Source organism: Homarus americanus, unplaced genomic scaffold (genome assembly GCF_018991925.1).
Source record: "Homarus americanus isolate GMGI-L3 unplaced genomic scaffold, GMGI_Hamer_2.0 scaffold54742, whole genome shotgun sequence".
NCBI lineage: Eukaryota > Metazoa > Arthropoda > Malacostraca > Decapoda > Nephropidae > Homarus > Homarus americanus.
Genome location: NW_024719778.1, coordinates 1 through 127,500, shown reverse-complemented (window position 1 = coordinate 127,500; position 127,500 = coordinate 1). Strand labels below are relative to the sequence as shown.

The window sequence follows — 127,500 nt, the reverse complement described above, 5'->3', positions numbered from 1 at the left end:
TAATTCAACATTATTCGACAGCTGGGGTGAATTTTGACTAATATCTTACCATACTAATAACCGAAATTAATTTAATATTCTGTTATTACCTTAACAAGTCCGGTGAATTACATATTTATTATTATTTTAAATTTTCTTCGCGAATTCAGGTAAAAAAAATATTTAGAAGAATATCACTTAAGTAAACCCACTTTATGTTTTTTGGGGGGTTTGTGTATTTCATGAAAATAATGGTAAGGACATCGAGAGAGTCATGACCGTGAACATTCAGCCTGCTATCACTTAACAGTTTTGTTGTCCACACGCAAGTTAGGAGGCCAAGTAAACCTACCAGAAAATCTTTGAAAATCACTAAATTGTTCAGATGTTTTTCAACCTCGGGCAAAAAGGCGTGGCTGACATCTTCCCATTTCTTTACCTGCTCACGCCTCTGATATACTTCATCCAAGAGATAACTTCATACATACCAATGCTCCTTAGATTACAGTTCAAGAGATCCTGGCTGGCATGGACGCATATTCCTGTTTCTTCACATTTCCGATTCAATTTCCCCTGGAGGACATCTTACGCTCAGTGCCTCGCCTCAAACCTCAGTTACGTATACCATTCCCCACTGATCCATATTTCTGACGCAGTATATTATAGAAGCTATCTCACGGCTAGTTTCTCTCATACTTTCATACTGTGAGATCTTTATTTTTGATATTCTGTCCCAAAAGATATCTTAAGATCTACTTTGGAAATGTTATATCCCAGACACTACCTTACGATCGACAATGACATATTTTATCATAAAAAATATAATAAGTTGTGAATCTGATATATTGTATCATAGAAACTATCTTGCGATCTATATCTGATATACTGTGTCATAGAAAACATAATTTGATCTTTACCTGACATATTGTATCTTAAGAAACTACCTACGTTACTCACCTTCTCTTCACATTATATGTTCAAAGGTCTGTAAATGTCAGATGAGTACAACATCATCCCTCTGATGTTGTCAACACTTCATCACTAAATCACGGGACCTCATATAACATTACGTCACCCTCTCCCCTCCCCCCAGCCGGCGTCGCCTTTGTTTACAACTGACGTCATGACGCCATCGTTGAGCTTTCCGAACGAATTTGTGAGACTTTGATCGCGATCTTTTCATGATCTGACCTCACCGTGCTAAAGTGTCCGTAGTGAAGACAGCTAGCGTCGATTTGTTAAGAACGAGAATGTCCAAAATGTTTGTCCACCGTCAGGGTATATTAGAGTGACATATTGGAATAGTCTTGTAACGCATTATGTTAACTTTATACAACCAGTCACAAAATGTTACTACCAAACTCTGATGTTTGGAGTCAGTGTTGCTATTGATGAGTGATGTTGGGAGTCAGTGTTGCTACTGATGAGTCATTTTGGGAGTCAGTGTTGCTATTGATGAGTGATGTTGGGAGTCAGTGTTGCTATTGATGAGTCATGTTGGGAGTCAGTGTTGCTATTGATGAGTGATGTTGGGAGTCAGTGTTGCTACTGATGAGTCATGTTGGGAGTCAGTGTTGCTATTGATGAGTCATGTTGGGAGTCAGTGTTGCTATTGATGAGTCATGTTGGGAGTCAGTGTTGCTATTGATGAGTGATGTTGGGAGTCAGCGTTGCTATTGATGAGTGATGTTGGGAGTCAGCGTTGCTATTGATGAGTGATGTTGGGAGTCAGTGTTGCTATTGATGAGTGATGTTAGTCAGTGTTGCTAGTGTGATGTTAGAGTCAGTGTTGTTATTGATGAGTGATGTTAAGAGTCAGTGTTGCTATTGATGAGTGATGTTAGAGTCAGTGTTGTTATTGATGAGTGATGTTAGAGTCAGTGTTGCTATTGATGAGTGATGTTGGGAGTCAGTGTTGCTATTGATGAGTGATGTTGGGAGTCAGTGTTGCTATTGATGAGTGATGTTAGAGTCAGTGTTGCTATTGATGAGTGATGTTGGGAGTCAGTGTTGCTATTGATGAGTGATGTTGGGAGTCAGTGTTGCTATGATGAGTGATGAGTCAGTGTTGCTATTGATGAGTGATGTTGGGAGTCAGTGTTGCTATTGATGAGTGATGTTGGGAGTCAGTGTTGCTATTGATGAGTGATGTTGGGAGTCAGTGTTGTATTGATGAGTGATGTTGGGAGTCAGTGTTGCTATTGATGAGTGATGTTGGGAGTCAGTGTTGCTATTGATGAGTGATGTTAAGAGTCAGTGTTATTGATGAGTGATGTTAAGAGTCAGTGTTGCTATTGATGAGTGATGTTGGAGTCAGTGTTGCTATTGATGGTGATGTTAGAGTCAGTGTTGCAGTGTTGCTATTGATGAGTGATGTTGGAGTCAGTGTTGCTATTGTGAGTGATGTTGGAGTCAGTGTTGCTATTGATGGTGATGTTAGAGTCAGTGTTGCTATTGATGAGTCAGTGTTGCTATTGATGAGTGATGTTGGGAGTCAGTGTTGCTATTGATGAGTCATGTTGGGAGTCAGTGTTGCTATTGCCGAGTGATGTTGGGAGTCGGTGTTGCTATTGATGAGTGATGTTAAGAGTCAGTGTTGCTATTGATGAGTGATGTTAAGAGTCAGTGTTGCTATTGATTGATGTTGGGAGTCAGTGTTGCTATTGATGAGTGATGTTAAGAGTCAGTGTTGTTATTGATGAGTGATGTTAAGAGTCAGTGTTGCTATTGATGAGTGATGTTAAGAGTCAGTGTTGCTATTGACGAGTGATGCTGGCTGGGGTTAACGTTAAGTGACTGGGGTAAGGCAGAGGAGTACTTTATGGGTACCTGTTGTTGCAGGGGCCACCATTATAGAGCTTATCTGTTACAGCAAACGAGAGAATGACGGATGGTGAATGATGGGAGAGAGTGTATTGATTCCGGCCACCCCGAGGAAAGGCTTGCAAGAGCTACAAGGTTTATTATTATTATTATTATTATTATTATTATTATTATTATTATTATTATTATTATTATTATTATTATTATTATTATTATTATTATTATTATTATTATTATTATTATTATTATCGTCGTTGTCGTCGTCGTTGTTGTTGTTGTTGTTGTTGTTGTTGTTTCTTCCATGAAAAAATTATAAGAAGTCATTTGTAGGATCCTCTCCACACAATGTTGGCCTCGTAGGATTACAGGATATTATTAAAGTTTTATTTTTCATATATACAGGCATAATCGTGACCAAACTTCCCAGTAAAGGATCTATCTAAAGATTTATTTCAAAGGATTCGTGTCGTAGAACTTTCTTCCCCATCTTCATCCCCCTTTTCACGCAACCGTCTCAAGACCTCCCTCCTTCACAGAATCTCCCCTCCCCTCCCCTCCCCTCCTCTCCTCCAGCTCCAACAGGAATCCCCTCCAAAAATCTCCTCTCACACCACCGTCTCAACACCTACCACGTAGAACTTCCTTCCGACTCAGGTTCTCTCCCGCAGGATCTCCGGGTCTGGGAGGTGTCAGGATCTGGCCGCGTCCTCACCTCGGGTCGTTTCTTGCCGGCGGTGGCGTTTCATTATTCATGGACTGAGAGCATAGCTGAAACGCGGCAATTTGCTCTTATCGTCACTGTTCCTGAGTCCGCCTTTGAAGTCCGCGTTTTCATGTGTTAATGCCGTCACTTGATTTGCATAGCCAAGCGCTCCGGCTAGTGTCATCGGCCGTTTATAGCGATAACACCCGATGTAGATCGCTTATATGGACCTTATCCTCCTCCTAGCCCTCGCATCCGGCCCTTATCACACCCCTAAACGACCCCAAAACCCTCCAACGGGCCGATAGCACCCTCGGGTGTCTATAAACCGGAGGGAGGTGTATATCACGGGCGTCGACTCGCTTACTCTCTTCCGAGACGGATAAAAAGTGGTGCAGAAGATGAAAGAGATCCCAAGAGGCCTCATCCCAGTTTAAGTTGTGCATTAAGAACTCCGGGGCGCGACAATTTCATAAATACAAATGATGTTGAACCCTTCTTACGCTTAGTGGTAATGGTTACAGCTTGAGTAGGGGGAGAGGGACCTACTCCTCACGCTTAGTGGTAATGGTTACAGCTTGAGTAGGGGGAGAGGGGCCTACTCCTTACGGTTAGTGGTAATGGTTACAGCTTGAGTAGGGGGAGAGGGGCCTACTCCTTACGGTTAGTGGTAATGGTTACAGCTTGAGTAGGGGGAGAAGGGCCTACTCCTTACGCTTAGTGGTAATGGTTACAGCTTGAGTAGGGGGAGAGGGGCCTACTCCTTACGCTTAGTGGTAATGGTTACAGCTTGAGTAGGGGGAGAGGGACCTACTCCTCGCGCAGTGGTAATGGTTACAGCTTGAGTAGGGGAGACCTACTCCTTATGTTTAGTGGTAATGGTTACAGCTTGAGTAGGGGGAGAGGGCTTTCTCCTTACAGTTAGTGGTAATGGTTACAGCTTGAGTAGAGAGAGGGGCCTACTCTTACCTTAGTATTAATAGTTTTGGCTTGAGTAGGGAGAGGGAGCTCTCCTTACACTTAAGTAGTAATAATTTACAACTTGAGTAGAAGGGAGCCTACTCCTTGCAGCAAGTATTAATAGTAACAACTTGAGTAGAGGGGCCTCTCACTTACATAGTAGTAATGGTTACAGCTTGGTAGGGGAGGGGCCTACTCCTTACTTTGAGTAATGGTTGGCTTAGTGGGAGGGCCACTCACTTCTTCACGCTTGAATGTTAATGGATAAGATTAGTGGGGGAGGGGACAGAGTAAGTCCTATAACTTCTCTGCCCTAAATTTAGAGAAGTGGAGACAGTTGAAGAGAGAGAAGAGAGAGAGAGAAGAGAGAGAGAGAGAGAGAGAGAGAGAGAGAGAGAGAGAGAGAATAAAATTTTCAGTAGAGAAAGAACCTTTAAAAGAGGAAGTTACAAATAGCCTTTTTGGGATTTTTAAGGAGGTTCTGTAGTGCTAAAGGAAGTGAGTTCCCCATTTACCTTTACGACACCAAATTCTGGGTGGGGGAGAGGAGGGGGAGGAGGAGGTGAGGAGGGGTAGGAGGAAGGAGGGGAGGAGGAGGAGGAGGAGGGGGAAGGAGGGGTAGGAGGAGGAGGAGGGAAAGGAGGGGTGAGAGGGAGGGGAAGGAGGGAAGGGGAGGAGGGGTAAGAGGAGGAAGGAGGGTAGAGGGAGGGGGGAAGGAGGAGAGAGAGGAGGGGAAAGGAGGGGTAGAGAGGAAGGGGGAAAGGAGGGGAGAGGAGAAGGAGGAGTAGAGAGGAGGGTTAGAGAGGAGGGGGGAAGGAGGGGTAAAGGAGGAGGGGGAAGATAATTTCAGGTAATTAAGACATTAAAGGAAGAATAGTTCAGAAAATTTTAATTAATTTTAGGGACCAGGTCTTTTTAGGTGACTTATTCAATCCCACCTTTATAAGTTTTAAGGTAAGGGATCGGGGAGAAGATTTAAGTAAAAGGGAAAATTTTAGGAAGGAATTACTTAAGGGATGATAGGTATATATAATGCCTTAGGAGTGTCAAGAAAGGTGAGGTGAATTATAGAGGAATTTAATGATAAAGTAATTATATACTGAACTATAATTACAAACATATTAACATGATAAACACACACACACACACACACACACACACACACACACACACATACAACATTTTTTTACTATAAATAAGGAAAATACGAACGAGTTATACTTAAAATATTATACATGGAATAAATATTTTTAAAGAGCATATTAAGTCAAATTTTAGGATAAAACTTAATTTATACATTTTAGGTTAGAAATTTAAGGTAGAATTTTTGGGTATGAAAAACTTACTAGGATATATATATTTTTTCGGTAAATTTTAAGGATGGAAATTCATTTGGGGATTTTAGGTCGGTGATTTTAGGTAGAATTTTAGGTATGGGAGTATCGAAAGGATGATATAAAGGAGGTTTTTCTTTAAGATGTTTACATATAATCAAGATGAGAGGTTACGAGACTCCTTAAGGAAGTTATTTAAGGATTTTATTTATGGGATTTTAGGGGCGTTTTTCGGAACTATTTTAGAGGAACAATATACATAGACATTTTATGGAAGGAAGTAATAGGAATATTTTAGGAAAGCAAATTATTGATATGAAATTTACATATTATGGATCTATATAAATTATGAATATAAACTATTATTATCTCGACCTGTTGATGTTTAATTGGCCAGTCTTTTTAACCTTAAGATTAGGTAATAATAGCTAATAGGTAACTTCATCTACTGTATATCCCATCATCCTTCTACTTCCTATTTCCAATTTTCTATGTTTCCTATTCCCGTATAATTTCATCTCTCTCGACTTATTATCATACCTTTCATCTGTAATATCATTTATTCCTATTTTTTATTACATTTCCACATCACCGATTTTTACTCATTACTTTTTACGCTTCTTCAGATTTGTTCATTATCACTGGAGCTTCTCCCCTCTACCCTCACCTCCCTCCCCTTCTCCCTCTTGAACCTTAAAAATATTTGCTGATTCATTTTAAAAGATACTCTCTCTCTCTCTCTCTCTCTCTCTCTCTCTCTCTCAATCACACACACACACACTTCAAAGAAAATGCAGAGGAACAGCTGTTAATGTTATGGTAAAGTATCTAGTCAGCTGATGACAGAGGCACGTGACTGTGGTCCTCCCTCCCTCCTCCCCCTCTCCTCCCTCCCCCCTCCGCCTCCATCCACATTCCCACCCACCATCCTTCCACTCCCCCCTTCCTTCCCTCCCCATCACTTCCTCACATCACCTCCCTTCCCCACTTCCACCTTCATCTCCTCCTTCCTCCTCCTCCTCTTCCCGTTCATCTTTCCCTCCTTCCAACTATCTTCTCCCTCCTCCCTCACTCCTCATCCCTTCATCCCCTGCCCCTTCATCCCCCCCCCCTCTATCCCAACCCCCTCGTCACAATCCCCCCTCCCCTCTGCTTCATACAGCAGGAGCCTATGAATAGCTAATCAATTGGGGGGATTGTAATTGTGATTTCTCTGCTTGAATAACAATGTGAATCATGTTGTGGCGACTAACGGACGTGTAGAAGGGAGATTAATGCCTAAGATTACTGATGTGATTCGTGTTGTGGCGATTAACGGACGTGTAGAAGGGGGATTAATGCCTAAGATTACTGATGTGATTCGTGTTGTGGCGATTAACGGACGTGTAGAAGGGGGATTAATGCCTAAGATTACTGATGTGATTCGTGTTGTGGCGATTAACGGACGTGTAGAAGGGGATTAATGCCTAAGATTACTGATGTGATTCGTGCTGTGGCGATTAACGCACGTAGAAGGGGGATTAGCGCTTCAAGATTACTGATGTGATTCGTAAGCAGGCGATTAACGACGTAGAAGGGATTAATGCCTAAGATTACTGATGCGATTCGTGTTGTGGCGATTAACGGTCGTGTAGAAGGGGATTAATGCCTCAAGATTACCGATGTGATTCGTGTTGTATGATTAACGGACGTGTAGAAGGGGATTAATGCCTAAGATTATTGATGGATTTGTGTTGTATGATTTAACGGGCGCGAAGGGGATTACGCCTAAGATTACTGATGGATCTGTGTTGTATGATTTAACGGACGTGTAGAAGCGGGATTAATGCCTAAGATTACTGATGTGATTCGTGTTGTGGCGATTAACGGACGTGTAGAAGGGGGATTAATGCCTAAGATTATTGATGTGATTCGTGTTGTGGCGATTAACGGACGTGTAGAAGGGGGATTAATGCCTAAGATTACTGATGTGATTCGTGTTGTGGCGATTAACGGACGTGTAGAAGGGGGATTAATGCCTAAGATTATTGATGTGATTCGTGTTGTGGCGATTAACGGACGTGAAGAAGGGGGATTAATGCCTAAGATTACTGATGTGATTCGTGTTGTGGCGATTAACGGACGTGTAGAAGGGGGATTAATGCCTAAGATTATTGATGTGATTCGTGTTGTGGCGATTAACGGACGTGAAGAAAGGGAATTTATGATCTTGTTATGGCGATTAACATACAGAGAGGATTTAATACCTATGGTTACTTATAATAATCGTGTTACAGCGATTAAGAGGATTATGTAGGAGATTACTGAGCTTTGTTAGTTAAAATAATCATAATAGTAACCGAGTGTGCCTATTTAGGAAAGACTACTAGGAGGGTTGGACTAGTTAGATAACACTAGTTGGGATTTATTAGGTTGAGTTAAATTTAGAAAAGGAAAAATTATTGACGAAAAGTCTACGTTCATTGGCTGTTGGGTTTCACATACACACACACACACGCACACACACACACACACACACACACACACACACGCACACACACACATTCTCTTCTATCACACACACACAATAGTTTTCCACAGTTCACACTCATTCAACACAGCTTTAAGTTTGTGGGTGTGTGTGTGTGTGTGTGTGTGTGTTCGTCTGCTATACAGAATAAGTATATCGATATTGTCATCTATATATTTATAATCTGTTCGCTATTGGTGGTGAATCAATTCCTGGTGTATTGAGTTCTTTTCATTTCTCGTGTTGATGGTTCTAATATTCATAAGTGTGTGTTATACGATGCTATAAACACATCGTCGGAGGGAAAGGAGAATAATGAGAGAATCTATACTTTTTGGGGGGCGGGAAAGAATGGGATTTATTGGACGATTCTTCAAAACCAAAGAACATTAAGGAATTTGATTCGTTTCTCAGGAGGAAAATTGATTTACTAATGTGGTTTTTATCTTAAGATAATTATTTGTCTATGAACATTATCGTATCAAAAACGAAAATGATTCAGAAAAACAAAGTCTCATCTCCAAAACAAAATCGCATCTTGAAACATAAACAAACTAATCAAAGTCTATTTATAGAGAATAACCTGTAACGATCGCCTCATTAATTACCAAACTATATTATTTTTCTTTCAAACAAAATCCTTAAATAAATATAACAAAACCTAAATACATAAAAAAAAATTTAAAACTACACAACTGTAATAAATATATATTTTTTTACTTTTAACCAACTCGTATGAAACGGCGCCAAAGTTAAACACAAAACTATATCCGTAAATTACAATTCAAATACGAGGAACAATATTCAGGGATTATTAAATTCATGTGAACATTCCCGCTGCAGTAATGTACACAATTGGTAGCAAATAGACCAACCAATTTCACTCTGCATATACAAAAAGCGGTATTAAAGATCACACGGACCTACACGCCGGAGCATAAATTGGTTTAGTTGTGATTATTATGTTTCATTCACTTTAAAAACATCGTGTAATTGCTGCCAACATTATATCCGGGTTATTGCATTAATTATACACCAAAATTGTCACCTGTGTTTTGTTCCTGATAGTTTTTTAACCTTGTTAGTAAAATGGTGGAGAAATTAAAGCGTTCTTTTTTCTATGTATACCCATGTGTTTGTACATACATACATACATACATACATACATACATACATACATGGTTGTCCTACTTTCATAATACAAGTCATTACTACAGAAAAAAATACACTAGTTTTGTAGTTTACTTGAAGTTAACCTTAATACCAATTTCTCACCTCCGCTCACAGTTGCGTAAACTCTCTTGTGTTCTCTCCCTTAATCAATGTACACCCCCTTAGTCACAGCACAATGTACACCCCCTTAGTCACAGCACAATGTACACCCCCTTAGTCACAGCACAATGTACACCCCCTTAGTCACAGCACAATGTACAACCTATAATCACAGTACATCCCTAATCAATGTACTAACCTGCACTAACCCTTTCACAGCGTCCCTTCCCCAGGATCAATACCCGGCGCCCAGCATTACATCTACATCACCAAGACGTAACAGAAAGACTCTTTAGAATTCTTAATGTTTCCTGAAGACTTACAATGAAGAACGAATCGAACCAATCCTTACAAGGTATAGGAAAGAGATCAGGTCTTGCTCAAATAAAGTGTGTGTGTGTGTGTGTGTGTGTGTGTGTGTGTGTGTGTGTGTGTGTGTATCTGTCTGTCTGCCGTCATTATGCGATGAATTTAACACGATAAATAATAATAATGACATTTATTGTGATATATAACGCTACATTAACACGAATTTCAACTCTTACTAATTTGTTTCCATCGTGCATAAAGAGAAATTAAATAAACCTAATTATTATTGTCATTGTTTTTGTCTGTTGTGTATAAATGTTTTGATAACTGCACTCGAGTGAGGTACCAATGGTCCACTATGGGATTGGTTGAGTACGATTGTATTTATTTTATTTTTGCTTGGCCTTTTTTTTACCTATTGACTATAACAACATACACCAGAGGTTGTTTTTGTGAAGGTATGATCTTAACACTGTAATACCACACTGTAGGAGAGGATAAAATACAGAAAACGAAAGTACTGTATTCTGTCATACCCTTACAGTGGGTTTACAGTGTTATGTGAGAGGTGGTATTATAAATTGTCTTCAGTTTTGACCTTGAATTTGACCTTATCAACCATATCAGAACTATGGGTTGTCAATGTTACTATGAGGAACTGTTAATTTGTTAGATGTTTTGTTAACCTTGAGGAAAATACTAACATTTATATCAATTTAAAAAAAACTGAATATTGTTCTTTTGATTATTTAAAAGGGAAATATTAGTGTTTATGTACATTTTAAAATTAATTAGAATATTTATGATAATTAATTTTATTAACAAATTTGAATTCTGATAAGAAGTTATAAAATATTGATTTAATGAAGACTGATAAATGTAAAGTGAAGTGTTAGAATTAACGCGAAATTTTAAATGCTAATGACTAATGATAATTTGCTTTAATAGCAAAGGCACAGCATTAAGTAATAAAATATATTTCAGCGACCTCCTTTAGGGCAACACGTAGTGAAGCACACTCACACACACACACACATACACACACTCTCTCTCTCTCTCTCTCTCTCTCTCTCTCAAGCACCTACAGGGTAAGCACACCATAGACGTTATCATGTTAGTGTTACATATATATTTTTTTGTTTACCCTTTATTAGGAACGTTTGACCTTAAGTAACCTCTAATTATTTGTACATTAGCTTCAAATTCATTATCTTGCCTAAAGCTACCAAGCAGGATATTGTTTTTTGGCAAGTCTGTCTGTCTGTCTGTCTGTCTGTCTGTCTGTCTGTTTGGCTGTCTGTCTGCCTTTCTGTCCGCCGTTCTGTCCGTCTGTCTGTCTGTCTGTCTGTCTGTCTGTCTGTTTGTATGTCTGCTTGCTTGTCTGTCTGTCTGCCTGTGTCTATCTTGTCTGTTTATATGTTTGTCCGACTGTTTGTCTGTCTGTATTTTTGTCTGTCTGTGTCTGTCTGTCTGTCTATCTGTCTGTTTGTCTGTTTGTCGGTCTGTCTATCTGTATCCAAAGCTTCTCGAGAAATGTCTTCTGGATTAACACCTGTTTGTTTTACTCTAGGTGATCAACATGCAATAAACTCCATATAACACCACGTAAGATTTGTTTCCGGGGCATTAAAGAAAACGGCTATATGTGACAGTCTCCAGCGGTAACTACATTAATCTACAGAAGGAAAGACGTCATTAGTTTGATATTTATCCTGTCATGGTAGCAGTTTACGAGCAGGGTTTTCATTGGCTTGTATTTTCATGTTTAGTGTATTCTTAGTGGGGGGTTGTGTTAGGTTAGGTTAGGTTAGGTTAGGTTAGGTTAGGTTAGGTTAGGTTAGGTTTTCGTAAGTGATTTTGGCAGTGAGGTAGTTTTCCTTGTTTATAGATGTTTCACTACATATGCTTTCGTCTATAGAGGGAAAGTTGTGGATATGTTGAAAATGAATATATTTATTTATTTCTAGCGCCACTCTGCCAGTCTAATGAAGGGCTTTCATCACTGACTGACTGACTTACTGGAAGAGTTTTTCTTTCCTCCTCCTCGTTCCATCCCTCTACTCATGACGTTAATGTATCCTTAATTATTTGAACATTTGTAAATAAGATTATACAGAAAAACGTAAATATATGAAAGCTAATAGAAATGCGAGATTGTGTGATCATATTAAACAGTTAAAGATATTTATTAATATAGCAAAGATTAAATTCACTCACACATACGAATAACTGAAGAAAAAAATCCGGACAATTATAAACAATAAATAAACAATATACGAGAAGATTCTTAAATAAACGGAAAATAAATTATAACCTGAAGAGAGAGATCGTAGACACACGAAAAATCGTAAACATATGAAAAATCTCGGAAACTTGTGACAAAAGCGTCCAAGTGGCCGCGATTAGTCAATGTCACAGAACAGTAACGCGATACTGCCAAGTCATAATGACCCGCATCACCCCTGGTCACAGAGGCCAGAATCACACACACACCATCGATCCTCAAATCAATAAAGTCCTTATGAATTTGTCCACCTTCAAGTCCGCAGGCAATATTATCATGGTAATATCAGAGGCAAAAAGAGACCTAACATACGACCATCAAAGTATATTAAAAATAACCCTTACCATCGGAAGATTTTGGGACCAAATTAGCCAATCTCAGCGGGGCGGGTAAGGGATGTTCTGACCCCGTAGACAACTTGTGATGGTATATTTAAAGATCATTATGACACTCCCGCGCTATTGTTGTTCTATAGTGGATCCCGGATACTGTAATTCGCCTTTATATACGACGCGCCGGGAATAATAAGGTGATTTCGGGTGTTATCTCTTGGGTAAATATCAAGCCTTACTCTCGCCCCGTTGGCTTGATCCACTCCTAAGTTAGTGGCTTGTTATCAGAGCGCCACAATAACCAGCGAGTATTTGTTCTTTACGAGATGATGATCAGATTTTATGGTCTCAGGAAAGGGGGAGTGGGAGTCAGTCAGAGATCAGGTCGCCTACACAACACGACCCTGACAGAGAGGGGGAGGAGGAGGAAGAGGAAGAGGAGGACGGGGAGGAGTAGGAGGAAGAGGAGGAGAAAAGGAGGAAGAGGAGGAGGAGAAGGAGAAAGAGGAAGGAGAGAAGGAGTAGGAGGGAGAAGAAGTGAGATACAATAATGTAGGAGAACTTCCACGAACAGGAAGAAGGATACGGCATTAAACCATTTTTGAAAGACGGCAAAAACTATTCAAGCTTAATTTAATCAAATCCAGCCCAACCAAGTCTAAATTAGTTTTGGTTTCATTAAGTTAGATATGATTGGTTGGATTGGGTTAGGTTAGTTTAGATATGATTGGCTCACATCGTCTGTCATCATAAATGATTTAGGGTCGTAGTCAGCATCCCGTTTGTGGTAATTGACCAACACTATACATTTTACTGCATTAGGAGGAGGAGGAGGAGAAGAGAGGGGACGGCCATGAGGAGGGGGTCCATGGAGGAGGAGGAAGAGGAGGAAGAGGGAGGAGGAGGACATGGAGGAGATCAAGGAGAGAAAGTTATAGTGGAGGAGGAGGGAGGGCCATGAAGGAGGGGGTCCAGGGGGAGGAGAAGGAGGAGGAGGAGGAGGAGGAGGAGGAGGCATGAATAATGAACAGGTAGAGAAGTCATAGTGGAGGAGAGGGAGAGGTAAAGGAGAAGAAGAGGGTCATGGAGGAGGAGGAAGGAGTAGGAGGAAGAGGATCCCATGAAGGAGGAGAAAGAGGAAGAAAGGGAAGCCATGAAGGAGAGGAAAGGAGAAGAGAGAGAGAGAGAGAGAGAGAGAGAGAGAGAGAGAGAGAGAGAGATAGAGAATAGAACCACCTGTATTGAGAGACTTAAGTAATGCACTAAAATGAACTTATGGACCTTGAAACATCATAATATTGTGTCATAGATCAAGTAACACAATTAATGAAGTACTTTTATCACACACAACTAGTAAGACATTAACATAGAAAAGAGAGAGAGGAAGAAATAAGTGTTAAGACAATGAGAGTTTTCCTTCTTACTTAATTGTTTATCTACGAAATAATCCCACAAACGCACTTAATTTATTACATTAATATGTCGACGTCCAACATGGCACCAAAACAACACTGAGACTGTAATTAGGTGTGTACTCTCTCTCTCTCTCTCTCTCTCTCTCTCTCTCTCTCTCTCTCTGTCTATCTATCTCACCTTAGAGAATCTGGAAGGTCCTGGGCGGTCAGTATAAGCGGAAGGTGGAGGGCAGCGCGGTGGGTCGGTCTGGACGTCTCCACTCTACCCCCAACATCGTAATTGGCCGAGGCGTCGTGCGTAATCCCTCCCGTTGGAATGGGAATTGGGAATGAATGGCCTCTGGAATTGGGATTAGTGGCCACTTCAGGGGGGGTTATGTAGTTAGTGTGGGCCAGTGTGGCAGCGGAGGCCGGCAATCTATACTGGAATTTGTCGTTGTCGCCGTCGTTCAATGGCAATTTGATTGACGAAATGGAATCTGTCGTCCTGCAGGTGTGTTAGGGCTGAGGGGACGTACACCTGGACTTAATTCACTATAAGATGTGTTGTGTGAGTCTAATGGACAGTACGAGGAGGACGAGTGGGTGTTACTAGCGTCCTCATAGGGTTAAAATCATCGTCCTCAAAGGGTTAAACCATAGTGCTCAAAAGGTTAAATTGTCGTCCTCAAAGAGTTAAACCATAGTCTTCAAAGGGTTAAACGATCCTCCTCAAAGAGTTAAACCATATTCCTCAAAGGGTTGAACCATCGTCCTCAAAGGGTAAAAATATAGTCCTCAAAGGGTTAAATTATCGTCCTCAAAGAGTTAAACCATAGTCCTCAAAGGGTTAAATTATCGTCCTCAAAGGGTTAAACTATCGTCCTCAAAGAGTTAAACCAATGTCCTCAAAGGGTAAAAATATAGTCCTCAAAGGGTTAAACTATCGTCCTCAAAGAGTTAAACCAATGTCCTCAAAGGGTGAAAATATAGTCCTCAAAGGGTGAAACTATAGTCCTCAAAGGGTTAAATTATCGTCCTCAAAGAGTTAAACCATAGTCCTCAAAGGGTTAAATTATCGTCCTCAAAGGGTTAAACTATCGTCCTCAAAGAGTTAAACCAATGTCCTCAAAGGGTAAAAATATAGTCCTCAAAGGGTTAAACTATCGTCCTCAAAGAGTTAAACCAATGTCCTCAAAGGGTGAAAATATAGTCCTCAAAGGGTGAAACTATAGTCCTCAAAGGGTTAAACTATTTATTTGAAAAAGAGATATTTTGCGTGAATCTGTTAGGTTGTATTTGATTTAATAAAGAGAAAGATTATTTTCATTTAGCAGCACATTTCGAATTCCTCTGTCCTCCTCTTTGTAAATATGATACATAATGAACGTATGGAAGGTGTCCGTTCGCTGTGTCTGACTGGATGTGAAATTGAATTGACTGAAAAATAATGAACTTATTGTAAAAGTGAAGCTCTATAAACGAATACTTCTTAGCAGCATTGAAGACTCCATGAATATTTCTCTTTAGAATACTGAGTACTTATAATGTTTATACTTGAGACAATAGGTAAGTGAGCGATGGTTATAAAGTATTGCCTTTGTTTTGTTTTTTACGTCTCGAACCTCACCTTGAGGAACCACCATTATCAGGCTGTTAATAAACTGTACACTTGCATAAATGTTCGACCCAAGACATTTCGCGGGACATTTAGGCTACGAACGAACATATTCTATGACGAACATTTTATTTCGTATGTATACGTTTTGTCTATGGATATTTCAACCTTTGACATTTTAATTTGGTTAACAAACTATATTGGCTAGGATTAAGAAATGTTCTAAGGAGTTAGACAAAACTGAAGCCCTTTAAGCTAGAACATACATTAGTGATGAAAATATTTCACGATACCAAACTGTTTCCAGACAACGTGAAGGTTCGTGCCAGACGGGCCTGTGACTGACACGGAACAGAACCCGTGACATGTGGCTTATCATAGATGAACCGAGTAATACGCAGTCCTTGTTCAAGTCCGTCAAAGTAAATTAAATGTATGAGTAGACAGTTTTCAAGGAACCAGACAGACTAAGAGATGGATATTACGATTAACGGCATGCGATACTCCTGCTCGGCTCGCAAATCCCGTCCGCGAACAGTTACCATGGCAGAGTAAATATCGAAATAATGGCGTTAATGTAAATAATTGGAGTCATCGTTGGAAACCGTCTCATACCATTGCTTTATTTAACACCCGAAAAACCTTATATATTGTTTTTGGTAGAGACACACAGACAGACAAGACCGAAAATAATATATTTCCTATGAAAAAAAAATAACACTACTCACTCGGGGCTATCCAGAGAGCCTGTGAACACAAGACGGACGGAAGGAACGAGTCTACCTCAACAGGGTGTCAAAAGTACGACCCAAATTCACGTCCCTTGTAAAATATCTCATAGCGTGTTAGTGACTATGTAATCGGGTCGGTAATATTTAGTGACGTTGTATTACACTTGGAAACATCGATTAGTATAAAGAATTACACCATGTTAGCGCTGTGTCGGCTGTAGTTATGTGCGCGTTAAGTACTCCTGAGACACCCTGTATTTAACTCGCTTTCATGTGGGTGTTATTTTTTTCTTATATTCGTGAAATTTATTCGTTATTATGATTAACAAGGGAATAATCCGAGCAGGGAGAATACTGATTATATTTTCTTTCCTTCGTTATTCTTTCTTAACTTTTGAAGATTATGGAAACATTTATATACAAAAAATAATATACTGTAGGTTAATGTCCCTTTACTTCTATAATGCTTTCACATACTATATAAATTTATTACGAATATATGTTATAGATTATATAACTACATTGTACAAAATTTATAGAAGATAGAAATTAAACAAAAACTTGGCAACAGTGTAAAGAAGGGGATTAAAGTGTTACCAATGAACCTTATGGTCAACCCTCACAGAAAAAAGTATTGCCACCTCCGTCTCTCTACCTTTATGATACCTCCTCTTCGTGTTAATAATAAGGGGAATATTTCTTATAATATGTGCAGAGCTAGAGTTTCAAAATCTATGAGGGATATCAAAATCTATGAGGGGGTTCAAATCTGTGATGGGGTTCAAATCTGGGAGTGGATTCAAATCTGTGAGGGGTTCAAATATATGAAGGGTTCAAAATCTATGAGGGGGTCGGTTCAAAATCTGTGAGGGGTTCAAATCTGTGAGGGGGTTCAAATTTGTGTCTGTGTCGCTAATTCTTAAATCTAAAGTTCTATTTGAGTATTGGTTCAGGTTCTAGTAGGTATTCTATTACTCTGTGTTTATAAACTGGTTCACGAGGTTCTTCATATAAGATTCTATTACCATATGATACAGGTTCTAATCTGTGTTGTTGAGTACTGAATTCATGGTTCTGAAATATTTGTATAAAATCTCATCCACACCCCCCAAAAAAAAATCTTTTACCTGAAAAATCCTCAAAATCAGGGGCCGTATTTTGGGGGAATTGTTATATAAAATTTAATAAAATCTGAATATCATTTTCCTTTGTTAGTCAGAGATTATTATTGATAAGGAAATAATATTTTTTTTTATCTACATGTTCGATCTTTAAAATCTTAGTACAGATTGGTTAAAATTATGGATGTAAAATTTAATAAGAATTTAAAAGTATTTTTTTTTTTAAATCTAAAAAAAAGCAGTAGAGAGGAAGCTACAAGCAGCTGGTGTGAGTGTGTGTGTGTGTGTGTGTGTGTGTGTGTGTGTGTGTGTGTGCGTGTGTGTGTGCGTGTGTGTAGGGGGGCAAGACCGTCACCAACCACCACTCATTCCAAATCTTATGACATTTTTACCATATACCTACCTGGGGCATCATCCACACCTAAGCAGTAGGGGTGACCACCTCGTCTCCACCAGACACGACCACCAACCATATGGAGTCATGTGGCTTAACATAGTGTCCCAATTTGCTCAGTGTTTAGGTTCTTGAACTTCCACGTTTTAACCCTCCTCCTCCTCCTCCTCCCCCTATCCCCTCCCACCTTCTCCTCCTCTCTGATCCATAATACGATTAACATTTCCATCGTTTATTCACTATTTCTCTTCTATCCATCTCCTATGATTAAAATACTTTCCCTTTAAGACAATTTCAAATGGTTTAAGTTAATCTAAAACATCTCAAGTCTCTTAGAACGTCTCAAGGCTTCCAAATCAAGGCTTAAGCGAATGAGAAAAACCCCGCAAAATGATGATGGCATAAAGCTGAGGGAAAAGTTATTTATACGTGCAGGTCTCAGGTTAGCGGGCAAGTAGTACCGTCTTTTGGGGGTCAGCGAGGCGTAGTCATGGACCTCCTCACCCATATGATGGACCTAAATTAAGCCTGGTGGGAAAATTTTTCTTTTTCATCGTTTGCCGCAGAGGGTTGACGCACGTGGGGTGGTGGGTTTCTAGCTGGGGTGAAGTGGGCTGGGGTGGGTGTGAGGTGAGATGGGGTGAGTTCTGGCTTGGGGTGAGGTGGGCTATGGTGGGCTAGGTTGAGTTGGGGTGGGTTAGTTAGGTTGGGGTGTTGTGTACGATATAATGGGGTGCGGTGTGCTTAGGTGGGCTAGGGTGGGTGTGGGATGAGGTAGTGTGGGGTGGGTTCTGGTTGGATTTAGGTGGGTTAGGTTAGGGTGTGGTGGGGTGGGTTGAGGTGAGGTTTGGGTGGGTTTGAGGTTGGTCTGCGCTGGGGTGATGTAGGGTTGGGTGGGCTCTGGCTGGGGTAGGGTGGGTTAAGTTGAGGTGTGGTGAGGTGGGCTGAAGTGGGATTTGGTGTTGTGGTGGTGTGAATTTTTGCTGTATACCCAGTACCACAGAGCCCCCTCCCCCTTCTCCTCCTCCAACCCCCTCCTACAACCCCCTCCTCCAACACCCTCCTACAACCCCCTACTCTAACCCCCTCCTCCAACCCCCTACTCTAACCCATTTCCTCCTCCTTCTCCTCTAACCCCCACATACAGAACCTCCAGACCTGAACTACTTGAACCTCTCAATTTGTACCCTGTTGACCCCGAAAATCTGAACTGAACCCTATAATATATTTACACCTAACCTAACCTAATCTAACCTAACCTAACCTAACCTAATCTAACCTAACCTAACCTAACCTAACCTAACCTAACCTAACCTAACCTAACCTAACCTAACCTAACCTAACCTAATCTAACCTAACCCCTTACGTCGTATTTCAAAGTAAAAAAAAGAAAAATCAGTTCTCATTATTTTGAACCTCATACGAAAGGGTTCTGTAGAGTTCAGGCGGAGAGGTTCTATAGAGTTCAGATGGGAAGGTTCTACAGTTTTCAGGCGGAGAGGTTCTATAGAGTTCAGGCGGGGAGGTTCTACAGGGTTCAGATGGCGAGGTTCAACTGGGTTAAGATGGGAAGGTTCTACAGCGTTCAGACAGGGTGGTTCTTCAAGGTTCGGATGGAAATATTCTACAAAATTTAGATAAGGAGGTTCTGTTAGATTCAATTAGCGAGGTTCTGTGAGGTTCATGCATTAGTTTCGGGGTTCGATGGTGAAGCTTCGACCAGACCTGCTGCTGGGGTGGCTCGGGTCAGCTGTCAGGCGAGGCGCGACGGGGCTGACGACTGATAAAAATACGATTGTGTCAGTATTTTAAAGGGGCGGCGAATAGGGCAGGTGAGGAGGGGTGAGGGGGAGGAGGAGGAGGAAGGGGAAGAAGGGGAGGGAGGGGAAGGAAGGGAGTGATCAATCAGTATTCAATTCATAAATCGATATTTTGGTGACAGAAAAACCGTCAGGCATAAATTTTCGCCATGGCTTTTCCCCTTACACACACACACACACACACACACACACACACACACACACACACACACACACACACACACACACACACACACACAATGTATTTGAATTACTTGTTACTCTAATATCCTGACCACCGGGACCTGTTACACATACCCTTTGTGACCTCTACTCTGTATCCTTTTAGTGCTCACAGGATGAGTATGGGGTGCACAATAACCAGTTCCCTATATGTGTGACAAATTTCTAAGTTCAAATTTACACACACACACACACACACACACACACACACACACACACACACACAACAACACACACACACACACACACACACACACACACGATGAAGTATAGTTTCAAGGTAAAAAATGATTAAGAGTTAATAAAGGATATATATTTTTCTAAGGTGACGTAATTAACTTTAATGATTTCTTGTGATCACCTTTGTGTTGTATTGCATGGCCATGATGTCTGTTATTTACCGTTTAAGTATGAAGCTGTTTATTTATTTCTCTCTCTCTCTCTCTCTTCTCTCTCTCTCTCCAACATGTGCCCAGTATCAGGTCCCACTATGAGGAAAAAGGCCCCCCCTCCATCCATTCATCCGGCCATCCATCTACCTCTTCACCCACCCAGCCATCCACCCTTCCATCCATCCGCTAACCCATTCATTCACTCACCCACCCGCTCATCCGTCCATCAACTTATCCATCAATCTATTCATCCATCCTTCCATCTTCCCACTCAACCCTATCCATCTGCCAAGTCATATATTCACCAATCCATCCTCCTACCACCACCCATCCACCATCCTCCCACTCATCCATCCACCCATCCACTCATCCTCCCACTCATCCATCCACCCAGCCACTCATCCTCCCACCATCAATCCACCCATCCACTCATCCTCCCACCATCCATCCACCCATCCACTCACCCACCTGCCACCCACCCACTCACCCACCCACCATCCATCCACCCATCCACCATCCTCCCACTCATCCATCCACCCATCCACCATCCTCCCACTCATCCATCCACCCATCCACCATCCTCCCACTCATCAATCCACCCATCCACTCACCCACTCGCTTACCCACCAACTCACCCACCCACTCATCCATCCACCCATCCACTCATCTCTTCCATCCACCCAACTCACTCATCCATCCACCCAGCCACACTCATCCTCCCACTCATCCATCCACCCATCCACCACCCACTGCTTACCCCACCACTCCACCACCCACCCATCCATCCAACCCATCCACCACTCCCACTCATCCATCCACCCATCCACCATCCCCACTCATCCATCCACCCATCCACTCACCCACTGCTTACCCACCCACCATCCTCCCCACTCATCCATCCACCCATCCACTCATCCTCCCACTCATCCATCCACCCATCCACTCATCCTCCCACTCATCCATCCACCCATCCACTCATCCTCCCACTCATCAATCCACCCATCCACCACCACTCGCTTACCCACCCACTCACCCACCCACTCATCCATCCACCCATCCACCTCATCTCCCACTCACCCACCACTCATCCATCCACCCAGCCACTCATCCTCCCACTCATCCATCCACCCATCCACTCACCCACTGCTTACCCACCCACCTCACCCACCCACTCATCCATCCACCCATCCACTCATCCTCCCCACTCATCCATCCACCATCCACCCACATCCCCACTCATCCATCCACCCATCCACCATCCTCCCACCATCCATCCACCCATCCACTCACCCACCCGCTTACTCCACCCACCATCCTCCCACTCATCCACCCATCCACTCATCCTTCCACTCATCCATCCACCCATCCATCATCCTCCCCACCATCCATCCACCCCACATCCACTCATCCTCCCACTCATCCATCCACCCATCCACTCATCCTCCCACTCATCCATCCACCCATCCAACTTCCAGTACAAAGTCAAAAGAAATCTTGTATAATAACAAAGGACAAGAGAGAGAGAGAGAGAGAGAGGAGAGAGAGAGAGAGAGAGAGAGAGAGAGAGAGAGAGAGAGAGAGAGAGAGAGGTAGAGAGAGAGAGAGAGAGAAAGAAAGAAAGAAAGAAAGAAAGAAAGAAATAGAAAGAGAAGGAAAGAGAGAGAGAAAGACAGAGAGAGAAAAAGAAAGAAAGAGAGAGAGAGAGAGAGAGAAAGAAAGAAAAGAAAGAAAGAAGAAAGAAATAGAAAGGAAAAAGGAAAGAAAAAGGGAAAGATAAAGAGAAATAAATAGAAAGAGAAAGAAATAGAGAGTGACAGAAAGAGAGAAATAAATAAAAGAGAGAAGAAAAGAAGAAGAGAGAGAGAGAGAGAGAGAGAGAGAGTAAAAGGAGGATGAAATTGGACTAGGTCGGAAGAAGGCTCCACCACTTACATTATCCATTGAGGGTTATTCAGCGAGTATTTATACGGCTAGTCGAAGAGTTTGCTTTTAGAAAATAGCTCTGGATTAACTTGGGCGCTCGCTTGACTGGCCCCCAATAGCTGCTCCGGGCCAGGCAATGAAAAGAACAGCCGATGGTCGGGAAAAGCCAGGAAGTTGAAGAGGGAGAGGGGGAGAGGGAGAGGGAGAGGAAAAGCCGAGAGGGATGAGAGAGGAATGGAGTGAAGGATATGAGAGGGAGAAAAGGCGTGAGTGAGGAGATGAATTGGAAGAGAGGAAAGCAGGAGGAATGGAGGAAGGAAGGAGTGAGGAGAGGGAAGGAAGAAAGCTGGAATAATGGAGGAGGGAGAAAAGGGAGGAATGGAGAGAGGAAGCGAAGGCGAGACAATATGAAAGGGAGAGGAAAGAAAGGAAGATGAGGTATTGAAGGAGATAAATGGAGAAGAAAGGAGAGAGAGAAGTAAAGAGAAAGGGAGGGAGAACAGGGAGGGCAAGAGAGAGAGAGAGAGAGAGAGAGAGAGAGAGAGAGAGAGAGAGAGAGAGAGAGAGAGAGAGAGAGAGAGAGAGAGAAGGGGTAAGAAAAAAGAAGGATTAAGGGAAGAGAGGAAAGGGAAGGAGAGAGAGAGAGAGAGAGAGAGAGAGAGAGAGAGAGAGAGAGAGAGAGAGAGAGAGATAGGCGAAGAGATATAAAGATAAGCAAAGCAAAAGTAAAAAAGAAAAAGGGAAAGAAACGAAAGAGTAACGAGGACTAAGAAAGAGAAACAATTAAGTAAAAGAAGAAACAATGAACAATGAAAATGTATCAACATTAAATAATATTATCATTAGGGCTATTGCCACCTATTGTATTCCTATTTTCACTATTTCCAACTTCTTTTTATTCCTATTGCCTACTTTATCCACCTCTCCCGTCTTTATTTCCCACTATTTCCACCTATTGTATTGCCATTTCCCACTATTTCCACACCTCTTCTATTATTTCCCACTATTTCACACCTCTTCTATTATTCCACTATTTGCACCTATTGTATTCCATTTCCACTATTTCCACACCTCTTCTATTATTTCCCACTATTTCCACACCTCTTCTATTTCCACTATTTCCATCCATTTCCCACAACCTAGACTTATTTCCGTTTTCTTCTGGTTCTTGTTTGTTTTGTTTACAAACACCACGTGGTCACAGCTCCTTGTCTTCTTCAGTATAACGAGATGAGTCCACTAGATGTATGTATGTATGTAATTATGTACGCACGGACGCACGCACGCACGCACGCATGCACGTATGTATGTACTGTATGTATGTAGAGTATGTGCAGGTATGTATGTATGTATGTATGCAAATAAAACAATTAACGGTTTATTGAAGGAGCATGGCAGCCGGAAGGTTGAAAATATACAGTTACATAATTGGGGTCTCTTTGATTGACAAATAATATACAAGTAACATAAGTGATACAAATATGATATATAATAACAAGGTGGAGAGAAGGTCATACTACAGGGCATTTCAACATAATAACAGTGCAAAAAGGTAAGATTGGTTGGGATTGAACACACTGGTTGATTACGAGTTGTTGATAATTTTTACAATGGTTGGGACTGGGCTGTTCTTATAGCGATCAGTACGTGCTAGTATAGGCTGGATGCGGTTGTGGTATCGAACAGCAATTCTCGGACGAGGGATCTCTGGTGGAAGTAGGAGCCGGTGTCGAGGATGGTGCACAATCTTCTCCCCAAATTTGCAGATGAGGTCATGGAGATGATCTATCTATCTATCTATCTATCTATCTATCTATCTATCTATCGATCTAAGATGATATAACGTACTTTTCTCTCCTCACCGTTGGGTAATTTAATTAATGTAAGGAAAATGGGGTAATGGAGATTGTATCATCTTGGTATAAACATCATCCTGTCCAGCAATTACCAGCGGAAGTAACGGTGATAAGAGGGACTTGTTGGTTTTTTTATCCCAGGTGAAGCTCAGGTGGTCTTGTGAAGTGTGGGAGGGAGGATTTTTTTACACCTGATATGAGTTTATGTTGTGTGTGTGTGTGTGTGTGTGTGTGTGTGTGTGTGTAGGGGGTATTTATGTTTGTCTGTTTGTTTGTATATATACAGTATGATTGTGTTGTCCTCGTTCTATCATTTCTGGGTTACCGGGAATCAGATCTGCTCAAGTAAAGCGCCTTGGGTCACCTCTTGCTCCTGTTCAGAATCCCACATGTTCTGTAGGATGTATCGGGGAAAAGGTTTGATACTGTATTTATAAACGATAGAACCAGATTCAATAGTTTTCCGTATTGTGTTTGTTGTAACGAGTAAGTTAATCTATATAGCTTGATCTAACCTTAATTAACTTAACCTAATTTAACCTATTCTAAGCTAATTAATCTATGTAGCTAGACGTAACTTAACCTAACCTAACCTAATCAATTAATGCACAATCATACCTGCAATCAAATCCCAGTTATCATGTAACATAATTGAGCAGAAAAATCGTTATAATACACTGTACACATATTTACTTACATGCAGACACCATCCCTTTGGTCGTCAGTGTGTGTGTGTGTGTGTGTGTGTGTGTGTGTGTGTGTGTGTGTGTGTCTCCATTACTGTTATGGCCACTGTTATTATTGTGGTTATCGTAATGACTGTATTGTATATATACCACTTTAACGAGAGTAATATTGCATCTAATCCTTCATAAATTCTCTCATGCCTTATGGAAGAGTTGATGACATCTTACTGTTCCTGTTGTTATAAGCAATGACTATACACTCTTCAGGGACCTCCAGGGATTCCTCAGTCTAATTCAAAACGTCTACAAGTCCTGACAGTAATTCTCTCCAACACTTACTGAACACAGAGTGAGCTTGTTCCTTATAGCGGCTTATGAGCAACACCCGGCTGCTGTCACCTCTCAAACTCATGTTTACTGTTACTGTCGTGGCTATCGTCATCCAGTGAGTACGATGACTACCCCGTTGAGTACGATGACAACCTATGAGTTCGGTGACTTAACCCCTAAGTTTATGCAGTGACCTAACACACTGAATGCGTCAACCCCCTAAGTACAATTACATGTTCCATTGAGTAAGATGACGCTGTAGTGGAGTTAGAGAGTTATAAGTTATCGTCCCCACGAAATTTAATGGTCTATTATTGTAAACATTATGAAGATCCACCAAAAATTTGCATTGAGAATTTCTTTTAGTATTTTATCAAAGGATTTTCTGTTAACCTTTTCTGTGCTCTTGACACTTTGATATTTTATTCATATTACAGTCAGATGATTTTATTCAGGTTACAGCCAGACGATTTTATTCCGGTTACAGCCAGACGATTTTATTCAGGTTACAGCCAGACGATTTTATTCATATTACAGCCAGACGATTTTATTCAGCTTGGAAATTTATCAAACACTGAGAGAGTTAATGGTTAATATCTGTCTATTATCAGGTTGGTCGAGTGGTGTGTGGCGCCATGAACATCTTGTGGAACTCTGAGGACGTGGACTCGAATCCCCTGCTGGTACATATGTTTGTCTTGGGTAAGTTGCCGATGTTCGTATGTGTTCTGCAGGTAGCGGAGGGGCGTAGTGTGTGTGTGTGTGTGTGTGTGTGTGTGTGTGTGTGTGTGTGTGTGTGTGTGCAGTTATAGAAAATCAAAATTCAGGAAGATGGCGATCGTTTATTATAGAAAACCGTGTAATTTAAAGTGGTAGACCATTATCACATAGTCCGTTATATATGAAACCACCTCTTAACGGATACACTCAAGAGGTTAGTCCGTTAAATCCAAGTCCTTTATATAGAGGTAGTACTGCATTTGGTTGGTGTTTGTGTCGTGTTGGTTACTCACATGTGGGTTTGTTAACTCTAGGTAGTAGTTGTGTTGTCTCTTAACTAACGAGTGTGTATTTTGTTTAGGTTTTTATACACATGGAAGTGTATTCTGTATATGAATGAATTTATTGTTAAGTAAAATGTATATAATAGGTATTTCATTAGTAATAGTAGCAGTAGTAGTAGTAGTAGTAGTAATAATAATAAATAGCAGTACCTGTATACTAAAATGGCCATGTTCGTGTACTATTACAGATGATACCAAATGTTACACAACACTTCCTTCAGTTAAATGTATAGTATGTATCAGGTGGTACTAATAAAGCTCAGGCTCTCAACTGACTCAGCCATGTCAACATTGATATCATTACTCACTCTGTATCTGTATTCTCCTGGCTAAATAAACTGTATCAATAGTGGAAGTAGCAGTTATAGTAATTATTCTTAAAGAGTGGTTCTATCTTCTTTTGCCATTATTTTGTCTACCATTATCATCATTATTATTTTCATCATCATCATAAGCATCATCATCATCATCATCATCATCATCATCATAAGGATCATCATCATCATCATCATCATCATTACTACCATCATCATCATCATCATCATATGATCATCATAAGGATCATCATCACTATCATCATCATCATCACTATCATCATCATAAGGATCATCATCATCATCATCATCATCATAAGGATCATCATAAGTGGATCATCATCATCATCATCATCATAAGCATCATCATCATCATCATCATCATCATCATCATAAGGATCATCATCATCATCATCATCATCATTATCATCAGCTATGTACTCGTATAAGAGCAAAGTTCTTCTGTGTGTGGGGGGGGGGGGGCCCTCCTCTGGGTGCCGGCGCTGATGCACCACCATCCTCCTCTACCAACAATGATTTTAATAACAAATTGCCTCACTTAAGAGGCTTTTGTGAATTTACTCTAGGATAGTAAACATAAAAATGCCTTAAGAGTGGCGTGGCGGGACAGAGAGAGGAGCTCTTCACTCCCGGCGAGGATAATGTAAAGGAGCCATCACCAGGCGCTGGCTGTGGGGGGCCTCCGCGTCCACGTGGGTAAGAACCTTTTTCTAAGTCACTTGCAGGGCAAATTGACTCTTGTTGGGGGACGCCGCCTCCACTCATGCCGGGACGAGATTCTCACAGCTTCCTACATTAGATTCTTTTTTATTCTTTTAACTTTTTTACTCCTAACTTGTGATGTGAGAATGCATTTAACTTTACCCCTGTATAAGTTACGGGGCAAGGAGGTTTGTAAATTGGTTATTCTATTCTTAACTGATGAAGTAAAAATACATTAACTTAAACTATTTTTTAACCTACGACAAAAAGATGGCCAGCATTGTTTCCCTATGCCAAGAATATAAGAATGTTTTGGTCTTGACTCACTTAAAATAGAAATATTTATTCTCAAATGTTCGTAAGTTAATATCACCTCAAACTGGTTATGTGGGACTGTTTCTTGAGCTCTCATATCATCAGTTAGATGTGTTCTCAACTCGCGACTCAGGAGAGAAATCTGCCTTACGAGTCCTTGAGAATATGGTTCCCCGACTCTTTAAAAGTCTATCACGAGGACCGTCGAGGAGGGAGAATATTCCTGAAGTATGTGGTGGTGGTGTGGTGGTGGTGGTGGTGTGGTGATGAGGGGTGGCTGAATGTGGTGAGGTGAGTGAGGGTGTGGTGAGAAGTGGTGGGGTGGTGGTGGTGGTGGTGTGGTGATGAGCGGTGGTAGTGTAGTGTAGTGTAGTGTAGTGTAGTGTAGTGTAGTGTGGTGTGGTGTGGTGGCGACGACGGCATGAGGAATGACGATGGTGATAACGATGGTGGTAGGAGGGGTTAGCAATGGTGGTAGAGGGGTGGCAATGTTGGTAGAAGGAGTGGTGACAGTCAGGGATGCAGGTGATTGTAGTAGTAGTGGTGGTAGGTAGTAATGACGGTAGGATGAATAATGGTACTAATAGTGGTGGTACTGGTAGTAGTTGTGGTAGGTGGTTGTGGTTATGGTAAGAAGGAGATGTGGGGATGGTAGAGGGAAGGAGAGAGAGAGAGGGGGGGGTGAAGGAAAGAGAAGAGAAGATAAGGAAGAATGAATTTGAGAGAGGAGGAGAAAGGAGAGATGGTGAGGGAATATAAACAATGGAAAAGGAGGAGAGGATAATATGGAAAGAGAAAGAGAGGAGGAAAAAATGATGTCAGAGAGAGAGAGAGAGGAAGACAAAAATAAAAAGGGCAAAGGTAAGGGAAGATGAGATGGAAAAGGAAGAGAGAAAGGGGAAAAGAAGAACGACGGAGAAGAGGAAAAGTGAAGACAAGGAGGAGAGGAAAAAGAGTTGAAAGAAAAAAGAGGGAAGAGGGAAAAAACAGCGAAGGATAAGAGGAAAAGGAAAAACGAAGGGAGAATTACAAAGGAGAACGAAAGAGAAGAAGAATCAGGAAGAAGAAGAAGAAGAAGAAGAGAGAAGGGAAAGGGAGAGAGATAAGAGAAAAGGGAGGAGGGGGAGAAGAAGAAAGGCAGAGTAAGAAGGGAGATAAAAGAGAAAATGGAGGAGGGAGAAAGTAAAGAGAGGAACGAAGGTAGAAGAGGATAAAGCAATAAGGAAAGGAAAGAAGAAGTAGTACCTTTAGAAAGACGAAAGGGACAAGAGAAAATGAATACTGAAGAAATATTGATATAAGGAAGAAATAGCAAATAGGATAGGAGAGATAGGAGAGAATAAATAAGAGAAAAACAGACCAAAAAGAGAAAAAAGAGACGAATGTAAAGGAAGTAGAAATACGAAGAGGGGGAATAGGAAACACAATTATAATAAACAAGACAGATACGAAGAACAGAACAGAGAAAAACGATGATAATAAAAAGTGATTCCTGAAATGAAAGGAAAGTAGGAACAGACGATTACATAAAGGAGAATGAAATAAAAAATGAGAGAAGAAGGGAATGATAAAGATAAAGGAATACAGAAACGCTAAGAAAACGGGTAAATACAAAGTGATGATAAATATGGAAATGCTAAAGAAAAGAGTAAGAGATAGAGAGACGGAGAGAGAAAGAGAAACAGAGACACTGAGATAGAACAGAGACAGAAAAAGAGAGAGAGGGAAAGACAGACAGACAGACAGACAGAGAGATAGAGAGTAGGAGACAGAGAGAGATAGACAGACAGAGACAAAAAGAGAGACAGAAAAAAGAGGGAGAAAGAGAAGAGAAAGAGAAAGACAAACAGAGAGGCAGAGAGAGAGAAGAAAGAAAGAAAGAAAGAAAGAAAGAAAGAAAGAAAGAAAGAAAGAAAGAAAGAAAGAAAGAGAATTTATGAAAAAGGAGATGGCAAGAGATGGAGAAAGAGTGACAGAGAAACAATAGAAACAGCTCACGATAAACCCGCCAGCTTCCTCGACCAGGATATCTCTAACAATCTTTATACTGGAAGCAAAATGGGATTGGCCTTCTCCGTCCTCTCTCTCTCTCTCTCATCTTCCTCCTCCGCCTCAGTGACTCCCTCTGCCGTGCGCGTTACCCCTCCATTATTAGATTTCCCTTAATATCCTCACTAAGGACATTCAATGGGGCTTCTTTAAACCAACATTTGTAGAGCGTCGGTCTGTTGAAGGGGGAGGGGTGATGGAAGGGGGGTGTCAGGAGAGGGGGGGTGTCAGGGGATTGGGGTGTTGAAGGGGGGGGCGTGAGGGGGGGGTGTTGAGTTGCCAAGTATTTCCCGGGATCGTCTTTGTCGTCTGGAAGCCCTCGGGCGTCCATAATAGTGTGGCACATCGCCCTGTTTTCTTTTTACCCGCGTAATATGTCATGGCTAAAAGGAAAGTCTTCAGCTAAAAGTCAGAATATATGGTGAGTTTTTCCCCTCTCTCTCTCTCTCTCTCTCTCTCTAAAAAAAATAAGTGGAGGGAGGAGAAAAAATATATAATTGAGTAAGAATGGAAAAAGAAAACTGCGTCGCATCTCCCTCAGCATTCTAGCACTTGAAATAATGCGGCTTACTCGCTTTCTTTGTCCCGGCATTATTTCCCGCCAATCCTCCGTTCCGCTTCAATGATTGGCTACAAAGGAACGAATCAGGCCGCGCGATACGCTCCCGCCAATCAGCGTTTCCTGGGGATAAAACCAAATACTATTATTCTGCAGGTCTGAACGTTTGGCCGTGTTTGAATATACATCAATGTGTCTTCAATGTGTGACAGGAAATCGAAATACGAAAGAATCTACTTTGTGGACGAGGAAGTCAACAAAAATCAGTAGTTTCTCTGGGGGTGTTTTTTTTTGTGTGGCGCGAGAAAGAGATGGTGTTTTAGATATTAGATTGTCTTTCCTTTTTCGACCATCAGCAGTTCTCGCTTTCTTGGTGAGGTAGAAGTATAGTGAGCAGCAGATAGAGGAAACTCCTCCACATTTTTATTTCTATAACTTGCTGATTTATTCCAGAAATTCGTCAACGTCTGTGCTGGAAAAAGAAATGGCAATAAATGAATTAATTGACCCGACTATCGACAAACGAAGCTCTTCATGACGAAAGACAAATATTCATACCCCAAATCAGACGAAAAAATACGATAAATTAATGACTTAATAAATATTTTTCTCTCCACAAATCACCAGGATCTTAATGATGGAAGACAAAAGATATATTCAAGTTCCAATAATACGGGTTAAGAATCAATGCTGTACTAACGCTGTGACAACAAACACCACACACACAAACACCCTCACACCCCCTCCAACTTGTGTGTTCCAGAGGCGTCGACCCAACAACGCTCTTATAATGCAAGTCAGCTGAGAGTCTATCACATCGTCGAAAGGATCAATTGAGTCTCTTTATTAGCAATCGGGGACCATTATAAGCCAATTTGCGGCTGCTCAAACAGGGGAGGTGGGGGAAGGGAGGGACGAGAGGGAGAATGAGGGAGAGAGAAAGGGAGGGGAGAGGGGAGGAAGGATGGGGTGCTCTTGGTGGTGTTGACTAAGGCTGATCGATGGAAGGTTTGGGACAATTATTATTATTATTATTATTATTATTATTATTATTATTATTATTATTATTATTATTATTATTATTATTATTATTATTATTATTATTATTATTATTATTATTATCTTGTTTTTAACTCTTCGGGTCATGGTAACTAGTTGCCATTTTAAATTTTAACATTACTGAAAACAAAGGAACATGTAACTGTCAAATGCTCATTAGTAAAATTAATCTCTCTCTCTCTCTCTCTCTCCTCTCTCTCTCTCTCTCTCTCTCTCTCTCTCTCTCTCTCTCTCTCTCTCTCTCTCTCATGCCTTACTGGGTGCCTGGGGAGTTACTATTGTGTTGACTTTGTCTCAGAGTCTTTGTGTCACCCATTGTCCCTCACTACACACCAGCCACTCACCATTCCTCATACCACCTCATACCTCCTTCCCCTCCTTCATCACCCCCTCTTACCCCATCCACCCTCTCCTCCCCTCCTTCATCTTCCACCCCCCTCACCCTCCCCTCCTCCACCTCTGTATCTTCCCCTCCCACCCCTCACCCTCCCTCCACCACCTCCTTCATCACCCCTTGCCAGTGCCCGTGCCCCCACCACCCCCCACTGCCCCCCCGCCGCCCGCAGCCTGTCAGTAGAGAACATCTCGGGTCCAGATTGGCGCGGGTGGGAACAGGGGCGTAAATGCACCATTAGGCCAAATAATATTACCTCAGCTGAGTGGGCACGCCCCACTCGCCCCTCCCTCACCCCTCCCTCGCTCCTCCCTCCTCTGCCCTCCCTCTGGCTGCTCCTCCCATCTCACCCCAGCCTCCCTCTCCATCCTCTTCCCATCACCTTCACTTTCTCGTATATCAGAGGCGGTGGGGAACTGATGGGGAGGTATGGCTTACCTTATGAGGTCAAGGGTAGGGGTGTTCCTTCACATTACTGCGTCGTCGTGTTCATGAAGACTATAACCCAAGGGTAGTTTCCTCATTCATCAGATTAAATCAGTTGGGTGTTGAAGAAAGTAAAACAAAAAAAATTCTAACTCATTTCATAAAAATATCAGTGATTAAAACAAAACACAAAGAGGCCAGAAAACTAATATACTCTTAAAATATAACTATATCTCACAAGATAATCACCAATTTGTGTTTAAAGAGTCAGTCCTGGTGTTCAGAGTTGGCAAGATACGGTTTTTGGGAGTCTGTTGGTGTACAGGAGTCATCTATAATGTTATCTATGGGATTCAGAATCAATTATATGCCAACAGGTAACGTGGTCCCCTCAACACTGCTCATGAATCACCTTACAAATCCTAAATTGGAATGGCACTGATGATGCTTTGGAACCACGTCTCTTGTATACCCACATGACTCTGGGGTTCATCTGAGTATCTGAGATTATTTCCATGTTTTCACTTGACAGTTCCATCACCTCAGAACTACCATCGGCCAGCGAGAACCCAAGGTGTCCGGGACTATGCATTTTCCTGTCAATAATATATCTCACATGACTTATGCTCACCACAATTAATATTATGAATGTGTGTGTGTGTGTGTGTGTGTGTGTGTGTGTGTGTGTAACTGCATTGAGTGTGTTCCTATACCATTCTTCAACAGGTTCGAAAATCCAGCTTCAAAGATCTTCAGATTTGTCTTATATCTCCCTAACTTATTCCTGTGTTATAATTACCCAACTGTTGAATAAGGTTAACCACGAATTCGTCACTGGCTGTGTTAAGTTATCCTAAGACAAAAAAATACTCCTCGCGTCTAAAATACATCATTAGTCAGGTTAAGAGAGGCGGGTATATCAGGACTGACTCAACACACCCATAGTGGGATAGAGTTACAAGCGAGAGTGTATATGTGGATGGGTGTGGATAGTCAACTATTACCGATTTTTTCTCAGACAAAATAGTAGTAATCTGAGGACTTACCTGTCGGGATAATAGTCTAAGTAAATCTTACAACGAAACTGACATGATTACCAAATAATTATAACTTTATGTTTTTATTGTTGTATCTTAGTGGATTTTTTGGTAAATAGTTCAGTTGAATTTGTTGCATTTAAGCTGTGAGTTTAGTGCCAAGGTTAAGTGAAGGAGAATGAAGAGGAAGAGGAGGAGGAAGAGGAGGGCGAGGAAGATACAGGGAGGTAGGGAAAAATAGGAGAGTGGGGTACAAGCCAAGAGGGAAGGGTAAGTGATAATAGAGGGATGAAACAAAGGAAAGGGGGAGGAGGAAGGAGAGAGAGAGAGAGAGAGAGAGAGAGAGAGAGAGGTGCTTGGATCATGAGAGACAAAGAAAGAACAGAGCAGGAATATTCCATCACCCACATAGATGAGTGAGATGACCCACCATTGGTCCACCTCTCACCCCTGGCTCCTTGTGTGAGTCTCTCCCGGCAGCATTGTTAAGTGTGAAGGAAGTATCTTAGACTGATTTAAAAGGGTCCTTGAGACACACAAACTCTCTCTCTCTCTCTCTCTCTCTCTCTCTCTCTCTCTCTCTCTCTCTCTCTCTCTCTCTCTCTCTCTCTGCATCTGATTAACTAATGCCAGGAAATATTAATATAACAGCAACTTGATATTGAAAGATACTAAAACACGTATCAAATAAAGATTGAAGAAAAGCACTTATTTCACTACACTCTTAAGTATCCGGCATCAGACCTCCTCCCCACCCGGCCGCAGACCTTCTATCCGGCTCTGAATGTCTGCGTCTCTCTTGCATTGTTTATCACTGATATATATCATCAGCCGAGACACTCAAAACGTTTATGATATATGAATCTTGTATTAGATTACATGAATAGATAAAGAATAGGTTTGGAGAGAGGATCGTATTATTTATGTATATGTCGTGCATGAGTGTATTTTGGGTGTCTGTATTATGAATGAATGTAAAGCATTTTGATATACTTGATTATCTGCATGATGTTTGTTATGTGATATTCATGTACTGAGTCACCAATGGACTATGGTTACACACACACACACACACACACACACACACGCACACACACACACACACACACACACACACACACTAAGGGCAAATTTACTAATTCTGGGACTAATATTAACGCTCTATGCTGCATTTTCTTTTAATAATTCGATGCGTTTGGCTGAATAAGGTAACAATCACTGAAAAACTTAGTAAATGATAGGCCTCAATCAGAGTACCGTCCTCAAATCTGAGAGTTGGCGACCACAGTCCCCCACTCTTAAACATTCTCGGGCTGTTTTTACTAATCCTCCCAGGCTTTGTATCTTTGTGAGGATCCATTTTTTTATTTCATTCACCATCCCAGTCTCTGCCTTCCCCTGGCTCTCTTACCATCAACTTTGCCCATTAATATTCGTGTTATTATCCCCTCATCCCTAATTTATGACCTAAGTATTTCATTATTCTTTTTTCTGAATATTTCAAGTATTTCTATTGAAGTTGTTGCTAATCTTATTTTTTTATTTTTTTTTTTTTACGGGGATTAGCCCACCCGGGAACAGGTCACTGACCCACATCGGGGCCTGGGGGGCGAAAATGTAATAATAGTTAGACTTCCTGTCAGTGTAGATTATTCTTACCATTCGCCTATAACACCATTATTTCAGAAACCACCAACCACTTTATGGTGTCTGCTGAAAGTGTCCACGCATCTGACCCATACAACAGTCCTTACCATGTAAAGCCTTTCAGCAGTTTTTTTTCTCAAATTGAGGTTAATGTTCCTTTTTCACCAGATTTTTTTGATTACTAAATGTTTCCAAAATACACAAAATTTTCCACTTGTGTAAGTTCCAACTAAAATTTTTATTTTAGGATTTATTTCCAATTTAGAAACAACCATTACTGTAGTCGTAAAACATTAACTCTTAACTCATATTCTTCGCCTTTAACCAGTTTATGTAACGCCTCTTCACTGTGATAAGAGCAGTATCATCTGTATAGTGTATATTTGATATTGCATTACCATTAACTTAGTCCTCCACTATCACTTATAAAGTCTCTCAATTGGAATTCTGGTGGGTCTAACTCGTGCCAGGTACAATGTTTCAAAGATTTCCCTCTATCATCATCATCTTCATCATTATTATCGTCGTCGTCATCGTCGTCATTGTGATGATGATGTGTCAGTAATTTCAGGTCAGATGAGACACCTATTCCAAGGTTTTTTCCACGTCAAATTTCTGAAGTAGTGAGCCATTACGTATAGTCTCTTTAAGTCTCTCTGTTAGGCCACTACCTCTCTGTCAACCATAATTGCCATGGCCTTTGATTTCATTACCAGAATACTACCATAACTTTTACCATGGAATTATGTTTAACTTTCATCATACTACCATAACTACCATGACTGTATGTAGCTTATATTATGCCTATTGGATTTTAGCCTGTAAACCATGATACCATACACAAACTTACTGCAACCACCATCACCACCATTGTGTGTGTGTGTGTGTGTGTCTAATAGTGCCTTATTACCATACCAACAACCATATATGTGGTTGTGCCATAGCGGCTCTCCGAGGAGTGGTTGCTGGTCATTAAAGAAAGAGTGTGACCATCTTAACGAGCGACCTCTAACGCAAGGGTTAACTCCCGATCTGGTAATTTCAGATTCAGATTTGCCCCCGAGGGGGCAAGTTTATTGGGCACCCCCTTACATCCTGTGCAAGGTGAAGCGCAGAAGCGTTTACAGCGCCCAACAGGGAAGTATGAAAAGTTCATACTTGCCTTTATGACTCGTACATTAAGGGCGTAAAAGCCTGAAGGGTCATAGGTTCTGTCAAGTTACATAAAGTGAGAGAATGATGAGTGTGTGGGGGGAAAGTTCCCGGTACATTTTATCTGTTTATGGCAAAGAGTGGCAGGTCCCTAATAATGTCAAATGCCAGGCCTGTGACTAGGAGGAGGGATATCTGGTCTGGGAGGGAAGAGGTGTTGGTAACGGCTGGGGACCTATAGGAGGAGGTCATAGGGCAAGTGAGGATGTAGTGAGAGAGGGTGTGAGAGTCGGGTTGGCCACAAAGTTTACAAACAGTGCGGTGAGGCTCAGGGTTGCCAATGTACTCCCATAGGTACCTGTACCCTAGGCGCAGTCTCATGTATATAAGCTGTTGAGATCGAGTCAGGGATTGATATTCTTTGTAGTGGCGGTTGTCGTCACCGGTTACAGCGTCATAGTGGCATAGTGTGACGCTACCCCGTTGTTTCAGGTGTGTCCAATTTTCGTTGAATGCTTCTCGTTGTGTGGCGTGTATGCGAGATTTGAGATGATTCAGGGAGAGGGCGAGAGTGGCTTCAGTATCTTCTTCTTGTGTAGCTTCTTTGGCAAGCCGATCAACAGTGTCACAGGCAGTTATTCCTATATGTCGATCTGGTAATGATGTTGTCTCGATGACCGTTGGGTTTGTTTATAATTTTTTTCGATGGTAACAACCCCACTCCGGTAACAGTGTCGCCAGAGAGTCGTTAAGAGTGGTGGTCTGGAACTGGTCATGTTTTTATCTATTTAGTGAAAAAGGGTGATGATTTTTTCTGGTAACAAAGTCTGCAATAGAATTAATGGGTAGACATTATTATCTGGTAATGTTTCTCCAGGTGTTTTATGTTGATGGCAACACTGCGGTTTGCAAATGCATGGCTGGTGTGGTTTGTGTGTGTGTGTGTGTGTGCACCCACATTGAATCTAATATACTATAGGACTAGGAGTGTGTCTGTCTATTTGTCTGTCTGTCTGTCTGCCTGTTCTGGGCAGCCGAAACGGCACAATCGTTTTCCATCAAACTTGGTGGAAAAATCGCAAAAAATTCGTAGAGTGGAACAAACCTGGTCCCATGTCGATGGTTTCTTTAGGAAGGCATTAATTAACCATTTTATTTACGATGGAAAACGATGCAAGTCTACGGACTTTGCGCACCCTCATTCGTTGTACACTAGCCAAGCACGAGCGTTCAAACTTTCACTGGGCACGAAAGTGCCCGAGATCACTTGTCACCACTAAACCACAACACACACACACACAAACATTTCCTGCAAACCTAACCTAACCTAACCTAACCTAACCAGACCAATCAGTGATGTAACACGAGAGATTCACACCAATTGGCTTTATACGATGTCAACAAACAGTCCCAGAAATCAAGTATGAGGCACAAGAAACAAGAGACGCAGTAAAGCAAGTTAAGTAAAGCAAGATAGAGGCGCAATTGGCAAATTAGAGGCGCAGCGAGGCGTTAGAGGCGCAGTAAGGCAAGTTAGCGTGCTCGGAAACCTCTTCAGTCGTTCCCATATTGCCCCCACCCCCCCTCACCCCCGTCCAAACTGGCTGGTAATTAATGATAGTTGGCAATTAGCGCTCTCGGCCAATGAGGCGGGCAGAGAGTCATTAGGCCCACGCGTCCCGTCTCTTGGCTCTGGCCCCGACTACGGCTTAGACGAGAGAGAGAGAGAGAAAGAGAGAGGATTTGACGTTCGGGTGTTTTAATGTGTTTGGATATGGTGTTAATTTCATGTTATTGTTGTTATTATTTTTGTTTATTATGATGTCTTAGCATGAGTTGTTGTTGTTGTTGTTGTTGTTGCTGCTGTAATTGTTGTAGTTGTTGTACATGTTGTAGTAGTAGTAGTAGTAGACCATTAAACAACAAAAACCATATTACTGTTGTGTTTGTTTATTATCATGAAAATTTAGGATATGCAGGTATTCAGATAGTTTGTTGGTCTCTCTCTCTCTCTCTCTCTCTCTCTCTCTCTCTCTCATCCTACTCTTTTGCCTATTTTCTACTTTTCTCTTCCTTTTCCTTCTCACTTCTTCATTGGATGCGATAGAGAGATAGAAATTGAGAGAAATAGAGGGAGAGATAAAAAAGTGAGAGATTAAAAAAAGAATGAGATTAATCGTTCTAACACAGAGAGAGAGAGAGAGAGAGAGAGAGAGAGAGAGAGAGAGAGAGAGAGAGAGATTACTCAAGGCGATAGAGACTCTAATATCCTTACTTTGGTACTGTGTCTATTGGCTCTAGCTGTTACATAGTGTTACCAAAAAACTTGAACATGACATAGGAATAAAGAATGGAATTTATAAGCAATTAAAGGGAGGAGAGAAGCATCTTAGAAATAGGTATAATGAACTATCTAGGAATGTTAAGAAAAATGTAAGGAAGGCAAAGAGAGACTACGAAATCAGGATAGCAAGAGAATCCAAGGCGAATCCCAAGGGATTTTTCCAGGTATATAGGACAAAGGTCAAGGACAAAGTGGGACCTTTAAAGTCAGGGAGAGGGGAAGTGGTCGATGATAGTGAGAAAATAAGCAAAGCATTAAACAGCTACTTCTTATCAGTTTTCACAGAATAAATTCACGAGGAAATACCAGAAGTGGAACTGATATTTAAGGGAAATGAAGAAGAGAAATTAAAGAATATCACTATCAGAAAAGAGAAAGAAGACAAAATCCCCAGGGCTGGATGAAATTTTCCCTCGAGTTTTGAAAGAGTGTAAGGAACAGATTAGCGGACCCCTCCTAAATTTATTTACAAAATCATTTGACACGGAAGTTGTGCCAGACTTGTGGAAACAGGCAAATGTAGTACCCATATTCAAAATTACCGGCCAGTTAGTTTGACGTCAGTAGTGGGGAAATTTCTTGAAATTATAGCAAATAGCATCCGATCGCATTTAGAGAAAAATAAATTAATCTACGACTCTCAACATGGGTTTACAAAGGGAAAATCTTGTCTAACAAATCTGCTGACGTTTTTTAGGAAAGTCTCCGAGGTAGTAGATAATGACGAAAATTACGATGTTATTTACTTAGACTTTAGCAAAGCGTTTGACAGAGTACCGCATCAGAGGCTTCTGAGAAAAATTAAGGCTCATAGTATCGAGGGGAAAGTTGTAAATTGGATAAAATTATGGCTCACCGATAGAACGCAGAGGGTCAGCGTAGATGGTGTTAAATCTGAGTGGGGCTGTGTAACCAGTGGGGTTCCCCAGGGGTCAGTACTGGGCCCACTCTTGTTCATAATCTACATAAACGATCTAGATACTGGGATCAGCAGTGACATAAGCAAGTTTGCGGATGACACCAAAATAGGGCGGCAGATTAATTCAGGGCAGGATGCAAATGCACTACAGGAGGATTTAAATAAACTACAGGAGTGGTCAGAAAATGGCAAATGAAATTCAACACCAGCAAGAGCAGCGCACTTAATATTGGAAGAATAAATGCTGACAATGTATACAGCCTTAACAGCATCAACCTAGAGAAGTCAACTTGTGAAAGAAACTTAGGGGTATTAGTAAGCCCGGACCTACGGCCTAGAAAACAGTGCGTTAAGGTTCGAAATAAGGCAAACAGAGTATTCGGTTTTATATCTAGAAGTGTAAGTAATAAGAGTGCTGAGGTCATATTGCAACTATATCTTGCGCTAGTCAGGCCGCACCTCGATTATGCTGTTAAATTCTGGTGCCCTTATTATAGAATGGATATCAATTCACTGGAGCCGGTGCAGTGAAGAATGACGAAAATGATTCCGGGACTTAGAAACCTTCCATATCAAGATAGATTAAAGAAACTAAACTTGCATTCCCTAGAAAGACGAAGAGTGCGGGGAGATATGATAGATGTTTTTAAGTGGTTGAAAGGAATCAATAAAGGAGATATAGATAGAGTTCTTATAATATCCGAGCAGGATAGGACTCGTAACAACGGATTTAAGTTGGATAAGTCAGGATTAGGGGGAGATAGGAAGGAACTGGTTCACAAATAAGGTGGTAGACGAGTGGAACAAGCTTAGTAACTTTGTAGTAAGTGCTGGAACGCTGGGAAGTTTTAAAAGGAGGCTAGATAGATTCATGGATGATAGAGAGTGGTAGTAACTCTCGACAGGAGCTGCCATGCACAGTCAACCGGCCTATTGCAGACTCCATATTTTCTTATGTTCTTATGTTATGTTCTTGCTTCTACTAGTGTTACCTTGCTTCTACCAGTGTTACCTTGCTCCTACCAGTGTTACTTTGCTTCTACCAGTGTTACCTTGCTTCTACCAGTGTTACTTTGCTTCTACTAGTTCTACCTTGCTTCTACTAGTGTTACCTTGTTTCTGCTAGTGTTACCTTGCTTCTACTAGTGTTACCTTGCTTCTACTAGAGTTACCTTACTTCTACCAGTGTTACTTTGCTTCTACCAGTGTTACCTTGTTTCTACCAGTGTTACTTTGCTTCTACTGGTGTTACCTTGCTTCTGCTAGTGTTACCTTGTTTCGACTAGTGTTACCTTGCTTCTCCAGTGTTACCTTGTTTCTACTAGTTCTACCTTGCTTCTACTAGTGTTACCTTGCTTCTGCTAGTGTTACCTTGCTTCTACCAGTGTTACCTTGCTTCTACCAGTGTTACTTTGCTTCTACTAGTTCTACCTTGCTTCTACTAGTGTTACCTTGTTTCTGCTAGTGTTACCTTGCTTCTATTAGTGTTACCTTGCTTCTACCAGTGTTACCTTGCTCCTACCAGTGTTACTTTGCTTCTACCAGTGTCACCTTGTTTCTACCAGTGTTACTTTGCTTCTACTGGTGTTACCTTGCTTCTGCTAGTGTTACCTTGTTTCGACTAGTGTTACCTTGCTTCTCCAGTGTTATCTTGCTTCTACTAGTGTTACCTTGCTTCTCCAGTTTTATCTTGCTTCTATTAGTGTTACCTTGCTTCTACCAGTGTTACCTTGCTTCTACCAGTGTTACTTTGCTTCTACTAGTTCTACCTTGCTTCTACTAGTGTTACCTTGTTTCTGCTAGTGTTACCTTGCTTCTACTAGTGTTACCTTGCTTCTACTAGAGTTACCTTACTTCTACCAGTGTTACTTTGCTTCTACCAGTGTTACCTTGTTTCGACTAGTGCTACTTTGCTTCTACTAGTGTTACCTTGTTTCTACCAGTGTTACCTTGCTTCTCTCGGTGTTACCTTGCTTCTACTTGTGTTACGTTGCTTGTACCAGTGTTACCTTGCTCCTACTAGTATTACCTTGCTTTACTAGCTCTACCTAATACATAGTGTTACCTTGGGACCATTTTTCTACTGTTTCTTCTTTTTCCAAGCTTATGAGAGCATTATAATTTGCGTGTGAATGCATTTCTTGGGCAGTGAAACACCTATCAGAGTGTGTGTGTGTGTGTGTGTGTGTGTGTGTGTGTGTGTGTGTGTGTGTGTGTGATGTAACCCTCCACACGTGCAACATCTGTGGACGACCCTGCCGGTCCCGTATCGGCCTCTCGAGTCACCTCAAAGTTCACCAACGAAGGTGACATCTTTAATAACTCATGTCATTGTATCATAGCTGCATGGTCGTTGTACGTGATTCCGAGACACAGCAAAGTAGTGTGTGTGTGTGTGTGTAAATAATAATAATAATAATAATTAACGGTTTATTGAAAGAGCTTGGCAGCCAGAAGGCTGAAAATTTACAGTTACATATTTGGGGAATGGGTTACGAATTACAAATAATATACAAGTAACAGAATTGGTAACACTTCTTGTTTTTGCTTTGGTTTTATTTTCTTTCATAATCGAAGTGGTGCTGGTGTGAATGTGTGGATGGGTGGTTGGATAGGTGAGTGAGTTGGTGGGTAAGTGGGCTGGTGGGTAGATGGATAAAAGTGTGTAGATGAGTAGGTTAGGTGGATTGGAGGGTGATTACTTGGGTGGTTTAGGATAAAGAATAAGTTATTGACTGGTGTGCAGGATTTGTTATTGATAAGTAGGGGCAGTGTGTGTGTGTGTGTGTGTGTGTGTGTGTGTGTGTGTGTGTGTGTGCACGCGTTAGAAAAAAATGTGTGGTAATACAATTGTAGTAAAGTTCTATCACGTAAAAATAAACAGGTCAGTCGTCGCAAGAGTTGGTAAATAACAGGTCTCGCACGTTTTGTGAAAATATAACTCTCTCTCTCTCTCTCTCTCTCTCTCTCTCTCTCTCTCTCTCTCTCTCGCTCTGTCTCAACACCTAACACTCGACCCGCTACAACAGTCCATTTCTCAAAATCCTCACAACAATTGACTAACAAACCCCTTAAGTTTACCCTGAAATTACATTAGGATAATCCCCAACAGAAAACGGGGAAGAAAACATACGAGAAAATTAATCAAACATAATAACACGAATCCTTCCACCAAGGTCGCCAAGATGATTGCACACCCCTGGCGAACGAGCGCCCGGTGAACAATACCGGTGGCGTTAAAATCATCGGTGATTGCCTCTCGTTTGTCTTTGTAATGTATGCGAAGTAATGATTGGGTGGGAGGGATAGGAGGGGGGTTGGTTGACGGAATCGACCAATCAGAGACCGAGGATTGGGGGTTGACATCTTTGATTGTCGTGGTCTGGGAAAGGTAATGTTTTGGAGGTCATACTTCAGAATTGGTAACACTTCTTGTTTTTGCTTTGGTTTTATTTTCTTTCATAATCGAAGTGGTGCTGGTGTGAATGTGTGGATAGGTGGTTGGATAGGTGAGTGAGTTGGTGGGTAAGTGGGCTGGTGGGTAGATGGATAAAAGTGTGTAGATGAGGTTAGGTGGATTGGAGGGTGATTACTTGGGTGGTTTAGGATAAAGAATAAGTTATTGACTGGTGTGCAGGATTTGTTATTGATAAGTAATAATAATAATAATAATAATTAACGGTTTATTGAAGAGCTTGGCAGCCAGAAGGCTGAAAATATACAGTTACATATTTGGGGAATGGGTTACGAATTACAAATAATATACAAGTGACATAAGTGACACAAATAAGACATATAGTAACTTAGATGGGGATCAGCTCAAACTACAGTTCATTTCAACATAGTGACAGTGTAGGGAGCAGTGTTTACTGGGAGTGAATACACTGATTTATTACATGTTATTGATAATTTTTACAATGGTTGGGACTGGGCTGTTCTTATAGCGATCAGTTCGTGCACGTATGGGCTGGATGCGGTTGTGGTGTCGAACAGCAATTCTCGGACAGGGGATCTCAGGTGGTAGTAGGGGCCGGTGTCGGGGATGGTGTAGAAGCTTCTTACCAAATTTGCAGATGAGGCCGTGGTGATGGTCAGTGAGAGTCGAAAGGGTCAGTGTGTTGAGCGCTTCTTGATATGTGGAGTAGGAAGGGGAGAGAATAATCTTGCATGCCCTCTTTTGCACTTTTTCTAGGTGTTTACGTTGTGTGGCATTTAGGGAGGAAGACCAGGTGGGGGAGGCATAGGTGAGCTTGGGAAGTATGAATGTTGTGTATACACTGAGGAGCTCGTGTGCGGGAACTCCGAGGGACTTGAGTCGGCGGAGGAGGTGGAGACGGAAACTGGAGGATTTGACAACTTCACTGACGTGTGGTGTGTGTGTGTGTGTGTGTGTGTGTGTGTGTGTGTGTGTGTGTGTGTGTGTTATTTACAACCAGAGACAATAAAGATAAAGTAAATAACCGATGAAAAGAGAGCAAGCAAAAAATAAAAAAGAATTCGTGTATACAAAGACGATGATAATAATAATAATAATAAAAATAATAATAATAATAATAATAATAATAATAATAACTCAGACACATTCGCCACCTGAGGAACAAACCTTCCCACAAACCCACCCTAAATTGTGTTCATTTTACCACAGTTTTTCCCTAATTCTGTCCCAAAATTTCCTCTTATTTTTTTTCCCTGCCACTCGCATTAGCGGTGCACCACCCACCTAGGCCAAAGGGCGGGTTACTGGGGAAACTCTCCTGAGTTATGGTTTCTTTTCTCCCAAAAAACAAAGGCTCCCTGAAATAGAAGTCTTTAATGGGTGAACTCTCCTCATCCACTTCCCTCTTACCCACTCCCTCAACCCTTAACCCTCACCTACTTTCCTCACCCATTTCCCCCACACATCCTCACTCACTTCCCTTCCTCATCTCCACTTCCCTTCACCTTCAACAGAAAAAAAAAACATTTAAAATCAAATAAAATCTGAAAACAATAGACGGTATTTGCTGTTTGTGGAGTCTAATAGCAATTGCATTTTTCGGGTTGATTATCTTTTGTTTTTTCTCGAGTTGTGGGAGAGAGTTGACAGGTTATTGTTGTTGTTTCTCTCTCTCTCTCTCTCTCTCTCTCGTACCTGTATATCTCCGTTTATCTGCATGCATGTACAGTATATCTCTATGTATGCAATATTCAAGTGCATAACAACGTCCCTCTGTATCTATCTGTCTATCTGTCTGTCTGTCTGTCTGTCTGTCTGTCTGTCTATCTGTCTCACTTAACCATTATATTCACCTACTTAATAAATCACAGGGTAATAAAAACAACACCTTTATTTTTAACACATTTTATCTATGTATTGAACCATTAAAATTGTGACACTATTTGCATACACTGGCCTTTACCTCCCATAACCCCCCCCCCTGACCCCCTACCCCGACTGACAGGTGTGTAGTGGGGCTGGAGAGGTATGACAATGGAGTTTGAGGGATTTAGTTAAAACACTTCAGTCAGGGCTAAATAATACACACACACACACATACATATACACACACACACACACACACACACACACACACACACACACACACACACACACACACATGAGAGCGTTCAAGCACGTTTGATAATTCGTTCACACAAGTATAACTAACGCAATAATGAACAGTCAAGAACTCTCTTAAAAATACACAATCCCGGAGGCATTCAAGCATACAGGTAGAGTATACTGAGTATACAGACGCAATCAACGTAAATCAACGCACTCAAACGTATACGAACGCATTTAAGTACACAAACACACTCAGCCATGGACACACAGGAACGTACTTAATGTACAATAACGCACTCAAACATAGCCACACGTCCAAATTATATACACATTCACCAACGCACTCAAAAACGTACACATGTAGAGTCAGCAAAACAAAATTCTACACCCCTTGGTTCTGATGGCTTCTGCAACGACCACTGACTGAGGCCGTGTTAATTTGGTAACGTTGGTATTTCTGGTTGTGTGATGCATTATAGAGCCAGTATGATGTGTGTTTTATATCGCAAATATTGATTACAGAGAAAAAAACAGGAATCACCCGCATAAATGAGTGTTGTTCAGAACTCTATGTCCTGTGTGTCATATTGTATAATACCATAAAGATGCAGAAATTTGTTGTTGTTGACTTTACATCCTCACTATATACGTATGCACTCACCCATAAATCACTCATACGTGCTCTCTCTCTCTCTCTCTCTCTCTCTCTCTCTCTCTCTCTCTCTCTCTCCTCCATACAAACAGTGCTTTGGCGTAAACACACGTAGTAGTAGTAGTAGTAATAATAGTAGTAATAATAATTTGCATTGAGTCTTCATAACCAACTAACACCTTATTCACAATACAAATAAGGTAAATAATAATAATGATCATTAGAACTATACTCATTATCTCTATCATCTCGCTTCACTATCACAAAAAGCATTCCAACTATGAAACCATTTATCTATTCACTCAATTACAATTCAAATTTTTCTTATAAACTCTATTGCAGTTTTGATGATTTTTCTTTTCATTCAAGTTTAGTCTTTTAGGTTTGTAATTTTCAGTTTGTCTTTGTTTTTCTTCTAAAACTTTTTAGTAAGTTTTAGACATTTGCTTATATTTCAAAAGCAGACATATTTTGGTGCCATTGTATCATTCAGGGATAATGTCTGAACTCCTTTAGATATCTACGAAGAGTAAAAAATAACAAGCAGAATTAACGTCTGGTTCCATTGTCTCTTGTGTTGATGATGTCTGAACTATTTTAGACATCTATGAGCAGAAATGCCTTGCTCCAACGTGTCTTCCACTATTTCATTTAAGAAGTCACTTGGAAATAAAAAACAGGCGAACATCATCAGTGTTTGTTAGTGTTTGTTGCTTGGAGACGTTGAACCAAAACAAACAAACAATACACATATACGAGTTTATCTCATGAACTACCTTAGAGAGTTCCAACAACGAGTGAATGTGTGAAACAAGTCACTAAGACGAGTAACTTCCTACTAAGATTGTGCATTTTTCCGTAACGAATTCTCCTTAACTAATAAAAATAATAACGAGTTCACTGTTTATTGTTAGTAGTATCAATATTTATTACGTTTTCTATCGTACTAGCGGGCTGCTGACGTCATAGATCAGGCTGGGGTGTTTACTCCAAGATCTGGGGCATCTAACCAGAGTCGTTGCTCCACTTAGTTCATAGAATATACCCTTAAAAGGTTGTTCCCTGGGACTGAGGGGTAGTTCAGGGCTGTTGTCGCTCGTGGTGGGAGGGCGGAGAGGGCGGAGTGGATGGACTGGTCGGGCTCGGGGCGGAAGACTGTGTGGGTGAAGCAGTGGAAGCTGGCGGAGACGACGGCGGCTGGGGCAATGTGGAGGCTGTAGGTGAGAGGGAGGAGGTGAGGGTAGAGTAGTAATGAGAGGAGAGGGAGGAAAGGTGTGCCTGGGAGAGGGAGGAAAGAGGAGAGGCCTGGGAAAGGGCATGAGGGAGGAAGGGACGAGGTGGGACGGTGGTGCGCTGGGAGAGGGCGGCAGCGACGTGTCTGTAGTAGGCCTCCACACCTGTAACACAAGAACACCTTCGTCAGTAGAATGAATAAAAAAGGCCACGAACTACAGGCATCGAACTGACCTCTACAACACACACTTACCACACACAGGGAGAATCTGACCTACGGGCCTTTACGACTCCTGCTCCAGCTACATATATTGCTCTTCTTGCTCCTCCTTGTGTGTCTCTTTCTCTACAACACTGGCAGTCGCTGTTGTTCTGTCCCTCCTACACCGTCTCAAACATAGCGTTCCAGAACACCTTGATCAGTGCCCATCATATAATCTTTGCAAGTTCCTCGTCCAGATACTGCTTAACTCTGTCCTCGAGTCTTTCCTTTAATTATTTGATCATTAAACACACATTTAGATGTCTTACTTACAGGGAGGGTGGGTGTCGTCTTATATAAAGGCATTGTGGGCGTGGTCTTACCTGCAGGGAGGGTGGGCGTGAGGTGGGCTGCGAGGGAGGGTGTGGGTGGCCAGTAGTGCTGCCCGTAAAGCCTCTGTAGGGCGGCGTAGTTACCAGCCTCCGCCAGTAATTCCAGACCTACGGCCGTCTGGCGCTTCCATTTGGTCCTGCGGGAGGAGGAGGTGGTGGTCACACGGGTTGAGGAGTTACCATTACCACATATGGCACCACAATATCTCTTATATTATATATATATATATATATATATATATATATATATATATATATATATATATATATATATATATATATATATATATATATATATATATATATATATACTGTATATACATATACTGTATATATATATATATATATATTTATTTATTTATTTATTTATTTATTCATGTATTAATAAAATAGTTAAATCCCATACTAATGACAGTAATAATAAAAGTTATAAAAGTAAAGGATCACACAACGCACCATAAGTGTTGTGTTGGTCCCAGTAAGAATGAGTCCCTCCTTTGCTGCTCTTGACACGACAGACCCTCAAGAGTCAAGAGAGTGAGTGGGTCGAGTTCCACGGTCGTTTTCTGAAGACACACAAACGACATAACCCAGATCTCCGTCGCCTCCCCTTCACCCAGCTTCTTTATGCCAAGTACCACCACTACGACGACGACGACAACGACGACCCCTTTCATAAAAGAACAACAATGCGGCGGGAGACGAGTGCCTCTGCGGCCCTCAACAGAGAGACATAAAACCCGAGGTGCAGAACGAATGTGATAAACGGTGGCGGGGAAGGAAATGTGTCCGGCTGGGAAGGGTAGAGGGACGTCATAGTGGAGAGGAAAGGGGTTTTAACGCCCCGTCTGACCACCGCCACATGCTGTACAGGCCGCCACCCTGGGAGGCTACTGGGTGCTACTGGTCTGACGCCACAGTGGCCATGAACAACCCTTAGAAATTCTGCTTGACCCTGACAGACTCTAGACGACCCTGGGGAACTCTTAGATAACCCTGGGAGACTCTAGACAATCCTGGGAGACTCTAGACAGCCCTGGGGGGACTCTAAACAGCCTATAGAGACTCTAAACAACCCTGGGAGACTCTAGACAGCCCTAGGGGACTCTAAACAGCCTATGGAGACTCTAGACAACCCTGGGAGACTCTAGACAGCCCTGGGGGACTCTAAACCGCCTATAGAGACTCTAAACAACCCTGGGAGACTCTAACCCTGGGAGACAGACTCTGGAGGAGACTCTAGACTCCTAGTCCTGGGAACCTAAAAGGGGACTCTAAACAGCCTGTGGAGACTCTAAACAACCCTGGGAGACTCTAAGCAACCCTGGGAGACTCTAAGCATCCCTGGGAGACTCTAAGCAACCCTGGGAGACTCTAGACAGCCCTGGGGGGACTCTAAACAGCCTATGGAGACTCTAAACAACCCTGGGAGACTCTAAGCAACCCTGGGAGACTCTAAACAACCCTGGGAGACTCTAAGCAACCCTGGGAGACTCTGTACTAACCTGGAAACCAAATCGGCACCATAACGACCTTGGACAGTCTCTGTGTTGTCTTCTGGCTCGAGGTACTGAAGAGGGACAAGAAGTTGGACAGTCGCGTTTTGTTCCGCTGAAGACATGAGACGAGTGGTGGTGTGGTGGTGGTGGTGGTGGTCGTCGTCGTGGTAGTGGTGGTGTGTTGTGGATGTAAATTAATGGTAGTAGTGGCGGTGGTAGTAGTAGTAGTGATGGTGGTGGTAGTCGTAGTGATGGTGGTGGTAGTAGTAGTGATGGTGGTGGTAGTAGTAGTGATGGTGGTGGTAGTAGTAGTGATGGTGGTGGTGGTAGTAGTAGTGATGGTGTAGTAGTAGTGATGGTGGTGGTAGTAGTGATGGTGGTGGTAGTAGTAGTGATGGTGGTGGTAGTAGTAGTGATGGTGGTGGTAGTAGTAGTGATGGTGGTGGTGGTAGTAGTAGTGATGGTGGTGGTAGTGGTGATGGTACAGGTGGGCTGGGTGGTGATACAGGATCAAGATCGTGGTACTGGTGGTAATGCTAGTAGTAGTAGTGGTGGTGGTGCAGGTGGGCTGGTCTCCCACCATTACAGAGAGTGAGTCAACAAGTTAGGCCGGACGCACCAATACACAATGCCATGAATGTCTGATTTCAACCCTTTCAAACCCCGTCCTGGCCCGGGCTGCCCACCTTCACCAATGACCGTCTAATTCCTTCTTCCCCTACACGCACACACACACACACACACACACACACACACACACACACACACACAATCAATTATACATTGTTGTCACGTAATATTAAAAAAACATTCCCGCACTGTGAATATTTTTTCGTTCATTTTTAAACCATAAGAGTTGGTTGGTTTGTAAAAATGTAATACCTATTTTTTTGTTTCATTTTTACTTTTTTTTGCAATTTCCGATTAAATTTTCCTTTTGTATATATTGTGTTATTGATGCCATGTAATAGAGACAAAATATTCAATTTTATGTAAGTTATCATGGTTGCCTTCTGAACAGAAAACTTGACCCGTTATGGAATGTTATTGTTTAGCTACGCGGTGATGTTTTACTCTTGTACGTAATTTCCTGTTATACATAATGAAATAAAAAAATAAAAAATGTTATTTATTAATATTATTTCATAGTTGAGTGACACAAAGCCAGTTATTTGTTAAAGTCTAATAGTAATTTGGATACCACATTATGGGTTATTTTTTCACTTGTATTTATATGAATTACGTAGATACTTTATTGTTTTTGTTTTTGCTTTATTTAAGAGGAAAATTTATCATAAGAATATTTGAGAACAATGAAGTATTTGTATAATATTTGTTCGTTCGACTTTGTACTAAACCCGAGTGAGGCTCCCAACTGTGTGTGTGTGTGTGTGTGTGTGTGTGTGTGTGTGTGCGTGTGCGCTGGTGCCAGACACTGTGCGTGTAAGTAAATGCTTATATAACGTAACGCCAATTAAGCCAGCGTAAAACTGAAAAATTACAGCCAAGCGCCGCTCTTAGACAAAAGAAATAATTGCACATCGTACAGTGTGGGAGAGATTACCTAGTTTTCTTACCATTAAAATACCGAAGGTCGGAGGAGTCACCTGTACTACACCACCTCCACACAAGACCAAATTTGCCCCCACAAAGAGTCACGCCGTTGTAAAAATTATAGCACATTTACGATGGACAAGTTATTGTATATGCTTCAGAGGTTGACAGGAAGAATAATACGGGAGAACTTTGACGTGTTTTTTTAGTAAGAGTGACGACGTTATACCAACACACACATACATACAGTAACACACACACACACACACACACACACACACACACACACACACACACACACACACACACACACACACACATCTGACATATTGCCTTAACAGATAATATTCCTCAATATATCACTGCGACGACAACACCCCCCCCACCCCCCACCCCCACCCCCCATCCCACACCCACCACCACCTCCAGTGACGACCTACTGGTGAGGGGGGAAGGATAAGAGTGCCTGTAAACATGTAATGCTTATTAAAATGTATTGAAGCTTTTGTAAAGACTATTAATCACAGCTACCATACATGACTCTTCAATGGCACCATGACGGAGCTGTTTCATGGCTGGGGTGGTAATGATGGTGGTAGTAGCGGTAGTAGTAGCAGTTGTGGTGGTGGTGGTGGTGATAGAGGTGGTAGCAATGGTGGTGGAAGATTTGGGAATAACGGCCGTATGATAAGGCAATACAAGGGTCTGGATCCCTCGTCACTACAGGGAGATTAACAGCCTCCCCAATCTTCCTCTGAGCAAATTCTATGGATGATGAAACAAGCAAGTAACAACAATAACACGACCCGAGACGTAAAAAAAAAACATGCTTACATACACACACACACACACACACACACACACACCAGGAGAACCAGCAGACTAATATGTACAAAGCGTTTATCCCAAGTTGTGTATAATACGAGAATGTGAATTTCATCTTCGTTTTAGCATTTCTAGGATGACAATTTAAACAATAACCTAATTAAAGACGAGAATATTAGATTTGACCCTTTAGGGAAGATAAATTTAACCTCTTAAGGAGGATAATTTTTAGCTTTAATCTTTTAAGCACCCATTAGCCTATAACCCTTTAAAGCTATTGTCATCAAGGAGTTATCTCATCGTCTTCAAAGAGTTATTTCTGATATTAGACGTAAGGCTTTACCGTGCCGGGGAGGAGTTTAAGCTACCACAGCCTGCAGGGTTATGAGTTTGAAGTGGTTGTGGTTCGGCTGATGACTAAACATTTACAGTATATACTGTAGTATGTGTGTGTGTGTGTGTGTGTGTGTGTGTGTGTGTGTGTGTGTGTGTGTGTGTATGTGTGTGTGTGTAATAATAATAATAATAATAAATAATTAATTGTTTATTGAAAGAGCATGGCAGCCGGAAGGCTGCAAATATACAGGTGTGTGTGTGTGTGTGTGCGTGTTTATGTGTCAGCGTGCGTGCGTGCGTGCGTGTGCGTGTATGTGTGCGTGTGCGTGCGTTTGCATAATTACGCGTGTGTGTAAGTACATGTGCGTGTGTCTGCACGAACTAGACTTGTACAAAAGCCAGGAAAGTCAGGTTATAATGACAGAGTCTGAGTCTTAATCCTAACAAGCGAAAAAAACATTGGAATTCGTGATTTTATTTTTACATTATGTCGCCAGGTAAAACTTCACTGTAAAATACACGTAACAAAATACCTTCATGTCATGTTACGTAATTCTCTCAGAAATTTACAAATGTACCTTAAATACACTGTAAAAATGATGCTACATACACTGATTAAACCCAACGGGAAATATGATACTAGTTATCCTTACATACACTGTAAACGGCTGTAACTAAACTAAAAATACAGGGTACTCTATGACACTGTCACATGTTGTTTACTCATTGAAGAGTCCGATGGGAAATACTGTTTCTTTTGAGCTCACTAATAAATTCACCAATTCATTAAGAAAAAAGAACTACGGTGAGGAAATAGAACAGAGAAAGAGAAACTAAAGAAAGAGAAACAGACGAAAAATAAGGAAATCAATTGTGAGAAAGCAAAAACTAAGAGAATGAAGAAGAGTTAAAACCAAATACACCCAGAGCACAACACACACACACACACACACACACACACACACACACACTTCCGCTACTCACTCCATGACAATAGGTGTCGTCGCCTCATTAACCTGCCTCAACCGAGACCTCACCTGTAGTCTTCAATATTATAGAACTATTTAGCTGCCTAGTTAAGAGAGTGGTTCTGTAACTTATGTATAACGCCTGCTGTTACTGTTACCGCTACTGTTGATACTACTACTACTACTACTACTACTACTACTACTACTACTACTACTACTACTACTAATGTTTTTCACAGCCATTAACTAAGACAGGCCAGTAAGCACTAATTCGATAACTAAAGAGGAGACTTATGGGTCTACACCTACAAGAGACGTCACCTGTATGTCATAAGATATTGCTGCCCTCAGTCATCAACACAGAGTGAGATGTCAGTCGATAGCGGACATTAAGAGGAAGTTATTTTGGCTGAACGAGACGAGTGAGTCGTGAGAGTCAACAAGAGATGATAAAACAAAACTTCTAAACTGAACTCGACATAAGCTACTGTATATATATATATATCCCCCAATGAAACAGATTTAAAGAATAAAATTACTTGTCATCAGGAAGAAAGTAAAGTCAAGGTAATATTACATCCTTGAGTGGCTGTAAACAAAGAAGGGAAACCGGGTAATCACCACAGTAAACGGAGACCGGATACCAGGTGAGTGTTGGACCCCCGTGGCGATAATCCAACACTTAATTTCCCCCGTGGCTGGCGCAATCAATTATATAAACAATATTGGCGGTGATTACCATACTTGATTTAGAAATAAATCAGTTTATGAGAGAGTTACGCCAGCGCCAATAGCCTTCATGCCAGGCCAATTAGTAGCGGTTGCCTACTCCTCCCCCGTATTCTCTCTCTCTCTCTCTCTCTCTCTCTCTCTCTGTCTTTGTCTTAGTTTCCTCTTTTCCTTTCTTTAATTTATCCCTTTTCGTAACTCCAAATAACTGTCATGCTCTCCTTAGCTCCCTTCCCCCATCCCTTTCTCCCTCCCCTTTCCTTCTTTCGCTCATTTCTCCTCCTTTTCCTTTATTTCCCCCCTCCCTCTCCCCATCTCTCACTCATTCCCCCCGTTCCTTCCATTTTTCCATCCCTCATTCCTCTCTCTCATCCCTTTCCCCACCCCTTATCTATCCCTCTCTTCCTCTTCCATTTCTCCCTCCCCCTCTCCAACAATGTCCTGACTATGAGTGTTTCATGGTTCTTTCGTCTGACCGAATCCGAATCATTTGAGAAGATTCGAACCCAGTGACTGAAGCAGTGTTGTTCAAAGGTCTACACAGGTGAACCGCCAGTCAACGTCAGTGTCCAGTGATAGAGTGTCGAGTTAGGTGGAAGTTGAACTACTGCCCGCACGAGCAAACAGTAGCGCCCGTGGTTTGCCTTTCCAAATCTTACCAGGACGCATGATCATGAAAGCAAGGCCAGACGAACATTCGCCAGCCTGTCCTTCTGTCGTTTGTTTTCCTCAGGCATATCTCGGGGCCTCATTATACGTCTGTGTCTCTGCCCAACACATGTGTCTCAGCACAACACCTGTGTCTCAGCCCAACACATATGTCTCAGCCCAACACATGTGTCTCAGTCAACACCTGTAATACCTACTCATTCTGTAAGGTAAAGTTGTTCTCTGACTCTCAGTAAATTATACACAATATAAATATGTATAATATCTGTTATATTTAAATATTTCACTTATACAATACTGTGCATAGGTTAGGTTAGGTTACGTTACGTTACGTTACGTTAGGTTAAATAAAGTAGTAGGAGTTAAGTTAGTTTAGGTTAAGTAAGGTAGGGGTCAGGTTAGGTTAGATAAGGTAAGGGTTGGGTTAGTTTAGATTAGGTTGGGTAAGGGGTTGGCTTAGGTTAGGTTAGGTTAGGTTGGTTAAGGGTAAGATTACTCAGATAAGATTGCGATACCTTGGGTTATATTATATTGTTATTACAATATTATGCAAATTTCAATTACTTTGAGAGCACGAAACGACCTGCAATTTGTGTCTGATACGACCATTATACTGAACAGCTTTATATAAGGAACGACGAGTGTGAGAGAGATATACTGTGTACCCAAATTCCGGCATTATAACAGTAATAATATAGACTGATATATGTATAATAGGATATATCAAATTATATTCAAAGGATTACGACTCGGATGGAAGGGATTTAGTTTGTTTTATTTAAGTAGGCTAATTCATTGTACTCAGGGCATATGGTATCATGGGTCAGGCTAATTCAGTATTGTAGTGACATAACTCAATCAAATAGTGGTGGCCTGACTCATTCTAATCGTGGTGGCCTGACTCATTCTAATCGTGGTGGCCTGTGTGAAATTCTGGCCAGTTTAGGATAGTAGCCAGGTTTCGAATTCAGTTATTTTATTCCTTACACCCACATTACCTAACAAAAATAAGACGAATTTCTTCTGACACTTTCTGCGCTGACGAGAAATAACGGAGATATAGCGTGTTATAAAACAAACACAACATCCCCTTGAAGAGCTCTGTTCTCGGCAATAGGTAAACAACAAGTGATCGTGGGCACTTCGTGCCCGGTGGCGAGTTCGGTGGTACAGTTTACCAAAGCGTGAAAGTTCGAACGCTCGTGCTTGGCTAGCTTGCAACTGCCGGAAGGCTGGCAGCGTACAGCAACATCGTTTTCCGGCGTAAATAAAATGGTTAATTAATGGTTAATTAATGGTCGTGGTTGTTATAATCATGGTCGTAGGTGTTATAATCATGCTCGGAGGTGTTATAATCATGGTCGTGGTTGTTATAATCATGGTCGTGGTTGTTATAATCATAGTCGTGGTTGTTATAATCATGGTCGTGGTTGTTATAACCATAGTCGTGGTTGTTATGATCATGGTCGTGGTTGTTATAATCATAGTCGTGGTTTTTATAATCATGGTCGTGGTTGTTATAATCATGGTCGTGGTTGTTATAATCATGGTCGTGGATGTTATAATCATAGTCGTGGTTGCTATAATCATAGTCGTGGTTTAATTTATAATTATAGTCGTGGTTGTGTTATAATCATGGTCGTGGCTATTTATAATAATCATGGTCGTGGTTGTTATAATCATGGTCATGGTTGTTATAATCATAGTCGTGGTTGTTATAATCATGGTCATGGTTGTTATAATCATGGTCATGGTTGTTATAATCATGGTCGTGGGTGTTATAATCATGGTCGTGGTTGATATAATCATAGTCTTGGTTGTTATAATCATAGTCGTGTTGTTATAATCATGGTCGTGGTCGTGATACTTACAGTATCTAATATACTATAAGAAGGAATAGAATAAAGGTTAGAATAATTAGTTAAAGAAATGTTCGCTATAAGGAGAGGTTAAAATCATAAAAAAAAATATTATGAATCACCGATGATCATTCAAAGATAAATTATATTATGAAGAGAAGTGACCTTGATTCTGGTTAGATTAGTCACCATCTGCTTAAGTCATCACCTGTGTTAAGTCATCATAGTCATCATCTACGTTAGTCAGTTTCAGGCCCATCTCACATGACTGACCGACCATCGATGTTCTTTACGTTGGTGGATGTAAGACCTCCTACCCTAACTGACGCAGCTATGGTCAATTTGGTGTTATTCTTGTTTATAATTCTTGTTTATAAGTGCCTTCTAATCTGTCTCAAGTCTATCCGTCCTGTCTATTGCCATCCCAACTGTCTGTTCGTCTGCGTGGTGTTTGAATGTAAGCCCGTCTGTACTCTTTGTGTCGTCAAATCTGTCTGTCTTATCCGTTGTTGGCGTGTGTCTGCCTGTTTGTCTAATGTGAATCAGTCAGTCAGCTGTCTGTCTGTCATGTTAGTTGCCATATTGTCTATTTGTGCATGTATGAATCTGTCTATTTTTGTCAACCTCCTGTCTGTTTCACTGTCCATATTCACCCTGTGTCGATTGTTGTCATCTTCTCCATGCATTCCTGTTATATTTTTTCCATGTACAGTCAGCCACAGGATTAAGTATACACTGCAGCTGTAAGGTCGGCTGGTAACGTTGAAACTGCGCATCCAGACGCATGATGAAACTCCGCTCCCCCCCACCTGTTATCTCTAACTATTTTCTGTTTCCCCTTCTTTATTCTTCTATTTACTCATCTTCCTTCCTTTACTAGTCCAAACAACATTAAAAAAAGTAGGCTAAGAAAAAAAGTGGGGGGAGGAGAAGGGCGCCATACGATAACTGCAATCACTGCAATCGTGGGCTGACAGCGTACATCGAATGAGGGTGCGCCAAGTCAGTAGACTTGGATCGTTTTCCAGCGTAAATATAATGGTTATGTAATGGCTTCCTAAAGAAACCACCGTTATGGGACCAGGTTTGTTCCACTCTTATGAATTTTTGCGATTTTTCCACCAAGTTTGATGAAAAACGATTGTGCCGTTTCGGCTGCCCAGAACAGACACACACACACGCCTAGTCCTATAGTATATTAGATGAACTTAGGAGAATGATGCATTATGGGAAACGCAGGACCTGTTAGTAATTTGTTTAATGTCTTGGGGGTCCGAGGTCAGGTTTTTCATGGTTTTTATTGTTAGGTTACGTTACTTTACGTTATGTTATGTCCTTCCCTCATCCCTGTCATGGGGGAAATGGGGCTTAACTCGAAAACGGGTGGTTAGCACCAGAAACGAAGGTCAGAATCGTTCGAATCACAACAAGGACCATAGGAAAAACGTATTTTTTATTAAATAATCGTGGCTTCTATCATAAATTGACCGAAATTCCGACCATGGTGACCTGAATCATGAAATTCTCACCATGGTGGCCTCTCGTCTCTTCACAATTTCACATCATTATCGTAATAGCTCCAGTGGCGTTGAATTCAATTTGTCCGCGAATTCTTCCCATACGGTGGTATTCATACTTACGAAGTTGAATCCTTGATGTGTTCCTACAGGGTATATGCATCACGGTGAGATCCTTGAAAATCATATCCTCCTTCCTTCACTCCCTCCCTCCTATCACCCCTCGCTCCCTCCCTCCCTCTTATCTTCGCTCCTTCCTTACCTCCTTCCTGTCCTCCTACCTTCCCTCCTACTCTCCCTCCTTATCTTCTTACCCCCATTTCCTTCTTCTTACTTTCCTTCTCCTCTACCTTCCTTCCCTCCTCCATTCCTTCTCTTCCATCCTTCCTTTCTTCCTTCCTTCCTTTCTTCCTTCCTTCGTCATCAGCACTACCACCAACATCGACAACCTCTGAAAAAGAAAAAGAGCAGGGGAAAGAGAAGTAGAAGAAGGAAACAAGGAGGAAGGGGAGGAGGAGAATGAAGAAGAAGAGCAGGAGGAGAATGAAGAAGAAGAAGAAGAAGAAGAAGAGCAGGAGAAGTAGAAGAAGGAAACAAGGAGGAAGGGGAGGAGGAGAATGAAGAAGAAGAGCAGGAGGAGAATGAAGAAGAAGAAGAAGAAGAAGAAGAGCAGGAGAAGTAGAAGAAGGAAACAAGGAGGAAGGGGAGGAGGAGAATGAAGAAGAAGAGCAGGAGGATACCCTGCAACAACACAGAGAACTCGACTGATTAAGGCAGTAAATCAGTCGTACTACTATACTTACTAACCGCCCGGCCAGGAAGTGGTCCGGGTTTAATTGGTAAGGTTGACTGGCGGTAATTAAGACACTTCTGTGGGGCGTGACGACGAGGAGGAGAGAAGGGGGGAATAGAAGGAAGGGAGGAGGAAGGGTAGAAGGAAGGGGAGGAGGAGAAGGAGGAGGAGGGGAAGGGAAGGAGGAGAGTAGAAGGAAGGGAGGAGGAAGGTAGAGAGGAAGAGGGAGGAGAGGGTAGAAGGGAAGGAGGAGGAAGGGGGTAGAAGGAAGGGAGGAGGAAGGAATTGAAGGAAGGGAGGAGGGAAGGGGGGAGAAGGAAGGGGAGGAGGGAAGGGGTAGAAGGAAGGGGAGGAGGAAGGGGGGTAGAAGGAAGGGAGGAGGAAGGGGGTAGAAGGGAGGGAGAGAGGAAGGGGAGTAGAAGGAGGAGGGTGGGGAGTGAAAGGGAAGGAGGAGGAGGGTAGAAGGAAGGGAGGAGGGAGGAAGGGGTAGCGAAAGGGGAGGGGGTAGAAGGGAAGGGGAGGGTGGGGAGAAAGAAGGAGGAAGGAAGGGGGAGGAAGGAAGGGAGGAGGAAGGGTGAAGGAAGAGGGAGGAGGAAGGGGAGTGAGAGAAGGAAGGGGAGGAGACAGGGAGGAGGAGAGAAGAGAGAAGGGGAAGGGGTAGACGAGGGGGGAAGGAGATTAGAGGAAGGGAGGAGGGGGTGAGTGGGGGGGGAAGGGAGAGGGAGAGGGGAAGAAAGGAGGAGGGGGAGAGGAGAGAGGTAGAAGGAGGAGGAGGAGGAGAGAGTGATAAAAGAAGGGAGGGGAAGAAGGAGAAAAGAAGGGTAGGAGGAGGAGGGGGAAGGGATAGAAGGATGAGGAGTAGTGGGATTGAGGATGGCTGGGGATAGGTAGGTAGGGGAAGGATAGGCAGACGGTTAGAGAGATAGCAAATCAACAAATAGTTTCGTTAAGATATGGTAAATGACGTCACCACAACACCACCAGCTGACCATAACTTTACCACAGTATTAGATTACATCATCACACAGCTCACTCACCACAACACAACACCATGCTTTGAGCCACCATAGCACAACACTGTAACACAACCCCATCTTATGAGTCACCACAACACAACATCAACACGTCATCTTAACCACAACACCAATCTACAATACATACAATCACTTAACACTGGTGGGAGTAGGCGTGTATGGGTGTGTGTGCGAGCGTGTGTAGTGGGTGTCGTGGTTATAAAGGTCTCGGGTGTAACTAACAACCCAGAGTTAATGTGGCAATAAGTGCATCATTTGTCTACACAGTGTGGATGATGGACGTTGACGTGGTAGCGGCCCTAAGTAACACTTTTTTTTAAATAATCCTACAATAACCAAATACGAAAATCTTGCCGCAGCCATTAAACGAATATTAACCTTTTTGTTATCATTAGAAATAAACGAGAGAAATCGAAGAAAAGGGGATTGTGGCCTCGTAGGTGGCTGGCAGGGAGGAGGACTAAAAGTATTTACTATAGACTGGTTAGACTGTCGTTGCTACAGTATAGGCAGAAGGGGGGCTGCCTGTGTATGACTGTGAACGGCAGCTTACAGTAGTGTTTTGTAAATAAAGCGTCAAAGCAGCACCCAAATTATTAAGTCAACGTGTCGTAAAAAATCCTGTTAGAGCATTTTATGCATGATGCTATTAACCTTGCTCTAATTTCTGGAAAACTGCTCAAATAACTTTCAGGCAACAAATTGCTCCTGAAAGCGCTCGTGTGACCGCGGCTTTAGGGTGTTGAGCACATCTGTTGCCCCCCGTATCATAGGAACTGTTAACTGTATACGTCACCTCAAACGACAAGAAAATATGAAAGTTATAATCCTTTGAAAAATCTATCGTGGTGTTTCAAGCGGATCTCTTTAAATACGAGATTTTTTTCTATTGTGTGGGAAATGTCGTAATGAGGACGTGAATCAGCTAAAGTAAGTTGTTGATGATACGGTTGTTGGTGTTAGTAAGTGCGGCGCCCCTACCTCAGGGTGTTGCCTCCTGGGTACTCAGGCATAAACACCTATTTGAGGTATATGTATGAGATAGGAAACCTAGAAATGCATTCGAGGTGTTATTTTACTGTTGTTTATAGTATTAACGACAAGAAAAAACAAGAGAAAAACAATCTTGAGTATTTTTTGGTCCTTGGTCTCGTGGGTTATATTGAAGAGTGTCTTACTGAGCTCAGGTGCAGTTAGTTTTATTTGACTGGTCTCTCAAATCTCCTGTGACAAATACTACTGAACACTGTTAAGAGTTTCATCATAGGAAGTAGTGCATGTAACTGTATGAGCGAGTAGCGTTAAGAGTGAACGGTGTAATGAGTGAATGACTGGAAATAAGTGTGGGTGTTCCCAGGGGAATGTGTACTGTCACTAGCGCTCTTCATTATATTTATGGATATGGGATGAGAATCAGAATGGGTGAATATGAGGCTCCAGTTCGACTTGGCTGACAACAGAATCGAAGTTGTCGCAAGTCTTGTGAACGGCCAATGGTTATCTGTAATGAGTTGGACAATATGGTGAATTATTTACTTAGAACAGGCAGTAAGGTTGTGGCAGTGAAGACTTGCATTCAGAGCTCGTGTGTTAACAGTGTGAATAGTGTAGACCTGAAAATTATTGATTGACAGCAGATGTACCGGATAACATTAAGATGTGACATCTGACGGAATTTCAGGTCAGAACAGAATCATATTTATTTTTTCCAGTTACAACAAAGAATTTTGATATGGAAATGAGACAATGTTTAAATGAACTTTTTATCCCGTTATGTCTGCAGTAAAGTTTCCAGGACGCACATACGCCAGAGAATGAAAACCACAGCAATGAGTAACTTTCGTAATGATATGAGAATTTATAGAACTAATGGGGTGTAGAATAAGGGTCAGAGAGAGAGAGAGAGGAGGGGGCTTGGTAGGATTGGGTGACAAAGCCATTAGAAAGTCTCGTATAGATGTAATATATTGATACGGTGATACGGTAGTGACTCGCAGACCAGAGGGCGAAGAATTAAAGGGTGTCGAGGACTTATAATACTGGTAAATGAGTTTGGTTGCTGAAGAGTTACCATGAATAGAATGAATATAGAAAGTGCATAGACGTAGGGCTTGGCTAATGAACTTACACTAGTAGAGTTAACGATAGTATGGAAGAAAGGAAGGAAGGCAATATGGGAAACTACTCGAGCTAGAAAGAGGAATTAAAAACATTAAGGATTATATTATACACTTTAAAACCCGAATGGTAAAGACGGATTATGTACACAACACCGGTTTAAAATGCTTCAAGACTTAAAATAAAACCACGTACCATAGTTTTTCTCTAAACTGGTAAAATATTCTCACTGCTTGATTTAGTTTTCAAGAGCCAAGTGTTAAAACTATTGACAGGGAGTATTGACAGGCACACACACACACACACACACACACACACACACACACACACACACACACACACAGATCTGCCCGGGTACCCCCCTCAGACGTCTTACCTATTATATACCGGATTTTGGTTAGGGAAGTAAAGGCTGTAACTTGCAGTGCTGGTCACGTTGCCTCCTTGCGTACCGAAGAGTTTGGTTATTCAGTGTGAGGACTGATTTTAACGAGTCCCCAAGCGTATGAGACCCACTGTCGTTTATATATGTATGTTAATATTTTTTTTACATACAATTATTAAAACCATTACATATAATACCTTACCATATGTGAGAACACGTGAGGTCAGCGCTTCTTCTGGTGACCTTCCTAACTAACCATAACTGACTCACACACACACAATATAACCCACACTTACCTCACAATACATAAAGGGCGATAAAGACACTTATTATGGGTTATATAATAGCCTTTTACTGTACATTGCCTTCCCAGTAAAACATATGGGCATGCATTGTGTTCATACTCACAGCTGTCGAAACACACACATGATGTACTGCCACACACTGTCGTATATGCAGTTTATATTAAAAAAAAAAAACATAAGTAAGGTAAGGTAAAAAAATGAGCCGGGACAAACTTTGCAAATAGGATATTGATCTCGAGGCATTCACCCAAGTCGCCCAAAAATTGTTGTTGCATAATTTTACAGACGTGAACAAGGAACAAAGAAATGGAACGAGCGAGCGGAGGAATTGCTTCTTGAAACTAACGACTAGAACCATTCGTCTCTGCCAGCCAATAGGAGCCTTGGTTCCTCGGCTGTGTGACAACTCTATTTGTATTAAAGCGTTTCTTATTTCATCCGTTATGGCACGTGAAGTTGGCTTTGGCAATTGTAGAGTGCAAATAAGCTGCGTATTTGTTTTAATTAAGGCATAATGGCGGTACTTTCGTATATAAGTAAGTCTTAATGGTAAGTCTTATTTAGGCACCATTTTCTATTTATTATTTTTATTATTCGTTTACAACAGAATTATTATTTATTTTAGATATTGAATTTATATCCAATTTGGATCAGGGAATTTAGTAGGTGGTGGTGGTGGATCACGGTGGTGGTGGATCATAGTGGTGGTGGTGGTGGTGGATCACAGAGGCTATGGTGATGGTTGATCATAGTGATAGTAGATCACGGTGGTGGTGGTGGTGGTGGTGGTGGATCAGTGGTGATGGTGGTGGATCACAGTGGTGGTGGTGGTGGATCACAGTGGTGGTGGATCAGTGGTGGTGGATCACAGAGGCTATGGTGATGGTTGATCACAGTGATAGTAGATCACGGTGGTGGTGGTGGATCACGGTGGTGGTGGTGGATCACGGTGGTGGTGGATCTCACAGAGGCTATGGTGGTGGTTGATCACAGTGATAGTAGATCACGGTGGTGGTGGTGGTGGTGGTGGATCACAGTGGTGATGGTGGTGGATCACAGTGGTGGTGGTGGTGGATCACAGTGGTGGTGGTGGTGAATCACAGTGGTGGTGGATCATAGTGGTGGTGGTGGATCACAGGTTGTGTTGGATCACATTACAGTAGTGGTGGTGGATCACAGTGGTGGTAGGATCAAGTGGTGGTGCTGGATCACAGTGGTGGTGTTGGATCACAGTGGTGGTGCTGGATCACAGTAGTGGTGCTGGCTCACAGTGGTGGTGGATCACAGTGGTGGTGGATCACAGTGGTGGTGGATCACAGTGGTTGTGTTGGATCACAGTGGTGGTGGTGGATCACAGTGGTGGTGGTGGATCACAGTGGTTGTGTTGATCACAGTGGTGGTGGTGGATCACAGTGGTGGTGGTGGATCACAGTGGTGGTGGTGGATCACAGTGGTGGTGGTGGATCACAGTGGTGGTGTTGGATCACGGTGGTGGTGGTGGATCACAGTAGTGGTGTTGAATCACAGTGGTGGTGGTGGATCACAGTGGTGGTGGTGGTGGTGAATCACAGTGGTGGTGGTGGATCACAGTGGTGGTGGTGGATCACCATGGTGATGAATCACAGTGGTGGTGTTGGATCACAGTGGTGGTGGTGGATCACAGTGGTGGTGGTGGATCACATCACGGTGGTGGTGGTGTTGATCACAGTGGTGGTGGATCACAATGGTGGTGGTGGATCACAGTGGTGGTGGTGGATCACAGTAGTGGTGTTGAATCACAGTGGTGGTGGATCACAGTGGTGGTGGTGGTGAATCACAGTGGCGGTGGATCATAGTGGTGGTGGTGGATCACAGTGGTTGTGGTGGATCACAGTGGTGGTGGTGGATCACAGTGGTGGTGGATCACAGTGGTGATGGTGGATCACAGTGGTCGGGGCAGGTCTTAGGAAACCACAACATAGTTTCCCATACTTCATCACCTACATGTCAGCCTATCATTAGTATCTGTATGTAGTGTGTGTGTGTTACAGTATATAAATTAATAAATACACTCTTCCATATGTCGCTTACTACACTATCCAGTGTATAATATAAATTGATCTAGATATATACACAGATATATATCAGTTATATACATTGTAAAAGTGAGACATACTGTATAAGGAGAGGGTGCCTGTGCGTGGCGGCGGGTTAACACTCCAGTAGTTACCGGAGCGGCGACACACCGCCCGTCACCCACCATGTATGATTTAAGACATTCCTCCTACACCTGACTGTTCGTTGGGCTCGTAAATCCCACAGGTGTTACCGTCACTCGTTACCCAACTAGTTGTCGCCTCACCTGGGTGGGAGGCTCGTGCGGCGGTAAATGTCACTCTCAGTGACAATAACCACAAACAATAGGCACAGCCATTGTGGTTTTAAATAAAGCATCGCATGAACACCAATTACAATGCATGGAAAACTGACTCTGTTGTGTGTGAACCTGTGGCGTCCGACTCATCCATCACCCAGCCCGTGTTATTAACTAATTTGTCTCAATCATAACCTGCCGCCGCACTACGGGGGGCGCCCGCCCCTCCCCCCGCCCTGATGCCCTCACAGCGGGCGTAGGGGTCGAGCGATGGTGGCGGTGTCGGGGGGTGTAGTGGAGAAGATTATGTGTGAGGTAGTGGTGGAGCTGTGTGGTGATAGTGGTGGAGCTGTATAGTGATGGTGGTGGAGCTGTGTGGTGATGGTGGTGGGACTCTGTGGTGATGGTGGTGGGGCTGTGTGGTGATAGTGGTGGAGCTGTGTGGTGATGGTGGTGGGGTTGTGTGGTGATGGTGGTGGGACTCTGTGGTGATGTGGTGGGCTGTATAGTGATGGTGGTGGAGCTGTGTGGTGATGGTGGTGAGTGATGGTGCTGTGTGGTGATGGTGGTGGGGCTCTGTGGTGATGCTGGTGGGGCTGTGTGGTGATAGTGGTGGAGCTGTGTGGTGATGGTGGTGGGGTTGTGTGGTGATGGTGGTGGGACTCTGTGGTGATGGTGGGAGCTGTGTGGTGATGGAGGTGGGGCTGTGTGGTGATGGTGGTGGGACTCTGTGGTGATAGTGGTGGAGCTGTATAGTGATGGTGGTGGGGTTGTGTGGTGATGGTGGTGGGACTCTGTGGTGATGGTGGTGGGGCTGTGTGGTGATAGTGGTGAGCTGTGTGGTGATGGAGGTGGGCTGTGTGGTGATTGTGGTGGGGCTGTGTGGTGATAGTGGGAGCTGTGTGGTGATGGAGGTGGGGCTGTGTGGTGATGGTGGTGGGGCTGTGCGGTGGTGGTGGTGGGGCTGTGCAGTGATGGTGGTGGAGCTGTGTGGTGATAGTGGTGGGGCTGTGTGGTGATGGTGGTGGAGCTGTGTGGTGATGGTGGTGGGGCTGTGTGGTGATAGTGGTGGAGCTGTGTGGTGATGGAGGTGGGGCTGTGTGTGGTGATGGTGGTGGAGCTGTGTGGTGATGGTGGGCTGTGTGGTGATGGTGGTGGGGCTGTGTGGTGATGGTGGTGGGCTGTGTGGTGATAGTGGTGGAGCTGTGTGGTGATGGTGTGGTGGGGCTGTGTGGTGATGGTGGTGGAGCTGTGTGGTGATGGTGGTGGGGCTGTGTGGTGATGGTGGTGGGGCTGTGTGGTGATGGTGGTGGGGCTGTTTCACTCTCTAAGGCGACCTCCTTCACCATGTCCTTCATAACTCAGTGAATCTTATACTTTAAATCTATTTCATCTTGACTGTTGTTGACTCTGCGGTGTTCCCCAGGAGTCTGCTCTGTCTCCTGTTTTTCACTTACTGTAAAATCTACACACACACACACACACACACACACACAAACTTGCGAGCGCATGCACGGTTGATTCCTTCTGTGTAACATTACTTCATCACACATTTATCATACAGCACCACTGATTAATTAAAAAAAACGTTCGTCTCCGGGAATAACAATCTTGAAGGAATCCTCTGCTGGGGAACTCAAAGCCTGAAAAAACCCTAAATCCCGAAAAACACATTACGTTACATCACACACCACCGAGAACAAAAATTACTTGCCCCTTTTAGTAATCGATATCAGTGTAACAAGTTTCTGAAGTGATCTTGGTATACTTGTCTTAAAGGTTCTCAGAGGACTGACCATGACCCCAAACAACCCTTGTCTATCAACCCCACAGCTAGATTATTTATCCCAGGGATTTTGCGTTTTCTTTTATCCCGTCGACACTTGACCCTCACAACTATTAGCGGTGTTTGTGTCTACCATCTGTCCATGTAGGGAATATTGTAGTCACTTTTGGAGTACTGCTATACATCCCCCAACCGCATTGTTTTTAATATTAGAGAAAGAACAGTCCAGAGTTATTTACCTTGTTTCTGTTTCCGCCTCAATATCTACATTTCCCAGGCTGTCTGTACTGTAGCACCTGTCTAGTACCCATTTAATACACGTCTGGCATCTGTCCGACACGTGTCTAGCACCTGTGTGACACCTGCCTTGAACCTAGTTGATACTTGTATAGCTACAACATGACACCTGTTTGGCACATTATGGTACCTACGTTGAAGCTCTTTGACACTTTTCAGTATCGGCCTTGACACTTCACGACACCTGCCTCGTACCTGCTTGACACATGTCTGGCACTTTGTGATCCCTACCTGACATTCTTTTGGGCACTTGACAAGAACTGATACCCACACTCTTGTCTTCCGTCAGTACCCATCATTACCTCTCTGCACTGCTCTACTAATGGCAGCCAGGAATGGTAATTTACCCCGTGTTTGTTAATATCACACGACTGCAAATCATCACTCAATCCTTACTCCTACATCCGGCAGAAATGACTGTTGGACTTTAATATAGGTGGTTGGGTTTATTTTTTGAAGAGGAAGGTTTTCTATTGGATAGGGTTCATATTGTGACTGGTGAAGGAACTGTTTAATGTCCTAGCTCCCGATTTTTACTAGGAGGTCGTTACTCAGAAATTCTAGTTTCAGATTGTAGCTGGTGAGGGCGTTACTTAAAATACTGGTCTCAGATTTTTATACTAGTAGGGCGTTACTTAAAATCCTGGTTCCAGATATTTAGTGGTTCATAAAACGAATGATATTTCTCGTAACTGCAGATGGAGGAACGCATCTCACTAGTTGATTTAAGCTATAACTCGAATATGACTACTATTAATGGTATCAACATTACACTGAAACTCTACCTAAATGGATCCAATCACTTAACACTTGTTAAGAGAGAATGAACTTTTGTCAAACGTTGCTGTTTCAGTCTACCCCTAAAAACGTTGCTGCATCAGCCCAGCCGCTGCCTTAATCGCCTAGGTTGTCGACGGCCAGGAAACTAAATCGAGCCAAAAAAATCTAGCTATTAAAACGTTGTTGCACCAGTGTACCCTTTAAAACGTTGCTGCATCAGTGTGCCCTTTAAAACGTTGCTGTATCAGTGTACCCTTTAAAACGTTGCGGCATCAGTTTACCCTTTAAAAACATTGCTGTTTCAGTTTCGCCATTAAAACGTTTCATTCTACCTAGTAAAATGTCGTTACATCAGTCTACCCGTTAAATGTCGCTGCATGAGTGCTGTAAAACAGAACCAGGATCTCCTTGACTGCTAATGCCTGTCTTTACGCTGTCGTAAATCTGTTTGTATGTCTGTGTGTCGTTCACCAACACAGACATACCGGAGCTAATTTTCTCATTAACGTATGGTATTCTCAGGTGGCTTCCTCGAACGTGATACATTACCTTTGTCGCTATTTCTAATATAAGATTTACAAGTTACTGGTGAACGTGATATATTATTGCCTCAATCACCATCCGTAATGCCTCAGATGTCGTTATTAATAAACGAGTAAGAAGTGTTTACTGTGATAGCCATACATACACACACACATACTTACACAAACTAACACACAGGTAAACATTTGCTTTAATTGTTACGTGCAATATATTTGTTATATTTTTTCTTAAAAATTTCTTTAAATTATTGGTTTTGTTAATGACAATTTATTACTATTATTATTATTATTATTATTATTATTATTATTATTATTATTATTATTAATATTATTATTATTATTATTATTATTATCGTCGTTGTCATTAGTGTTGTTGTTGAAACCATCACCTATCATCAGTACGTCATTCCTCTCCAGTACTAACCACAACTATGAATCGATCGCGCGTTGAGTAGTTGATACAGGGCGATCGATCTATGGTAAGCGGTGTGTGGGAGGCGATCGATGAGGGTTGTAAGTGGTGCGAGACGCGATCGATCAGAAACGGAAAGAGGAAGTTGCTGTATTGTTGTAGTATTGTCGATATGTAATGGACTTGACCCGCAGCTTAGACCTATACTCGAGTTTTTTCATTTTCAATTTTATAGTATTTTTTTATTTCATTTTATCAATTTTGTTTTATGTTTTCAGTATTATTTAATATTTTACAAGTTTTTCTTTTCCGTTTTTTAACTGTTTTTATTGTTTTTTTTTATGTTTTATATTTAGTTTATTTTTAAAGATAGAATCCCTAAAAAGTATTAGATGGAAATGAATTGATTCTCTTTCATTCTTTTTCGTATTATTTATCTCATTATTCCTTCATTAAATTCCTAAGATAACTACCTTAATTTTAAGTATATGCGATAATTAAGTGTTTCAGGCATTCTCGTTATTTATTTGTTTATTTGATTCTTGTCGGTATTCAGTTATTTATTAATTAGTTTATATAGTTATTCAATCATCTATTATTTTGTGTATTTGTTTTTATTAGAGTTTGTTTGTGTTTACCTTCGTCTCTCAATAGCCACCGCGATGCTCAGTAACGTTGTTTATATTACCGAAATAAACAGACAAAAACTGTATACAAAGGCAAACAAAATATAAGGTGTACGGAGTGTCAAGTGTGAGTGTACAGGCTACCACGTACTGCACTTATATCCCAAGACCGTGAGTGTATAGGCTACCACGTACTGCACTAATATCCCAAGGCCGTGAGTGTATAGGCTACCACGTACTGCACTTATATCCCAAGGCCGTGAGTGTATAGGCTACCACGTACTGCACTTATATCCCAAGACCGAGTGTGTAGGCTACCATGTACTGCACTATATCCCAAGACCGTGAGTGTATAGCTGTACTGCACTATATCCCAAGACCGTGAGTGTGTAGGCTACCACGTACTGCACTATATATCCCAAGACCGTGAGTGTATAGGCCACCACGTACTGCACTAATATCCCAAGACCGTGAGTGTATAGGCTACCACGTACTGCACTTATATCCCAAGACCGTGAGTGTAGGCTACCACGTACTGCATTTATATCCCAAGACTGTGAGTGTATAGGCTACTTGCACGTACTGCAACTGTGCTTATATCCCAAGACCGTGAGGTGTATAGGCTACCACGTACTGCACTTATATCCCAAGACCGTGAGTGTATAGGCTACCACGTACTGCACTAATATCCCAAGACCGTGAGTGTATAGGCCACCACGTACTGCACTAATATCCCAAGACCGTGAGTGTATAGGCTACCACGTACTGCACTTATATCCCAAGACCGTGAGTGTATAGGCCACCACGTACTGCACTAATATCCCAAGACCGTGAGTGTATAGGCTACCACGTACTGCACTAATATCCCAAGGTCGTGAACATTGGCTTAAAACATAAGAAAACATCAAGAAATAACATAGAAATTACACTGAGATTCTACTTCAACTTAATGTATCAATTTAACAACAGTTAGGATACAAAAATAACTTGTACAGAATCTTTAGGAAACTATTATATTATGTGAATTTGGTCTGGTGTTCAGGAGGGAGTCTTAGTGTAAAGGAGGGAGTCTTAGTGCAAAGGAGGGAGTCTTAGTGCAAAGGAGAGAGTCTTAGTGTAAAGGAGGGAGTCTTAGTGTAAAAGAAGGAGTCTTAGTGTAAAGGAGGGAGTCTTAGTGTAAAGGAGGGAGTCTTAGTGCAAAGGAGGGAGTGTAAAGGAGGGAGTCTTAGTGCAAAGGAGGGAGTCTTAGTGCAAAGGAGGGAGTCTTAGTGCAAAGGAGGGAGTCTTAGTGCAAAGGAGGGAGTCTTAGTGTAAAGGAGGGAGTCTTAGTGTAAAGGAGGGAGTCTTAGTGTAAAGGAGGGAGTCTTAAGTGTAAAGGAGGGAGTCTTAGTGTAAAGTGTAAGTGTAAAGGTTAGGAGTCTTTAGTGTTAAGCCATTATGTCGACGCTGTTTTGGTTTAGTCACCGGAAAACCATCATTGTCTACCACAACCTTGTGAGGACCTACGCCATGGGCAAACTATAGCTAGATAGGTAAATAATGTCTTGGTTTAAGCAGAATAAATAACAGCTATCATATGTTGTGTGTTTTGCTGGAGATGAGGATGATTTGTGATTCTTTATGGTTTGTGGACGTGACCGTGGAGCGCCAAGGAATCCCCGACCACCACTACCATCACCAACATACCGGGAGTCTCACATTTTTACGGGCTCACAATACGGTCTAGTTACGTCTGCTCTTTAAAATAACAGCGGCGACCGAAACTTTATGAAGGCATTGTTCTGAATATTGCCATTACTCTTCCAGATGTTATGCATTATCAGTCTTACCTCACTTACGAAAGTTTGGAGACCGTGGACGTGATATGGTTAATCCACTTCCCGGCGGCGGCGGCAGTTCGTGAAATATGTATTCGGATTCTCCTTTGTTCTTATACGTCAGCTGGTAGGTGTTCCGGTTTGCATTATGTATACTAATATCAATAAATGATTAATTGAACGAGTACACTGATGTAAACCAAATCAATTCAGGTATATTGCTCTTTGACGTAGATGAATATATACGACTTCGAAACTCGTCATTAAAGTGATTAGATATACAAGTTTAGCCACGGCACAGCTCTATGAATGTCAATCCTGAATGACTGAACCAATTGACTGAGATAACTTTATTGTCAAGACACGGTAACGCAGCTTATGACCCGTTCTTAGTTATCATTGTTTTACGTTGTTTGTTTTATATCAAGCATCGTTCAGCGTGTCCTCAGCGTGAGTTAAATTCTCGTTTGTGTCGGTAAAAAACTCTGAAACTATCGTAAATACAATTCATGGCTCTTACCTGGTGATATATTTTATATTAATACTGTTAGCTCGTAAACACAAGTTATCGGTGAAAGCTTGAGATTGAGGCCACGTAACATTTAGAACAGAGGGTGACAGTTTTAACCTATTTAAGACACGTACACACACTAAACTGGGGCGTGTGGAACAACTTACCCGACCAGGTGGTCACGTCTCCAAATGTGTTGAGCTTCGTTAGACGATTGAACAAGAATTGGGCAGATTAAGATGTTTACCAATACAGGTCCTGAGTATACTTTTGCGGCAACTCTTATTAACCCGCCCAATCTGGTAACGATTAATGTCACGCAAACGGATGAAAATATGGACACGAGCCTGATGCCTTCGTTCAGGATATACATACTGTAAATAATAACATAAGAATTCAGGTTTCTATCATTTATCTATAGTATTTCTGAAATCCACCTTTACACTCACCAATTGCACCTGCGCGAATTTAATCATTTATTTTCTATTTTCCACCTGTTTTAGGCAATCATCGTATATTTCCTCTCCATTTCAGTCGTGTTATGCCATTGTTCCTCTTAGCTGGTAAAGGCTGTGAATTAGTGAGGCTTCTCAGGGTGTTATAGAGGAGAGCATCAGGGCGTCCCGCAGGGTAACGAGCCCACTTTGTTTCGTGGCGGGAATAGGTCGAAACAACTATCTCCTGCCTGGATTGTGAAGGGGCTGGTTTTTATTGTTTATGTGTCATTGTTATTATCGTTCCTACTGTTGTTATTGTCAGTGTTAATATCATCCTTTATTATTGTTATTATTAACTTTAGTGTCAGTGTTAGTGTTGATTTGTTTGCATTTTACAGTTGTTTGTTTTAAATTGATTATTACTAAAGCAACATACTCTCTCTCTCTCTCTCTCTCTCTCTCTCCAGACAGAGACCTCGTCCCAGCATCCCTCAACATATATTATAATATCACGATGTTCACACGAAAAGAGATTTCCCTCTCTGCCCTCCCCCCGACCTCCACCCCCCTTCACCCACATTCCAGACAAGGGTTTCCTCCCCAAAGTGTCTACACCCTGAACCAAGCAGATGAGATCACGTCACATGCCAAGACAATCCTCAAAGCCCCCCCAATCCCCCATAGAGAAGACCCTCCTCCCTCAGGCGCCGACGAAGAAAGGAGGGAAGAACCTGGTGGTGCATCGTCACCCAACCTGGAAATCCCATTTGAGTATAATCCGTCTCTTTTATACTCGAGAAACATGTGTATTGCGACGGTGTCAAGGGGGTGTTGGTGGCTGTGAGGAATCTTTTGGATTGTTGTAGATTTTCGTGGTTTGTGGTAGTACTTTGTAGATTGTGGTGGATTGTGATTGATTCTAGTAGCTTGTGGTAGTCTTTTTTGGATTGTGGTGGATTGTGGTAGCCTTATTGTGGATTATAGTGTATTGTAGTAGAATTTTGTTAAAATTTTCATGAATTTGGGTAGATTTTAGTGGATTCTGGTGGATTTGGGTGGATTCTGGTAGGCATTGGTAAATATGGATAGATTCTGGTTGACATTTAGACTGCTTTGGTCAATGTAAAATTAGTGTTGGTAGAAGCATTAGCCCATGTATTGCATGAGTTGGCATCTTATGCTTTTTTTAAAGGATCGAGTCTGGGTGTTGGTTAATGAGAATGACGTTTAGAAAGGGTAAGTTGTTGGTGGTGAGGGGTGTTAGTGGCCCGCGCGCTGTGTGTGTGGGTGTGGGTGTCTGTGTGTGTGTGTGTGTGGGTTGTAGGCCTTGATGGTTTTATAAGAAGGAATAAGTAAATATCGGTAGTTTCAGGAAAGTTAGTAATTGACGTTGGGTGTATGTAGTTGCATGGGGGTATTGATGGCCGGGTGTTGGTGGGTGTTTGTCGGTACAGGTAGATGCAATGAGGAAAGATTTGTATATGTCAGGAAAAATGTTATACCTGCAGATTACTCCGCATCACACGTCCTACACTTAACACACCTGTCCGATCAACACTTAACACACCTGTCCGATCAACACTTAACACACCTGTCTGAGCAACACTTAACACACCTGTCTGAGCAACACTTAAATTTATCTTAAAATTCAACCCCATCACGTTAACTGAAAGTACATCCTTTTTATGCCCTATTGACCGGAATATTCAACGTCAATAAGTCGAAGTTACCTGGAATTTCCATCTAATTCGGTCAAATTACCTGGAATATCAGCCAAATTAAGTTTAATTTACCTGGGACAGACAACTAAGAAGAGACCGTCAAACACACATAAATAGATGCAAAGACAAACAGAGACAGATAGACAGACAGACCGAAAGACAGACAGACAGACAGACAGACAGACAGACAAAGGTTGATACATTTACCTGCGTGTGTAACAATCAAACTTCCGGATTTTTTCGTGACTTGTTGCTTATTATACCTTAGACAATGGTGTTGATGTGTGTAGGTACCTGAAGTGTTTAGGTACCTGAAGTGTGTAGGTACCTGCTGAGTGTAGGTACCTGAAGTGTGTAGGTACCTGAAGTGTGTAGGTACCTGCTGAGTGTAGGTACCTGAAGTGTGTAGGTACCTGAAGTGTGTAGGTACCTGCTGAGTGTAGGTACCTGAAGTGTGTAGGTACCTGAAGTGTGTAGGTACCTGCTAAGTGTGGGTACCTGCTCTGACTAGGTAACTGCTGTATATAGGTACCTGCTGAGTGTAGGTACCTGCTGAGTGTAGGTACCTTCTGTATGTAGGTACCTGCTGTATATAGGTACCTGCTCTGAGTAGGTACCTGCTGTATGTAGGTACCTGTTGAGTGTAGGTACCTGAAGTGTGTAGGTACCTGAAGTGTGTAGGTACCTGCTGTGGGGTTCTCTTCTGTTAAATTGCCACTGTGTTCAGGTAAGTCTTGCCGGAACATGTGTGAGTCCTTGTCTGGCCTGACGTGTGTATACGAGTGTGTATTATTACCGACGACGAGGAACCAGAATGAAAACCAGCAGCTATATGTTTCTCTTTGCCTCTTTCTCTATCTCTCGTTCTTACTCTCGCTTTATCTTTTATATCTCTATCTCTATTCCCCTGTCTCTAGAACTCACTAGATAGCACTCTGTACATGGGTTCTTCGCTTCCCTCCTTTGACATGGTAAATATCACCGAAATCTTCTTTAAGCGAATTTCTCATGCCTGATCGGTCAAGGTAATGGAGAACGTCGCTGTTCTTTGCTAGCAAGTGTTGTTCACCATGCATGACTTCACACCCGGCTGCCGTCTTGATTGATGAACGGAACCAACGGATGGCCACGGTCATCAACCTTGACGGTGTGGGGGCGTTTACGCATTAGATCCCCTGGAGATGTACACACAGACGCCCCGGGCCTTGACGCCGCTGACACAGACACCACCACCGCCGTCACACGCCACACTGCCTGGCTGGAGACTCCTGGTAGTTGATGATGGTGATGCTGCGACACCGTATCCTGAGACAACCTTCCTGGTGATGTGGCTACGGTGCCGTGTCCTGAGTCGAACATACAGTGTTACAAGACTCCTGGCGCATATCAAGGATCCGAACAAACCATCACGAGCGGTGAAATAGAGAAAAAAGCTTGGCGTCATTCGTTAGATCTCACCAAAACTACCTGCGTAAAATACCTTTGTAATTGTTCAAACCAGCAATAAGAATTTAAGTGTCCGGAGTCTCAAACATTCGGTCACTGAGTTCCTCCCCTCTGCAGCCTCCCATCCTTGCTTGAGTCCAAAATTATATCGAAATTTTACCTCATAAACAGAAAATTACGTTCCACTGAGAATCTAAGCCCTCAACACTTTTCTCTCCAGCCTTCACCTTGACACCAGCCCTCCTCATCCCCGCACCTCCCCGCCCGCCCTCATACACAAACTTACTCCAGATATTAAATTAAGCCTGTAACTCGTGTACAGTAAGGCTTGACCCATGACCTCACGTGACCCAGGATGACCCGGTGGTGTGCCTCTCCCTTTCACCAAGAGAAGAACTGAGGGGTGAGTCGCGAGGCTGGCGGTGACACCTAAATCCGACTCTGTAATTCTTATAATTTATCTTCTCTCCTCTCCTACTTTTATGAGGGATGGATCAAGAGAAACAGAAACTTAGAATAAAAGAGGAAGTGAGAGGGGAGGCAAGAATGAGCTCGACGTTAGAGACAGGATAATGACCGAGAAAAGAAGTAGGGATAATCCAACGAGTAGTTTTCTTCTTATCCTCAACATATATGAAGGTGATTGAAGGATGTTGATGGTATACTAAGAAGATGTACAAGGTCTTATATGGGAGGTGTTTAAGACCCAGGAGAGTTAGTAAGGCAGCTGATGACGAGGGGTGGGTAGGTATGTGTGTGTGTGTGCGCGTACTCGTACCTAAAGTATCAGTTTGTCGACTTCAAATACTGAACAGCCTACTTTTTAGTGAAGAAGTAATTTGCTTTTCTCTCTCTCTCGCTCTCTCTTTATTATTATTATTTTTATTATTATTATTATTATTATCATTATCATCACTACCATTAATCGCTATCACCATTAATCTCTTTACCATTGCATGTTAATGTAAGATATTCCGGGCGTGTCCTAGTGTGGGTGGAGACGGACTAAATTACGATTTTTGTCTACGGATGGAAGGAACAGTTGGACGCTCCACCCACGTCAAAAGACATACTTACTGTCCTCATTAGAGTTATATCAGCGTCACCCTCTTATCATGCTTGGTGATGCAGAAGTTACTTATGTGCAATAATTTTTGTAGTTTGTGATGAAACCATACGACAGCCATGATCACTACCGACGAATTTGTTGTCACTGAGCTCATCACTGTTGTTGTGGCTGACTTTGTACGATAATGGCGGTAATTGGATATACGGTGGTAGTGTTATAGGCAATTCAGTATGTACGATAATTACAATGATAGGTAATAACAGTGAGAAATAGGAGGATAGTTGACTGTACGGTAAATCGGTAAATAAGGAATACGCTATAACTCCTATAATTATACGGGTGTACGATAACTGCTACATCAATGGTGTCTTAAGTGACTCCGTGGGATAATTACGATTCTAGATGACAGTAATATAGTTATGGGCGACTCTGTGATAATTACAATAGGCGTTGTTCGATGATCACGTTAAATTATGCCTAATATGCCATGGATGAGTTAGATGTTTACAGTAAGATAACAGCGAGAGATAACATGGCATTACCAGGTTACACCATGTATACAATAATAACCGTTGTATCATGTTAAGAGTATATAGGTATAGGTAGATAAAGAATAAAAATGGTAGATGTTGTATTACTTGTATACAATAATAAATTATATACTCGACAATTAACTCGACAATTAACTAACGTGTTTTTGTTTATTTATACATTTTTTGCTCTTTCTCTTGACAACAATTTTCTACATTAAGTGCGCACGCGCGCGCGTGCGCTCGCGTGTGTGTGTGCAATAGTAATAATAATAATAATAATAATAATAATAATAATAATAATTGGCGGTTTCTTGGAAGAGCGTTGCAGCCAAAAGGCTGAAAATATACAGTTACATACAGGGTAATTGGGGAATGGATCACTTGATTGACAAGTAATATACAAGTAACATAAGTGATACAAATATGATCTATAATAACTAGGTGGGGAGAAGGTCATACTACAGGACATTTCAACATAATAACAGTGCAAAAAGGTAAGATTGGCTGGGATTGAACACACTGGTTGATTACGAGTTGTTGATAATTTTTACAATGGTTGGGACTGGGCTGTTCTTATAGCGACCAGTACGTGCTAGTATAGGCTGGATGCGGTTGTGGTGTTGAATAGCATTTCGCGGACTACGGATCTCGGGTGGATGCAGGAGCCGGTGTCGAGGATGGTGCAGAAGTTTCTCACCAAATTTGCAGATGAGGTCATGGTGATGATCAGAGAGCCGAGAAGGTCAGTGTATTGAGCACTTCTTGACATGTGGAGTAGGAAGAGAAAATAATCTTGCATGTGTGTGTGTGTGTGTGTGTGTGTGTGTGTTATGCTTATTACTTGAGACGCATGGGAAAGCGCAGCGCAAGTGTATGACGGCGACGCAGGAATCCGCCCCAAGACTCCCGCCGCCTGGTGAGAGTTGTCGCAGGTAAGAACTGTCAACCTTAATTGGCCACCATGTGTCTCACCTCGTGCTTCTCACCTTGACGATGCGAGTGAGAGAGAGAGGGAAGAGAGAAAGAGAGAGAGGAGAGAGAGGGAGAGGGAGAAGAGAGAAGGAGAGAGACAGAAAGAGGAAGAAGAGAGAAAGAGAGACACACACAGATAGATACAGGTGCAGTAGTGATTTTAAATATAGGTGTGTGTGTGTGTGAGAGAGACCAGAATGATGTGAATAACATCGTCGATAACAGTTAAGGAAGAGATAGAGAAACGGTCCAAGAACTTAGCATATGGCAACGTTGATCCAGTATGGCAACATACCTTAGAGTCGAACTGTTAATGACCCGCGTTATGGCAAGTACCTGACATATGGTGACATTCAGCACGGAAATAACCAAATCAATGGCGACGTGCAACCTACCGATAATCAATTTTATGGCGACACAGCAAGGTGAACCTGAGGCAATTGACTTTCTTAATTTTTCGTTTCGTTGAGTTTCTGGTACAAGATTCCATTCACTATCTTCTGATCCACTGAAATACACTTCAAGCCTATGATTTATTCCTTAATTACTATGCTTTTTTTATAGCGTTTGGTTTTGAAGAGAAAGTCACGCATCTAATGTTAGATAGGATCACCCAGGTGTAGAAAAAGCTTATAACTCAGCGAACACTACGGGTGAGAGAGCTTGAGGAGTGAATGGTAACCATCGTAACCAAATTACAGGATACGTAACATTGGATCAAGTAGAGAGGGAGGGAGCGCTGCTTCTTAGAGATGAATGGCTGGCAGCACGCATGAGAACCTTGACTCCTCCTCACTCTTTCCTTCCCCCTTGCCTTCTTCCTCTCTTGCCTTCTTACCCCCTTGCCTCCTTCCCTCCTTCCTTCCTTCTTTCCTCTTTCTTTCCTTCCAATTCTTTCCCCCTTCGATGCACACCTAGCTACTTACCTATTTTCCCTCCCTCCTCCCTCCCTCCCTCCCTCCAGAAATGTATAGCTCCTGCTCTAGCTGCTGCTGTCTTGTGAAGTAATGAGGCACAACGCTTCCCTGAGCTCATCTCTGCATGTCCCCTGTCACCTCCCTTGATGCGAGTCGCTCCCATGTTGAGGGTGACACCGCCGTGACGAAACACCCGCGATGACTAAGGTTTAACTTGCGGTAATCCTTCGGAGTCAAGCAAGAGAAAATGGATAAGAAAATAAACGACTTTCACGTCGTTCGTTTCATTTTCTGATGATTATGACTGATGTCTTAGAAGTGATGTACTGTATATGTTTTGACGCAGCTTCTAAACGATAAAGTTGTCTGTGGAAGCAAAATGGTTTGTCGGAATTAATCATAACCTTACCGTCGTCAGTAGTACGTCATGGTGACACGCTACGAACACAGCCTTCGTCACGTTTTGTAACATGCGAGATATTTTCCGAAACCAAATATTTACCTCTTAATAACTACAACATGTTTCATACTTAGTCTAGACCTTGGGACATTCACCACCTGTCACAGTAACATCTCATGACTTGAGGAAACTCACCGTCTGTTCTGGTACCAGGTCTTGACCTGGGTATCGGTCAGGTTCAGCTTGGCAGCCAGCTCCATGCGGTCCTGCACACTCAGGTACTTCTGACGCTCGAAGCTCTTCTCCAGTGTCTGCAGCTGGTTGTCTGTAAACGCCGTCCGCGCCTTCCTCTGCTTCTTGCAAGGCGGCGGCCCATCACCTCCATCCTCGTCCCCGTCCTCCGCCGTCGACGCTGGCGACCCTGCAGGAAACATCAGCACCCTCAGTGTATTTAGATATATCATAACCTTCAGTGTACAGCTATACACCCCGGGCCTACCACTGATTCACCCACCTTACTCAAGCAAACGACGCCCTTCCTGCACTCACCAGCTGCCCCGATGCTCCTCCTCCACCTCTCTCCACAGGGCAGCCTCCGTGACACAGCCGACGCCCTGCCTACCTACCTACCTACCCCTGCTGCGTTATTACCTAAGTGTCATGCAATCTCGGGCCTCCAACAGGTAATAATCAGCTCCTGATATGCGCCCTGACATTGCGCCGGAGCGTGACCGAAGAGGGGGGAAGAAGACGCTCTTACAACTGTAGAAGCCTGACACAAGAATCTCACAGGAACATTAATTAAATTTCCAGGTTCCAAGACTCCCTAAAGCCTCGTATTCCTAGACATTAATTATAAAAGGTCTCGTTTGATATTTTTTCTTCTACAAATTGAAATTGTGAGAACACATATAACTGCCTCACTTACACCTTTGTCATTTTGTATTAGATTAAGTGGCCCAATTAGAGGTTGTACTTACAGCAGCAGTTACGGAAAACGTTTAAATTATGTTCCTAGGAGAAATAAATACCCATGAAACGTATCTTTTTCTTAATCAAGTAGCCATGACAATGTGTGTGTGTGTGTGTGTGTGTGTGTGTGTGTGTGTGTGTGTGTGTGTGTGTGTGTGTGTGTGTGTGTGTGTGTGTGTGTGTGTGTGTGTGTGTGTGTGTGTGTGTGTGTGTGTGTGTGTGTGTGTGTGTGTGTGTGTGTGTGTGTGTGAAGTTATAGTGTGGTACTCTCGTTTCTCTCTGTATGTATGTAAAGTCTCTCTCTCTTGTCTGTGTTTTTTGTGTGTGTGTGTATATTTATCATCTTATTTTATTTACATATTTATATGAATATATATATATATATATATATATATATATATATATATATATATAAATCCACAATGAAAGTGATATCTTTAACAATATTAGCTTTCGTCTTTATCAAGGCGAAAGCTATACCCGTTTTTCCATATATATATATATATATATATATATATATATATATATATATATATATATATATATATATATAAAAAAAATACATCTTCAGGGTGAGTACAGACTAGAGAAATACAAACCAAGTGTATATATTCAGAGGAGGGTGAGACCAGGTCCAATGGTCAGGTATTGAAGTGACCCTACTAATCTTTAAATATACACCTTGTATTTCTCTCTCTAGTCTGTACTCACCCCTGAAGATGTGAATTACACGAAAGCGCTTGGGAACTTCGTGTTTTCTTCTTTCCTTGTGGTTATCAGCATATATATATATATATATATATATATATATATATATATATATATATATATATATATATATATATATATATATATATATATATATATATATATATATATATATATATATATATATATATATATATATATATATATATATATATATATATATATATATATATATATATATATATATATATATATATATATATATATATATATATATATATATATTTATATATCTGTCTACCCATAGCAGTAATTGGGAACCTGGATGTTAATCGATTTGCGGATCGTGTTCCAGGGTAATGGTTAGCCAGTGCAGTTGGCGAGTTGTTCGATCTTCTCGGACTATTCCTTGACACCGGGTCATGAACCTCGTTAACTTAGGGTGTGGTTGTTGTGTTGGCGACAGCTTCTACAGCTTAAACAAATTCATGCTTAGGTGGCCGTTGGGCCGGCCATCCTCGTTACATGAGGGGCACCCATCATGTATGTAGTTTAATACGCATGTTCACCTTAATATATTTACCTGATGATAAAAATTACTTCGAAGAACACGCAGAGAAGAAGATGAATGAAAAAAGAAGAATCCGAGAGAGAGAAGAGAGATTTTCAACATATTAGCCTTAGAGCAGTGGTTCTCAACCTTGTTTGCCCCATGCACCCCTTTCACCATATGTCAGAATGTCATTCCCCCCCTCCTTTCCAAGATTGTCTGCCTCAAAAAGTGCATTCCAAATAATATGCATATAATACTGAAAAACCTTTATTTTGTCCATATTAGTACATATACATTTACAATTTTACATGGATTATTTTTATAGTGGAGTTTTACAAATTAAATGTCAATTGAAAATGTTGATGGATTTATAAAACTTGAATAAAAGTAAAATAGTTTTTTATATTTATAATGAATTACTTAACAGACCAAACTGAAGCATAATGCAATAAACAAAAAGTTCAATAGAATACCAGGATATTGTAAATTTGTGATTAATTTTATTCAGATGAAGATTACAGTCAATGAGAAACCTGTGATTGTTTTTTCTTCCCCAATTCTGGGATACGCGGAGGAGTGCTTGAAAGGGCACAACGCAGGTCATTTTCTACCTCGAATCTACTACGTTGCTTTGTTTTAATTTGCAACAGAGTTGAAAAGCCTGACTCACAAAGATATGTCGACACAAACGGAAGCAATGCACGGATAGCTCTTTCTGCCACTTTTGGGTAGGAATCGCACATCAAGGGCCAAAATTCTGTGATTGATTTCTCATCGAACATATCTCTTGCTCCCGAATCAGTTCCTGAAAACCTGAATTCCCCCCCTGGGGGGAATTCCCCCCTGGTTGAGAACCCCTGCCTTAGAGTATCCAAGCGTCAGAACTCAGGGAAAAGGCGACAAGATAATCTCTTAAAAGCAGATCAAAATGAGTCGGCCATCAAGCGAGAGTTATTATCCACGCATACAGTGGCTGGGGTGACTGACACGCTCCTACATGACACTCAGCGCTAGCATGATGGGTTTAAAATCCCTTTATACATATAAAGATAAGTTCAGTTATTTAGATTCATATAAGTGGATGATGCTTATTTGTTTTTGTATACAGCTGTTGTATTTTCTATAAGTTTATTGTCTCTGATGATCTCCCTTGGATGTTTTCACTTGTTTGGCATTTCAATAATGTCTTTGGAGTTGATCTAGGTTAAATAATGCTCTCTCTCTCTCTCTCTCTCTCTCTCTCTCTCTCTCTCTCTCTCTCTCTAAGGGTTATTGTTATATTTAGAACAAGAAATTGAATTAGGTCTGCATAAACAAATGTCCTTTAAAGAGAACGAAGAAAAAAAAATATTTGCATGTCACTGAACTCCATATGGAAGAGGGATAACAGCCTCAAGAATGATAACCAAGAGAGAAGAAAAAGACAGACTAGAAGAGAAATGATAAAGAACGAGACAAAGAAGATAAAATAGAGATAAGGAAGATAGAGAGAAAACATTAGCCCACACAAGAGAAAACGTGAAAATTGAAAGAAATTGAGAAAGCCAAGAGAGGAGAGGAGAAAGAAGACAATTTTGAGAAAGAGTAAACAAGAAAGGAAGAAGAAAGAAGGAAAGAGTTGAGAACGGCGAATACCAAGGAAAAAAACAAGAGAAAACAACATTATGGAAAAAAAGTATTCAGAGAGACGGATAAAGATGGAAACATTAAAATGGACGAACGACACTAAAGAACAAGAAGAAGAATAACAACAACAACAACAACAGGATAAAGAAGAACAACAAGAACAAGAAGCACCACCACCAACAACAACAGCAGCAAAACAACAAGAACAACATCATCACCATCAAGAACAACAACAACGAGAGGAAGACAATATCGAGGAAGAACGCCCCAATAGAGGTGTCAAATGAGACACTAGAATCCCACACTAACAGCTCGCTTTATTGAGAGTGATGAGGTCAAATTAGTGTCTGGATTATACGGTGTTGCGGCGATATATCTCAACACACCGATATACTTCTCCATGTTTCAAAAGTTATCCTAGTGTTTCTTCTTTTGTTTTCCCTTAACTATTTGAGTACGATGTTAAACCACGTGAGTACGTTAAATTATTATTTGGAGTGTGATGTCTTTACCCCCTGAGTACGATGCTAAACTACGTGAGTACAATGAAGTAACATTGAGTATAATGTTTTTTTCCCCTTGAGTACGATGCTTCAGTCCTTCAAATATGATAACCAATTCCGTTGAGTACGATAAAATTGCACTTAGGGATTTAAATCCTCGTACTCAGGTGGTTAAATGTGAGGAAATATAGAACTAACTTACTACTACTGTCATCAATATGAAAAATTCTCAGACATTACCAGTTAATCCCTTATTTAATGTCTTGGTGGTTGTGGTGAGTAGTGGTAGTGATGGTAATAGTAGTTGTGGTAGTGATTGCGGTGATTGTAAATTTGGTAGTAGTAGTAGTAGTGGCAGTGATGATAATGATGGTGACGGTGGTAGTGGCTGGTAATAGTGGTATAGTGATTGGTGGTATTGGTTGTCGTCGTCATGGGTGGGAGCAGGGGGTGGGTGTGAGTGAGGGAGGCACATTATCACACCCCATATCTCCCTCTTCAGTCACTAACTCAACTTGGCTTTTATCTGAACGCGACTCCCAGGTGATGAGGCCAGAGATATATTAATTACCTGAGAAAGGAAGTGAGTGGCGTTGACCTTCGAAACCCATCAAACTCTAAAATATATTCGTTTCACCTCTTACTGGGGATACGAGAACAAGCAGACGTGTTTATGGTAGAGTCTCTGTAATTTTGACTCCATATTGACTATCAGTATTGGGTTGTAGGGTTACGTAGGCCGGTTAGATACGTTCTTATATCATCAGTTAAGGATGATAATCTTAACTTGGGATGATGCACTAGGGTGGGGGTGGGGGGGGTGGGGGAGGGAGGAGATCAACCTGGCTCCCTTATTGGTCTAGATTGTCATAGCTGTGGCCAATCATTGGTCAGTTTTAGATCTGTGAGGTGTTGACATGTCTCACGCATTCAGATTTTAATGGATCGACGAACGCTAAGTGAACCCGACTTTCTACTGATATGTTTACCTGTTTGGAAATACTAGTTAGGTGTTCACTTTTATTAATTGTTTGTTCATAAAATCCCGAATAAAATTCTGAGTTCAACAGCTGCCTCTTGTGAAGTAAGTTAGAAATAGCTGATAATTATTAAGCTTGAGTTAGATATTCGTGAACTAAAAATACAAACCAAACCTAAGCTTCTTCTGTAATGTCTTTCTTAAGTTATTGAACGGAAACACATCAGACGGACGGAAGGATGCATGGACAGACGGACGGATGGATGGATAGACAGACGGATGGATGGATGGACGGACGGATGGATGGATGGACGGACAGACGGATGACGGACACACAGACGGACGGAAGGATGCATGGACAGACGGACGGATGGATGGATAGACAGACGGATGGACATACAGACGGACACACGGATGGATGAACACAGACGGACGAACGGATGGGCGGACGGACAGACGGACGGACGGACGGACACAGGGACAGACGGACGGACGGACAGACGGACGGGTGGACAAGGTTAATATTGTTTGCTCCCCCTCCAGTAATCTGTGGCAAGAGCATAAAAAACTACATTAAAACTAAGACCCGTACCATAAAACAACGCCAGTGCGAGCAATCATCATCGTCTGGCATTCCTCCCTCTGCCTCTCAATCTTAAAGACAAACTAATACCAGACGAACGTTCGCCAGCCCTATTCCTGTGCGGCACGAACGATTAATCTGGTAAAGCCGTGTTTGGTCATTTGCATAATGTTTCGTTCAGCGGCGTGGGTGTTTATTCTTAATTATTAAACCGAAACATTAATGAGGGAGTGTACGTGTGGTAAAGCTCTAAACCTCTTTATAAATCTTTAATTATCTTAAGAGGATCATATCAAGGGTTACTGCGATACTGTGTGTGTGTGTGTGTGTGTGTGTGTGTGTGTGTGTGTGTGTGTGTGTGTGTGTGTGTGTGTGTGTGTGTGTGTGTGTGTGTGTGTCATGTGTAAACAATGTATGTGGGTATTTGCATGTATGGATAAATGTATCCGTGTATACGTTTTTTTTAAATGCATTCAATGCCTGTTCTTGCTCAGGCATACGTGCGGGCATAATGTACTTGCTGTGTTTGTGCATGTTGCGTACATTCATTCGTGTCTCCATGAGTTTCCATTTTTTGTGTATAATTTCGTAATAATATGCTTTCAAGGACATATGCTTACGAGTATTTCCGTGTATTTTTGGACGGATGGTTGTAAGTGCGTGCATTTCATGTGCGTGCGCCTGGTTGGCTACACCTACACTCCCTTCCGGGCGATTAAGGAAGCGGGACCTGAGCTGACGTGATGATGGACGCAGGTTCTCAGGTTAATTACCACAGGTGCTGCTCGACCTGTAATGGATATTTATGAGGTGGTGACTCCCCCAGGCATCCCTCACCTGCCCTCCCACACTCACCTGACAACCACCTAATTAAGCTCTTGGGTCGTGGTCATTAAAAAGTCGATGTAATTTCTTCGCTTGTGTAGTGAGGTGACTGATGATTCAAGGTCCCCAGGTGACTGTCACGATCGTGTCCTGACTGTCACGAGTGTTGGTCCCTAGTGGGCCTTGTTGACTGTCTCGGCTGTTATTCATGGGGTCTCCCAGGTGACTGTCATGACTGTCACAAGTGCTGGCCTCTGGTGTACATTGTTGACTGTCACGGTTATTATTTCTGATGTCTCCCAGGCGACTGTTACAACTGTGTCATGACTGTCACGATTCTTGGGTATATGCGACTCTAACACTTAACTCTTACCAACTTTTGGTGTTTAGCAAACCGAAATGAAATTGAGAATAAATTTTAATTGTTTCAATCTATATTTTTTGTGAAACTAAACTTAACTTTTTAGAAAACAGAAAAAATTCGTTCCTCCTCTGACTTAAACTTCAGGTACAAACGGAAACACTTTCACTGGAAGACGTATGAGTCGGAACTTTCTATTCCAAGGCGTGTGTCAAAATGCATCGTGTTTTTTCCTATCATGAGACATAACTGTATCAATAAGCCTCACTTGTCTCTTCACGCTACACTCACGACCAGATGGAGTACCTTGTCCAATGTAATGGATGGGAATATAGGAAGAGTGTTGGTGATTATACTGTGTCGATTATTATTATAGTAATTATTGTGTTCCTTGGATTACCTAGGTCATGACCTTGAGTGGTTCCCAGTGGACCCAAATGTGATCAAGAAATTACAGGTACAATGGAAATAAATCTGCAGCCAGACACACAGGTGTAGACATTCTCCTGGAGGTGGTGGGTGATGGCCCCAGTACACACTATGGTCTCTTAATAGATATTTTGTGTTACTGACGACCTCAACTTTAAGACATAATTATATTCACAGTGAGAAAATAAAAATTACATTGTACATCTACATTTATATACTACATCAGGGGCCTCACTATGAACCCTCACCCTACCATGACACCCTATAGAGAGAAGTCTGTAGGATGCGTTTAGTAGGGTGCTGTGGCTTCCTGTTTTCTCTCGTCTGTAGTAGAGATTTTTTCCCCTCATTCTACCCAACAACCTTTCACAAAAGAGCTGTAGTGTGTGTGAAGCCTTCCTTTCCCTCGACCCGCCCCAACACCTTACACAGAATCCAGTAGGGTGCGACAAGCAGTCTAGGGCGTCATCCTGATCCCCCCCCCCTCCCACACACACGCACACATCCACACTCTACCCTCCCCAACACCATTTCCGCTCCAGCAGGGTCGAGACGGAACAAAAGAAACACGCGAAACGCAAATTAGGATCACCATTTGAGGGTAATTAATTTCTATTTGTGACTCCTTATCATCGCGACGATGGGAAACGGCTTCCTGAGGGGGCCAAAGAAGAGCCGCCCTTCGGTCCCGGAGTCTGAAGAACCTCTCTCGGCTGCCGGAGAAGGCGGAGAGCTGTGAATTCCCCTGTTGATGCTTGGCATGATAGCTACCCCCAGCCTGGGAAGAAACTTGGTTTGGGTGGTGGGATGGTATTAATCTTTCTTGTAGGCCGTGGCGACCCGATAACTGTAGGTGCTGGGGGAGACAGGTTGAGATATTCACCCGTGAGAAGCTGCTGAGAGACCTAAGAGCTACTGAGAGTGTGTGTCCTAACGTTAGGAGATTTATAACGAGTAGGTGAGTTACCCAACTTCGCCCTGGTGGAGGGACAAGAGATAGTATACGACTATGCCCAAGGCCACCCGCACCTCCCTGCCAAGTTTCAGCTCTCTGCCTTCAAAACTGCATGCATAAGGGACACACACACACACTTACACTTACACTTACATGTATCTTCCATGAGTGCGACTTACACCTGAAGGTACACATTACATATTGACTCACGCTTTGCCCTCACCTTCACAGAAGTCATAAAAGACCCTTCACAATGCGTCACTTCTGAGAGGTGTGAGTACGCACTTATTAATTATTATTATACAGGGTGTGTGTTTAAGATGTACACATACTATACAGGTGTGTGTTACAGGTGCACACTTATTATACAGGTGTGTGTTGCAGGTGTGTGTTACAGGTGTGCACTTACTATACAGGTGTGTGTTGCAGGTGTGCACTTACTATACAGGTGTGTGTTACATGTTTGCACTTACTATACAGGGTGTGTGTTACAGGTGCACACTTATTATACAGGTGTGTGTTACAGGTGTACACTTACTATACAGGGTGTGTGTTACAGGTGTACACTTATAAAATGAGACAAAACTCACATGAAGATATTACATATAAGTAGAATATTTATAGTAGGAGGAATGTAAAGAGAGGAAGTTTGGCAGCGTGGCCGGTTAGTTATTTACACTTATATTATCTTATACGTTCTTAAGGGACAACTTCTCAAACACCACTTCGATACAACTATTTATTATTCCACTCAATGACATGGACACATTAATATCAGTATTATATCGACGTTACTAGAACATTATATTTACGTTACTGGATACTGACTCTCGGACACAAACATGAAATTAATACACTTCCCACAGTAGGTAACTCACCCTAGGGATCACCCTGACAAAGACTTACGTGTAACCTGACGGAGGCCCAGCGGGTGCTAGCTGGGCTGCCTCCTATGGGAGACTCTGCTTAGCTGGTGATGCCAGGGTCTGGTCGGGAAGTCTCCCTCCCGACCTGGGGGGAGGACGAGCGTGACTGTGTGAGTGAACAGAATGACGACCCGAACGGGAGAGAGATGTAGGGTAACTCAAGTACTCAGGCCGGGGTCAGGTCCCTTGGGTCCTGACCCAGGGTGTGTCAACTTGGTACTCGCTGTTATATGTGTTGTAATTCTCTGGGCTGTAAGCTGCGGTTTGATAATCAATCATTACACTTACTATTCAGGATGTGTGTTACAGGTGCACACTTATTATCCAGGTGTGTGTTACAGGTGCGCACTTACTATACAGGGTGTGTGTTACAGGTGCACACTTACTATACAGGGTGTGTGTTGCAGGTGTACACTTACTATACAGGGTGTGTGTTACAGGTGTGCACTTATTATATACGTATGTGTTACAGGTGTGTTACAGGTACACACTTATTATACAGGGTGTATTTTAGGTACGCACTTACTATACAGGGAGTGTTGTAAGTGCGCACTTATTATACAAGGTGTATTAAGCTGCGCACTCATTATACAAGGTGGGTGTTACAGGTGCGCACTTATTATACAGGGTGTGTGTTATAGGTGCGGACTTATTATACAGGGTGTATGTTACAGGTGCGCAATTATTATACAAGGTGTATTAAGCTGCGCACTCATTATACAAGGTGGGTGTTACAGGTGCGCACTTACTATACAGGGTGTGTGTTATAGGTGCGCACTTATTATACAGGGTGTATTATAGGTGCATTGTAGGTGCGCACTTATTATACAGGTGTGTTTATAGGTGCGCACTTATTATACAGGGTGTGTGTTATAGGTGCGCACTTATTATACAGGGTGTATTATAGGTGCGCACTTATTATACAGGGTGTGTGTTACAGGTGCGCACTTATTATACAGGGTGTGTTATAGGTGCGCACTTACTATACAGGGTGTATTATAGGTGCGCACTTATTATACAGGGTGTGTTATAGGTGCGCATGTACTATGCAGGGTGTGTGTTATAAGTGAGCACTTATTATGCAGGGTGTGTTGTAGGTGCGCACTTATTATCCAAGGTGTATTATAGGCGCACACTTACTATACAGGGTGTGTTATAGGCGCGAAATAGGTAAACATTGGTTTGGAAATAGAGTAGTGGACGAGTGGAACAAGTTACCAAACATCATCATTAACTCGAATACGCTGGCTAGCTTCAAACACAGGTTGGATGGATATATGAGCTATAGGGGTTGGGTGTAAATAGGGCTGCCCAGTATGGGCCAATAGGCCCGCTGCAGTTTCCTCCATTCTTATTTTCTTATTTTCTTATTATACAGGGTGTGTTAAAAGTGCGCACGTACTATGCAGGGTGTGTGTTATAAGTGCGCACTTACTATACAGGGTGTGTTCTAGATGCTCACTTATTATAGAGGGTGTGTTTTATTGATGCACTCTTATTATACTGGGCGTGTGTTATAGGTGCGCACTTATTATTCAGGCTGTGTGTTACAAGTGCGCAATTAACTATATATACAAGTTATGTGTTACAGGTACACTCACCATAACACAGAATTATCATACTATAATTACATTCACACCTGTAATAAATAATAAAGATATCTCAAATAGAAAGAAAAAAATTACCTTAACATGTAATCCATCCATCAGTGTCATTTCTAACATTAACTTAGAATTAGACCAATTTTGCATAGAAATAAGTTCTAAAACATTAACAATTGAGGTAAAGGACTTTTGATATTGAATTAGAATGAGTTGTAATATTTTTATTTGTTTGTTTACAGGTGAGTGTGATTAACAGGAACTCACGTGGATCTTATTACAGGTAAGGATAATTAAACTTAAATTATTATCTCATTAAGGTCTCTAAAACTCTCTTAAAACAGGGAGGTAAATTTAATATTAGTTTGGAGTATTAAAAGTTATTTGATACTGGAGTTTGTAACGGATATATTACGAGAACAAAGGAAGAAAATAAAAAGTGATTGACACCTGACTCTTGTTTGAGAAGTAAAGCAAGTCCAAGGTGTTCAGGTGGTCAGTGGCTCGGGTCCTCCACACCTGTCCTCCTTCCCTCCCTCCGTTCTTCCCTCCTTCACTCATTCCCTCCCTTCGTTCCTCCATCCCTTCCTCCATATCTTCCTCACTTCTTTCCCCCTTCTTCCTTCTTTTCCCCCACCCTTCCTACCTCCCTCCTTCCTCTTTTCCATATTCTTTCCACCCTCCTTCCCTCTTTTCCTTTCTTCCCTCCTTCCTCTCTCTCCGCTCTTCCCTCCTTCCTCTCCCTCTCTCTCTCCGTCCCTCTCCTCTTCCATCCCTCGTTCCCCTTCCTTCATCCCTCCCTCCCCATTTGTTTAAGGTGTAGAAGCTGTCGCCAACACAACAACCACACCCTAAGTTAATGAGTGTCAAGGAATATTCCGAGAAGACCGGACAACTCGCTAACTGCACTGGCTAACCATTATCCAGTAACACGAACCGTAAATCGATTAACATCCAGGTTCCCAATTACTGCTGGGTCGACAAAGGGAAATGGTGTAAAGAAACTTGCCCATAGCTTGCGAGCACGCTGACCATTACACCACAGGTCACCACATCTGCCATATACTACCACATACTTATCACGTGCCACCACACAGCTACCACATACGTACCACCAATCACTTACCACATACTTCCACATACCCGCCATTTACTACTGCCACATACCATTACACAACTACCATATATTACCACATACCACCACACAACTACCACATACCCACCACCAGTGACCTACCACATACTTCCACATACCCGCCATTTACTACTACCACATACCATCACACAACTACCATACAGTATCGTGTCTGAAGGCAGCCAATAAGATGTTTTCTCACTTCGCCATGGTGTTGCATAAAAATAACTTAGGTTAATTGTAATTGTCTTCAGGAAATTGAGGTAAAATTAATATACAATTACTGCAAATATCTTAGGAATATTAGAGCAAAAAATATCTTAAGTTGCACTGTAAATATTTCAAGAAAATTAGGATAAGAATTAACTCACGTATTATTGTATATAGAATGTTAAGGTAAAATTAAGATACGAATTACTGCATATCTCTTAGAAGTTAATTAACATACAAACCACTGGGAAACAGTTCAACACATGCGGTCCACACCACCGAGCACCCAAACCTGTGTCAACCGCTGCTGCCCTCAACGCAAACCAACTCGTCCATAACCCGTAAATTGTCATGTAAGGCCTAAAAACCTTCACATGACAAGTACTAAACAACATCCCAGAGTTAATGGCGCCTGGAGACCGCAGATGATGGGTAAGTGGTGCGTCCCCGGGGTAAACTGTGGTTAACTTGTAGGCTGTGGTTGTGTTTGGTGATCTTACTATTGGACGCCTCTCGCCTGTCATCGCCTAAGCTTCTTACGTGATATAAAGAGTCTGAACCTTTGAATTCTACGTTATGAAGAATCTGATCCCTTAAATGCTACGTTACAAATGATCAAATACCTTAATTCCTTCGGTATAAAGAAGCCGATCCTTTAAATCCTACGGTAGAAACAATCCTATCCTTGAAATCCTTTGGTATAAAGAATCTGATCCTTTATCAATTATTATAAAATACCTTAACTTTGAATTATGTTAAAACAAAATTCCTATTCCCTAAATCTAATGACGTCACGGTGTAAATATTCGCATCATTTCACTAACTCGACAAGATCAGATCCGACTCGAATTTCATGAAGATTCGAATCACCTGACTCACAAAATATGACAATAGAGAAAATAACAGTAAAGAAATGCAGTCCATTTAACAAACACAGGGGGATGATTGACAAACACACGCACGATGAAAATAAGAGCAAGAATTAAGAGAAGGATAATGAGAGAGAATTTCCAGAGGGATGAGAAACGAAGCGAAACACAAGTCAGGTTCGAGCGATTCAAATGAAGCAGTGAAGCCGTGAGTAGTCAAGAAATCATTAACTCATAGTACTGAGTAATCAAAAAGACTTGATTGTGAATTGACATGACAACACACACGAGTGGCTGAGCTGTGCCTCGGCCGACGACGACGTAATAGTAGTAGTAGTAGTGGTGATTGTGATGGTAGTAGCGTTGATAGTAGTAGTAGTAGTGGTGATTGTGATGGTAGTAGCGTTGATAATAGTATTAGTTGTGGTAGTAGTAGTGATAGTGGTGGTGGTAGTGGTGGTGGTAGTGGTAGCTGTGGTAGTAGTGATAGCTGTGGAAGTGATAGTGGTGGTAGTTGTGGTAATGGTGGTACTCGTGGTGTTGTAATTTGGTGTGTCAAATCATGTGGGGTCTGTCACTGTGTGGTGAACTCATTTTGTCTCTTGACCCTCTACCCCCCCTCTACCCCCTTCTCCATTCCTCCTCCTCCCTATACCTCCCATCCCTATCCTTCCCCTCCTCCTCCCTACCTCCCATCCCTCTCCTCCCCCTCCACTCTCCCAACTGTCCACCTCCTCCGTCACCCTCCCCATCCACCACCCTTACCCCTTTCCTCAATTTTTCACGGGCGATTCAGTCAAGCGTTCTTCAGTAACTGGAACAGTGGGAGGGAGAAATACTTTATTCACTTCTCATGAATATTTGGCCTCCGTCAAATACGACTGCAGTTGACATAATAATCTAGCGGCGGTCGTCGATGGTTCAGGGGCTGGAAGTTTACTTGACAAATATTACCGGCACGAAACTCGGGCCTCGATTTGGCTTTGGGGAGTCCGATCACGTCAAATATTCAGAGACATCGAGATACAACTACTGGGCCACGGGGGAAGGGGTGATGGTAGGTGGGTGTGTTCCTGTGGTGGTTTTTGGGTACGTGTGTGTTGGACTACGAGGGTTAGGTGTGTGTGTGTGTGTGTGTGTGTGTGTGTGTGTGTGTGTGTGTGTGTGTGTGTGTGTGTGTGTGTGTGTGTGTGTGTGTGTGTGTGTGTGTGTGTGTGTGTGTGTGTGTGTGTGTGTGTGTGTGTGTGTGTGTGTGTGTGTGTGTGTGTGTGTGTGTGTGTGTGTGTGTGTGTGTGTGTGTGTGTGTGTGTGTGTGTGTGTGTGTGTGTGTGTGTGTGTGTGTGTGTGTGTGTGTGTGTGTGTGTGTGTGTGTGTGTGTGTGTGTGTGTGTGTGTGTGTGTGTGTGTGTGTGTGTGTGTGTGTGTGTGTGTGTGTGTGTGTGTGTGTGTGTGTGTGTGTGTGTGTGTGTGTGTGTGTGTGTGTGTGTGTGTGTGTGTGTGTGTGTGTGTGTGTGTGTGTGTGTGTGTGTGTGTGTGTGTGTGTGTGTGTGTGTGTGTGTGTGTGTGTGTGTGTGTGTGTGTGTGTGTGTGTGTGTGTGTGTGTGTGTGTGTGTGTGTGTGTGTGTGTGTGTGTGTGTGTGTGTGTGTGTGTGTGTGTGTGTGTTTGTGTGTGTATCTCTGTCTGTCTGTCTCATAAGATAAATCATTGTTTTCAGTGAGATTAAACACTTGGTCTGTGTCCTTGATGACATACGTGGCCTTGCTGATGAATACAGATACAGACTCTGTCGTATCCATGAAGAGACTTACTATACATACATATAAACAAATAGAAAAATATAATATGATACTTACTCTAACACAAAGACGATCAGTGTTTTAACCTCTGCCAGCAACAAGGGTGAGAATGATATGGGTAGGAAGAGTGCACACAGGCCGACCCTCCAATCTTTACAGACCCTCCCCAACATGACGCCCCATAAAACATTCTAATTTGCATAATCAAGTGGCCTAATCAAAACCCCGTCATCACTGGCCTTGCGGTGAGGCTGTCAATGACTCGTGACAGATGACTGCAGTAAATGGCCCTAAGTGCGGTAATGACACGGCTTGTGGCTCCGGCTCCTGTGAGTGGGGCCGTAGTACTTGACCACAGCCGTGTTGGTTGATGGCTCTTGACCAACGTAACCTAAAGTGAAATTCGACTTTTTTATATAATAACTTAAGCCAGTTTAAAGCCAATCTCGGTTATATTTATTTAATTGTGGAAGTGATGTCTGCGAGTGAGGATTGAGGGAGGGGGGGGGGGGTATAGTGACCTACTGTATGTACACCATCAAACTCACTGACTTGTAGCAATTTGCGTAGCTACTAATTTACAACTATGAAGTCTGTGTACTGTGAACCTTGTGTCTCTAACCTCGTGAATTTACCTGAGGTTTGGTTGTGGCTTCTAACTAACGATAATTTAGTTTGTACAGTACAATGTGTCATTAGATGTTTGTGTTTACTTTCTCTTATTGTTTTTATTTACAGAGTTCTTTGATGTTTGTGATTACAGAGACCCGTGAAGTATGTGTTTACAGAGACCCTTGAAATTTGTTTCCTCTCCCTTTCCCTTGTGATCTTAGACTTACTAGACAAGTAATTAGAGTAACCATTAAGAACACATTAAGGACGGTCGTAATGTGATCTTTATAATGCCACTTGAAAATCTATGTCACAGATGTCATGGTTAAGATTACACTTGTGTAGAAAATGACAGGGTACACATTGACGTTTTAGAAGTGTAATTTTCTCAAAAGACTCTGTATATACTCAAACATCAAGAGACTCTGTAAACACAAATATCAATGGACTCTGTAAACACAAACATCAAAGGAGTCTGTAAAACAAACATCAATGGACTCTGTCAACACAAATATCAAAGGAGTCTGTAAACACAAACATCAAAGGAGTCTGTAACACAAACATCAATGGACTCTGTAAATACAAACATCAAAGGACACTGTAATCATTCTGTATATAGCAACATTTGACCACAGTGAAACAATGACTTTCGTCCCAATAGAACATAGAAAACTAAATTTCAGGTAATGATCTTAATATTAGCTGTACCTGCAATTTTGGTTTGTTTTAGGAATCTTTTTAATATCTAAAAGTAAATGTAACAAAACAGAGATACAAAGTGACCCCGAGGTTGTAAAGGTAATAATAATATATTCATCAGCCAACAGAAACATTGCACACATCAAGTTGGTACAAACAGCTCAGCTCAGTCCGTTATCCTGGGAGCCTTGACGCGCTCCTGGTAATCAAATTTCTTGATAAGTGACAAGAAAAAATATTTTATTCATGTATCATATGTAGCCTACACGTCGTCAGAGTGTTATAAAACCTACTATACGTGTACTACCTACCTAGTGTATATATATATATATATATATATATATATATATATATATATATATATATATATATATATATATATATATATACACACACACACACAAGGAGTATATATAAAATTCTGCGTGAGTATTAGTTCATCCATACTTTCTTATGACACGCCCCTATCGGAAAATGACAACTCCATCACCCCACAATTGTGTGTGTGTGTGTGTGTGTGTGTGTGTTTACCTGTTGGTTGCCTGAAGCCACTCGGCGATGAATGATGGACCTCCGTGTGTGGGGGGAAGAAAGGTACACAAGAAACTGACGTGCATGATATGAATGGAGTTTGTCCCGGGGCAAAGCACGATTTACCAGCGGCGTCCACGGTGCTCAGGGGTATCGAAGACCATTCACTAGGTTTCTATAACACCTTTACAGAGACTTGGATGAAATTTTAAGAGATTTTGATCATCGCTAAGTGGCAAACACGCCCGCTTGTGAGGGAAGAATTCTGGATTGTAGGATGGAAGGAGAAATCTATTTCTTCCTCTGCATGATTGATGACGCTGCATGGTAACTGTATAGCGTCGTGTAGCGCCTTGTTGTCGCCTCATGCTGTAGACTGGACTCGAGGACTCTGATGAGGTAGGAGTAGGGTAGGTTAAGGATGGGTTAGGGAGAGGTAGGGCAGGTTAGGGACGTGTAGGTGGGTAAGGAAGTGAGGGGCGGCGGTGGTTGTATGGAGCGTCACACGACACACGTAAACCATTTACACCGTAATAATAGTGTCGTGTAAAACAGCAGTTGTGGGTGGCGGTAGCAACATATGGAGAGCCGAGTGTTCCGCCACTGTGTCCTGAGAACCGGCATTTATCACGTAAAGTCCTCGGCACTCTCTCATTTAAAAAGATGATTTACGGACCAGTAAAACGTTTATTTTGGCTCAGCCCTCTGTCAACACGTGAACGTTGATGACCAGCTGACTGATCTATACGTTTCCCACGCTAGCCTGGACAGCTGAGAGATAATGTGCGTGTGTTTTCCATTTCTTTCCGATATCGATTTGTACTTGTGTGTGGAGTTAAGTACTGAATCTTGAGGATAGTGGTCTCTCTCTCTCTCTCTCTCTCTCTCTCTCTCTCTCTCAGCCTCACAATTTTTTCTCCAATCCATCCCATGTACGCAGCAGATGATGATGATGATGATGATAATAATGATGATGCTCACCTGTTAGTGTCACGTGATTGTAATGACGCAATGGTTGACAGACATGACGTCTCACGGCCGCTGCACCCCGCAAGTACAGGGTTATAGATATAAGTAGGGGGTCTGTGGAGTCTCAGTGTGGCAAGTCGTAGTAGAGGTGATATTATACACCTGCCAAGTCAACCACAGTTTTCTTTCTTCTTCTTTTTTCAATAAAGATTAAGGCCATTATCGTCCTCACCAAGACTATCATTACATATACATTATCGTAACTACTACCGCCTCTTTCTCCGTCTTCATTTGTACCTCAATTCACTCTACAGCCGCCATTTTCATCACAGTAATCGGCGTGATGATAAATTATCTCGATATTGTTGAAAAATTGAGACGTTCTCCTACTCGTGGGGACCCTGGAGTAGCACTAATGAGGCGCCTCCGTAATCAACCCCATGAGTCGACTAAACTCATGAGTCGACTAAACCCTAAACCCATGAGTCGACTAAACCCTTGAGTCGACTAAACTCATGAGTCGACTAAATTCATGAGTCGACTAAACCCACGAGTCGACTAAACCCACGAGTCGACTAAACCCACGAGTCGACTAAACCCACGAGTCGACTAAACCCATGTGTCGACTAAACCCATGAGTCGATTAAACCCATGAGTCGATTAAACCCATGAGTCGACTAAACCCATGAGCCGACTAAACCCATGATGTGTCAACCCCATGAAACAACCCACACACACATCAGGATGCTTTCACCTTCGTGATAACAAGCTACGACATGGACTTCCCATTCTCCCCCCTCTTTCTCCCTCACCTTTACCGCCCCCCCCTCACCTCCTCCCTCCCTCACCTCTACCACCCCCCTCCCTCACCTCCTCCTCACCTCTACCACCCCCCTCCCTCCTCCTCCTCACCTCTACCCCCTCCTCTCTCCACCCCTCCTCCCTCCTCACCTCTACCAACCTTCCCTCCCACCCTCCTTCCCTCCTCTCCCCCTCACCTCCCTTCCCCTCTCCCTCTCCCTACTCCTGCTCCTCGCCTCTACTTCAACTGTGCCTATTCCCCCCCCCTTCCTTCCTTCCTCCTTCTCATCTCTACCTCCTCCAGCCACTACTTCATCCTCGCCCCTCTTTACCTCCCTCTTACTTCTCCCTCTCTACTTACTCCCTCTCACTTCTCGTTGTCGTCGCTGCAATAAGTGGGCCCCAATATAGACCATTATCTCGCCATTACGTCGTGGAGGGGACGACCGACATGACACTTGAACATCATAGTGTATGCACCACTAGTTGTTATGGTCCCTGGGCCATGACTCATTAACTAGCTGAACGAGAGAAGGCCATGGGGAGGTTGAAGGAACGAGAGAGGGGGCCATGGAAGGAGAGAGGGGCCATGGAAGGAGAGAGGGGGAGGAGAGAGGGGGCCATGGAAGGAGAGAGGGGCCATGGAAGGAGAGAGGTAAAGAGGCAAAAGGGTCATGGGGATAGGGAAAGAAGGCCATGGAGATAAGAAATGGGGAAGAAGGCCAAGGAAGAAAGACGGGAGGGAATGATCTATGAAGGGAAGGAGGGAGAAGGCAATGGAAGGAGGAAGGGAGAGAGTAAGCCAAAGAAATAGGGAGGGGAAAAGGCCATGGGGGGAAAGAGGGAGGAAGAGGGCCAAAGAGGGAGGGAAGGAGGGTAGTGGGGGGAAGGAGGAGGAAAAGGGCCATAGAGAAAGAGAGGGAGGGAGGGAGGGATGTCCACAGAGGAGTTAGAGAGGGTGTGGAGTGGGGGGGAGGTTAATACATATTTGAATGCATTCGTGCACACACACACACACACACACACACACACACACACACACATGCAAAAACTAACGCGCGTAAACATCCATATACACGCACGTGCGAATAAGTGCGTACACACACACACACACATATACGTACACGTGTACACACACACACCCACATACACACACACACACACTTTTTTTACATGAAAAGAGTTTTTTTTTCGTCTTACTGTAAATTTTTCGTATATTGTGGGTCAATAAAATACTGAAGCGAAACACGAATGGATTCACACGAAAATACACACAAACAAACACATTCATACATCATCGTATATTACAGAGCAGTGTTATATGTCAACTTAAAATATAGATTTGTATTTTGTCGGTCAATAACGATGACGTCTTCCAGCGAACCTACTGGTGGAGGTGAGGGGGTGTTAGATGTGCCCAGACTGACATTAACAAAATTTCAAATATATTTTTATTTTTTACACCATTAACTTCATCCCTGATTGTTTTTTATTTTACCAAAAAATTTTTTTTTCATTCTTAAAAGAATAGTTATTAGATTAAATAACAAATGTCATTACCAAACGGACTAGTAACGAGGTCATTCGAGTTAATTGATTTAAGTAGTTTTAATATGTAGTATTTTTTTGTGTTTTTATTATAAGGGACTATTGGTGGTCCCCCTCCCTCCCCCCACTGATGACGTCAACATGTAATTTAACACCAATGGCAATGCTAAATTTCCTATTTTATATATATATATATATATATATATATATATATATTGGTGTGTGTGTGTGTGTGTGCGAGCGTAAGTAATAACATTTACGTACACGTAAGCACAAATATTATAACACATGTATATATATACATCCCCACATACAGCATGACCCCCACCTATAAATCGTCAGGACCAGAATGTGCCACCAAAACACATGGTGTAGAGCAACATACTTTCAAAATAATTCACCCTCGCCTCAGCGCTTAATTTTCTGCCTCCCTCGGGAGAGAGGCACTTTATTACGGTGAATATATCAACACACTGGAATAGAGAAATCAACTCGAAAGAAAAATCGCCCAGTCTTATATCAGGTGTGGCTGTTATGCGCCAGTCTCCCCACACCCTCCCTCCCTCCGATGTCCAGTTAAACAGTCAATACTCCTCGTCCAGTCAAGAATTAAAACCCTTTTGTGTGTACGTTTCCCACGGGCTAAACTCCCAGGGGGAAAATAAAACGACAGAAATTGCGCGGGAAAACCGAGAAAGAGAGAGAGAGAGAGAGAGAGAGAGAGAGAGAGAGAGAGAGAGAGAGAGAATTTGGCGCGAAAGTTTGTTGTTGTGGTGGTGGTGTTGAGGGGAAGGGAGGTTATGGCGTCGCGCGCGCAAGCCTTCTGGTCGCGTGACCCCGCTCATCTGGGACAGGAATCACCGCTCCACAACCATTCTCCTCCACTTATTAATTTGGCGGCCGGACAGCATAAAGAATGAAGGGTTAGGGGTGAGGGCGGGCAGGGTCGTGTCAGGGAGGGGCGGAGCTCACTGAAGGGCCTACTTCATTCTTATTACCAGAGCACTACACTCCCGCACGCTCCCTAAATGGACACCATTTTCATTATACTTTGAGTGTATATATATATATATATATATATATATATATAATGTGCGTAGAATACTGTATCACAACGCTTTAATTAAACAACAAATGGGATAAATTTAGATATTATGATCAGAATCTCTCTCTCTCTCTCTCTCTCGTTCATTCCTTCTTTCTTTTCCCCCTTGACAAGTGTAAAGAACTCTCCCTCCAACGGTGAAGGGGAGAGCAGAGGACCGAGGAAGACTGCTAACCTTAACTGTATAATGGCATCATCCCAGGTTAGGTCACCCACCACCACCACCTTCGTCCTCACTATAACTATCCGCTACAGACGGGTCGTGGCCTCTAGCGAACCTCTCAACAGGGTGAGATAATCCAGGTTTAAGGAGGGGAAGTACTGTTCCTTATCAGAATATCTATCGTAGTATTATTTAGTTACCTTAAAACTTGTGCTGGAGTGTTTGTTTACCTATGTTAAAGATTAATTAATACAGATTACCTGAAAATTAGACAACCTAGCTTATTTCACCTGAAGACTGACCACCCTAACGGTACCTTGGGAGGTTAGGTTAGGTTAGGTTAGGCTAATCTTCAGGTGAAATAAGTTTAGGCGTATACCACTGATCCTAAAACCTGGGAGATGATGTTGACGCTTCATGGACCCTTCTCAGTTATCTTGACTTTGGTTCACTTGTAAACAAACCCAATTTAACCTTGTTTATGTTAGTCATTCTTATATCTAATGTAGCCACAACCCGCCTGATTCATGGACTTGGAAACGTTGACGTGACTGGCCATTTAAGTAAGAGAGAGAATCCATTACACTTAGATATGTTCACAATTCATTACCCTGTACTTGCACTCACTGATATCTACCGAGATAAGATGTAGGCGCTTCGACACTTATTGATAGCCGGGTAACATGTAACACCTCTTCCTCACATAGAGACTCAGCCCCCTTCACCCTCCCCCACCGTCCCCATGGTGGACTGCCAGGTAGCCTGTCAGTTTAGTACAGGGTCACAAGGTGCCAGGGTGTTGTGTGTACACCTCGACTAATTCGGTTGGTCCTGGGATCGAACGCGGGTCAGTAGAATGGTGAGCTAACCACTACCATCGAGGCGGTGATAGCCACATACACACATTGATTTACACACCTGGTGCTACAAGCAGCATGATGAATCTGTCTGGAGCAGCAAGATTTTCAAGACTAAAATACAACTTAACTTAACGTATAACCATAGTATACTCGCATGTGTATTTTGTTTCTCAGTTAGCCATTATGCATGTCAACGTTACTGCCAGAAAGTTTTTAGCTAAATACACTTTCGTCCAGAACAACAACTTGTCCTCAGATAGCCTGAGTGTTTTACCTGTCTTCTTCCCCTCAGCCAATTATTACAAAAATAAGATTATGAAATTACTAAACAAAGCTTCCTCACTAAAGTATTCCTGGGAGGTATTTGGACCGTGTGTTAATGTTTATGACTCGTCTTCTCCCCCTCAAGCAATCATGACGAAAATAAAACTTGGGGAATTACTAGACACTTGTATCCACTTAAGTGTACCCTCACCAAGTACTTGGATCATGCTGTGTCCACTGAAAGATAATGAGTAGTTTTTTTCTTCAAAATTAGTTGAGTTTTAAATACTTAGAACTTGTGTTGATAGACAAAGACTTATTATTTAGGTATTCAGTCTTGGTGAAGGGTGTCGCTTTCCACCATCCCGGGTATTAGGCTGAGTGTGGCACCATCGTCACCTTTAAGAATGACTGTTGTACTGCTAGTCAATCCTTCGTTTAAATTGACCTGCAATGTGAACTGAGAATAAACAAAATAACCTTACAAGTTTTAAATCCTCTGATCCCATGGTCACATGACACCGTAAAGAGATGGTCCTGATGGCGCCTCTGAGTGCATTACATTCATTAGTCTGATTTTAAGTTTATTCTGTTTTTCCAAATGAGACTCGACAGTCTGTAGTAAAACGTCATCAGGTCAACAGAGTATGTAAGAAGCCACGATATAGGCTTTGATCTCCTTATACTGTCTGCTGTGTTGTTTAATTTTCCTAAAGGTTCCCCTCAATATCGAAATCATCCATTTAATACTTTCTTGGCCCTGTGCAGATCACTATTAACCTCACCTCTTCAATACGATGACTTAAACCCTGATGACGATAACTTAACCCCATGAGGAGGATGACTTAACCCCCTGAGGACAATTACTTAACCCCCTGAGGACGATGACTTAACCCCCTGAGGACAGTGACTTAACCCCATGAGGACAATGACTTAACCTCAAGAACGATGACTTAACCCCTGAGGAAGATGACTTGACCTCATGAGAACGATGACTTAATCCCATGAGGACTTAACCCCATGAGAACGATGACTTAACTCCCTGAAGATGATGACTTAACCCCCTAAGGAAGATGGCTTAGCCCCCTGAGGACATTGAATTTACCCCACGAGGACGATGACTTAACCCCATGAGAACGATGACTTAGCTCAAGAGGTTAAAAAAATCTTACTCTGTATGGTAATTCAACGTACCCAAGGAGTTGAAGATAGGGGCTTAGATATTTTACTCATTAGGCTATAATTAATCGTACTCAATGGACTAGCACGTACTCATTAGCGTTAAGACACCTTTACTCACCAGGTTAACTCCTCGTACTCAAATTTCTGACATTGTTTCAGTAAAGTTAAACACATCGTACTCAAGAGATAAAAAAAAAAACATCGTACACATTCGACTGATTAATCGTATATTCAAGGAGGTTCAATATATATATATATATATATATATATCTCTCTCTCTCTCTCTCTCTCTCTCTCTCTCTCTCTCTCTCTACGTAAATATCATCATTATGGCCAATAAAAATACCACCATTCTCAGCTTCCTGTCTCGAATGTTTCTGGTCTGTGGTTAAAAAAATGGTAAGCCAAGAAACTCATTAAGGGATGGTGACGAGGCTGGAGAAAGTTGATCTCATTAAGGAGTTGACAAGAGCAGAGAGATGGCCAACTGGGTGTTTATTTTTTAGCTGTCAACAACGAATGTAATAAATATCTCTCAAAGTTGTTGTTGTTGTTTTTTCTTGGTGGTTTGATTAATTTCTTCTTCTTCTTCTTCTTTCTTCTTTCTTCTTTCTTCTTTCTTCTTCTTCTTCTTCTTCTTCTTCTTCTTCTTCTTCCTCCTTCTCCATTCTTCCTTTTTCTTCCAACAACGGGTTTCATAATATTTTCTTTTTATTTCAAGACCTGTTAACGGGTGAGACATTGTCCTTATCGAAGTCCTCCAACGGTTGGAATATTTTTTTTCAGTGTGCCAACGGGTGAACGAGTTTCTTTATGCAGTCTGTTAACAGGTGGGGAAAATGAGTCATGTAACGAGTCAACTTTTTCTTTTCCTCCCTTTTTGTGAATTTGTGGAAAAAATAATTATTTCAATATTTTCTATAAGTGGGAAGTCGTATCATTTTTAACGGGTTAGTCAGTCATCTTCAATGGGTTAAAATCCCCATCCTCAGAGGAATTAAACCACGTCTTCAGAGGGTTTAAGTTCTTATCATCAAGGGGTTAAACCAACGTCTTCAAAATTTAAACTATCATCCGCAAGTGTATACCTGGCCCCTGTATACCTGGCCCCTGTATACCTGGCCCCTGTATACCTGGCCCCTGTATACCTGGCCCCTGTATACCTGGCCCCTGTATACCGCATACAGTATCCCCTGTACTGCCTTACCCGGAAGTAAACAGTCTACTTCACACCTTACTGTATACCTTCCTCGTATCCGTTCTTGTATTTTATATCTTAATAAAAAATCAGATTCTGATTCTATTTGACGCTTGGCTTTTGTTATTATTAACGTCATCAAATATTCAGCCTTTTGTGTGTGTGTGTGTGTGTGTGTGTGTGTGTGTGTGTGTGTGTCCACTTTGTAAAGTAATTCACCTGATACTTTTGACATCATGCAGTACATTGTGGGGTTGTGTAGTGATTGTTTCTTTTTTCATGTTGTTATTCTGACATAATCTAAAACAGCTGCTGAAAACTAATTACAAACAGGTGCACGTAACCCATAGGTACGTACCAGGTGTTGCCAAGTGTTGAGGGAATTTTGGCTGCATCTATACACTACTGTGACAAATTTATGAAGTCTTCATAAAGTTTTAAATTTACTTGATATATCTAATGTTTGTTTATTATTATTATTATTATTATTTATTATTTTTTATTTAGTCTTTTTTGGGGCAATAACCGAGCAATTTTTTTTCAGTCATTTTGAACTTTGAGATTTATAGAAAATTTCGTCCAATATATGTCGAAACTGATATGTAATCCCGTTTAAGCAAAAATTTTACTGTACGATCTTCCGTCTGACGTCACATCTAAATACTGAAATCAAATACAATACTAGAAAATATTTATAATAAGGAATGTTTATGACCAGGAATACAATATTTCCGTAAATTGAAATTCATTGTTTGTCATTCATTTGCATACGGGAGCATTATACATGTACTGTAGGCATACATATTGTTATGTTGTTATTACTGTTGATGTTAATACTATTGTTATTGTTACTACAGATATTATTATTATTATTATTATTATTATTATTATTATTATTATTATTTTTATTTTTATTATTATTATTATCATTATTATTATTATTATTATTATTATTACTGGACTTACAGGTAAATAGTGTAAATGTATGAGCAAATGATCATTCATTGGTGTATGTATTAATTAACATGCACTGTGTGAGTCTCTGTGCTATCCATGCATAAGGTGTCAGTGAAGATGGACTTGTGAAGGTGGATAAGTTACATATACTTTAGTTGTGTTTTGTTATTTGCATTAATAATATGTGTACTGTATGCAGATGCAGAATTTATGTATCGTGTACAATTATGAACCAAAACAATACAATACATGACAATGATATACACTGTACAATATATTCAGTTCATGTTAATACACAGAAATTGTCGCGTGTACACACACACACACACACACACACACACATGCATAAGTATAAACAAGACACCGCTGATGTTCATCCTTAAAGTCATACAATTACACTCCTCTGGACAAGCATCTACTATTACACGTACATTTATAGTTATATACAAGCACTAGTACGGCCCATACTCATACACCTAGACATGTCCATATATCATATACTCACACATATCCCCAATCAAGTATATCCATTCATTTCTACCAATACGTACAGTACAGTCATGTATGTCACCATCAAGCTCTCTCAACTATTCTTATGGAGATACACGCACGGAAGTCAGTGCCGTACGCCCATATATTTAGGCTGTCACGAACATGCGTGTACACAGTGACATGCATACACAGATATATCTAACACACACACGCACGCGCTCATACACGTCCAGTGTGACAGCTGAAAGACATAACGTTATAAGTAAGTCGTGTTGATGTGTATATTCATACATGACGACAGGCCAGCGCCAGGACACGAGAAGCACGGTCACTATACACAGGTGAGTCTTATGACCTCCTGACCTTCCAACAGTTTCCCTCAGGTGAGACTCAAACAAGCAGATGTGTTGATTGTCCGTGAGTGCACTTGAAATCACTTACCATGGCGAGAGAGGAGGTGGTGGCTGCCCTCCTCGTCGTCTTCGTCACCATCCTCGTCGTCATGGTGATTGTCGTGAAGGCGTGGGTGGTCGTGATGGTGGTTTTGTCCTGCAGCTTCCTGTGCCTTCTGTCGGAGGATGTCCCCAATCATGAAGGAGGACGGAGCCCTGGCTAGTTGCTGCAGACCCAGGGGCAGGACCGTCATGAGTGGTGTGGAGGGCTGCTGCAGGGCCCCAATCTTGACTGCAGGTTGGGGCGTCCTCTCAGGTTCCCGTGATACCCTCAGGTCCGTGGGTTGGTCCTGGGGCGCTGGCGAGGGGGCGGGGGACGCGCCCCCTCGTCCTTCCATGTTGGTCATGGGCACTGCGGCGACCAGCGACCCGCGACACTCCCTCACTGCCACACCAGTGCCCACGCGCCCTTAACCTCTTCCACGCCTTCCCCTTGTCCCTCTGCTCTTACACTGAGCAACACACAAAGTTTCACATCGAAATCTCTCCAGTTCACTAATCATCAGGTCCAGCAGACAACACAGAATGCATCATTTTTTTTTTCGCCACAGACAAACTTCTTGTGTTTTTCTCCAGCAAGAAACCACCACCACCACCACCACCACCACGTGTCAAGAGTTGTGATACTGTGAGCCCCTCAGCGCCTTGCTTCTTCACCAGCTCCCTGGGATCGTCTTGCGCCGCGCTGAAGGTGCAAACTGGCAGCAAGTTGGGGTAATAATAAAATAATAATGACAAACGGCTCACTACCAAGTGTAATTCACATGTATCATTGATGGCGTGAGCGGGTGGTGGCGGCGAGGAACTGAGGACGGACGCGCGAGACAGGGCGCACTGGCGGCGGCTGGGGACACCGTCGCTCCTACCAGCCCCCGCCTCTCTCCTCCCCTCCTCCTCCTCCACCTCCACCTCCTCCTCCTCACTCGCTCGCTCGCTCCTCCTTCCCTCTTCCCATTCTTGTTCCTCTTCTTCCTACTTGATACTAGCTCTTAACTTTTGTATCTTTTGTTTAGTCTTCGGTTTTTTGTACAAACTTCTCAGACTTCCTCCTCCTCCTCCTCCTCCTCCTCCTCCTATTCCTACTTTTCTTGATCCACATTCCTTGTTCCCAACTCTATAATTGCATATGATCTTTTGTCCACGAGTATCTTATTATCTTAGCTCTTCATCCCTCTTCATCACTCTCACTTGTTCCTCCTATTCTTCTTCTGCTTTCATCATCTCCTTCCTTACTCCTTTGTCTCTCCTCTCATGTACTTCCTCATTTTCATTATCAACGCCTTCCCTCCCTCTCCTCAACCCCTTACTATCATTATCAACGTCTTCCCTCCCTCTCTTCATTCCCCACTCACTATCTTTATCAACATCTTCCTATCCTCTCCTCACCCCCCTCATTATTATTACCAACGTATTCCCTCCCTCTCCTCAACCCCCCCACTTCATTATCTTCCCCTCTCAATATCTTTATCAACATCTTCCTTCCCTCTCCTCATTTACTCTCCCTCACCTGCCTCACTCGCTCCCACAACTCACCTCATCGTGGGCACTAAGGGGAATATATTAGTCATAAGAGTCACAAGTGTTGGCCCCTCATGGATCAATATAGTTTGACCTTCTACCTGTATAACCTGTTCTTTCTCCTCTTGTCTTCAAGTTTACGTCATAATACTGGTTATTCTTGTTTCTCTTTTTCTCTGGTCTCTTCTTTTATTTCTTTATTGTTTTTTACCTATCTATCTATCTGTCTGTCTGTCTGTCTCTCTGTTCTATCTATCTGTCTGTCTGTCTGTCTGTCTGTCTGTCTGTTTGTCTGTCTGTCTGTCTTGTAGTCATCGTTATTTTGTTCTGATGTTATTAGCTTTATGTCATGTTATTGTTTGTTATTGTTCTCTCTCTGTATCTCTCTTGTTTTATCTCTCTTCTTATTTTCTCTTGACTGTTTTCTCTCTCTTCCTATTTCTTTATTTCATATATATACAGTTATTCGATTTCTTCTTTAGTTCCTTTATTTTGTTAATTTTCTCTTCGTTTTGTGTTTTATTCTTTATCTGGTATTTATTCTTTCTGTGTGTTGTTTCACTTGTTCTTCCTGTTATCTATACATCTGTTCTATCTATTGTTATTCTGTTCAAGTAGTCTTCGAAATCTACCTGGAGTCTTTAGGTTTCGTGAGGTGACTTGAGAGGCTTTCTTGATGTTGACGTTATAATGTTGTAACTACACTTTAACAGCTAAGGTCTTCAACAACGCAATAATATTAGTAATTACACTCGTCTCTCAATAATTAAAATTCATAAGAGATATAACTTTCCCCCGAAACGATCCTCTTTTGTCCGTGTGAGTCCTCTTCAGTAATCTTTTCGCCTCTATAGCCTGTGTCCTTATACTCTATACACGAGGTGAGAAGGGAGTTATTGTAAGAGTATGAAGACAAATGAAATAAGAATCTATATTAAAGAAAGGATCGGAATATTTAGTTGGTTGAAATTATCTCCAGTCTACGTCTTACTCTTGTGAAGTTTCCTTATGTTTCCTTGATCTATCCAGTTATTTATTATAATCTTGGTACAGTTTTAGTTTCAGGAATTAATACTATGTTTCAGATGTAACAGTACAGTTCAGGTTCAATCATCGTGGTTAAAGAAACAAGTGGGAATAGAGTTTATCTTCAGGAGCTAGTTTGTTCTTCGATGTCCAAGAATTATAGAAGGTTTCAGAGGTGTTGTGGTGTGTTCTGTGAAGCCTTATGGTATTCTGTGGTTATATCGGTTATTTACCCTTTTATCCTTTGTTACTTCCTTCCTGCTCTCCTTCTCTACTTTTTTCCCTTTCTCGTTGTCTCCTTTCCTTCTCTTCTTATATCTTTCTGTCCTTCTCTACTTCTCTTCTGATCTCTCTCTCTCTACTTCTCTCCTTTATACTATAACTTACTTCCTGTTAATGTGTGTGTGTGTGTGTGTGTGTGTGTGTGTTTGCAGATGTGTACATTATGTGAAAGTTCCTTGCTGGTGTGTGTGTGTGCTTTGTGTGTTCGTGTGTGTACGTACGGGCGGGTGGGCATGTGTATGTGTGTGTCTAGTAGTGTCAAAGGCCGGAAACCTGAGACGTGAAAATCAAGAGCTTAGCGTCGCGGGCAGGTGGAAGCCTCGGGACCCTCTGTTGAAAAATTCGATCCAAAAGTCTGTCCACTCATTTGTGTATGTCTCCACTACATGTTGTCCTTCGTGTTGTTGATGACGGAGAGGATCACCTGGGCTGTTAGGTTAGGTTAGATTTGGCCGGGTTAGGTTAAGTTTAAGGTGGTTAAACTTAAGGTGACCTAATCTTCATCTAATACAACAAGTACACTTCCTCCTTCACTGAGTTGTTCCAATATATTACTAATAACTCGAGATTGGGAGGCGTTCCCAAGGATGTTTCTGTAAATGACCTAAATCATATTGTATCGGACCAAAACTGTTTATACCGGACCTAAATTGTTTTGTACCGGACCTAAAACTGTTTATACCGGACCTAAAATTGTTGTGTATCGGACCTAAATTGTTTTATACCTGACCTATAACAGTATGTTTCGTATCGTAGAACATGAATACCTAATGCCAATTTTGTCTACTGTGGCAGGACCTCACAAAACTCTCCCATAGCCCCTGATCCTGTGTATACTCTGGTCAGTAAGATATAGAACGAAAACCGTTTTTGTAAGGCCTGAATTTAACCACTATAGCTTTTGACCATTGAGAGACTAAACGACCTTGTATAGGAGATGAATTAACTACCACTTCCTATACCACTTATTCTTGGGGGCTCTGAAATTCCAGTTTCTGACCTCTTAAGAGGCTAAATCTTTCTTGTAGTGTCTGAAGCTTCTACCACTGAGCTATTTATTGTCTTAGGTCATTATTAGAAGACTCAAACTGTCTATTGGTGTTCTTAAATCACTAGTTCTTGACCACTGACGAGATAAACCTTGATTTTATAAAGGGGTACAACTTATTCCACCCGTCTTGTCTGGCCCCGTTGATGACTGTCATCATCATCATCATCATCATCATCATCATCATCATCATCATCATCGCGAAAAGAATCCCTTCATTTTTTTCCCACAATTAGTCAAAGGGAAAAAATTATGCCGAGTATTGTCACCGCTGAGAAACGCCGTGGAGGAGAAGAACTTTGTCAACCCGGAATTATTGGGAAACTTTGTAAGCAAAATTGATCGCCCGCTATTAATACTTGTGGTCAAATCTCGTCACCTTTCTAGCCTACTGTAATCTTTGTTTTTCTTTGTTTCCTTCTTTTCTTTCTTTTTCTCCACCTCTTCTTGTTTAATAGATCTCTCTCTCTCTCTCTCTCTCTCTCTCTCTCTCTCTCTATTCAAATTTCACTGTTCACAAACCACAGAATCCTCATTAGGCTCTTATAGGTGTTCCCGTAAATGCATTACAGCACCAATCTACATTACATAGTTACAGTCGTTCTCGTGTTAACATTACAGTTACAGTCTCACCATTACTGTAACATGCAACTGTGACCATATTTTGTACTGTATTCTGTAATTACAAAATATTCTTGTAACGTGAAATATTCGATGTGTGTGTGTGTGTGTGTGTGTAATAACGAACCCAAACATAAAGAACTTTCGAATACCATTATAATATACAGTATAATTATCGCACTAAAATGGCTATACAGTATGGCATCGTCTCGTGTTATCAGTAATAAACTCTACTTCAATAAATACCTTCGTAAATACGTACATACGACCTTGAAATTAGAGTTAAATCTCAGTACTATATTGTCACTTGAAAAACTATTTACATATCTGTATTTAATGTTATAAGTCGTGTACCTTCACTCTTTATACTGTTAAATTTGTAAAGTATATTTCCATTTGCTTTTATAGTTAGATATAATAGATTTTACCAATGGTTAGTTACTTGTGTATATTTACCGTATAGTGAGTCTTCATTTTTTTTTTATTAAAATTTAATGCACAACATAAATTTTCAACCTCTTGCATGAAATATATTTAGCCTGCATTCCCATTTATAGTTAGAGGTGATATATTTTACTGAAAGGAAATCTATTTGCATAAATTCATTGTGTGCAGAGTCTTTATTTTCCATTCGTAATACTGTTTAGAAATGCATAAAGTCGGCCTCCGTTCTATAGAGAGTAGTAGCATATATCAACAAGCGGAAAGTGGTTTGCGTATCTTCACCGTGGGAGAATAAAGTGTCGCAGGGCCGCTCTGTTTATTTCAAAGTTGCCGCCACCCGCTGCTCTTCCTTCCGGGAGAGCGGCGGACTGCGGCGTCCTCAGTTCCATTCCGTATCCACAGGGATTATTCCAGATTATGCGGTGTTGACAATGGCAGTGATTACGTCTTTCAATTGTCTTACGCCCCGCCTCCTGGGTGGGGCTTGGCAGTCTGCCCGCCCTCCCTCACTGCTCATTGGCCAGTATGAGCACTACGTCACCACTTGAGCCCCTGACTTCCCATTGGCTAAGGTGAAGTATGTTCTTTGTACATTACCACTCGATTGGTCCGGGTATTTGGCTACGTCACCAGATTGTTTTCCGTGCATTTAGCGACCAAGAGGGATGAGAGCGTGACGTCACTAAGTAGGTCCCACACTAGAAGGGAGGTGGGGAGAGGGGAGGAGGTTAAGGGAGGGAAGGCGCGGTCCATTGTGGTGAGGAGGGTGATGGCAGGGTGTTTGTCCTCACTCTCTGGACACTTGGTCTCTCATTATATACCTAACACTTGGCTGCCCCCTTCCCCATTAACTCATCTCCCTTAGCGTCTCCCTCCCTCCCCTTCTTTCTTAATTTCTTCTGATTTCTTCACATATCTTCCTCCTCGTCTATTGTTCCTTTATTAATTATCTCCTTTCATCTTGTCTTCTTCTCTTGTGTTTCTTGTTTCTTCCTGTTATCGTCATCTCTTGTCTTCCTCTTTTATCTTCCTCTCTTGTCTTCCTCTCTTATCTTCCTCTCTTGTCTTCTCTTGTGTTACTCACTTGTCTTTCTCTCTTGTCTTCTCTTGTGTTACTCACTTGTCTTCCTCTCTTGTCTCTCTCTCTTATCTTCCTCTCTTGTTCTTCTCTCTTATCTTTCTCTCTTGTCTTCCTCTCTTATCTTCATCTCTTGTCTTCCTGTTTTGTCCTTTTCTCTTACCTTCCACTCTTGTCTTCCTCTCTAATCTTCCTCTCTTGCCTTCCTCTCTTGTCTTCTTATATACGTATTTTTCTCTTATCTTCCTCTCGTGTCTTTCTCTCTTATCTTCCTCTCTTGTTCTTCTCTCTTATCTTTCTCTCTTGTCTTCTCTTGTTTTTCTCTCTTGTCTTTCTCTCTTGTCTTCCTCTCTTATCTTCATCTCTTGTCTTGCTCCTCTCTTATTTTCCTCTCTTGTCTTTTTCTCTTATATTCCTCTCTTGTCTTCCTCACTTTCTTCTTCACATACAACATACTTTCGTGTTCCACCTTGATAAATAAACACACATAGTTGTACCCAGTCACACACAAACACACCGTTACCTTAAATTATACACAAACCTCACAAACACACGCGCTACCTTAACCACAGACACACAAACAAACGACTTGCAACCCATACAAGAAATTACATTCCAAATTGCACTGAATTTACGTTTTAAAACCATACACAAAACACGATAGAAACTTGAGCTAAATTTATGAACGTTTGGACAGCACGGGGGGGTAGGAGAGGCAGGAGGAGGGAGTAAAGGGGAAGAGGTGAAAGTTGGAGGGAGAGGAGAGGGGAAGAATATGAAGGAATGGTAGAGAATTGGGTGTAGAAGAATGAAAGAGAGAGTGGAGGGGAGGAAAAGAAATGAAGGAATTTGAAAAGAGGACTGGGAAGAGGTAGAGAGGAATGAAAGGGGGGAATAGGAAAGAGAGGGAACGTGAAGGAAGGATAAGGAAAAGGGTGAAGCAGAATAAAAGAGAGAGAAGAGGAGAATGAAGGAAATAAAGGATAAGAAAAGGGAGGAAGGGAAGATCATGAAAATGGAGATGGAAATGAGGGAATGTGAAGAAAGGGATGAAAGAAAGGACTTAATAAAATTAGGAAGAGAGAGAGAGAGAGAGTACAGTACTTGCATGTGTACCCCCGCTGGCTGCTTTGATGTACGACTTGTGATTAGTAAGCAGGTTTAAACGAGTCTTATGATTGGCAGGCGAGTTTAGAAAGATGGTTTTGATTAGTGGATGACTAACTGTATACCTCGAGATATAACGATTGTCTTTCTTACTGCTTAACATACGACAGCAAAATCTTAGTCAGGTAGAGTTTCTAAAACGCTCAAGTGCATGAGGTAGGTTTGCCCAATAAGACTTCACCGAGATGTCTAGTGGATAATCTCCACTTTGGGTAACTCACTGTTGAGACCATACGAGTCACATACAAACGGACAACACCGAACATACTCACCTTGTAAATAATCTGGCACTTGTATTCTTGGCATCGTATCTTTGATATTTCAAGACTCTTTGTTGACAATTGACATCAGGGACTCGTCTAGAAATTCTACAAGAGACCACAGGGTTATTAGAAACTATCAAAGTCATGGATTTAGACAATATAAACTGCTGTACTGTAGAAATGACTCATCTTCAAATCCAAAGCTTAAAACCTTGTTAATAAGTAGGGGGTGTTTAAGCATTGCCTGCCATATCTCTGAATGAATGCCAAAGACATATTCATTGGCTGAGATAGAAAAGAAAGAAAGAATATAAAGAAAATTAGCCTGAGGAGTGCTTAAAAAAGTTATTAATAAGAGTGGCAGCCAAAAGGAGGGAAATATGAATAAAGGGAGAAAGAGAGCGAGAAGAAATTTATGACGAGCATGCCAAAGGGGTGAGAGAGAGAGAGAGAGAGAGAGAGAGAGAGAAATCATGAGAAGAGAAGAACGAAAATATGATAAGACAAGAGAGAGAGAGAGAGAACAATAATAATAATCCACATCACAATGACACAGGACGGCCATCCACCTCCATAAAGCGGGGAAGCGAGAGGCCCCGACGCCTAAATGTTGAGTATAAGAAACGCAACTTCCCGCGCAATCCACAGCTTTCTGCCTCGCTAAGAGCCCCTCCACTTCTTTCGCTCGCCGTGCCAACAACTATCGTTCACCCTCTCCCCTTGGCACTTCCACGGTCCTTGAGGATATTCCAGGTCGTCGGAACGTAGCGGGAACGGTCCGGAATGCTGTGGCTAGGAGTGGAGAAAATCAAATAATGGTGTTCCTAGGAGAGCGAGCCAGCCACTGCCGCCACGGTCTAATGCCTCGGCACAATGGCAAATGGGAATTTTCTCGAGTCGCCGACGATGCCTCGATATTCTTCGTCTTCTTCTTCTCCTTTTCTCCTTCTCCTCCTCCTCCTCCTTCCTCTTCCTCTTTGAGTTTTGCTGAATGTGGCCCACGATGCTTGCCAACCTACGGTCGAGCTGTCTGGATGACTGTTTAATGGCCCCCGTAGTCTGTGTGTCTAGTGGTTCTTCTCTCTTTAGGGGTGCCTCCTGTCGGTTTGCTGTCTATTTGTGTGGCATCTGTTGAGTGGTTATCCATTCCTCTTTTACTTCTTCAATCTCTGTCTAGTGCCCCTTTTGTCTGTAACTGGGTTGTTTAGTGGTTCTACCAGCGGTTTCATGATCGCCTATCTGTATATTACCTGTGCTATTATTGTCTGCGTCGTGTCTGTTAAGTAGTGATAGTGGCTCCCCAATCTCTACCAGAGCTGTTTAGTGGTTCACTGTCTGTGTTGTCTGTTTAATGACCCCCTGTCTGTGTTGGCTGTTTAATGGCCTTTTGTCTGTGTTGGCTGTTTAGTGGTACCCTGTCTGTGTTGGCTGTTTAATGACTTTCTGTCTGTGTTGGCTGTTTAGTGGTACCCTGTCTGTGTTGGCTGTTTAATGACTTTCTGTCTGTGTTGGCTGTTTTGACTTTTTGTCTGTGTTAGCTTTAGGGTACCCTGTCTGTGTTGGCTGTTTAGTGGTACCCTGTCTGTGTTGGCTGTTTAGTGCACCCTGTCTGTGTTGGCTGTTTAGTGGTACCCTGTCTGTGTTGGCTGTTTAATGACCTTTCTGTCTGTGTTGGCTGTTTAGTGATACCCCTGTCTGTGTTGGGTTTAATGACTTTCTGTCTGTGTTGGCTGTTTAGTGTACCCTGTCTGTGTTGGCGAATGACTTCTCTGTCTGTTGGCTGTTTAATGACTTTCTGTCTGTGTTGGCTGTTTAGTGGTCCCTGTCTGTGTTGGCTGTTTAATTATTCTGTCTGTGTTGGCTGTTTAGTGGTACCCTGTCTGTGTTGGCTGTTTAATGGCCTATCTGTCTGTGTTGGCTGTTTAATGACTTTCTGTCTGTTTTGGCTGTTTAATGACCCTCTGTCTGTGTTGGCTGTTTAATGACCCTCTGTCTGGTTGCTGTTTAATGACCTCTGTCTGTGTTGGCTGTTTAGTGATCCCCTGTCTGTGTTGGGTATCTAATGAAACCTGTCTATGTTGGCTGTTTAGTGATCCCCTGTCTGTGTTGGCTGTTTAATGACCCTCTGTCTGTGTTGGCTGTTTAGTGATCCCTGTCTGTGTTGGGTATTTAGTGGTCCTCTGTTCTGGTGGCTGTTTAAGACCCTCTGTCTGTGTTGGCTATCTAATGACCCCCTGTCTGTGTTGGCTATTTAATGACCCTCTGTCTGTGGTGGCATATAGTGGTCCTCTGTCTGTGTTGGCTGTTTAGACCCTCTGTCTGTGTTGGCTGTTTAGTGGTCCCCTGTCTGTGTTGGCTGTTTAATGACCTCCTGTTGGGCTGTTTAGTGATCCCCTGTCTGTGTTGGCTGTTTAGTGGTACCCTGTTGTTGGCTGTTTAGTGATCCCCTGTCTGTGTTGGCTGAGTGATCCCTGTCTGTGTTGGCAGTGGTCCCTGTCTATGTTGGCTGTTTAATGAACCTCTGTTCTGGGCTGTTTGTAATGACCCCTGTCTGTGGTGGGTTTAATGGCCATCTGTTTGGCTGTTTAATGACCTCTGTCTGTGTTGGCTGTCAGTGATCCCTGTCTGTGTTGGCTGTTTAGTGGTCCCTGTCTGTGTTGACTGTTTAATGACTTTCTGTCTGTGTTGGCGGTTTAGTGATCCCCTGTCTGTGTTGGCTGTTTAATGACCCTCTGTCTGGCTGCTTAGTGATCCCCTGTTCTGTTGGCTGTTTAGTGGTCCCTGTCTGTGTTGACTGTTTAATGACCCTCTGTCTGGTGCTGCCAGTGATCCTGTGTTGGCTGTTTAGTGGTCCCTGTCTGTGTTGACTGTTTTGACCCTCTGTCTGTGTTGGCTGCTTAGTGATCCCCGTTCTGTGTTGGCGAATGACCCTCTGTCTGCTGCTTAGTGATCCCCTGTGTTGGCTGTTTAGTGGTCCTCTGTCTGTGTTGGCGTTTAATGATCCCTGTCTGTGTTGGCTGTTTAATGACCCTCTGTCTGTGGCGTTTAGTGATCCCTGTCTGTGTTGGCTATTTAATGACCCTCTGTCTGTGTTGGCTATTTAGTGGTCCTCTGTCTGTGTTGGCTATTTAGTGACTGTCTGTGGTGCTATTAGTGGTCCTCTGTCTGTGGGCTGTTTGTTTATCTGTCTGTGTTGGCTATTAGACCCTCTGTCTGTGGTGGCTATTTAGTGGTCCTCTGTCTGTGTTGGCTGTTTAATGACCCTCTGTCTGTGTGCTATTGTAGCCTCTGTCGTTGGCTGTTTAATGACCCTCTGTCTGTTGGCTATTTAGTGGTCCCCTGTCTGTGTTGGCTATTTAGTGGTCCACTGTCTGTGTTGGCTGTTTAATGACCCTCTGTCTGTGTTGGCTATTTAGTGATCCCTGTCGTTGGCTGTTTAATGACCTTCTGTCTGTGTTGGCTATTTAGTGGTCCACTGTCTGTGTTGGCTGTTTAATCCCTCTGTCTGTGTTGGCTATTTGTATGACCCTCTGTCTGTGTGCTATTTAGTGGTCCCGTCTGTGTTGGCTATTTAGTGGTCCTCTGTTGTGCTGCTTTTAATGACTTCTGTCTGTGTTGGCTGTTTAGTGCAAATTCTGTTTGGCTGTTTAATGACTTCTGTCTGTGTTGGCTTGTGTTGCACCTGTCTGTGTTGGCTGTTTAGTGGTCCCCTGTCTGTGTTGGCTGTTTAATGACTTTCTGTCTGTGTTGCTGTTTATAAATTTCCGTTGCTGTTTAGTGGTACCCGTCTGTGTTGGGCTGTTAAGTGGTACCCTGTCTGTGTTAGCTGTTTAATGACTTTCGTCTGTGTTGGCTGAGTGGTACCCTCGTCTGTGTTGGCTGTAATGGACTTTCGTCTGTGTTGGCTGTTTAGTGGTTCCCTGTCTGTGTTGGCTGTTTAGTGGTCCCCTGTTCGTGGCTGTTTGTGGCCCTGTCGGCTGTTTAATGACTTTCTGTCTGTGTTGGCTGTTTAGTGGTACCCTGTCTGTGCTGGCTGTTTAATGACTTTCTGTCTGTGTTGGCTGTTTAATGACTTTCTGTCTGTGTTGTTGTAGTGGTCCCCTGTCTGTGTTGGCTGTTTAATGACTTCTGTCTGTGTTGGCTGTTTATAAGTACCTTCTGTCTGTGTTGGCTGTTTAATGACTCTTCTGTTGTTGGCTGTAGACCCTGTCTGTGTTGGCTAATGGCCATCTGTTGGCTGTTTAATGACTTTCTGTCTGTTTTGGCTTTTAATGACCCTCTGTTCGTGGCTGTTTAATGAACCCCTGTGTTGGCTGTTTAATGACCCTCTGTTCTGTTGTGCTTTGCTATGACCTTCTGTGTTTGGTATCTAATGACCTCTGTCTATGTTGGCTGTTTAGTGATCCCCTGGTTGGGTATTTAGTGGTCCTCTGTCTGTGTTGGCTGTTTAATGACCTTGTCTGTGTTGGCTATCTAATGACCCCTGTCTGTGTTGCTATTTAATGACCCTTTGTCTGTGGGTATTTAGTGGTCCTCTGTCTGGTTGCTGTTAATGACCCTCTGTCTGTGTTGGCTGTTTAGTGGTCCCTGTCTGTGTTGGCTGTTTAATGACCCTCTGTCTATGTTGGCTGTTTAGTGATCCCTGTCTGTGTTGGCTGTTTAATGACTTTCTGTCTGTGTTGGCTGTTTAGTGATCCCCTGTCTGTGTTGGCTGTTTAGTGATCCCCTGTCTGTGTTGGCTGTTTAGTGGTCCCCTGTCTATGTTGGCTGTTTAATGAACCTCTGTCTGTGTTGGCTGTTTAATGACCCTCTGTCTGTGGTGGCTTTTTTAATGGCCATCTGTCTGTGTTGGCTGTTTAATGACCCTCTGTCTGTGTTGGTCTGTTGATCCCCTGTCTGTGTTGGCTGTTTAGTGGTCCCTGTCTGTGGACTGTTTAATGACTTTCTGTCTGTGTTGGCGGTTTAGTGATCTGTCTGTGTTGGCTGTTTAATGACCCTCTGTCTTTGGCTGCTTAGTGATTCCTCTGTGTTTGGCTGTTTAGTGGTCCCTGTCTGTGTTGACTGTTTAATAACCCTCTGCCTGTGTTGGCTGCTGTGATCCCCTGTCTGTGTTGGCTGTTTAGTGGTCCCTGTCTGTGTTGACTGTTTAATGACCCTCTGTCTGTGTTGGCTGTTCAGTGATCCCCTGTCTGTGTTACGTTTAATGACTCTCTGTCGTTGGCTGTTTAATGACCCTCTGTGTTGGCTGTTTAATGACCCTCTGTTCTGTTGGTTGTAGATGATCCCCTGTCTGTGTTGGGTATCTAATGACCTCTCTGTCTATGTTGGCTGTTTAGTGATCCCCTGTCTGTGTTGGTATTTAGTGGTCCTCTGTCTGTGTTGGCTGTTTAATGACCCTCTGTCTGTGTTGGCTATCTAATGACCCCCTGTCTGTGTTGGCTATTTAATGACCCTCTGTCGTCTATTTAGTGGTCCTCTGTTCTGCGCTGTTTAATGACCCTCTGTCTGTGTTGGCTGTTTAGTGGTCCCCTGTCTGGGCATATGAACATCTCTGTCTATGTTGGCTGTTTAGTGATCCCCTGTCTGTGTTGGCTGTTTAGTGGTCCCCTGTTCAAAGTGGCTGTTTAGTGATCCCCTGTCTGTGTTGGCTGTTTAGTGATCCCTGTCTGTGTTGGCTGTTTAGTGGTCCCCTGTCTATGTTGGCTGTTTAATGAACCTCTGTCTGTGTTGGCTGTTTAATGACCCTCTGTCTGTGGTGGCTTTTAATGGCCATCTGTCTGTGTTGGCTGTTTAATGACCCTCTGTCTGTGTTGGCTGTTCAGTGATCCCCGTCTGTGTTGGCTGTTTATGGTCCCTGTCTGTGTTGGCTGTTTAGTGATTCTCTGTCTGTGTTGGCAGGATCTGTCTGTGCTGGCTGTTTAATGACCCTCGTCTGTGTTGGCTGCTTAGTGATCCCCTGTCTGTGTTGGCTGTTTAGTGGTCCTCTGTCTGTGTTGGCTGTTTAGTGATCCCCTGTCTGTGTTGGCTGTTTAATGACCTCTGTCTGTGTTGGCTGTTTAGTGATCCCCTGTCTGTTGGCTTATTACACCTCGTCTGTGTTGGCTATTTAGTGGTCCTCTGTCTAATGACACCTCTGTCTGTGGTGGCTATTTAGTGGTCCTCTGTCTGTGTTGGCTGTTTAATGAACCTCTGTGTGTTGGCTAATGAACCTCTGTCTGTGGTGGCTATTTAGTGGTCCTCTGTCTGTGTTGGCTGTTTAATGACCCTCTGTCTGTGGTGGCTATTTAGTGGTCCTCTGTCTGTGTTGGCTGTTTAATGACCCCTGTCTGTGGTGGCTATTTAGTGGTCCCTGTCTGTGCGGCTATTTAGTGGTCCTCTGTTCTTGGCTGTTTTAATGACTTTCTGTCTGTGTTGGCTGTTTAGTGGCAACCTCGTCTGTGTTGGCTGTTTAGTGGTACCCTGTCTGTGTTGGCTGTTTAGTGGCACCCCTGTCTGTGTTGGCTGTTTAATGACTCTTCTGTCTGTGTTGGCTGTTGAGTACCCTGTCTGTGTTGACTGTTAGTGATCCCCTGTCTGTGTTGGCTGTTTAGTGGTCCCCTGTCTATGTTGGCTGTTTAATGAACCTCTGTCTGTGTTGGCTGAATGACCCTCTGTCTGTGGTGGCTTTTTAATGGCCATCTGTCTGGTTGGCTGTTTAATGACCCTCTGTCTGTGTTGGCTGTTCAGTGATCCCTGTTCTGTTGGCTGTTTAGTGGTCCCTGTCTGTGTTGACTGTTTAATGACTTTCTGTCTGTGTTGGCGGTTTAGTGATCTGTCTGTGTTGGCTGTTTAAATACCCTCTGTCTGTGTTGGCTGCTTAGTGATCCCTGTCTGTGTTGGCTGTTTAGTGGTCCCTGTCTGTGTTGACTGTTTAATGACCCTCTGCCTGTGTTGGCTGCTTAGTGATCCCCTGTTGTGTGGCGTTTAGTGGTCCCTGTCTGTGTTGACTGTTTAATGACCCTCTGTCTGTGTTGGCTGTTCAGTGATCCCTGTCTGTGTTGGCTGTTTAACACCCTCTGTCTGTGTTGGCTGTTTAATGACCCTCTGTGTTGGCTGTTTAATGACCCTCTGTCTGTGTTGGCTGTTTAGTGATCCCCTGTCTGTGTTGGGTATCTAATGACCTCTGTCTATGTTGGCTGTTTAGTGATCCCTGTCTGTGTTGGGTATTTAGTGGTCCTCTGTCTGGCTGTTTAATGACCCTCTGTCTGTTGGCTATCTAATGACCCCCTGTCTGTGTTGGCTATTTAATGACCCTCTGTCTGTGGTGGCTATTTAGTGGTCCTCTGTTCTGGCTGCTGTTTAATGACCCTCTCTGTCTGTTGGCTGTTTAGTGGTCCCCTGTCTGTGTTGGCTGTTTAATGACCCTCTGTCTATGTTGGCTGTTTAGTGATCCCCTGTCTGTGTTGGCTGTTTAGTGGTGTCCCTTGTTGGCTGTTTAGTGATCCCCTGTCTGTGTTGGCTGTTTAGTGATCCCCTGTTCTGCTGTTTAGTGGTCCCCGTCTATGTTGGCTGTTTAATGAACCTCTGTCTGTGTTGGCTGTTTAATGACCCTCTGTCTGTGGTGGCTTTTTTAATGGCCATCTGTCTGTGTTGGCTGTTTAATGACCCTCTGTCTGTGTTGGCTGTTCAGTGATCCCCTGTCTGTGTTGGCTGTTTAGTGGTCCCTGTCTGTGTTGGCTGTTTAATGACTTTCTGTCTGTGTTGGCGGTTTAGTGATCTGTCTGTGTTGGCTGTTTAATGACCCTCTGTCTGTGTTGGCTGCTTAGTGATCCCCTGTCTGTGTTGGCTGTTTAGTGGTCCTCTGTCTGTGTTGGCTGTTTAGTGATCCCTGTCTGTGTTGGCTGTTTAATGACCCTCTGTCTGTGTTGGCTGTTTAGTGATCCCCTGTCTGTGTTGGCTATTTAATGACCCTCTGTCTGTGTTGGCTATTTAGTGGTCCTCTGTCTGTGTTGGCTATTTAATGACCCTCTGTCTGTTGGCTATTTAGTGGTCCTCTGTCTGTGTTGGCTGTTTAATGACCCTCTGTCTGTGTTGGCTATTTAATGACCCTCTGTCTGTGGTGGCTATTTAGTGGTCCTCTGTCTGTGTTGGCTGTTTAATGACCTCTGTCTGTGGTATTTAGTGGTCCTCTGTCTGTGTTGGCTGTTTAATGACCTCTGTCTGTGTGGCTATTTAGTCCCCTGTCTGTGTTGGCTATTTAGTGGTCCTCTGTCTGTGTTCTGTTTAATGACTTTCTGTCTGTGTTGGCTGTTTAGTGGTACCCTGTCTGTGTTGGCTGTTTAGTGGATACCCTGTCTGTTGGCTGTTTAGTGGCACCCTGTCTGTGTTGGCTGTTTAATGACTTTCTGTCTGTGTTGGCTGTTTAGTGGTACCCTGTCTGTGTTGGCTGTTTAGTGGTCCCCTGTCTGTTTTGGCTGTTTAGTGGTACCCCTGTCTGGTTGGCTGTTTAATGACTTTCTGTCTGTGTTGGCTGTTTAGTGGTACCTGTCTGTGTTGGCTGTTTAATGACTTTCTGTCTGTGTTGGCTGTTTAATGACTCCTCTGTCTGTGTTGGCTGTTTAGTGGTCCCCTGTCTGTGTTGGCTGTTTAATGACTTTCTGTCTGTGTTGGCTGTTTAGTGGTAATCCTGTCTGTGTTGGCTGTTTAATGACTTTCTGTCTGTGTTGGCTGTTTAATGGTCCCCTGTCTGTGTTGGCTGTTTAATGGCCATCTGTCTGTGTTGGCTGTTTAATGACTCTTCTGTCTGTTTTGGCTGTTTAATGACCCCTGTCTGTGTTGGCTGTTTAGTGGTCCTCTGGCTGTTTAATGACTTTCTGTCTGTGTTGGCTGTTTAGTGGTACCCTGTCTGTGTTGGCTGTTTAGTGGCAACCTGTCTGTGTTGGCTGTTTAGTGGTACCCTGTCTGTGTTGGCTGTTTAATGACTTTCTGTCTGTGTTGGCTGTTTAGTGGTACCCTGTCTGTGTTGGCTGTTTAGTGGTCCCCTGTCTGTGTTGGCTGTTTAGTGGTACCCTGTCTGTGTTGGCTGTTTAATGACTTTCTGTCTGTGTTGGCTGTTTAGTGGCACCCTGTCTGTGTTGGCTGTTTAATGACTTTCTGTCTGTGTTGGCTGTTTAATGACTTTCTGTCTGTGTTGGCTGTTTAGTGGTCCCTGTCTGTGTTGGCTGTTTAATGACTTTCTGTCTGTGTTGGCTGTTTAGTGGCAACCCTGTCTGTGTTGGCTGTTTAATGACTTTTTGTCTGTGTTGCTGTTTAATGGTCCCTGTCTGTGTTGGCTGTTTAATGGCCATCTGTCTGTGTTGGCTGTTTAATGACTTCTGTCTGTTTTGGCTGTTTAATGACCCTCTGTCTGTGTTGGCTGTTTAATGACCCTCTGTGTTGGCTGTTTAATGACCCTCTGTCTGTGTTGGCTGTTTAGTGATCCCCTGTCTGTGTTGGGTATCTAATGACCCTCTGTCTATGTTGGCTGTTTAGTGATCCCCTGTCTGTGTTGGGTATTTAGTGGTCCTCTGTCTGTGTTGGCTGTTTAATGACCTCTGTCTGTGTTGGCTATCTAATGACCCCCTGTCTGTGTTGGCTATTTAATGATCCTCTGTCTGTGGTGGCTATTTAGTGGTCCTCTGTCTGTGTTGGCTGTTTAATGACCCTCTGTCTGTGTTGGCTGTTTAGTGGTCCCTGTCTGTGTTGGCTGTTTAATGACCCTCTGTCTATGTTGGCTGTTTAGTGATCCCCTGTCTGTGTTGGCTGTTTAGTGGTCCCCTGTCTGTGTTGGCTGTTTAGTGATCCCCTGTCTGTGTTGGCTGTTTAGTGATCCCCTGTCTGTGTTGGCTGTTTAGTGGTCCTGTCTATGTTGGCTGTTTAATGAACCTCTGTCTGTGTTGGCTGTTTAATGACCCTCTGTCTGTGGTGGCTGTTTAATGGCCATCTGTCTGTGTTGGCTGTTTAATGACCTCTGTCTGTGTTGGCTGTTCAGTGATCCCCTGTCTGTGTTGGCTGTTTAGTGGTCCCTGTCTGTGTTGACTGTTTAATGACTTTCTGTCTGTGTTGGCGGTTTAGTGATCTCTGTCTGTGTTGCTGTTTAATGACCCCTGTCTGTGTTGGCTGCTTAGTGATCCCCTGTCTGTGTTGGCTGTTTAGTGGTCCCTGTCTGTGTTGACTGTTTAATGACCCTCTGTCTGTGTTGGCTGCTTAGTGATCCCCTGTCTGTGTTGGCTGTTTAGTGGTCCCTGTCTGTGTTGACTGTTTAATGACCCCTGTCTGTGTTGGCTGTTCAGTGATCCCTGTCTGTGTTGGCTGTTTAATGACCTCTGTCTGTGTTGGCTATTAGTGGTACCCTGTCTGTGTTGGCTGTTTAATGACTTTCTGTCTGTGTTGGCGGTTTAGTGATCCCCTGTCTGTGTTGGCTGTTTAATGACCCTCTGTCTGTGTTGGCTGCTTAGTGATCCCCTGTCTGTGTTGGCTGTTTAATGACCCCTGTCTGTTTTGGCTGTTTAGTGGTCCCCTGTCTGTGTTGGCTGTTTAATGACCCTCTGTCTGTGTTGGCTGTTTAGTGGTCCTCTGGTTCGGCTGTTTGTGATCCCCCTGTTCTGGTTGTTTAATGACCCTCTGTCTGTGTTGGCTGTTTAGTGATCCCCTGTCTGTGTTGGCTATTTAATGACCCTCTGTCTGTGTTGGCTATTTAGTGGTCCTCTGTCTGTGTTGGCTATTTAATGACCTCTGACTGTGGTGGCTATTTAGTGGTCCTCTGTCTGTGTTGGCTGTTTAATGACCCTCTGTCTGTGTTGGCTATTTAATGACCCTCTGTCTGTGGTGGCTATTTAGTGGTCCTCTGTTCTGTTGGCTGTTTAATGACCTCTGTCTATGGTGGCTATTTAGTGGTCCTCTGTCTGTGTTGGCTGTTTAATGACCCTCTGTCTGTGGTGGCTATTTAGTGGTCCCCTGTCTGTGTTGGCTATTTGTGGTCCTCTGTCTATGTTGGCTGTTTAATGACCATCTGTCTGTGTTGGCTATTTAGTGGTCCCCTGTCTGTGTTATTTAGTGGTCCACTGTCTGTGTTGGCTGTTTAATGACCCCTGGCTGTGTTGGCTATTTAGTGATCCCTGTCTGTGTTGGCTGTTTAATGACCTTCTGTCTGTGTTGGCTATTTAGTGGTCCACTGTCTGTGTTGGCTGTTTAATGACCCTCTGTCTGTGTTGGCTATTTAATGACCCTCTGTCTGTGGTGGCTATTTAGTGGTCCCCTGTCTGTGTTGGCTATTTAGTGGTCCTCTGTCTGTGTTGGCTGTTTAATGACCTTCTGTCTGTGTTGGCTATTTAGTGGTCCACTGTCTGTGTTGGCTGTTTAATGACCCTCTGTCTGTGTTGGCTATTTAATGACCCTCTGTCTGTGTTGGCTGTTTAATGACCCCTCGCGTGTTGGCTATTTAGTGGCCCCTGTCTGTGTTGGCTATTTAGTGGTCCTCTGTCTGTGTTGGCTATTTAATGACCCTCTGTCTGTGGTGGCTATTTAGTGGTCCTCTGTCTGTGTTGGCTATTTAATGACCCTCTGTCTGTGGTGGCTATTTAGTGGTCCCCTGTCTGTGTTGGCTGTTTAATGACCTCTGTCTGTGGTGGCTATTTAGTGGTCCACTATCTGTGTTGGGTTTAATGACCCTCTGTCTGTGTTGGCTATTTAATGACCCTCTGTCTGTGTTGGTTGTTTAATGACCTCTGTCTGTGGTGGCTATTTAGTGGTCCACTGTCTCTTTGGCTGAATGACCCTGTCTGTGTTGGCTGTTTAATGACCTCTGTCTGTGTTGGCTGTTTAGTGGTAACTCTGTCTGTGTTGGCTGTTTAATGAACCTCTGTCTGTGTTGGCTATTTAATGACCTCTGTCTGTGTTGGTTATTTAGTGACCTCTGTCTGTGTTGGCTATTTAATGACCCCTGTCGTGGGCTATTTAGTGGTCCCTGTCTGTGTTGGCTATTTAATGACCTCTGTCTGTGGTGGCTATTTAGTGGTCCACTCTCTGTTGGCTGTTTAATGACCCTCTGTCTGTGTTGGCTATTTAATGACCCTCTGTCTGTGTTGGCTATTTAATGACCTCTAGCTGTGTTGCTATTTAGTGGCCCCTGTCTGTGTTGGCTATTTAGTGGTCCTCTGTCTGTGTTGGCTATTTAATGACCTCTGTCTGTGTGCTATTTAGTGGTCCCCTGTCTGTGTTGGCTGTTTAATGACCCTCTGTCTGTGGTGGCTATTTAGTGGTCCCTGTCTGTGTTGGCTGTTTAATGACCTCTGTCTGTGTTGGCTATTTAATGACCTCTGTCTGTGTTGGCTGTTTAATGACCCTCTGGCTGTGTTGGCTATTTAATGACCCTCTGTCTGTGGTGGCTATTTAGTGGTCCTGTCTGTGTTGGCTGTTTAAGACCCTCTGTATGTGGTGGCTATTTAATGACCCTCTGTCTGTGGTGGCTATTTAGTGGTCCCTGTCTGTGTTGGCTATTTAGTGGTCCTCTGTCTGTGTTGGCTATTTAATGACCCTCTGTCTGTGTGGCTATTTAGTGTCCCCGTCTGTGTTGGCTGTTTAATGACCCTCTGTCTGTGGTGGCTATTTAGTGGTCCCCTGTCTGTGTTGGCTGTTTAATGACCCTGCTCCTGTTATTGTTTAATGACCCTCTGGCTGTGTTGGCTATTTAGTGCCCCTGTCTGTGTTGGCTATTTAGTGGTCCTCTGTCTGTGCTGTTTAATGACCGTCTTGTGCTATTTAATGACCTCTGTCTGTGTTGGCTATTTAGTGGTCCTCTGTCTGTGTTGGCTGTTTAATGACCTCTGTCTGCTGGCTATTTACCCTCTGTCTGTGGTGGCTATTTAGTGTCCCCTGTCTGTGTTGGCTGTTTAATGACCCTCTGTCTGTGGTGGCTATTTAATGACCCTGTTTGTGGTGGCTGTTTAGTGGTCCTCTGTCTGTGTTGGCTGTTTAATGAACCTCTGTTGTTGTTGGCTATTTAATGACCCTCTGTCTGTGTTGGCTATTTAGTGGTCCACTGTCTGTGTTGCTGTTTAATGACCCTCTGGCTGTGTTGCTGTTTAGTGGTCCTCTGTCTGTGTTGGCTGTTTAATAAACCTCTTCTGTGTTGGCTGTTTAATGACCTCTGTCTGTGGTGGCTATTTAGTGGTCCACTGTCTGTGTTGTCTGTTTAATGACCCTCTGGCTGTGTTGGCTATTTAGTCCCCTGTCTGTGTTGGCTGTTTAGTGGTCCCCTGTCTGTGTTGGCTGTTTAATGACTTTCTGTCTGTGTTGGCTGTTTAGTGGTACCCTGTCTGTGTTGGCTGTTTAATGACTTTCTGTCTGGTTGCTGTTTAATGGTCCCCTGTCTGTGTTGGCTGTTTAATGGCCATCTGTCTGTGTTGGCTGTTTAATGACTTTCTGTTCGTTTTGCTGTTTAATGACCCTCTGTCTGTGTTGGCTGTTTAATGACCTTTGGCTGTTTAATGACCCTCTGTCTGTGTTGGCTGTTTAGTGATTCTGTGTTGGCTATTTAATGACCCTCTGTCTGTGTTGGCTATTTAATGACCTCTAGCTGTGTTGGCTATTTAGTGGCCCCTGTCTGTGTTGGCTATTTAGTGGTCCTCTGTCTGTGTTAATGGCATGACCCTCTGTCTGTGGTGGCTATTTAGTGGTCCCCTGTCTGTGTTGGCTGTTTAATGACCCTCTGTCTGTGGTGGCTATTTAGTGGTCCTCGTCTGTGTTGGCTGTTTAATGACCCTCTGTCTGTGTTGGCTTTAATGACCCTCTGTCTGTGTTGGCTGTTCTTGTTTAACCTCTGGCTGTGTTGGCTATTTAATGACCCTCTGTCTGTGTGGTGGCTATTTAGTGGTCCCCTGTCTGTGTTGGCTGTTTAATGACCCTCTGTCTGTGGTGGCTATTTAATGACCTCTGTCTGTGGTGGCTATTTAGTGGTCCCCTGTCTGTGTTGGCTATTTAGTGGTCCTCTGTCTGTGTTGGCTATTTAATGACCCTCTGTCTGTGGTGGCTATTTAGTGGTCCCCTGTCTGTGTTGGCTGTTTAATGACCTCTGTCTGTGGTGGCTATTTAGTGGTCCCCTGTCTGTGTTGTTTTAATGACCCTCTGTCTGTGTTGGCTGTTTAATGACCCTCTGGCTGTGTTGGCTATTTAGTGGCCCCTGTCTGTGTTGGCTATTTAGTGGTCCTCTGTTCTGTTGGCTGTTTAATGACCCTCTGTCTGTGTTGGCTATTTAATGACCCTCTGTCTGTGTTGGCTATTTAGTGGTCCTCTGTCTGCTTTTAATGACCCTCTGTCTGCGTTGGCTATTTAATGACCCCTCTGTCTGTTGGCTATTTAGTGGTCCCCTGTCTGTGTTGGCTGTTTAATGACCCTGTCTGTTGGCTATTTAATGACCCTCTGTTTGTGGTGGCTATTTAGTGGTCCTCTGTCTGTGTTGGCTGTTTAATGAACCTCTGTCTGTGTTGGCTATTTAATGACCTCTATCTGTGCTGGCTATTTAGTGGTCCACTGTCTGTGTTGGCTGTTTAATGACCCTCTGGCTGTGTTGGCTGTTTAGTGGTCCTCTGTCTGTGTTGGCTGTTTAATGAACCTCTGTCTGTGTTGCTGTTTAATGACCCTCTGTCTGTGGTGGCTATTTAGTGGTCCACTGTCTGTGTTGTCTGTTTAATGACCCTCTGGCTGTGTTGGCTATTTAGTGGCCCCCCTGTCTGTGTTGGCTGTTTAGTGGTTCCCTGTCTGTGTTGGCTATTTAGTGGTCCACTGTCTGTATTGGCTATTTAGTGATTCCTGTCTGTGTTGGCTGTTTAATGACCTTCTGTCTGTATTGGCTGTTTAGTGGTCCCCTGTCTGTGTTGGCTATTTAGTGATTCCCTGTCTGTGTTGGCTGTTTAATGACCTTCTGTCTGTATTGGCTGTTTAGTG

The 127,500-nt window shown here is 42.5% G+C and overlaps 1 protein-coding gene across 1 annotated transcript; it reads right to left on the bottom strand.

The window, feature by feature from the left end:
* Nucleotides 1–44,530: 44,530 nt before the first annotated feature.
* Nucleotides 44,531–105,913, bottom strand: LOC121860289 (homeobox protein B-H1-like). The gene is made up of 4 exons (XM_042357364.1): nucleotides 105,082–105,913; nucleotides 78,424–78,649; nucleotides 47,010–47,155; nucleotides 44,531–46,588 (listed from the first exon to the last, which is right to left on the bottom strand). The coding sequence occupies exons 1-4, from the start codon at nucleotides 105,437–105,439 to the stop codon at nucleotides 46,272–46,274; spliced, it is 1,047 nt and encodes a 348-aa protein (XP_042213298.1). The 5' UTR covers nucleotides 105,440–105,913; the 3' UTR covers nucleotides 44,531–46,271.
* Nucleotides 105,914–127,500: the final 21,587 nt, after the last annotated feature.

Excerpts from the sequence above, each read along its gene's own strand:
- LOC121860289 (XM_042357364.1), bottom strand. The coding sequence starts at position 105,439 with ATGACCAACATGGAAGGACGAGGGGGCGCGTCCCCCGCCCCCTCGCCA. Across the intron at positions 78,650-105,081 it reads CCACCTCCTCTCTCGCCATG|GGTCGCCAGCGTCGACGGCG; the intron begins GTAAGTGATTTC and ends TGTTTCCTGCAG. Across the intron at positions 47,156-78,423 it reads ACCTGGTACCAGAACAGACG|GACCAAATGGAAGCGCCAGA; the intron begins GTGAGTTTCCTC and ends CTCCTCCCGCAG.